General features: G+C 56.8%; 3 protein-coding genes across 15 annotated transcripts; 1 reads left to right on the top strand and 2 right to left on the bottom strand.

Moving 5' to 3' along the window:
- Nucleotides 1–1,619: 1,619 nt before the first annotated feature.
- IQCD (IQ motif containing D) lies at nt 1,620–21,093 on the bottom strand. The gene is made up of 6 exons (XM_045843989.1): nt 21,013–21,093; nt 11,633–11,715; nt 8,475–9,293; nt 5,323–5,556; nt 3,581–3,652; nt 1,620–2,068 (listed from the first exon to the last, which is right to left on the bottom strand). Exons 3-6 carry the CDS (start codon nt 9,198–9,200, stop codon nt 1,757–1,759), a joined length of 1,344 nt encoding a protein of 447 aa, XP_045699945.1. The 5' UTR covers nt 9,201–9,293; nt 11,633–11,715; nt 21,013–21,093; the 3' UTR covers nt 1,620–1,756.
- A 358-nt stretch (nt 21,094–21,451) lies between these two features.
- Nucleotides 21,452–72,093, top strand: TPCN1 (two pore segment channel 1). 4 transcript variants are annotated; one of them, XM_045842479.1, is made up of 28 exons: nt 21,452–21,631; nt 24,301–24,534; nt 45,299–45,426; nt 49,351–49,527; nt 49,945–50,058; nt 50,866–50,996; nt 51,885–51,973; nt 52,139–52,173; nt 52,695–52,753; nt 52,956–53,055; nt 54,966–55,082; nt 55,288–55,412; nt 56,198–56,246; nt 56,406–56,469; nt 57,519–57,563; nt 59,831–59,887; nt 59,967–60,020; nt 60,763–60,835; nt 61,677–61,784; nt 62,858–62,929; nt 63,461–63,550; nt 64,906–65,021; nt 65,759–65,805; nt 66,414–66,482; nt 66,655–66,739; nt 67,746–67,885; nt 68,012–68,092; nt 69,752–72,093. In XM_045842479.1, the coding sequence occupies exons 2-28, from the start codon at nt 24,423–24,425 to the stop codon at nt 69,869–69,871; spliced, it is 2,457 nt and encodes an 818-aa protein (XP_045698435.1). In that variant the 5' UTR covers nt 21,452–21,631; nt 24,301–24,422; the 3' UTR covers nt 69,872–72,093. The 4 variants fall into 4 exon arrangements, with proteins under 4 accessions (XP_045698435.1, XP_045698426.1, XP_045698444.1 ...); XM_045842470.1 differs by having other exon boundaries at nt 24,298–24,534; XM_045842488.1 differs by lacking the exons at nt 21,452–21,631; nt 24,301–24,534 and adding an exon at nt 34,405–34,553.
- Nucleotides 72,094–72,738: 645 nt separating this feature from the next.
- SLC8B1 (solute carrier family 8 member B1) lies at nt 72,739–93,107 on the bottom strand. 10 transcript variants are annotated; one of them, XM_045842832.1, is made up of 18 exons: nt 93,000–93,107; nt 91,042–91,108; nt 90,497–90,657; nt 89,609–89,864; nt 85,660–85,812; nt 85,484–85,536; nt 85,275–85,332; nt 85,014–85,119; nt 84,758–84,925; nt 83,764–83,871; nt 83,304–83,363; nt 82,998–83,128; nt 80,984–81,125; nt 80,065–80,186; nt 77,771–77,924; nt 76,886–76,966; nt 75,490–75,554; nt 72,739–73,552 (listed from the first exon to the last, which is right to left on the bottom strand). In XM_045842832.1, exons 4-18 carry the CDS (start codon nt 89,780–89,782, stop codon nt 73,355–73,357), a joined length of 1,773 nt encoding a protein of 590 aa, XP_045698788.1. In that variant the 5' UTR covers nt 89,783–89,864; nt 90,497–90,657; nt 91,042–91,108; nt 93,000–93,107; the 3' UTR covers nt 72,739–73,354. The 10 variants fall into 10 exon arrangements, with proteins under 10 accessions (XP_045698788.1, XP_045698793.1, XP_045698786.1 ...); XM_045842837.1 differs by having other exon boundaries at nt 91,056–91,108; nt 93,000–93,106; XM_045842830.1 differs by lacking the exon at nt 90,497–90,657.
- Between the last annotated feature and the right edge of the window lie 8,579 nt (nt 93,108–101,686).

The raw sequence follows: 101,686 nt of genomic DNA, 5'->3' as shown, positions 1-101,686 counted from the left end.
AGGGATGTGGGACCAGCCCACTCTATGTCTCCGCCCCTCCTACCAGTCTGGATGGATGTGGTTTCTTTAATTCCCTAGCTGTCAGACTTCCATTCAACTCAATTTCTGACGGTTCTGAGTGATGGTTGTTTTCCGTTTTGGTTGTAATTTTTGTAATTTTGATGTGGTTGTGGGAGGAAGCAAGCCAGGTCAGCCTCTACCGCCATCTTGACCGGAAGTCTCCCCCTGCGTTGATCAAAATAACGTTAAATAACATAACAAGTGGCAGAAACCATGGGAGTGGTGAGTGGGTGACCGAAGTTCCAGAACGCAGGCCTGGCCTCAAGCAGCCCTGGGCCCCTCCCCTCATCGGTTTCTGCTGATACCACCCACTCAAGGGTGCATGGGTTTGCTGGTTCTTCTTGAGCTCAGAATGGGGGCTCGAGTTTCGTACATTTCCCTCCTTTTCAAAACCAAAACACAGTGACTAGGACCTCACCGAGTGGAGGGGCCCAAGACCGGAAAGTTGCACACGCATCTGGAGAGCGCTCAGAGTCGAGGCCCGAGGGGTCGGGGTGTGCCTTCCCTGCTCCCTGCTGTCAGCTGCACCGCCCGGGTCAGGCCGCTTCCGAACAGCGGCAGACCCTTTGCTCAGGTGGAGCTGCACGCAGAACCCCAGCATCCTGGGCGCTGGGCTTCGCCTCGTCCCCGTTTCCTCCTGATGCACCTCCAGGGAGCCCAGGGATTCCAGGAGCCCACTGGAAGCCCCATCACCGGAAGGGAAGGAAGGGCTGACACATTGCAATTGGATAGCAGTCTGGCAGGGGCCGACGGTGGGACAGACACCTCTGCGGGGCGTGAGGGCAGCGAGTCGGCTGCTCTCTTGGCACAAACACTTTGCATTTTAAACATGTAGGATGTTGAAACTTTCTAGACCTTTTCATAAAAAATTAGTTCCCTCCCTCTCTGCTTTCATTTGCCTTTACCCCCTCCCATTTTAGTAGACATGGGCCAGAAATACCTCTTTCCTCCTGACTAGACTGAAAGAGAGGCAACAGCCGGAGTGTGATGGTAAGGGGCCACTGACTCCAGGCCATGGCGTCTGGGAAGACACTTGGGAGCGGTGGAGACTAGGGCAGCCTGCAGCCTCTGCCATCTAACGGTGCTACAGCTCAGTTCTCCAAGACACTCAGGCCCAGCATGTCTAAACGAGGTGTTTCCAGAGAAGGCAGGAAGCTGGATTTCTGTGGGTGGCCCCTGATTTTTGTCAATGCCAACAATGAATTTTAAAAAGCTACATTATTCGACTACCTGGGCACCAAATCAAGCCGATGCGAGGCTGCTGGTTTCCGATCCTGGGACGCCTGAGCTTTCACAGAGCTGGATGGGGGAGAAGTTGTGGGCAAAGGGCCCATCCCAGGGCAGGGGCTGAAGCCCTGTCCCTCCTGGCGTTCTCTGCCTGCCCCGCATTCCCCGTGAGCCATCCTAGTGGGTGAGGTGGCCGTCGTGGCCATGGCAGCTTCCGGGCCGGCCCCCCATGGAGGCTGAAGGAAGGCGTGGTTACGGGCGGACCCACCCAGCCTGCGTGCTCCCCTCACGGAAATGACGTTTGCAGACACGGACGTGCGCACAGCCAACAGCGCTGCATAAAATGAGGTTTATTTATAGGGTATGGTTTAAAGTGGTTTTTAATTTTGAAAAACTGTTCAAACCATAATGACAGGGCCTCCCTGTCCCAGTGGCTTTCCGGCCTGGATGCGGAGTGGGGCAGGAGGGCTCATTTCTTGCCCTTGGCCGCCTTCTTGCCCTTGGCCTTCTCCTTGCCCTTGGCCTTGCCTTTGCCGCGCTTCTTCTTCTTGGACTTGAGCATGGAGCGGACCAGGTAGCCCTTCCACACGGCCTGGATGAGCGTGGCGGCCCGCACCATGCGCATCAGCTCCTGCTCGTCCTCCATGCGCTTCTTGGAGTTGATCTCCCGCTCCTCCCGGATCTGGGCGAACTCCTCCACCAGCACGTCGTGCCTCTGCTTCAGCTCGTCCAGCTGGGCCCGCTCCTCCTTGTGGATGATGTCCAGCTCCTCGTACTCTTCCTGGAGGGGGTCAAGGGGTCACCAGGAGTCGGGCCTGCCCTCCGCCTCCACCGCACACACTCCCACGCTTCCCAAAGGGGCTTCCGCCCCCGCAGTGCCGCCGGCACTAAAACCTTCCTGCCTCCGAGGCCCGGAGGAGAGTGGGAGAGGTGGTGGGATCCACCCTGGCTCCAGGCGGGAGCCAAGCGAAATAATTCTGGGAATGGCTGGGGAAAAAACACAGCTTGTGGGTAGGCCAGAGGGAGCGGCGACCCCGGCGCAGCGGCGCCTGGACAGGATTCCCTTTCCGGCTCTCATTGTTCCTCCTCTGAAACGTGGGGACTGCTCCGAACCCGGGGGGGGGGCCGGGGTGGGGGCTGTTGCCAGGATTAAATGACAGGATGGCCACAGTGCCTGGGTGCCGTGCCAGGCACACGTGAGGACACAGAAAATGCTGCCGCTGAGGCCGCCCGATTCACAAAGGGACGGCGAGTCGCACTTGCTCCGGCAACCGGGGCCCGCGGTTCTTCCTTATGCCTGCCGGCAGCCTCCCTTCCGCCGGCGTTTGCCAAGCGTCCACCAGAAGCGAAGCCCGTTCAGAGGACGCCGAGTTGACCAGGCAGGCACCCCCGTCACTGGGACCGGAGAAACGAGAGCACGGCCTCCGAGGTGTCCCCTCCCCGGGGCGCGCATGCTCAGCCAGCCCGCCCCCACCCGACGCGCCCTTCCCGGAGCGGCGCGCCGGACTCGGGCCCACGCACAGGCTGGCGTCCCCTCCGCTGCTCACCAGGCTTCCTTTCCCTGGCCCCGAAGCCCAGGCCGTGGGCCACCGAGAGGGTCGCAGAGTTTGGGGGAGGGTTTGAGGACACGCCTTATCGTAGGCTGCCACCCCCTGAGCACTTCCTCCGGGCCAGACTCATGCCGAGCACAGGCACTTGGTGCTTCGTGGCACCCCCGCGGAGGCCCCGGTGCGGGTGTGACCGCCTCTGCAGGTCGTGTGCGGGGGAAAGGGCTCAAAAAGGTCAAGCCCCTTGCTGAAGGTCACACAGCTGGTAAGTGACACCGGAGAAGAACCTCCGACTGATAGTGGGGCCTCTCTTCTCTGCCGTGTCCAAGAGCCTGCCTGAGCAGCGAAGAGGGACAGGCAAGCTGGTGTCTGAGTCGGGGTTGGGGGGGGTGGCTGAGCCCTGGCCTGGGTGCCGGCAAGAGCTGAGCCGGGGAGGCGCGGACAGTGTGCGATGTGGACACTAGGTGGAGCCGGGATCCTCGGGCCCACTGTCGAGCCCTCCTCAGTGGCTCAGCTTCTGGATCCTTCCTTCCCCACCTCTCCCCTCGCCGCCCAGACTAGACAAACCCTTGAGCCTGAGGCAGGGGCAGGGGAGGGCCTGCTGTGGGCCGGTGTTCCAAGGCCTCTCCCGGGAGGCCCAGAACTTGGCTGGGACCAGGCACCACCCTGGGGCCTCCCCTCCCATCCCCCCATTCCTAGAGGATCTTGGGAAACACACTGGAGAGAGACTTGTGCAGCGACAATACCTGCTTTTCACCCATCTCCGAATCGTATTTCTGGATCCAGTTCTCAATTTCCGTCTCCACTTTATACTTCTTCTAAAAAATAAAAAATAAAAAACCTCCTCTTAGCCGTGGTTTGTCGGACTAGTATCAGCAATAAACGATACCGAGCACAGTCTGCGTCGGCCGGCCCTGTGGTGGGTGCTGTGTGTGCCTTGCCTGTGAGTCCACGCGGGAGGGGCAGGCTCCCCTCCATGTCCCACACGAGGACACTGCGGATCAGCGCGCTAACGCACAGTCTCAAGGCCACAAGGCCACAAGGCCACAGAGCTGATGAGTGGCAGAGCTGGATTTGCAGTCGGCAGTCTGGCCCCGGCGCATTCTAAGCAGAGGGAGCAGCAGATGCAGAGGGCCCGTGGTGGGAACACGCCTGCGGTGTCTGAAGGAGAGAACTGGAGTGGGTGTGGCTGGAAGGAAGGGGCTGAGCGGAGGCGGGGTCTCGGCAAGGCCCCAGGGGAAGTTGTGATGCAGGGGGAGGGGAAGCCTTTGGGTGCATTTAGAGGCACTGGAGGGTCGCTGCGGCCTAGCTTTGCTTTTAAAAGATCAGCTCCAGTCCACACAATGGAGTGTTACTCAGCCTTTAAAGGAACGAAGTGCCGATACGTGTTACCACGTGGATGAGCCCTGGAACCGTGATGCTGAGTGAGAGCAGCCAGCCACAAAGGCCATGTAGGCTGTGGTTCCTTTTGTGTGAAGTGTCCAGAACAGGCTAATCCATAGAGACAGAAAGCAGATTAGTGGCTGTCAGGGGCTGGAGGGTGGGGGCAGGGGGGGGAACCACTTAATGGGTGAGGCCTTTTATTTTGAGGTGATGAAAGTGTTTGGGAACACGGAGGTGGTGGCTGCACAACAGTGAGTGCACCAAGCGCTCCCGAACCGTTCGCTTTAAAGCGGTTCATTCTATGCTACGTGAATTTCACCTGAATTTAAAAAGGATAATAAACCAGCTTCCTAATCCTGCAGAGCAGGGGTTCTTAGCTTGGGCACCATGGACGGGCTGGCATCGGGGGGAGGGGCCTGGGACCCCCCAGGATTGTTCACTGGTGTGCACATGCACCGTGACTTTTTTATGGGAGAGAGGCCCCCAGCTTCCATCGGAGGCTCGAAAGAGTCGTGACGATAAATGGAACCGGGAACCAGTGTTACAGAGAGGGGTCCCTCGTGGGGAAAGGGGCTGAGAAGCAGGCGGCGCCCGGGGCCTGGCTCCTGGCCAGACGGCGGAGAAGGCAGGTGGGGAGACGGCGCTCACTGAGCACCCACCTGCTCACTGAGCACCCACCCGCTCCGCACCAGCCCTCTGCCTGCCGTCTCCCTTAGCCCCCAGAGTAATCCGTTCAGACCCGTTGACTGCTTTCCTCGTAAAGATGTGAAAACAGAGGCTCAGAGGGAGCGGACTGGCCCGCGGTTCGCGTGTTCCTGCAGTTCCTTTGCACGGTTCCGGACAAGGTGGGTCTCACCGCCCCCGACAGGCCGGGTGGAGTTGGGGGACTTGCCCGATATCACAGAGCGGGTGGGCGGCAGCACAGGACCCCCGTCTCTCTGCCCCTGGGCCTGTGTGCCGCCCCCTCCCGCCTCCCAAGGGACGCTGGCCCCACCCTGGGCTCCCTGGGCGGCTGGGGCAGCCCTGCCCTCCTCGCTGGACCCCCCTGCTCCCTGTCCCCTCCCCAGCGGCCCCACCGTCCCCTCCTGCCCGCTCCCCAGGGCACCTTCCGCAGCGCCTGCTCCGCCTCCCGGTTCTCCATGGTCAGGTTGTGGAACTGCGACCGCAGCTGCAGGATGTCCTGCTGGATCTTGGCCACCCGGGCCTGGGAGGCCCGGAAGTCCGCCTTCTGCTGCTTCTCGGCCTCCCGCTTGGTGCGGTAGAGGCTGTTCTCCGAGAACTTGAGCACCTGGTGCAGCTGGTGCTTCAGTTCCTGGATCTCGGCGTTCTCCTTCTCCACCTGGGGCAGGAAGGGGGGCTCCGTTAGTGCCTCCATGGCCACGGGTCGCCACAGGGAGAAGGCGGCCGTCACGGCGACACCACCTCGCTGGTCCCACCACAGCCCCGACGGGCGGGCGCAGGGAGCGCCTGAGTCCAGGCGAGGAAGCGCAGGCTGAAGGGGGTCAGTCAGGTCGTCCGTCCGGGGCGGTGCCACTGAGCTGGCGTTGGAGGCCAGGTCTGTCTGTGACCCAGAGCTGGGGTCTCGGCCCCCGCCCTCTATTTCCCGGCACGAGTGAGGGGCACAGGCACGCAGGGTGAGGCCACAGGAGGGGCTGGGGACAGCAGCCATCCCCCTGCTTGAGGTGCCCAGCAGGCAGAGACACAGCATGATGCCCGAAGGTGCAAGACCGCGGCCACGCTTCCTGGAGGGCCTGGCTTGTCCCCTGCCCTCAGACGGTTCAGAAACAGGAACGAGGGAGGAGGACAGGGCTGTGTTGTGTACAGACCCGCCAGAGGCTGACCACCTGGAGCCTCGCGCGGACCCCCTGGGGCTGGGGCTGGCCGTGGGGCTCCGGGGGCGTCTGGGCTCACTCCCCACACACGGGGAGCGGGGAGGGAAGGGGCGGCTGTTGGGCAAGCTTATCCTGGGGCAAGGCTTCCTGCCCCGGGGCGGGCTTCCGGAGCAGGTGTGTCGTCGGCTTTCCTGGTGGGCTCCGTGACATGCCTGCCTGGGGCTGCCCCTCATGTCACACCCAGCTCCAGGGGCACAATGTGATTTGTGTGCTTAGCAAACATGGGATTTGACCCCAGGTCTGTCCTACTTGGAAGCCCCAAGCTGGCTCCACCACCTGAGTGGGACCAGTAAAACCGCTTGGGGCTCTGTCCCTGTCCCCAGGTGACACCCCTCCCACCTGTGGTGGCCTGCCCTGACCGCGCAGCCAGGAGCCTGCCTCCTCCCCATTTTCCAAATAGTGGCTGTGCCCCTCCTTTTGTGCCTGGCTCACTGGGGACACAACGGAGGGCCAGAAGGGACAAGGCCCCTGTCCTCTTGTGGGGGAGCCAGACCCAAATCAAATGACCAAATAACCATACTGACGTTTATCGACAAACTCTGATGCACGCCCTGTAGGATAAGACCAGTGACAGCACCAGGAAGGGCACCGCCTGAGCTGGTGCGCGGGGCGGGGTGGCACGCTGCTGCACGGGGCCTCGCCCGCTCATTTCTCACGGCGACGGGCATCCAAGTGCCCGTGGCAGCGCCGGCCAGCTGTCCCCCGGGATCTGCTCTCCCTGGAGAGGCTGTGCCGCAGAGTGTTCTGCCGAAAACCCGGGCCCAGCTGCAGACCAACCGGTCCCAGCGTCTCTTGCTTCTGGGTGTGGCTGAGAACAGTACTGTGTGCTATTTCCAGGTTTCTTCCCTAGAGGGCAGCACCCTCCCGCTCTTCCCTCCTTCCTGTGGGCTGGGCCAGTGGCCCTGTGATGGGGGAAAAGCTGGAACGGCCTTTAGGTCCACAGGTAGAAGTCCCCTGGGGCACAGGAGAGAAGTCAGGTGGAAGGAGCCCGGACCCCGATGATGTTACGAAAGCAGGGCTTCCTTCCGTGCCAGCTCTTAGACGGAAATACATTTCCGTCTCCACAAAGCCACCATGGTTTGGGTCTCTCTGTTTTAGCAGCGCAACCTGTACTCATACGCCATCTGGCAGAGACTTGGGAAGGCTTTTAGTGAGGAGATAGAGGTAAAGCATAATACAGTTGACCCCCGAACAACACAGGGGTTAGGGGTGTTGATCCTCTGCTTGAAAATTCACATATAACTTTTCAGTCCCCCCGAACCTTAATTCTAATAGCCCACTACCGACCAGAAGCCTTACTAGTAACATCGTCCGTTGACACATGTTTCGTATGCTACGTGTATTACCTACTGCACTCGTACGATGGATGCAGTCAGCTACAGAAAAGACAACGCTACTCAGAGAACCCTGAGGAGGAGAAAACGCACGCACAGTATTTGTGGAAGGAAATCCACGCACACGCGGACCCTGTGCGGTCCAAAGCTGGGTTGTTCCCAGGCCAACTGCCCCTCATATGTGTCCCGAAATGGTTATTATGAGGTTGCGATCATTTTCCTTCTTACGAATTTTCCTGGAGCTTCCGCCCCTCCCGCCTGCCCCTTGCCCTGAGGACAGAGACCACCTCCCCTGATTAGGCCTCAGGTCCTGTATGAGCCCCCCCACCACCCATCTCTCTAGACCCATCTCTGCCCCTTCCCTCTGGCTCACCGGCACTTCTCAGGTTCCTGACCCCGCCAGGCCTGGGCCCCTCTCAGGACCTAGGCACGCACACCGCCCTCCCCCTTGGGCAGGGGTCTGCCAAGGAAGGCCCACAGGCCAAATCCCGCTGGAGGCCTGCATTTGCAAACGAAGCTTTACTGAAACACAGCTCTGCTCGCGGCTGCTCTCGCGCTGTCGCGGCAGAGTTGAGTTCAGCAGCTGCACCCGAGACGGCCCGGCCTCTGAGGCCCAAACTCTCTGCTCTCCAGCCCTTTGCAGAGAAAGCGTGCCTGCCCTGGCCTGGAAGCTTCCTCCCTCTCCCACCTGCCTGGCTCAGCCCCTCTCATCCTTCGTGTCTTGGTTCCGCCTTCCTTGACCCTTCCAGTCTGAGATCACCATTCCTGTAACTCTCCCTCGCAGCGCCTTATGCTTACCCTTCACTGCGTGTCTCAAGACCATAATTAAATCAGCTCTTTGAGAACCACCTTCCTTACTATGAACTCTGTGAAGCAGGGCCACGTGTGTTTGTTTATATAAGACCTGGCACCTAGTAAGCACTCAAAACCACATTTGTGGAATAAATGAATGAACACGTCTACTTAAATCCCTGGGTGATTTAAAAAGCTTCGGGCTCCTTCCGTAACTTGACCAACCCTGCAAACGGTACCTCTGCGTTTCTGTCCTTCAGTCTCGCCGCCAGTTCTTCCTCCAGGGCATCGATGGCTTCCTGGTTACTTCTGTTCTGCTTGGTGACATCCTGCAGGAACTGAGCCTTGTCTCTGGCTTCCATGGGACCGGTGAGCAGCTTCTCAAACAGGAAACCCCGCAGCTCCACCAGGCTGTCGATGAAGGTCTGGGCTCCCGCGCTTCTGGCCACCGTCCGCATCTGCAGGAGCCCGGCCGCCTGCGGGTTGCTGAGCAGGAGCCTCAGGACGTCCCTGGTGGATGCTTTGATCTGCTCCATCAGCGGCGGGAGGTGGGATTTCTGCTGCTCGAGGGACAGGAGGTGCTCTCGGATCCACGGCTCGTCCTCAAACTCTTCCTCCCGCACCCGCCGCTGCTCCTCCTGCAGGAAGCTGACCCTGTCCAGGAGGTCCTTGCAGAGGTCTTTGTGCTCTCTCACGGCCCTCGCGGTGTCCTTTCCCAGCATGCCCTCCAGGTCTTCACTGTCGGACGTCACATAGGACAGGAGGGTCACCAGCTGCACCTTGTGGATGGTCTCGTCCAGTACGGACATGATCCTCTTGGTCTCGATCGTGGTGAGTTTGGTCTTAGAGGGGACCAAGGCTTTCAGCGGGGAGGTTGGCTTTTTGGACGGCTCTGTCATCAGCCTCATTCTGTTCACGTCAAGGCCTTGGTAGACAGCACCCATGGAGAGGATGTCTGAAGCCATTGTGCGATCGGCCTTCTCTGTCTCCGTCCACCCCGGGAGATCGAGATGTTGGCAGACTAGACGGGTCTCCTGCTTGCAGTGTCCCTAGATATTCTGAAAAAGGAAGGAGTAGGTAGTTGGTGGAGCTACGCAGGCCCCGGTGTGGCTGGTTTGGCCAAAGCAACCACACATTTGGTATTGAGGGCTCACCTCAGGCACTTGGCAGATTTGTGCAGAACCTCTCACTGAAAGCAGTTTGGAGCTTTGGGTCGGGGCTGCCGGGGTAGGGAGGCCAAGTGCGGAGGTGGGTCTCGGGCACGTGCGTCAGGCAGGGACCCACCAGGAATGCTGACTTCGTTCTAAGTCTTTAGATATAGGTGGTGGAAGACTTGACAGGCCAGCAGGGGCAAGGTGAAGTGCACCGCCCCCCCCCCAAATTGTTGGTGGCAGGAAGCCACCTCAGGAGGAGGAGGTGGTGAGCTTTGGGATCACGGTCACCAAGGGGACCGCTGGAGCCACAGCCAGTTCCTGTGGCCACTGCCAGAAACACCGCCAGTGCAAGGAGGGGAGAAACACTCTGGTTTCTCCCTCCTTCCCACCCTCCATCCGTACACCGGGGCCTCGCATTGGTCAAAGGCAGTGAGGAACCAACCGACAAGGGGGCCTGGGCAGTGCAGCCTGCTGCAGAGCAGAGCGGGGGTGGAGCGAGCAGGGCTGGCCCCCGCACAGCACTCCTGCACCGGCTCTTTGCACGCCCCCAACTGGGGACCTGGCCTGCAACCCAGGCATGTGCCCTGACTGGGAATCGAACCAGAGATCTTTCAGTTCGCATTCAATCCACTGAGCCACACTGGCCGGAGCTAAGTGTGGATTTTAAAACTCAGAGTGGGATGAACAATGCCTTGGAAATACAATCTTTTACATTGCATCCAAGATTGTATTCTGGAAGGTGAAATCCAAATGACGTGGATAGTTTAGTCAATAGCATTGTATCAATGTTAATTTCTTAGTTTGGACACACACACCGCGGTTAGTGGTTATGTGAGACGTTAACAGCAGGGGGAGCCGAATGAAGGGCACACGGGCATTCTGTACTCTGCAACTTTTCTGTAGAGCTACAACTGTGACAAAATAAGAAGCCCTTTTAAACGGCTGCTTCAGAGAAACCTGCGGGGCAATCTGAAACCCATAACTTACACTGCCTACACGGCATGACGGCTGAGAGAACTGTCTCTGCGGCAGCCCCGCGTGGGCTCACATCCTTCCTGGGGGTCCTGGAGCTGGTTATCTAAAATGCCCCTAAGCCTGGGCTGCGTCGGCCATAGGACGGGGATCTTCAGATTCAGTGGGACATTTCGGCCCAGAGCCTGGACATTGTGAGTGCTCAGTAAACAATAACCAACGTCATTAGCCCAGGGAAACTGAAATCCCAAGTGCAGGCCTGCAGTGATCGCCCAGCCTGAGTCTCTGGGGCCCGGAGGTGTCCAATGACCGCTGACCGCCCAGGATGGGCCGGGCTCCCGGTACAGCGCGTCTAAGACGGTGCCCACCACGTGCCTGCCCACCCCTCGCCCTGCTCCTTCTTCATCCTCCATCTTGATGACCAGCTATCCATCCTAGTTGCAAAAGCCAGAAACCTGAGTGACACCCTTCAGTCTTCCTCACCCCCCACATCCGATCTGCCACTCAACTCTGCCCGTGTTCTCTCCTTGATGGCTCCCACTCCCCGTCCTTCCTCCTGGGCAGCTTCTCTGCCAGGAAGGGCCTGGTAATCTCTCACTTAGATGATTCAAGGGCTCCTTCACTGGTCTGCTTACATCTGCTCCTGCTCCCTGCAATAAAGATCACCCCCAGAGTCCTCTGCTCTGGTCTTTATTGAGCCCCTGGGGATATGAAGGAGCTGCAAGGGACGGTTCCTGGCCTCCCGGAGTTTATAACCTAGTTCGGGACATAAAACCCTTCATGCTTTCGTGAAGGGTCAATGAGTAGCAGAGGAAGGGAATAAGTTGTAGTCACGGAACAGGTGGAGATGACGGCCTATCCACACCGGAGTGGGGACTTTATCTTGTAGGAGAGATCACAGGGAAAGCGGACGAGATAAAGTTAGATCTGTCTCACGATGATTCCTAGGGAAAGGCCTGGGGGCAGGCAGATAAGCTGAGCTACTGGAAACCTTCTACCTCAGGGCCTTTGTACCTCCTGTCTCTTTTCCCTGAAATGCACCTCTCTCCCTCTTTCTTGCCAAATTCGTTCCTTGCACTCGGATCTCAGTTCAAGTGCCACTTCTTCCAGGAAGACCTCCCTGGGCTTCCAGCCGTGGTTGAGTTCTCCTGACAGGTTCTCGTGATGCTAAGCCCCCCCCGGGGGGGGGGCAGGCACCCTCCCCCATCCCGAGCTCCACCCGTCCCTCCTGCTTGCCCACAAGGTAGAGGCTGGGAGCACCTCACGCTCACCTCCTCAGCCCCTGTACAGCGGAGGGCGGCTACAGACGCAGTTCAAACCAATGAAAATCCAAAGGAGGAAGAACCATCAGGACCTGGGGAATGAAAGACAGTGTTGAGTGTGGGTGACCGGGAGAGAATGCTGGGGCACCGGTCACTAGGGAAATGGGCAGAGGAAGTTCGGAAGGGAGGACAAAGAGCTCTGTTTAAAGCCCACGGAGTTCCAGCTAGAGCGGACAGTGGACAGGACGTCCCGGCCTTCCCAGAATCCATTTCCTCTTTGTCGGGTGATTGCGCGCGCCCCAGTCCCCCTTTGAGAAACTCATCCTCTCCCCCACTGCATGCCGTCTTGGTGGGGCCTGCTGTCTCCCCCCTGGGAATTCTGAAGAGGGACCCCTCAGTGGGAGATGGGGGGGACAGACGCATGCCAGTGGCAGGTTCCAGGACAGCCTGCTATGGAGAACCCCAGAACCTCCCCCCAGCCACTCAGTTGCTGTTCTCGCTGAGGCCTGGCCTGTCAGCAATTCCATCACCATCCTGTTTAGCCGGGTCCTTTCCGGTGCTTACAATCAAAGAACCCCAGCTGATATACGTAGTCTAGGCAACTGACAACACAAGATGGGGGCGGGGGGGGGCGGCTCCTGGGAGACGGTGGGGGTGGAGATATAAATGCAAGGGAGGAGGAAGTGATCTCTGAAGACACAACAAGAGATCTTCAGTTCTCCAAACAGAAGAGCGAACGGAGCCTAGGGGACCGAGTCACAGAAACGCCCGCAGTGGCTCAGAACAGGGACGAAAGGGAGCGAGACCAGGTGCAGAGGCTGCTGTGTCCCGTGGCCGGGCAGACCGGGTCCCGGATCGGAAGCCGGGAGCCGAGTCCTGAGTCCAGCCGGCATCTCCTTCATTCCCACCCAGGCCTGCTCTTCTCCAGCCTCGTGAGCTCCACGCGGGCTTGTCCTGAAAATAGCGTTCCGTGGACAGCCACGGACCGTGCTCTCTGAGGATGAAGGATCTTTGCCCCCGGCCACAGGATGAATGTGACCAAAGTGTTCAATGCATGCACTTCTCCCGTTGTCCCCCGAAGCTCCCAGGCATAAATCAAAACGCCCGAATTCTTCAGGGATGGCGGCTGGAAATGCAACGTTGTATGAAATGTTTCCAATTTGCTTTCAGCCAAATTACCTCTTATGCTTTAAAGGGCAAACTTGTTTTCTTTGATTATGATGACGCCCATCAGCTCCTGACAGCTCATTTGGGTGAACAAGAAAACGCCCGTGGAACTCGGTTTGGGGGAAAACGCGTCTGACTCTGATGACAAAAATCACTGGAAAATCTCTTTTCCTTGAATTCTAATATGATCATTTCATGTCCCCTTTAACGCCACCAACCTTAATATTTAAATCATTTCCAACTCCAGCCTCTCCTTTGAAAATTCCTGCCCTGAGAGTTGAAGCAAGATTGTTAATGGTTGGGGAACTTTAATTGGATCTTCCCTTTATTTGTCATTAATTCTGCTGATGAACTTTATAAATGGAAATATATCTTTATCATGCAAATTATGCCTCGTCTTCATTCAAGTTGGGCTGGTTGGATATTTTATTACTTTCACTCTCTGAACATTTTGAAGGGAAAAAAAGCATTGAGGTAAATTATATTTTTCCCCCTTGGGAGAAAAAAGAGGAAGAAAATCTAGCCTTACAAATCTCCGGGTGCATGGAGAAGTCAGCAGGTTTTAAGGAAACTGGAGTGTGTGTGTGGATATATGGGGGGAGGGAGCTCACTTTAAGGAATGTCATTTTATTTTATTTTTTTAAGATTTTATTTATTTATTTTTAGAGACAAGGGAAGAGAGGGAGAAGAAGATGTAGAGAAACAGCTATGTGTGGCTGCCTCACATGGCCCCCACTGGGGACCTGGCCTGCAACCCAGGCATGTGCCGTGACTGGGAATTGAACCCTCAACCCTTTGGTTCGCAGCCCGCTCTCAACCCACTGAGCTACACCAGCCGGGGCAGGGGTGTCATTTTCACATTAGCTAAGTTTTGAGAACATACTGTGTGCCAAACACTAAACTCTTTATGTGAATTGACTCCTTTATCCCTCACAAAAACCCTCGTGCGGGAGGAGCTGTCATTGCCTCCATGTTGTAGGTGAGAGGATGGAGGCAGAGAGAGGTTTGATGTTTGCATTCGTCCAGAGCTAGTAAGTGGTGGAGCTGGGAGTTCAGCCCGGGCGGTCTGTCCAGGAACCACTGCTCCGTCCAGTCTCCCAGTTTTAAGATTGACTTCCCAGGGGGACTCAGTAGAGTGACTCTTTGCTGGTCCCATTTCAATGAGTCCTGCTGACTAGGGGCTCAGAGAACAGACTTGCTGAAGATCCAGTTTTCCTCTGGCTGGTGTAGCTCAGTGGATTGAGCACCGGCCTGTGAACCAAAGGATCACAGGTTTGATTCCCAGTCAGGGCATATGCCTGGGTTGCAGGCCAGGTCGCTAGTAGGGGGCATATGAGAGGCAACCGCACACTGATGTTTCTCTCCCTCTTTCTCTATCTCTTCCCCTCTCTAAAAAGAAATAAAATATGCATTAAAAAAAAGATCCAGTTCCTACAGCAGCCAGTCTACTTAACAACTACAAATACAAATATTTGTATTTGTTTTATATCTGTAAGTGTACACACACACGCACACATGACTTGATCTTTCTGCTACCACACAGGGTTCCTACCGGTGTTGTGTTCCCATGGGGACACCCGGCATCAGACACAGCTACCACAACAGAGCTGTCACCCCATCCCTTTCTCCTTGAGAAAAGCTTCTCAGAGCGCGGTGAGTGAGAGGAGCAACTGAATGGTGGTAGGGGGAGCTTCCAACGTCTCTCACTGATTTGTTTATTTTCAGTCCATCATGCATGCAGACTTTGGCACTCATTCTCATCTAACTACCAAGACGCACTTCGTAACTGATCACGACGCAGGGGTCACAGGGCAGCGTGACACCACACCACAGGGGTCAGGAGAGAGGCCTCCGTGAGGGTTAGCTCTAGTCCAGTGTTGCCCGGCTTGCCACCTCTGTGATTTCTGCCGAATCTGTAGGCCAAGTCGTGCTATTATCAACTTAACTTTCTAAAGTATACATACTTTCATTCGTAAGTACTTTTCATTAAAAAGGAAACTTTGTATCTCCTCTGTAACTGCAAAATCTGGATCACTTTCCTGAAGTGGAAGATAACCATGCCTGCATCCTGGTATTACTCCATTCTAGCGAGATACTATTACCCAGGAACAATGAGTCCAAGACCAGATCTCCGCTGTCAAAAAGCAAGGTTAGCGAGTGGCAGGGAGATGCTAAAGACGTGCTAATGGATTACTAATGTCAAGAAGGAGAGAGGGATCAGAACTACTGATCCCAAGAATGTGAAAATGACAATGAGAAAATGTTAGGAACAACTGCACGGCACAAATTGATGATCTAGATGAAACGGACCATTTCTTTGAAGGCACAATCTACCAAAAACTCATACGTGGAGAAACAGAGAACCCAAATGGGCCTACATCTATTAAAAAATTGAATCGACAGTTAACAACCTCCCCAAACAGAAAGCACCAGGCCTAGATAATTTCACTGGTGAAGTGTACCAAGTATTTAAAGAAGAAATCATACCAATTCTCCACAATCTCTTCTATAAAACAGCAGAATATCTCCTAATCGATCCTGTGAAATTAGCGTTCCTGTGATACCAAAACAGACAAAGACATCAGGAGAAAGGACAGTGCAGATGGATACATCTCACGAACACAGATGCAAAACTCAACAACATGTTCTCAAAGTGAGGTGACAGGCAGAAGCTGTGCCTTGGAAGCTGCAGGAACCTTCCGTTTGGCCCCGGGAAGCTCCCGTGGCCTGCAAACCACACATCTAGCTCGATGCGCTTTCTCTGAGCCTTCCAGGGAAGACAGGGGCTGGAAAGGGGCAGAAAATGCGGGATGAAGGCTGCCGTCACAAGTGTCTGTCCCACGGTAGGTGCTCAGTACGAGGAGACGGCACACCCAGAACCCCCAATGGGCCCGTTCCCTCACTGAGCGGTGATGGCACAACGGGGCGATGTTGTTTCACACATTAGGGGAGGCCCCAGCTAGAACCAGAAAGAGCGTCACACTTCAGCAGTGGGCCAAGGCGTGGCCTAGGAGTGGTTTCCCATCCCCGTACTCAGGGCTTGGAATTTTAAAATAAAAGATTTAAAACCAACTTGGTTTCATTTTCAGGGTTTAGCTGTATTTTTGCTGTTGCCGCCTTTGAACCCTTCCCCAGCCCTCTCTTGTCCTTTGCGAGAACCTGCATTTTGTGGGTTATATTGGGTTTCCAGACGAGCCCTAGCCTGGGAGAGCCCTAGCCTGGGACTGCAGCGGGTGCACGCTGGGGGTGTGAACAGGCGGGATCTCCACAGTTGCGGGGGCTCGGTGGCCACGCCTCCAACGTCATCCAGGGCTTCGGAGACGGAGGACACTGAGTGGTGACCGAGGTTGGGAGGGAATGTGCTCCCGGGTGACAGACAGATTTCTAAAACGCTGGTGACAGTGAACATCTCTCTGCCAGCCACTGGCCACAGCTCTAGCCCCGAGCAAATGCACTTGACCTTCTGGGCCCTCATCTCTGACGTGGAAGAAAAAATACGTGAGCCTGTTGCACAAGGACTAACTTTCTGGGTGCTGGTGGCAGACGAATTTGGAGGTCGAGCTCAGGGCCTCCCCGAGATACAGAGAGATCTGATCAGATCACGGGGAGGCAGGAGGCCGGAGGAGGAGGAATTCGCGGAGGCAATGGAAACAGCCTAGGGCGGGATTGGCTGAGCGGCGGAATGCCTCCGGAGCGCGTGGGATTGTGGGACAGAAGATTCGGTATAAAAGAAGGGCTCTTGGACTCTTGCGCTCTTGGGCGGCCTGGAGCTTGGGCTCTCTTTGGCTTCTTCCTGGAGGATGGCTGGGAGATCGTGCTGCGGCGGCCTGCTTTCCCAGCAGAAGGTATTTGGGATGGGAAGGAACTCCGGGTGCAGCCCCGGGGCTGGGCCGGCCTGCGGGTGGACGGCAGGGTTATTCTTCCGCAGTTCTAGAGGGGACGACCTCTGAGGCAGAAGCCTGCCGTCCTGGAATTGTGCAGCTTTTGTATCTTATATTATTCTCGTTTGTTCTACCTATAGAAATAAGATAATTAAAACTAACAGGGGAAATGCTAGAGAACTCAGGTGTTGAAGAGTTTAGCTTTAATGGATGGTGTTTAAGTGATTAGAGCTGTAACTAAAGAGTTAAAGAGTTTAAAGAGTTTAGCCTTAATTGATAGGCTTAAGTGACGAAGGCAGGTGGAAAGCTGTTATTCCAAAATTGTGGAGCTTTTGCATAAAGACTCCATCCCTATATCACCAAAACGTTTCCCTAGAGGCTGGCGGCGGGCAGCAGGACCCCCGACCCCACTTGCTGTTCGGTTACCCCCAGTTCCGCACTGTGTGGCCTTAGGCAGCCAGTCCTCTCCCAGCTTTGGCGTCTCATCTGCAAAATGGGGACAGTCGGGGGATCCACAGCTGCTAGAACTGCTGTCAGTAGGAAATAAAGTCCAAGTTTAATCACGTTTAGCTCCAGGAACAACTAGAAAGGACACACGGAGAAAACCAAGGGGGGGGGGGAGGGGGGAATCAGGGGAGCGAGGCGAGAATGGCTAGGGTTTGGGGGGAAGTGGTGGTGGGTTAATGCAGACAACTGTATTTGAACAACAGTGAAATAATTAAAAATGAACAAAAATAATTTCTAGCTTTGGTCACTTTTATTCTGACCTCAAAAATGATGGAATTTAATGTTAACATTTGAATACTTAAGTTAAAAGGTAATATTTTCCCTTAAAACAGTGTATATGTTTTTGTGAGAAGGGTTTATAAAGGGGCAAAATGGAACCACTCTGTACTACTTTTGACTATTTCTGGTTTTAATCTTTCTGGTTTCTGCATTACTCGTGTTTTCCTGTGAGTGACAGGAGAACAAAAATTCATTAAACTACTCACCAGTTTGCTCCTTCTTAACGAATTAGTTCATCAGAATTTTAAATTCCCCTTTCTGTTACCCGGTCGCTTTAGAAGTGTTTATTTCTAGGTACAGCCAACTGTGGATAGTAGCCTTTTGGCTGCAGACAAAAGAAAGAATTTCCTAGTAACGAATTTAGAGTTCTTCTAACATAAATTTCCCCTACTTAAACAATATTGAAGTCGTCACCTTATAAAGTGCAAACCACTGGCTTTTCCTGGGTGACAGATTATGTTGAATCAGTGTCTTTTTTATGTTTCTTTTGTATCCTCACCCGAGGACATTTTTCTCACTGCGTTTAGAGAGACAGCAAGGGAGAGAGGAAAACGTCGATGTGGCAGGGAAACACCAACTGGCTGCCTCGCGTGGGCTCCCTGACGGGGAATCGAATTTGCGCTCTTTCGGTTAAGGGACGACCCGCTAACCAATGGAGCCACCATGGCCAGGGCAGGAAGTGCCTTTTTTAAACCGAGGGTTGTGCCCCTTTAGTGAATGAAATCAATTTGCCAGCTAAAAATAAATGAAAGAGAATGGACACCATTAGAGTGTGTGGCATGCAGTAAGTACTCATTTATAATTAAATAGGTGTCTGCTGGGTTGAGGAGGAAAATAAGTGCCTTTCTTTGGTTTGTGGTTAAAAAACAACCTGTGTTTGAAAGCCCTTGTGTTGAGGGCGTTAGATTGGTTGTAGAATATAACCCGCTGCTAGTATTTGAGGGCTAAGTTCAAAGAGATACTTTATCTTGATTCCTCTGTATTTCAAACGATCCTGATTTGTAGTCACTTTTGTTTTCAGTTCCACTATCTAGGACCCGAAGGGAAAAGCGGTGTGTGTGTGTGTGTGTGTGTGTGTGTGTATCATTTGCCTTGCATGAAAATACCAATCTAGAACAGGGTTTCTCAACTGCCACCCTAATGACATTTTGGATCAAATAATTCTCTGTTGTGGGGGCTGTCCTGAGCATTGTAGGGTGTATGGCAGGATCCTTGACCTCCACCTACTGAATGCTGTTAGCAGCCTTCTCCCCCTACCAGTTTCTTGCCAAATGTCCCTGCGGAGGTGGGAGTGTGGGCTGGGGGTGCCCCTGGTCTAGAGAATTACTGGTCTGGATCACAGTGGCCTTGCTCTGCTATAAAACTCCTGGCCTCTCCATCCCATGTCTAGTGCTCCACCCAGGTTCCAAGGAAGGCCTCTCCAAGTCTGGCCCAGCTATATCTGACAAGCTGACATCTGTGCCATCTAAGGCCACCATCAGCCCTGGCCTGGTGGTAGCTCAGTTGGTTAGAGTGTCATCCTGATACACCAAGGTTGCAGGTTCAATCCCCAGCCAGGGTACCTACAAGAATCAGCCAATGAATGCATCAGTAAATGGAACAACAAATTGACGTTTCTCTCTCTCTCTCGCTATCATCAATCAATGAATAAATGAAGCCACCATCAGTTACAGAGTCAAGATCAGCGTCACAAGCTGGTGTTAGGAGACCTGGGTGCATGACTCACCCCTGTCAGTGGCTCTGGGAATAAGTCTGGACAAGTCCCTTATCTCTCTGGCACCTGGTGATACACCTGTCCTAGCTACATCAAAGGGAGCTGGGTGGAGGAGGGATAATTTGATACATGGGAAAGCCCTTACGTGAGTTAAAAGCCCTCTTCAAAGGGAAGTAGTATAATAAGTTCAGGCGTGACTCAGGTGGTACATCGGCATCATTGCCCTGAGCTCTTGTCTTCTAGGGAAAAAGAAAGTGTGTGGGGACATCTAGCAACTGAGCTAGGGAAAGAAGGCTAACCCCTTTCATACAATTTCCCCCTGAAAAACAAGTGACACTGGCTAACTGGCATTTATGTTGGACCACATGTACCTGGAATGTGCTCCAGAGGGACACCCTGCTCAGAGCCAGGGCAGAGCTCTGTCCGGGATGCCCTGGGCAGCCCGGTCCAGCTCGGTCCAGCCCGGAGGTGGGGAGATTGATGCCGTGGCCCTGCAGCTTCTGTTACAGCTGCTTTCGAACAAAAGGCTTTCATAGTGGCGGCTGACGTCTGGGAAAGGGAACAGAGGGCTAGGTTCTTGCTTTCTGCTGACAGTGTTTTTATATTCAGACAGGACAGGGGCAGTGACCTCAAAACTCACGGCTTCTCACCCTTGACTTCCCCACCACTTTCTGTCCTTGGCCTGGTTATCTTAGTAATGATTCTCACTTCCTCTTGAACACCTTTCAGAGGGACTAAGGGATCAGAAAGTCTCCCTGATTTGATTGGTTGGAAAATGCAGACATCACAGCTGCCCTCATTGCTTTTTGAGGAGGGGATTTGTTGACCTCACTCCATCATCCTGGAGGTGAATCTCTGCAGGTGTAATTTTACATTTACCTACATATTAGTATTTAGACAAGTTCCACAAGGGGAGGAATGAAGTTTCTTCGGTGGATTAGTTGGCACTCAGCAAATACTTGTTGAATATATGAATATTTAAGATATGGAAAGAGATAGTTCGCCCTGGCTGGTGTAGCTCAGTGGATTGAGCGTGGGCTGGGAACCAAAGTGTCCCAGGTTCGATTCCCAGTCAGGGTACATTCCTGGGTTGCAGGCCATAACCCCCAGCAACCGCACATTGATGTTTCTCTCTCTCTCTATCTCCCTCCCTTCCCTCTCTAAAAAATAAATAAATAAAATATTAAAAAAAAGAGATAGTTCGGTTGGAGTAATTGTAAGCAGGAAGAGTCGAGGACAGATGTGTTTTTTTGGGGGAGAATGCTACTTTTCACTGAACCCTTACTGTGTTCCTCAGCTCCATGCCAAGCTCTCCTTTGCCTGACCTCATTTAATCCTCGCAACAAACTCTGTGTCTTAAGTATATGAATGAAATCCCATTTTAAGGGCAGGGAATGGGAATTAAGTTTTAAACTTATCACAAAAGGCAAAAATTGGCATAATCAAAATGACTAATTGGAACACTCATTCAATTGAGAAGCCTTTCGTTGCCTACTTACCCTGGAATAGATGGCCATTTGGTGAAATGGTGGAGGACTGAGAAACTATCCTCTTACCCCCCGCCCTTACGTTGGACTTGAAATTACTAGTTAGCTACGATGTGACTCCACTTTTTAGGGATGAGAAAGCGGGACCAAGAAGATGATACGCGGAGGGGCAGTACAGGAAGGGACAGCGAAGATGTCCAGTGGTCCTTGCAGGCGGGGGCTGAAGAGCAGGGACCTGGGGCGGGACGGGACCGCCGTGGGGGCTACTGATTACTCAGAGAGTCAAAGGATGGCAGGCTAGAGGTCATTCCACAGCTCCCCCTCCCATCCCCAGCCCTTCCCCTGGTCACTCACCTGCTCTGAGGGATCCAGGTTTCTCTACCCGATTACCTTTGGTGGTACCTGCGTTGCTAGGTTACCCGCCAATCTCAGAAGGCGGGACTCCGAGCCTGACTGATTTGCCTTTTAGACATTCAATGCCGCTGAGCTCCTCCCACTTCCCGTCTCTGACCAATCAGAGACACCATCTCTCTGACTCTCCACCAATTGAAAGATCCGGACTGACTCTGAGTTGGGCTGAAAGAGTAAGGCGGGGAAGATGGGAGAGTAGAGGGGCGGAGCCTCTTAGTCCCTCCCCTTCCCTAGGAGGCGGGCTGGGAGTCCTGCACCCGCAGCGGGCGAGAACTGTGGAAGGACTTGAGAGTGGGCCAATCAGAACTCATCATGGCAGCCAAACTAACGAATAGGCTTCAGCTAAGGGGGAACAGGGCGGGGACAGAGGGGTGAGGGGACGGTAGGCGGTAGATGAGAGAGCTGGCGCAGCTGCCGTGGTGGCAGCGGCTGAAGTGGCGGCAGCAGCGGCAGTGGTGGTGGCTGCAACATCTTCAGGCTCGGGGTCTCGACGGCAGCGCCACCAGCAGACTGGGCTGCACGGTGCCGAGCCCGGCGCGCGGTCCGGGTTGCAGGGGCGAGTGTAAGAATTTAAGGGGTGCAAGGGATGGCCTGAGGAGAGGGCAGGGGTCAGGGGTCAAAGGGCATGGAGTAAGAGTAAGGGGTTGCCGCTAGCTACTGGAGTGTGGGCAGCGAGGGCAGGGCGGGCGCAGAGGGACTGCGAGGAAGTCACCGCGCGCTTCTCTCCCTCTAGTCCAGGCCGGGACTTTGCACCCTCTTTCCTCGTCCTCGGCTCTCTGGGGCGACCCCCTCTCCGGGGCCCAGACCTGGCTCGGGTGCACGTGGAGGGCGGGCATGCCAGCACTTCTCTCCGTACCCACCCCCCTCCTTCCTCACTTGCTCTCCGCCTTGGCGCCCTCAGGAGACTCCACTCGCGCCGGTCAGGCGGCTGGAGCAGACAGCGTGACGACCGCGGGCCCTCCCCTGGGACCTGTCCCTAGGGGTGACCCGTCCCTTCTGTGCGCTCTCTAGAGCGAGCAGCACAGCCCCGCGTGCAAGGAGTGCGCTGGGCTGGGACCCCTGAGCCCTGCACTGTGTGCCCTTGGGCAGGTCCCTTCCCGCCCCGGACCTCGCTGTCCCCGCCGAAGAAGGATGGGCTGGAATGAATTCAGGCTGCAGAACTGGTTCTGGGAGGGGGAGCAGGGTTAGGGTTACGCCGGAGGCCAGGGATCGGGCATTTCTGAATTCAGACTGCCTGGGTCGGAACCTGGGCTCCGCGGCTTCCCAGAGGTGCACTTCCAAGAGGCAGGCAGAGCGAACACCTCCCAGCCTCAGTTTTCTCATCTGCGAAGTGGGTGTTTCTCAACAGCAGCGCCCCTGTGCCTTGTGGGGCGTTTAGCAGCAAACCTGGCCTCTACCTCCTAGCACCCCCGTCACCTCTGGAGAATTGTTACAATGGAAAATGTCCACACAGTGCTAGTGTCCCCTGGGAAGGGGACAAGATCACCCCCAGGTGAGAGCCGTGAGCTAAGACAATGCATGCAAGGAAATAGTCATATATTAAATAGTTAAAATAAAACCCATTAGCCTTTATGATTATAATGATAAAAATAGGAAACCTTGATGAGTTGAGGGGGTGAGTCAATTCTCCCGCCTTCAAAACAAATACAGGAGAGAATGGCAAAATGTTTTTAATTGTCAAAACTGAGTGAAAGTTACTAGGAAGTTCATTTACATATTCTCTCTACTTTTGAGTATGTTTGGAAATCTCTGTGGTAAAAAAAAAGTTCAGCCAAAAAAAACAAAAAACAACAACCACAAAATAAATAAAACCTAATTCTTAAGACAGCCAAATGGTAATGTCTCATTTGGGATTTCCTCTTCTGCCTCCCTGGTATTGAGATTTGAAAGCAAAAGAAATCCCCGGATCTGGAGGAAACATAAAAAATCTCACAGGAAGTTCGCCGCGCAGAGAGCTACAGGCTTAGCAGCCAGCAGACCAGTTCTCACTTGTAACTGCCTTGTTTTAAGAAGAGACATTGACGCCCAGGGACCTGCTTGGGATTATTCCGATGATTCGTGAAAGAAGTAAATTGCAGGGTTGCCGTTCCGTGAGTCAAGTGTGGAGGCAAAGTTGACTGAGCCCAGAAAGCCTGGGCTTGAGGAAAGGACCTGCTGCTGGTTTCAAGTTCAAAGGTCTGCCATCAGATCTGCTGAGCGCTGGCTTTTCTCTGGGTCCTCCCCAGCGGAAATGGGAATGTGTATAAATAGGAACTCGCTACAGGCTCGCGCTGAGTGTTTTAAATCGGGGACTTGGGACACGCGGCCTTTTGCTGGGTGACTGAGAGCAGAGGATACTAAGGGCCAGTGTCGGTGACCTGTCGCACTAACTCTTTACAGGTCGTGGGAGCATAGCGCTGCCCAAATAAATCCCCGGCCTTGCACTTGGGGGAGTTGTAGCCTGGGGCTGGAGTCAGATTGCAAGGTTCAGCTTTCTTCCTGGACGTTCTTGGGCAAGTTACCCAACCTCTCTGAGCTTAAAGTCTCCCCCTCTGTAACGGGGTGTACCAATCCTACCTATTATGAAGTTTCAATCAGCTTTACTGAAAAATTGCAGGAAGAGTCCCTGGTACATAGTAGGCACTCACTGAGTATTAATTACTATTGTTTTAATAGTTGTATTTTTTTTTTTTTTAGTTTTTAAAATCTTTATACAACTCACACAAACAGGTACAAAGAGGGGTGGAGACAGAACATATTAGTCCTAATCTCCATCTCCAGACATTACCATTAACTTTAGTACTGGTTCTTGCAGAGTTTTCCCCTCACTTTTTCAAGCTATTGTATACTGCAGTACTCCACCATTTTAAAGGGGTACATTTCAGTGGTTTTTAGTGAGTCCGGAAGATTAAGCAACCATCACCACTACCTAACTGCAGACGATTTTCATCAGTAGTGGTTGTATTTTAATACTTGTCTTTTTTCGCCCTGGCTGATGTGCCTCAGCGGATTGAGCGTGGGCTGTGAACCAAAGGATCACCAGTTTGATTCCCAGTCAGGGCACATGCCTGGGTTGGGGGCCAGGTCCACAGTGGGGGCCACCTGAGAGGCAACCACACATTGATGTTTCTCCCCCCTCTTTCTCTCTTCTTCCCCTGTCTCAAAAAATAAACAAATAATAACCTTAAAAAAAAAGAAAAACTTAAAAAAAAAACAATTGTCTTTTTTCTTTTTATCCCCAAATCCTAGAAGATGCCTCAGATGGAGGAGTTTCTGAGAAGCACCTGTAGGCCAGTGGCTTTGAAAGGCAGCTTAAAGCAGAGACTATTTGCAGCCCTGAACATCACATCCTGAGGCCCACAGGAGAGAAGAACATGGCCATGAATTTAGACGACGACGTTCCCCTCATCTTGACCTTGGACGAGGGTGGCAGTGGCCCACTGGCTCCCTCCAATGGCCTGGGCGAAGAGGAGCTGCCTAGCAGAAGTAAGACGGTGGGGTGGGCCGGGGCTGGGGGTTGGGGGGCAACTTCAGGGGGTGAGTAGTGGCCTTGGTGGTCTGAGAGTAGACCTGTGTATCCAAAAGCCCAACTCTGTGTTTGACCCCCAGGATCTGACACACACTTCTGGGAAACTGTAGGGTCCTAATGCTGCACCCCCCATCCTGCCCCTCCCAGCGGCCCTTGCCCCCCTCAGCACCTCGCCCTGTCCCCCTTGCACCTGAGGCACCCTGGCCTTGCCCCTGAGTGCTGGGAGGGGGAGGCCTCCGTCACACCTGTTCCTTGGCGAGCTTCCCTGCCCCATTCCAGGTTAAAAAAAGAAAGAGATTTCAACACCGGCCTCCGTCTGTTCCAGCCAGAAGCTGCTGGCAGGAAGGCAGAGCTGCCTCTCCCCGCTGGGGCTCCATCCCCGCATTGCCCTGCACAGGGTGGAAGGGGGCAGACCGATGTCGTGATCCATTGATCGGAGGGTTTGGGGTTTTGCTTTGTCTTCCTCTGAACCACAGCCTAGCACAAAGTGAACCCAAGAGAGGTGGTGAGCTGTAAATTTTTTAAAGTTTAAGTGTGTTTCTGGCAGAACGGGAGGCCTTAAAAAGCTTTCTGGTGCTTGTCCCAAAGCCATTTGCCTCATTTGCTCAGGCCTTGGGTCTAGGAGAGGCTTAAAATAACTTGCCTTTTACACAGGGTCCGAAGACGGCAGGGACTAGTGCTTGAGGGTCTTTTAGCAAATGGGCGTTTCCCCCGCCAGCTGCGTGCCTGAGCCGGGACGGAGGGGCATTGCTCTCCTCTCCTCCAGGTCACAAGTGAAGACACTCGGGTCCAGGGAGAGGCGAGCCAGGCCCTCCCGTCTCCCTTGTCCAGAGGGAATACAGTGGGGTCACAGGGAGCTCCGCAGGCTCCCCCTGGAAGGGGTGAGGAGAGCGGTGTTCCTCTGGATGGGAGGCCTGGCTCCCGGTGCGAGGGCCTCCTTGCTTTGGCCTGTTCACGCCGCCTGGGATGGCAGAGCTGGGTGGTCGAGGAAGGCGAGAGTGCCGGCCGGGGCTGAGGACGCAGTGACTGGTTTCAGGCTCACTTCTTAAATGCCCTAGAGCTTGCAAACGCAGTGTTACGTTCTTTTTTTCATTTGTTACCTTAACTAAGGTCCTTTTGCAAGGTAGGCAGTCTTGTCCCTGCTTTATAGAGGAGGAAGCAATGAGTCAGAGAGGGTAAGTGACTTGCCTGATGTCACACAGCCAGCAAGTGGTAGAGCAGAGATTTGAACCCAGGACTGTCTGGCTCCCAAGTTCTCCCTCCCCCACTCTTCTGCTCCTCCTGCTTCTTTTCCTCCTTTTCTTCATATGCCCTTAATAAATGTGAGCACTGGCCTTTAGCATTTACATATATTTTCTCATCATATAATCTGAAGATAGCTATTGTTATCTGCATTTATCTTAGCCTCAGAGAGGTTAAGTAACTTGTCTAAGGTCACACAGCTAGTGAGCAGCAAACCTTCTCTGATCTTCCCTCTCACGCCATGGGGTCAGGGGCTTGGGGAAGGGGGTGTCATGAATGTGACGCAGTCTCAGTAGTGAGGGGGGTTTTCTGTCAATGGCCAACAAGGGAACGGACTGCAAGGGAGGGTGGTTGACAAGCTAAGGGTGTGGATCGTTCTGGAAAGAGGCTCAAGATTCTAAATTGGAATCCTGACTGTGGTGGTGTGTTCTACATTTCTCCTTTTCTGCGTGCCACTTTTAAGTCCTTCCAAAGTGTCAGAGCTGATAGCAGGGTGTCCAGCTCTCCTGTGGGATCGAAGTGCGCAGAGCAGACTGATCCTGTGTCAAGGTCGGGTTTTGGATGGAGCTCGATAAGTAGGAAATATTCCAAAAAGATAATAAAGCTAACCTTGGATAGGCCTCCAGGGGGGCCCTCCTTATCCTGGCAAAGTCGTTGGCTGATTTGGGTTTGTTTCTTGAGAAAAACAAAATAGCCCCCAGTGGCGTGTCTCAGTTGGTTGAGCGTTGTCCTACAAAGTGAAATGTCGCCGGTTTGAGTCCCGGTCAGGGCACATGCCCAGGTTGCAGGCCAGTCCCTGGTTGGGGGGCGTGCGAGCGGCAAACCAATCAGTGTTTTGCTCACACTTTGATATTTCTCTCCCTCTCTCCTTCCCATCCCCTCTCTCTAAAAATAAATAAATAAAATCTTAAAAAAAGAAAAGAAAAACAAAATATAACGCCGCCCAGTGCGTTAGTACCTCAGTTTCCTCTCGCCCTCTTACTGGGGCATTTGCTAAAACCTCCGAGAATGAGGGGGTGCAGTATGCACCAGGCCTGGCTGGGGAAACGGCAGGCCCGTCTGAGGAAGGAGGAGATTCCCAGGAGGCCGGCTGTCCCTGCGTACAGGCCTTTGGCATCTCACGCTCGGGTACTGGCATTGCTCTTCCACCCAGTGTCCCCCTTCCGTGCCGTCCGAGCATTCCGTCTCAGACACAAATCCAGCCTGGCGATTCCCCCCGCCCGGAGCTCCCCAGGGGTCTCCTGTCCCCTCCCGGATGAGGACCCAGCTCCTTACGAGGCCTCGTGTGTGCCAGCCCTTCTGACCCGGCCCGTCGCATTCCCTGCCCCAGCCCGCAGTGTCGCACTGCTTCTAGTTCCGGGAGCCCCCCCCCACCCGTGCTTTCTCACCCCTCTCCGCCTGGCTGGGGACTCGGGGCGGGATGCCCGTCCCAGCCTCTCGTTTGCTCATGAGCTGCATTTCTGTCCTGGAAGTCCTGCCGGCAATCCCGTCTCTCTGACCCTTCCCCCCGCCACTGACAGGGCTAATGACCGCCCCTTTCTGTTTGGGCGTCTCGACTAGCCTTCCATTAGTACACATAGCTCACTGTGTGGTAATTCCTTAGTTAGCCGTCCGACCACCTACTAGGCCTGAGTCCCATGCATCATGGTTGTCACCCAGCTCGATGATGCATCCAACAGGCCGTGGTTAAACTGAACCTAGTCGGGTTTCTGCAGCCTTGTCACTGGTGAGGGTGGCCGTTGTCTGAGGGTCCTAGTCAGACGTGGGCAGTATCCCCCCGTCTCTTCTCCAAACCGGTGGTTTAGGTCTCATTTCTCCCAGTGGAGCTGATCGTCCTAGAAGCTGCCCTCTGTGGCTGACGTAACACTCGAGGTCGAACGGAGCTGGCAGGCTGCAGGGGGAAGTCTTCGGCAGCAGAGTCGGCGCTCCCTGGGCACGAGGCACTGGCAGCTAAGCCGGCTTTCTAAGGGCGTGAGCCTCGGTCCAGCCTGGCCTCTGCCGTGACCCGGCGGCTGTCGCCAGTGCCTCTTCCGCTGGCTCTGTCCCGACATGGTCCTTGTCTCGGCTTGGGCTGCCGCAACAGAACAGCGCAGACTCGGGGTCTGAACAACAGAAAGTCGTTATCTCCCAGTTCTGGAGGCCGGAAGTCTAAGATCGGGGGTCAGCAGGTACGTTTCCTCCTGGGGCCGCTCTCCCTGGCTTGCAGAGGGCCGCCCTCTCGCCGTTTCCGGACCTGTCCCTCTCTCGGTCCGTGTGCCTGTGTCTTCACCTTCTCTCATTGGGACACCAGTCAGATGGGGTCTGGGCCCACCCTTGTGACCTCATTTCACCTTGGTTACCTCTGTAAAGGCCCTCTCTCGCCCTGGCTGGCGCCACTCAGTGGATTGAGCGTGGGCTGCGAACCAAAGCGTCGCAGGTTCGATTCCCAGTCAGGGCACATGCCTGGGTTGCAGGCCATGGCTCCCAGCAACCGCACATTGATGTTTCTCTCTCTCTCTCTCTTTCTCCTTCCCTTCCCTCTCTAAAAATAAATAAATAACATCTTAAAAAAAAGAATCTTTAAAAAAAAAGGCCCTCTCTCTCCAAATACAGCCGTACTCTGAGGTCCTGGGGGTTCGGGCTCCAACAAAGGAATCGTAGGAAGACGTGGTTCAGCCCATAACTCTCCTGCCCTTTGCTTGCATGCAGGCACCTGGGAATCTGGCTGCGCCGCCCATGACCCTTGATTCCGTCTAGGGATGACGTATGATGGGGCATTATCCCTGCATGGAACTGGAGGGTTTGGGATTTTGTTTTTTCCTTCTGTGGGCAAGGATGGATTTTTTCCAAGACTCCGGCATCTCTGGGCCATAAGGGTGGCTGCCGAAATACTAATGAGTGACTCATAGGCAGAAAATGCCAGGTTGATAGAGGAGGCAGGTATGAGCAGAGGTATTTAAAGCTTGCAAATAGGAATAACCTTGAACACAGTTCAGCAGGCCTGGCCTTCTGACAGTGCAGTTTAGAGATGGGCCGAGCACCGGGCATCAGGCCGTGGTCTGGGCCACCACTAGACGCGGTCTGAATGTCGTGGGCAATACAAGGGGTTTTTCAAGGGAATACGGGTCACACTTAGCTTCTGCCTTCTCATTGCCTTTCAGTGCAGCAGCTGCCTAAAATGGGCCTGTGCGTTATGCCCTCTCTGGGTGAAAAAGGGGCTGGGGGCCAGGGAGGTGGCGGAGGCTTGAGCAGGGCACTTAGTGTCATGGGCCACGTTGGTGCTGGTAGTTCATGGTTGGCAGGTGACAAGCCACACCCAGATAAGGTTTAAGGGGATGGAGCAGAAGAGGATCTCTCCCTCCTTCATCCTGACGTCTACTATTGCCATTGGCTGTTCCCTGGAGCCCGGTGTGGTATCTAGCGATGTGGAAGGTCGCTGTCTCTTTGCGGGGGGGTCAACACGTGGTGCTCTGGCTCCCTTTCCAGAGCGTTCATGCAGCCAGAGCCCGTTGGCACCAGGCTCACTTGAGGTGGGCCAGCGCTCTTGGCCTTAGGGCAGACGCAGCCAAGGTGAGCTGGAAAGAACAGTGGGTGTATATCCCAGGATGCCCAACCCCCAGGTGGGCTCCGTCGCATAAATCTGCAGTTCTTTCCCTGACCCAGTGTCCCTGGTGTACTTGCCTGAGAGTTAAGCCAGAGAGACTTGCGTAGCTTTTGCGATTTGTGGTATCTTGGGCAGTGGAGTGGTCAGGCCTGTGGGCTTTGGAGTCAAGTGCTGGGTCTCCCATCCTAGCTAAGTATGGGGCCTAGCTTCTCCAGGCCTCAGCCTCCTTGTCTGTACACTCGGGTCAGAGAGCATCTCCCAGGAGGGCTGTCGGGGGCATTTGGTGAGCCCTTGTGGGTGATGCTCACGTGAGTGCCTGACCGATCACAAGCGTTTTTATCGTGGCCAGTGACTCGGCTTGTTGGCAATATCACGGCACGCGAGCGGGGGTCCTGAACCCAGGCCAAGATCCGAGCCCCGTGCGCCTCGCTCCCGGCCCAGCAGGTGGCCCCCGCCAAGCCGGGAAGGGAGACAGCGCGGCAGCTGGAGACCAAACAGCAATTAGACTTTCACGGCCTCCCAGGGAGCGTGGGCATTTGGCTCCGCCGGAGTCATTCCCCCGGTTTTCTTAGGGCCTCGCCGAGGCAGAATGCCGGGTGTCACTGGGCCGGCGGAGGCACCAATTAAAATGAGCAAGCACCCGGCATGCTGGGTTCCAGCCTCATCAGCGAAACTTGAAGCCTTGCGCTTCCTCGGCCCTCCGCGTCTTCGTGGGGGATCCTGTCTGTTGCCTCGGGCCCCCCTGCCACGAGACGCCGTCTCTGCCCTCCACATGCAGATAGCTGCCGCGTCAAAATGGCAGCAGCGACAGCTGGGTGCTGGCGGGAGCGCCCGCCGCACCGCTCTTTCCCCATCGCCTTAGGGGGGTCTAAGCTCGCATTTGCTCTGAGAGCGCTTCATGAGCCAGAACACTCAACTTCTCAGCCTCCAAGCTGGGGAGGGAGCGTGGGAAGGCTCTGAAGGCACCCAGCAGCATGCCGCTGGTGGCTTCTGGTTGCAGCGCCCTCCCCGGGCCACCTCAGATTAGAGCTCAGTGGCCCAGAAAGGAAGCCCTTGCTCTTTAGAGGGGACAGCAAGGGGCCAGGACTGCCCACCCCCATCCCACCTTTGTGCTCGGGGAGCCCACGGGGCAGCTCCCCATTCTCCACCCTTTGCTGGGTGAATTCCCTGCTTTGGACATTTGCCGACTCCCTCCCTCCGGTCTGAGCCGAGGAAGGTCATGTGTGCAAGACGGATAATGGCTCACAGGTATCGAGTTCTCACCATGTGCCAGGCAGTGCCCAAGGGGCTTTTCCTGTGCCGGCTCTCTCACCGGGTCCCCTCCGCAGACCTGCGCGCTTGGTGTGTGCGTCACCCTCACCGGGTGAACAGGAAACTGAGGCTCTGAGGCCAGAGCTTACCCACGCTCGTGCAGCCAAGAACTGCCCGCACTCGCATCGAACCCGTGTCTTCTGGCTCCAATACTCAGGCTCTTAACCGGCGTGCCGCACACTGGGAAGGAAGGCTCAGTGGCAGAAGCAGAATTTTAAGACAATTTTGTTTTTCCAAAAAAGCAAAGGTGTCCGAAAGGAAGCTGGTGTCCGTCTTTACCTTCATTTTTTTTTTTTTTTAGTTAAACTGTTATTTTCTACAAGGCATTTGTTCTGAAAATGAGTTCTGTGTGTAGACCTCCCTTTCATATTGTAAAACTAGCAAAACCACTGGGGTTTCATTGTATACGCTGTGTCGGATCATCCCCGAGAAACCGGAAGACATGAATGAAAACAAAACAGAAACAAAAACACCACAAAGGACGGCCACAGATTTACGCCGCTGGGAGATCGACAGCTTTCTCCTCGAGGTGCGCCCCGCCCCACCCAGCTCTTCGCTGCACAGGCGTTCGGCTGAATTTTACATCGTGGTGGTTGGAACAGGACAGTTTGGGCCGAAAGTGGGAACTCACAGGAGTCAAGATTTGGGGATGGGAAAGGAAGGACAAAGGAGAACCAGCCTTGGATTTGAGCATGAGACTTACAAGGCCAGCTGAGGTTGCTGGAGAGGGCCCCTTCAGAGGTCCCAGGTTCAAAGGTCAGGTTTGACCTTCCTGAGGCCAAAAGGCAGGTGGCCCCACATTGGGACTTGCCTGGAGAATGTTCTGGGACTGGATAACCAGCTTAGGTTGTGCTTAGGTTGCTTAGGTTGCTTAGTGCTTAGGTTGTCTTTTGCACCGGGGACCCCCTTTGCCATCTTTGTTTTTTGTTAAATGTTCGTACCTAGTCGTAAAAATGTGTAGTTCTGCTCTACTCAGACCACGTGTGAGGGTCTGGCTCAGCTGAAGTGACCTTCGGAGCAGGGACCTGAGGGCTGGGACATACTGTGTGCACCCTCTCTAGGGGCGGCCGCTGCCTCGCTCTGGCCATTTGCAACCACGTGGGATCACAGGCTGATTGTTACCGCATTTTCCAATGTTTCAAGAGAAGTCAAATTCTGCCGTTTTAATCAGGAGTTTGCTGATTTTTACACATTGGCAGCTAATTCGTCATACTCGTTCAACACAGTCAGTGAGTCAGATCTGGTCAGGGGGCTGCCCCTTCATGATCTCTGATGTAGAGCATACCCATCAGCCTTGGTTTTCCGTTCGAGCAAACTGTTTCAGAGTCAGGAAATGGCCTAACACCACGAATGAACCCTCCACGGCCTGGGAGGTGCCCTTCACCTGCGGGTGGCGGTGTTCAGTGGCGGTCAGAACTGGCGGAGGGCCTGTCCTCTCCGTCTCTAGGTGGTTTGCCTAGAGAAAGACCAGATTGCATTCACTTGTGGAACGGAGGCCAGACGTCGAGGGCAGAGGTCGAGCCGGGCGGGTGAGGGTGAGCGAACAGAACAGGTGGGGCGTCTCCCACACACCCGCTTGTCTTCCTTTTCTGTTGATTCTTTTCTTCCTTCGTTGTAGTTCCTGGGCCTCTCTCCCTGCTGGAGGGCCCTTCCCCCCATTCTTTCATCTAACCTGCGTTCTGTCCAACTCGACCACCATCTCGCCTGTTCTCAGCCATCGGTCCAAGCCAGCTGGGACTTTTTTTTAGTTTTGACTTTGAGATGTGCAATAAAGACTCAAGCAGTCGTTAGGAGCTTCTTTTGTTTTTTTATTGTTTATTTATTTATTTTTTAATATTTGGGGGGAATCGTTAGGAGTTTAAAAAATAATAGTTTAATCACTAGTCCTTGTCTTCTACTTCTTCTTTTGATCATCGCCTGCTTGTCAGCTGGAAAACTAACAGTGTTCCAACTGCCTGGCACCTATTTCTTACGAACTGAGAACAGCTGCCGTGGAGGCTACGGGACACGGGGCCGACGTGGTCTGCAGGGCTGCGTGGTCCGGTGGGCAGTGAGACGAGCGAGCGTGTGGCACGCTGCATTTGTGGTGTGTTTTATACTCGTGGAAGGATCTACAGGGGGACAAGCGAGGATGGGCAGGGGAGGTGGAACCCAGGGCAGGAGACGGAGTCAGTCTGCACGATTCAGGGTCGGAGATGTGCCGGGAGAGTCTTTCGATCGTACTTGAGTGTCCCGAGTCTTTAAAGAGGAGATGAGCAGGCAGTGAGAGCCCGTCCCACAGCACAGCACAGGGAAACAGGGGGTAGAGGCATCGGGGCAGGTGGGCGTGGTGCTGGGGTTGGAGGGTGGGGAGGAGAGAGTGGATCCAGATCTTGGGAGGTACTTGGATTACACATTAAAAAAAAGAAATTTGGATCTCTTTCTCAGTGTCTGTTAGCCAGAGAAGCAAGGGGTAGCGTAACACCACAGCGGTGTGTGCGGTTGGTCTTCGAGTCATGCTCTAGGGGTCCTGTTTTCCGTGGAAGACTCAGCTGTGTTTGGGGAGTCTCCTAGGGGAAGGTTTGGTGGCTGCAGCCTGGGCCTGGAGCACTCACAAATGTCTGCCAGGAGAGCTCCTTGGGTTCCACCCTTCCTCCACCCTGCTCCCTGGCCCGGCAGTGAACCCCGTAGCTGCAAACCAGGGTGTCCTTCCTGCCCCCTGGAGGCGTTACTCGTTTTCCTCCGAGCCAGTCTCGTTGCTCTCCTACCGGAGGGGCAAGCCCCCAACTGCAGTCTGAAAGGATGCGTGCTGTCGCGCTTATGTGGACGGCTCTTCCTCACAGCCTTGTGACGTAATGGGGTTTATCCCCACTTTTCAGATGTGCACTTGGAGGCGTGGGAAGGGAATGAATGGCACAGGTGGACAGTGGGGCCGTGGGGCCACTTCATCCCGCCAGTGTGGGTGGTCTGCCGCATACCAGGGGCCCCCCCACCCGGGCAGGCGTGTGGCGCCCCCTAATCACAGAGCGCTGCCACCTCTGTTCTCAGGCCTCGCGCACAGGGAGCACTTCTCCGCCCGGGCTCTAGTGGTCTTGAAAGTTTCATTAGCCTCCATGTATAGATAAGGAAACCATGAACTTAGACGTGCTCGCTTGGTGAGAGTCAGGCCAAGTTCTTGGGTCGAGTGACAGGCGAAGCCGTTGCAGTCCTCGTGCCCTGACCCACCTTCCCTGCCTGGCCCCGGACGCCTGGCCGTGGCCACAGACTTTCCAGGCCACGGGACATTTCGGCCCAGTTACACTCCTGGCGGACCGCCCTCCATTCTTCTGCCCGCCGCCCCCCCCAGCAGTCGGAACCAGTAACCAAACACCTTAAAACGCGGGGCTGCTCCCATGATCTCCTGTGTTCAGTCATCACACAATGCCCTTCACTTTCTCAGTTAAACCACGTTCACGCCCCAGCCTCCTGGGGGCTGCTCCTCTCTTGCTTCCGGTCTGTCCCCACTTCGACTGAAGACCTTTGTCCTCCTTTCCCCGGGCCTCCCCAACCCTCCTAACCGGTCGGTTGGGGTGGTGGCTGCGTTGCCACACCCCGTCCTGCTCTGAGTGCACGGTTTGGCTGCCCAGTCCCCGCGCTCCCTGGGCAGAGCCCGCGCGCCGCCCAGCACCTGCGTGCGGTGGGTTTGATGGATGTCCTCTGTACAGAGTCGGCGTTCGCTTTGTGCCATGATGGATCCCCGAAGGCTGTGAGAAAATGGGCTTTTGGTGAAGTAGAAAATTTAAAATACGGGCAGGAGGCCTGAGTTTGGCAAAGCATCCTTTCCCTGTGTGATGAATAGCCCTCGGCTCACCCAGCATTGAGGTGGGTTTTGTGAGCCACGTTCCCTCCCGTCAGTGTTTGTGGATTTTTAAAGAGAGAGAGAGAGAGAGAGAGAGGGAGGGAGGGAGGGAGGGAGGGAGGGAGGGAGGGAGGGAGGGGGGAGAGAAACATCAGTTCATTATTTCACTTATCTGTGCACTCATCAGTTGATTCTTGTATGTGCCCTGACCCGGGATCAAACCTGCAAGCTTCCCTTACCAGGACGATGCTCTGAACAACCGAGCCACCCGGCCAGGGACCGTCTGTGATGCGCATGCGAGGTGGCCAGGTGGGATGGGAAGGGAAGGTGTAATGCCCAAACCCACGCAATGGCTGAGCAGGTGCTCCTGTTTGGGGTCCTGATATTTTATATAACTGTGCCCCTTTCCGGTGGTCTGAATTTTGCAAAGGCGGGGACCCTGTCTTTTTCTACACATACCCTGTGCACTTAATAAATAGACGTCAAATAACATAGCTGGGAGTGAGTCACCCATTTTTAAAAACACCCGGGGTCCCAAGTGACTCTATCAGGCAGAGCCCAACCTGCCTCTAGAACCATCTGGGATGACAAGGAGACTCACTGGCTCGTGATTGGGTCAGAAGTAGCCCGGGCAGGGCCCGTCCCTGCCTCCTCTAGGAGCGGCCTGCTTTCTGGTCTCTGCGTTTAGGGCTTTGTGGTTCCCCAGGAGCCCGAGCGCACCCTGCAGCTGCTGTCCCAGCCCCGGGGGGCGGCTGATTCCCACCTTCTCACATCTGAGCCCACCCCACCACCACCCGCCATCCGCTGGCTGCCTTCCTATCTTGCTAATCGCCCTTTTTGTTAAGTTGGGTTTTTATTTTTTTTTCTTTTAGCTCTTGCTGAAAATCAGCTCAGGCAGAGCAACCGTGCTCCGTGCCGGCTAATGGCTTGGAGCCGCTCCAAGCTGCCGGATGCGTTGGCTTTCGCTCGTGGGTGGCCGTCGACAAGCGTGATGTCTTCTGTCCGTGACTCTCCAGGGTCCCCTCTTCTTGCGGGCTCGGCTGTTCACACTTGGCTGGGCCGCCTTGTTGTCTGGAGGCGCAGCTTTTACTGCGCACCCTGCAGCCAGGCTGGTCGCTTCGGCAGGACTCAGATTTTAACGGAACCAGAGCGCCCTTGGCCTTCAGGCGCGCTGGCCCGTCTGGTTTTGTTGCATGTTGTTCTGTGCTGTTTCCGTTCGGATCAGACACTGTCTGTCCCAGGGCGTGTCAGGCCCACAGATCTGGGGGTGGCGTGGCTTGGGGGAATTCTCACGTTGTTAGAAGTGTGTGCGTGTGTCTGGGGCCTGAGTCTGTCTGCTGATACTCCACAGCATTCCAACACTCCTCCAGTCTCTTTGTCTGTTGCAAAGGATGGGGTTTCGTTTCCGGCATCACCTCCTGGTAGCTGTGCAAACCGTGAAGGAGGGGCTGAGCTTCAGTTTCTTCCGGAGTTTCAGTGTCTTCATCTGTAAAATGGGGATAAGACTTTTCCCAATCAGGGTTGCCATAAAGATGAAATGGGAGCCCTGTCCAGGCAGCTCAGTTGGTTAGAGTGTCGCTGGATCAACCAAGGTTGCGGGTTTGATTCCTGGCCAGGGCACATACAAGAATCAACCAATGAATGCATAAATAAGCGGAACAACGAATCGATGTTTCTCTCTCTCCTTCCCTCTCTCCCACCCTCTTCCCCTGTCCCTTTCTTCCTCTTCCTCTCCTCCTCTCCCTCTCTCTCACTCCTTACCCCCCTCTCTCTCTAAAATCAATAAAGTTTTTTTAAATGGCTAAATGGGAAATTGCATAGAACAGTTCATAGTACCAGTTCAGTAAGTGGACATTCTAACAGTGGGGAAGCGTCAGGGTCCCATTCTCCCCATGGCAGTGAAGTTGCCTGTTCTTGAGCCCCTGAGGGGGTGATCTGAGGACTCTCTTCATTGAGGCCTTGAGCTCCCTCTTCCTTCTATTAAATTCTCTGACTTCTCCAGGAACGTTAGCTGGTGTTTTGCATCTTCTTAAGGGTCTGATTGTGGCAAACGGGGGAACAATGCGTTAACTTCCCTGACCGCCGTCCGGGTGCCCCGCAGAGATAATTCAACTGCAGCGGCTCGATCCTCTGCCCACTCTTTAGGGCGGCTTCTTGGTTCCTCTTGTCTTTTTCTTTATTTGTGCTGCCTCTTTGGGGCTGCCTCCCCGCCCCCCTCGGTGGAAAGGGAATCTGAGGACAAGGAAGAAGAAGCCGAGCCCAGCGCCTGGCCCCTGACTGCGCAGGCTGTCAGGCCCCCGTCAGCTCCTCCGGGAGCGGCAGCCAGGCAAGCCCAGGTTCCTGCAGAAGCGGCACGCCTCGGCGGCCACCGAGCTCTCTGCAGGGTGTAGACTTCCTCCCAGCTGCCACTCCCCCAAGGGCCTGTGCCTCCTTGTCGCTGTTCTTCTGAGCAGAGCTGCCGGCCGCGGCAGCAGACCCAGGTGCTGGGGCGTGGCCAGTGTTCCGGAGGCTCTGGCCAGGCCCCCAGCTGCTCCCAGGTAGGGGCTAGCGCGGACCTCTGCTCCGCGCTGAGCGGACAGCAGCAGCAGACACAGCAGCAGCAGCAGACAGCAGCAGCAGCACACGGAGGGCAGGGCTCCCAGCCAGCCTTGGTCCTCCAGCACTGCTGGTCCGCCGACCCCGTGCAGGGGCCCGGGGAGTGCCCGTGTGCCGCGAAAAGCGCCCCTCGTCTCCGTGCGCTCCTCTGCTGCTCCCAGCCCCAGCCCCAGCCCCGTGTGCCCCACAATTAGCATTGCTGATGCCTCCCAGTGAATGCGGGCAGATGTTCGCACAGGTGCTGCGCTCTTCACTGGGTAAACAGAGTGGAGCGTGCGTGCCTCCGAGTGTGCGTGTGTGTGAAGCGTGGGGCCTTTGAGAGGCGCGTAGTCTTTACAAGTGTTTTTTTTTTTCCAAAGCATCTGAAGCACTTTGCACACGGTAGGCGCTCAATAAATACTGCGCGACGGGTGACTGGCAGGAGGGAAAGCCTTTTGTTTCACAGTAAGCCCAGGGGCACGGGAGCGGGAAGTACAATCGCAAGTTAAACCTTGAACTTCACAGACGAGGGAAGGTAGAAATCAGGTCCTGCCTCACCACGAGATTACTGGCGGGCACCTGCAAACCACTTGTTCCCTCCCTGCGTGGGCCAAAGGTGTGGTGGAGGGTGTGCCGAGCTACGGATCTTTACGCAAAGGGTGGTGAGGAGGGTTAGATGCTAGAAATTGCCTCAGTGGCTCCTCACATGAAGTGTCCTTTAAGTGGGAGCTCTCCACGGTTCCCCCGGGAAGAGGGACTTGGATTTTGCCCAGGCGGGATGTTTACGAATGGGGTTATGACATCAGCCGAGACTGGCCACCCGGCTGCGTGTTTCCCATCGGTGCACGCGTTCCAAGCGCCCTGCTGGTAGAACCCACTGGTTCAAGTCCAGTCTCCTTCACATGCGTGCAGCCACCCGCTGTCCCTGCAGGTGAGGGCCAGGGGGTGAGTGCTCAGACCGACTGGGCTCGGACCCCAGCTTGGCCACTCTCTTGCTCTGTGACCTTGAGCAAATCACTTAGCTTCTCTGGGCCTTAGTTTCCCCCCTCTGTAAACTGGAGATGAGGACAGTCTGGGGTTCATAGGGCTTTTTCGACCCTTGGAACTCTGTTTGGTGCGCGTTAAGTGCTCATCGTGGTCTGTTGTTCTTGCTGCCATTCCCGGGACATCAGCCTTGTCTCTGGCTCTTTGAACTTCAGGATTCCTGAGCCTTCTGGGTTCCCCCAAACATGCCCTGCTGTTTGCTTCTCTGTGTTTTGTGCGTGATCCTCCCCATTTCTGGAAAGTATCCCCAGTTTCTAGCCAGTCCGGGGCCCCACCCCATCCACCCTGTGACACCTCTTCATCCTTCAAAAGCCTGCGCAGACATCACCCCTGAATCCCTCTCTGCCTCTGCCGACCAGCCCCTGTGGGGGGAGTTGCTGCCACATCCTTTTCTAGGCTTTTGTAACCGGTAAGTGACTTGAACGCACCAGAATCACATTTCTTCTTTCGCCTCCTGGTAGTGGACCCTGTGAGGATGCAACTCACGGTTTTTTGTTTTTTGTTTTTTGTTTTTTTTTAAGATTTATTTATTTATTTTTAGAGAGGGAAGGGAGGGAGGGAGAGAGAGAGAGAGAGAGAGAGAGAGAGAGAGAGAGAGAGAGAGAGAGAGACATGAATGTGCAGTTGCTGGGGGCTGTGACCTGCAACCCAGGCATGTACCCTGACTGGGAATCGAACCTGTGATGCTTTGGTTCGCAGCCTGCTCTCAATCCACTGAGCTATGCCAGCCAGGGCTGCAACTCACGGTTTTACTTTTTCAAATATCTGACACGTAGCACAATGCCTGGTATACAGTGGGTGCTGAATAAATGTCTCCTCGAATTAAGCCATGCTTATCTGCATCTGGAAAGTCAGCCTTTGCAAACTTCACCCTCCCCTTTGTCTCTCCCAAATTACTACATTTTTCCCTTAAACCAGAGAGCTGCTGTCAAGGTCATGTTTACACCCTCAGGGTGGGAGGTTCCCGTGCGACTGCCTGGGAGTCGGCACCTGGGGCAGTGATCACTGCCCTGGGTCACTGAGGGGGGCTTATTTTCCCAGCCCCTCGTGCCTTTCCATTCCTCTCTAGTTACTGTTCTCAGCTTTCTGGCCAGTTCAAGGCCCTTCCACGGCCAGCCTTACGTATCGACAGGAAATCCCTTTGGATTTGGCCACTTAGGACCCTGTCAGCTGGCCGGAAACAAAGTTCCAGGTGGTGCCAGGCATTATCCTAGTCGGTTTCAGACCAAACCCCCTCCTTCTAGAGCAGTGCTTGACCCATGGGACTGGCCTGGGTGAGCGTTTAGTTTTTCCTTTCCGCCTCTGGCTGAGGCCTCTGGCAAGACGGGGTCTTGGGCCTGAGTCCAGCGATTCAACTGGGAGGGCTCTGTGCCAGTGCTCCCCTCTCTGGGGGTCGGCATATAGGCCCGGGGCTTCGCCCGGGGCTGCAGCCTTTGCTGATGTGTGTGGGTGATGTGGGTCTACCTCCCACACCATCCTGCAACCAGTCTTCAGCCAGAGAAGGCCTGAGCAGAGGGAATCGTGCCCTCTGCTTTCTTTTGGCGAAGTGTCTCTCGCCCAGTTTGTGTCTGGGGGCCTCTGTGGAGCCAGCCGGCACCGAGGCAGCGTGGCGAGGCCGTGCCTGGAAAACTCATAAGTGTAACTCTGCTTTATTTTCCTCTCCTCTGCAAGCTTTTTCCCATGGAGTGGGGCTCTCAGCGACAACTGGCGAGCAGTTGGGCGATCGCTCGTTGTCATTCTGGCGGGCACCGGTTTCCGGAGGGCTCCGAGTGCTGTGCGGGTATTGGCATTTGTTTCCGCGGTGCCCGGAGCGCGGCTGGCACCGGTCCCAGTTAATGGATGAAGAAACTGAGGCTCTGGGGATTAGAGCGTGAACCGGGAGAAGGGAGGGGTGCAGCTGGGAGTGAACTGGGGTGCACGGGCTATCTTTTGTCTCAAAGAGGATGTGCAGGGGTGTGTGTAGTGGTGTGTGTGTGTGTGTGTGTGTGTGTGTGTGTGTGTGTTTAGAATGTGTGAGATTGTGTATACATAAGAGAGAATGAAAGGAAGCGAGTTGCGTCCTCGGCATAAACCTGCCCAGGGCAATCATTGCCTTGCATTCTTTCTGATCAGGGCTGCCTCCCGTGAGGAGGGGGCTCATAGGCCTTTTATCCGAAGCAGCCTCCTGCCCCAGGCCCCAAATGAAGGCCCCGTTGGCTTACCCAGCCCAGCAGACTCCGCACTCGCCGGGTGGGAGGCGGGTCACGGAGGCCCTCCCTCTGCCTGTTCGTTCCCTGTCCTCCGTGGTGCAGCTTTATGGCCGGCATATGGAAACTGTTTCTATTTACCCAGCACCACCAGGACGCTGCTGCACGCTGTGCTCCAGCGAACGGAACCCTTGGATTCCCCGCAGGGCCGTTTCAGAGGCTGCATGCAAAGCAGCCAGCTGTTTTGCAGGGAGCGTCTGGGCCCTGTTACATCAGCGTTGCCATCTGTGCAAACAGGTCATCCCGGTTTGTCTGCCTGTCCTCCGGATGGGGAGCTCCTCTTGTACTTGGAGGCAGAGCTTCTAGTATTGTTTTGTATCCTAATGGCTGTCAGTTCGGGGGTGGTTTTTTTTTTTTTTTTAAAGTTTCTTCTCCTGCCAGTGATGTTAGTTCACCTCCCTGGGCTGATCGCCAGGATTCGGGGAGGGTAGTTGAGGGGTAGGTGTTGCGTAAGTCTTTGGTGGCTGAGGTCTCGGGCCTGGAAAAGGCTGGGTTTCACATGAGTGCTCTCTGCCCTGGGCACCAGAAGTGCAGAACAAGATGTTTCCCGTGGGGGAACTTTCCCCGGAGGCGCAGAACGGGATCTTCCTGGTTGCCAAGAATGTTCCTGGTCAGCCCCCCCTGGCCCTTTGAAACCTCCTGCCAGCAGAGAAACCGGCTTGCTGTGAGGTCCGGGACCACGGCCGCTCCCACCCTCCTGCCTGCCGCGGGCTTTTCCCCTTCTTCCCTCCGTGTCTGGCCCCGCTGCCGAGGCGGAAATGCTGAGACGAGGGCCAGCTGTCGTGTTCCTGGAGGAGGCGGTGGAGGGCCAGCTCCCTGACAGCCCCGCGGTGAGGTCGTGCTGTCTCCTGGAGCGGGGCCTTTGCGGCCAGCCTCCACCCTGCCTCGCCAGCTGTCCCGGGAGAAGGTGCCCCGCCCCGGGTAAGGACAGCGCCGGGGTCCTAGGTCACCTGTGCTGATTCTTACTTAGTCTCTAACAGTCCCTCGTGCGAGGGCCGGCCCAGCACACGGGATGGGGCTGGACCTGGGGGGCTGCGGTGAGAGCCCACCTGACCACTTTGGTGGCCAGGACTCCTTCGGTGTAGGGGACGCTCGGAAAGAATCCGGCACCAACCATCTACCTAGGGACCTTTTCTCCCAGGAAGCGCGGACTCGGCCCAGGTGGGCAGGAGTAGATCAGGGCAGGGCTGCAGGTCACCGGGGCTACTTGTCACGGGGCTCTGAGACTCCCCAGGCAGACAGACGACCTGGGGCACACCCATTGGGCTTCAGCAGGGATGTGGGGGCAGGCCATCCCCTGGGACTTGGTGCCCAGCGGCGACCAGGGGAACGGGGTGGGGGAGAATTCCCCGCAGCCCCCACTTCCAGCTCTGAGGGAGGGAGCGCATTCTGAGGAGGCCCCTGGGATCGGCTCCCCAGGAAGCCTCCTGTCACTGGGGCCTCGTGCCCCCGCCTCCACCCGGCCTGAACTACGGGCCACGCTCGGGTGGCCCTCTGACCTCTAATGGGCCCCCTCGTGCCCCCTGCCTTCTTCTCCTTTAAAGGCCGTAATTGTCCTTTCCCTTTAGGGGACTGCCGAGCCTTTGAGCATTCCCGTAACTGCGGCAATAAAGCACTTGGGATTTGGAGGTCCCTTCTCCAACCTGGGAAGTGGGAAACAGAGCAAAGGGGGCAGGGGCGAGGCCCCGCATGGCGCCCCCAGCCCCACCTCTGGCGGTGCATTCAGAGTGCTTCTGAACTCGGCTGCTGACTCCGCTGGAGGCTGCCAATGAAAGGAACAGAACGGGAGGGAGGGTCGCAGCTCCTTGCCTTCCATTTGCGCCCTTTCTGTAACCCCAAACGCTCTGGGGCCTGCTGTGAGGGGGGCTCTTTGAAGTCACCTGTGGCTGTCTTGAAAAGCCCCTCGGTGGCCCTTGTCACCAGGGCCTTTCAGCCCTCAAACAGGCTATCAGAGAGCCACACACAAGCTATCGGGCTTTGCCTCCTGGTCCCTGGCCCGCAAGCCAAGGTCTGTGTTCCGAGCAAGTGCAAGGCTGAATGGCCAGAAGCCTGGAACAAAGTCCACCTCGGAGGGGAGAATTCTCCATTCTTCTCCTCAGCGGTGCTGGTCATATTTTATTTTTCCTTCCTCTTCTACTGGAGGCGCTGCTCTGAATTGCTCCTATTCAAAATAGTTGCTCTTCGGCAGGTCCTTGAAAGAATGATCTTTAGAAAGTGCAAAGGGGTCGCTTAGCCCCCTCTGAGCGCCCTCGGGCCCCTGCAGGCTGGCTGGAGTCCACCTCGGGGCTCCGCTCGCCACACCTGCTGTGCCTGCCGGCCGCTGGCCGTTTTAAGTGTCCCCCAGGAGTGTGCCAGAGCTTTATGTCTGTCAGCACTTGCTCCCTGGAGTCTGAGACCACCCTGGGCTCTCAGGACCCCGCGGTGAGTAGGACAGAAGTGCCCGCCCTCGCGGCTGTCATCCATCCCAGGCAGGGAGGCAGGCCCCGAACAGGCCCGCCAGTAAATGACCAGGCGGTGGGAGACGGGTGCGGGGTCCAACCCCAGGAGGAAGCAGAGAGTGGTGTGGGGGACACAGAGGGTGATGGTGACGGGACCCCCCAGGGGAGCCCAAGGCAGCCTGTGAGAGGACAGTGGTGGGCGGACCCCCGGGAGATGGGGAAGGCGGCCAGGTGAAGATCTGGGGAGGGCGGGGGGTGGGGCAGTGAGCACTGGGAGAGTGACGGATGCTTGCAGCTGCCCCGGCACTGTTGTGGTGTTATCTGGGCCCGCTGTGTCTTGGACCCCGGCTCCTGCCGTGGTGTGTGTGTGTGTGTGTGTGTGTGTGTATGTGCGTGCGTGTGTGTGTGAAGGTCAGGGAGGCCAGGGCATGGGCACGCCAGAGGGCGGCACCGTCCAGCTGCCCGCCCGCCTGTGGCTGTGCCTGCTCCCCAGTCACAGGGTGGCTCCTGCTTCCCTGGCCCGCACGAGCAGGTCGGGGAAGGTGGTTCGGCCTTCTGTTGGCGCCCAGGGCTTGGTCCTTGCAGAAATGGGTGCTGGGACCCAAGTTGGGGATCACTGGCCTTGGGCAGCCACGGGCCAGCATTCCTGAGTGCCAGAGGCAGCCGGGTGTCCCTTGTCCTCCTTGTAACTCCGTTTTCGTGGTTTCTGCTGCTGAAGTTTGGTCCTTTCATGCTACCCCGCAGTCACCTTTCTCAGGTTTCCAGCTCGTGAGAGGCCTGCAGCCTCCCGCTTGGGCACTAACCGGCCTGGATCGGCCCCCAGCCCCGCATCTCACCGGCGGGTGACATCAGGGTGGTCCTTAGCCTTGCATTTCCTCACGTCTGCAGTGCGATTCATGCTGTTACCTTGTTCACAGGACTGCTGTGGGAATACATAGGTCGGCTGGTATGAAGTCCTTAGATACACACGTTATCCACTGCTGTGTTATCCAACCACTCCGACACCCAGTGCCTTGTGACCACAGCCTCATTTCCTTCGCTCGTGACCCTGCAGTCCGGGCAGGGCTTGGCAGGGGCAGCTCCCCCACACCCCGCCCCCCACCCCTGTGTCAGTCTGGACCCCTGACCGCAGCGGAGATGGCTCTTTCAGCTGGCGGACGAGTCGGTGCTGGCTGTGGGCTGGCAGCCCCGCTGGGCCGTGGACGAGGGACCTGATTCTTCTCACGCGCCTCCTCAGCACGGTTCCAAGAGCAAGGGTCCCAAGAGAAAAAGGCGGCAGCATTTGTGTGACCTCAGAAGCCATAAGCATCACATCCTCCACCCTCTATTGGCCAAGGCGCCACGAAGGCTCCGCCGGGACCCGGGCTCCGCCTCTTGGTAGGGAAGCGGGAGGTTCCAGAAGAGTGTGGGGGCCGAAAGGGAGCACTGCCCCGTCTTTGGAAGTGAAGCAAAACCTGCCACAGAGTGGGTTCGAAACAGGGTTCCTCATCCTCCTGTGCCGGGGTTCTTAGGAGTGTGGGTTGTGGGGAACCACATTCTCAGGGTAGGTGTTCCCCTTCCCGAGAAGTTAACCAGCTGACAGTCGTTTCTAGGTGTCACTGCCGACCACGTGTCAGTGGAGACACTCGGTATTGTGACAAGCAGGCGTAAGTACCAAAGGATCTTTGTGGGCTCAGGTGTTGGAAGTGCTCAGAGGCAGGTTTCGGGCAGAGCGTGATCCCGGGGCTGCAGCCTGGGTGCCCCCGTTACTGTCTTGCTCTCCGCTGGCTTCCTTCTCCCTGCGTGGTGGCGGGGGCCGCCGCCAGCAGTTGCTGGCCAGACTTGGGTCAGCACGCCTGCCTGAACCCAGCCCTGTCCAGGGGAGAGGAGGGGCTCTCAGCGCACCTGTGTCACCTGCCCGGGAGCCAGGGGTGGGGCCGGGAGCCAAAAAATGTTCTCCAAAGGCAGATGGGGCAGAGAGGAAAGGACACTGGTGTCAGCAGACAGCAGCAACACATGACCCTATACCAAGGAACAAATCCAATTATTCAATTTTTTGACTAAGTGGAATATTAACATGCATCCAAAAGTCAAAAGTCAAGAAAAAGGTCACTTCCTTTTACTCCCCTCCCCATCTCTCTTATCGGTACCCAATTTCATCGAGTTCTAATTGACCTTTCCCATATGTTTTTTCCTTTGGTCAAGTGGATAGCTGTGTGTTTTCTTGTTTCTTCCCTGTTGTACACAAAAGATATATGTGCTCTTTTGCGCTTGCTTTTTTCACTTAACAAGAGCAAGAAACATATTTTAGCTAGCCATGCGAATTTTCGCTGCCTGAGCGCACGGAATGGAGCGCAGACTTAGCGGTCGTGGCAAACAGGTCTGAGCAGGGGAGGCACCTGCCAGCCTTTGTTTGCTTCTGGTGAACAGCGGCTTCGTTCTCTTGCGCCCGGGTGGCAAGTGAGCCCCTCTCTTCTCCCCACGCAGATGGGGGCAGCTGTGCCGTCCACGACTTCCGGGACCCCAGCCTGAGCTCGGAGGGCGAGGGCTTCCCGTCCAGCCCCCCCGGACACAACTGGGAGATGAATTACCAAGAGGCAGCGATCTACCTCCAGGTGAGTGCCGCTGGGCCCGGCCCTGGCCCCTCCCAGCCCCTGTGGGTGGAGGAGGGGATCCGGGCTCTGTTCGGTGCCCAGAAATTCAGACGCAGCTTCGGTTCTCTGCGTGAGCTTCTCACCTGTACGGCGGGGAGAGCCGACCTGACGGTGTCCACATGGGAAGGGCTGGTCACGTGACCCCCGTGTATGGCTCCACCTGCCCCCGAGGCTCCCCGAGCCTGTGCCCTTGGCCTTCTCCGCCTCACTTTCCCTCCTCAGAGGCACTCAGACAGGCCGCTTCCCGGGAGGGAGTCTCCTTCGTACACTTGATACCGTAGCAGGGGTTTGCTGGCCTAGTGTGCGGGGGGGCGCGCAGAGGTCTTCATTCCTTTCCTGCTTAACTTGCTGCCGCCTTTGTGTTTCTCGTTTCGTGTTTGGGCGTTGTTGCCGTTTTTAATAAAAAGAAGCCTTTTAAAAATAAAAGTACTACATGCCTGTTACAGTAAGTTTAAGTACAGAGGGAATGTAAAAACACTTCCACCTAAGGCAAGCACTGTTCATATGTACTTTAAGAATGATACGGAGGTTTTATGTGTTTTCTATGATAACTTTGGTTGTGTGGTATCTACAGCTGTATAGCCCGCTGTTTCCATGACATGTAGCATAAGCTTTTGTCACATGTTACTGTAACCCCTGTAAGCAAGTTCTAATGAGCTGAATAATTGTCTTAGACAACTGCGTCCCGATTTGCTTCAGTATCCTGGTAAGGATGGATGTGTTCCCTCGTTTTGTGTTATGCATTTCCCCGTTATAAAGTACAGTCCGAGGGCCATCTCTGCGTGCATCAAGCTATTCCCTTCTCTCTTTAATATCTGGGGTCGTTTCATCAGGGAAGACTCGAGTCGTGGAATTACTGGGTGAAAGGAATGCACGTCTTTCGGGGCCCTGGGTGTTGCCTCTTACCTGTCAGTTTCATCGCCCCGACACACTGCCAGCCTCATCCGCCGCCGTGCGATTTCAGTTTCCGGGGTGCCCCGAGTAGGGTTTGGCTGGGCAACTGGCATCTTTCTTACATTTATTTGCATGATAATCATTCCTAATTCTTTTTCTTTGAAGCAACTTTCCATTGCAACTATCTGTTTTATTTATTTATTTTTTAAGTTTAATGAAAACCAGACATTTTTCTGGTGGTCGTGCAGTTGGCTGTGTGTTTCTAGGTTTTCTGTAGGGTCACAGCTGTGCTCCTCAACAGTGAGCTCTGGGTCAGGATAAGGCTGAAGCATGTTTTTTTAAATTTTTTTTATTTTTTTAATCATTGTTCAAATACAGTTTTCTCCTTTTTACTCCCAATCCAGTCCCCCCTCCCACCCTCCCCACTTCCCTCCCATTACCACCCTCCCCTTAGTCTATGACCATGTGTTCTTTAAGTTTGTTCCTGTGAACCCTTCCCACTGTCCCCTTAAATTCCCTCTTCTCTCCCCTCCGGTCAACAGGAACCTAAATAACAAAACAAAGAAACAAGCAAAATATAACCAAAGACGCTGAAGCATGTTTGAGGGATGTTCAGGCCTGCCTGTTGACCTGACAGGGTCACTCAGGGTCACCCTGGGCACTGTCACCTTCTCCCAGGTTGAATAGGTGCTAGACCCCACGAGGATGGGGTGGGTCAAAACCTAGAATTAGCACGGCCTGGGGCTTTTCAGAAACCCGATCATTTCCTCTTTCTTGAAGCAGGTGGGAATATTAGTGATGACAATATCTAAGTGGGCACTTGCTTGTTTTTCTAACAGCCCTGGGAGGTGGTTCAGTCACCGCCCACTTTTAGACCGAGGCTCGAGGGGCTGACTGAGTCCGAAGCCACCCAGCCACTAAGTCGCAGAGCGTGGGTTTAAACCGTGTCTGTCTGGCCTCCGAATCGCCTTCTTTCTTTTCTACGCCGTTGCCTCATTTCTAGGCCCACCGCGTGTATCTACTTGCAAACGAGCCACGCGCTGTAGGAAAAGAGGTTACAGAGCAGCAGTGGCGGCTTGACCACTTTTGGAGAACACTCATGCCCACACACGCAGACACATATATAGGTACATACATACATACACACACACGTATACAGCAGCATATACCTGCGTGTGTGTGTTTTCCCACAGATCCCATGCACGTGGGAAAGTTGTTCATCTCCATATTAAAGGTGACTAGCTGATGGAGCTTTCACGACCTGATAATCCTATGAATTATTTGAATGATTTTTACCAAAAAACCCATCAGTTTTAAAAATATCAAATCAGAACTGGGGTTTCGCTGCTTTTCGGTCAGACGGTCCTCCTTTTCCTGCTCCGCCGCTGAGCTGCGCAGCGCACGGACCCCGATCCAGGCCGCTGCTGCCCTTGGGCGTCTGGCCCCTCGCTGCTTTAAGGATGCCTGGTCCCTGCAGTTCCCCTTCCCAGATTTTATCTGTGAGCTCCCTCGCTGTCGGGAGCCACGTGCTCAGCTGTTACGGTGCCTCCAAGATGTTCCCGTTTTCTGTGTGGACTTCTTTTTTTTTTTTTTTTTTAATATTTATTTACTTATTTTTAGAGAGGGAAGGGAGGGAGATAGAGAGAGAGAGAAACATCAATGTGTGGTTGCTGGGGGTTATGGCCTGCAACCCAGGCATGTACCCTGACTGGGAATCGAACCTGCGACACTTTGGTTCCCAGCCCGCGCTCAATCCACTGAGCTACGCCAGCCAGGGCTTCTGTGTGGACTTCCGTCCCAGGGCGCAGAGAGCGAGGCCCTGGAAGTCGCGTACAACTGGCCTGCCTTCTTCTTTTTCTTAATCTCACTCACGATCAGCAGCCAGGAAACGAGGCCAGTGTTCTCTGAGGGTCTGGGTCGGGATCCAGTGACACGGGTCCTATTTCCCTCGGTCCCCAGGGGTGGAGCCCTCCCTCCCCACCGCCTCCTGCGGCAGCTCCCAGTCCCACAGTGGAAGTCAAGGCCCCCGCGTCAGTGGTTGGTTTCCTCCAGGCGGACCTTCGACCCTGGCTGTGTGCGCAGAGAGCTTTCCCGAGCATTGCACTTCTTCAGTAATCCGAACCAGAGGCTTCCGCGTGGCCGTGGTGAAAAACCGCAGCCCCGCGCAGATCGCAGCGCCCGGCACCGCGGCTCGCCCGGCCTGCCCTCTGGTTGGTGGCCGGGATGTGTGTTCCCTCGGTGGGGCCTGCCGCTGTCGGGTGCCTGCGGTTGGCCTTTGTCTGTTGGGAATGAGGGTGGTGACGTAGCCAGCCTCAGGGAAGCGATCTGCTCCCCACAGGGAAGGTCAGAGCCCCCCCACCTTCCCGGCTACCGGACAGGCATCAGCCTGGGCTGGGCCTGGAGAAGCGGTCCCTTGCAAAAATGGTTCATCCTCCTGGATGTTTGATCCTCCGGGTCAAACATCTATGACACGCCTGGGGTGTGCAGCAGACGCTGTCCTCAGTTCATTCTTGCAGGAGCCCTGAGAGGAAGGGCTGGTGTTATCTCGCGGCTAGCTGGAGAAGGTGAAGGGACTCTCTCAGTGTTCCCCAAGGAGGAGTGGGGGGGGCTGTGCTTGTTTACCCCGGACTCTCCCCCCATCCCCCGCCAAGCTTTGCATTCTGTTGACATTTCTGAGACTGAGGGTTTGGCCTCTGAAGGGATCACGTGTGCCCACTGCTCTGCCTTCCCTGCCCTTTTTGTCCTGTGACCCCTCCGCGTGGCTTTTTGGAAGCAGCGAGTCTCTCTAGCCCCCTCCGCAGGCCAGGGGGAGGCTCGGCCGCCGGGCAGTTCTGCGGCCATAGCACCTCTCAGTTTCCACCGTCTTCCACCTCTGGTCCGAATCTTCTCTTACCCGCCCAGGCCCCTCCTTGCCCCGCCCCCCGGGCCCGCGGCACGTCCTCGGTGCCGCGTCTCAGACGCTTGCCGCCCACGTGACTCTTGTCTCTCTAGGAAGGTGAGAATAACGACAAGTTCTTCACCCACCCCAAGAACGCCAGAGCGCTGGCGGCCTACCTCTTCGCGCACAACCACCTCTTCTACCTGATGGAGCTGTCCACGGCCCTGCTCCTGCTGCTGCTGTCCCTGTGCGAGGCCCCCGCCGTCCCCGCGCTCCGGCTCGGCATCTACGTGAGTGTGTGCCTGGCCGGGAGCCCCTGCTCCCTGGGGTGGGGGGACGCACCAGAAACTGTCCTCAAACTAACTCGAGCCTGAGAGGGACCATTCCGGAAGGGCAGACAGTGGGAATGGGTTTAAAAGAGACAGGCCCTGGGAGGTCACCGGGGCCTCGGGAGCAGCGATGACTCCCTGGTCTCGTTTGGGGTCCTCGGTCCGCCTGTGATTCTGCTCCCTCGGAAATTCCAGGGAGGGCGCCATCTGGCTGCCTCCCTTAGGACCAGGGCCTGCACCTCGGCTCCAGGGGGGCAGGACCCCCGATAGCAGTGCCACCCACTCTCTCCATCCTCGGGGGAAAAGGCGGGCGGTGTGGCCGACAGTGGGGAGGACAGGGGACGGCTGACGCCACGTCTCCCCACCCTCTGCTGGCAGGTCCACGCGACCCTGGAGCTGCTCGCCCTGATGGTGGTTGTCTTTGAACTTTGCATGAAGCTGCGGTGGCTGGGCCTCCACACCTTCATCCGGCACAGACGGACTATGGTCAAGGTGACGTGTCCACTCCTTACAGCTTTCCCCTCCCGTGTCGCCTTCCAGCCCGTCTCTTCAGTTCAGTTCCAAATCCCCCTGCGCTCAGAGGTGTAACCCTGGGTCCCTGCCCTCGCCGTGCTCCGGTGGGTGGGTCACAGTGCTGCTGACGGTAGCTGATGTGATTCCGGATTTGGGGCATGCCGAGCACCGGACCAGTAACCTGTGCGGGACATGCATTACCGTTCCTAGTTCCCATCCAGCCAGACAGCCGAGAACGGGGTCTAAACCCCAGGGAGAATGGGATCCAGCCCCAGGTCAGTGTGGCCTCCAGGCCCATGCCGATCTGCAGTCGGCATTGTACACATGCTCTCTCTGTGCCACGGAGAGGAGCACAAGTAGGGATGTGTCAGGGTGGCACTCTGCAGTGTAAGAAGCACACACACTGGTCCAGAGAAAGTGTCCAAGGAATCAGAGGTCAAGGGGCTCTGCAGTCCTTTCTCAGGGGTCTTCACCGTGGAGGTCAGGGGAGCTGAAACGAGGGGGCGGGTAGATGTGGCCGGGCAGAGCGGCAGTTTTGCTCCATGAAGACCACCTGAGCAACTGCTGGGAGCACTCCCCTTGGGTTCACTGTCCTGGGACCACCCATCGGTGCCCAGCCTCGGGCTCTTCTCCACGGGCCGCTTGGTGTTGGGGGAGGGCCCTGGAGAGAAGGTATGGGCCCCTCCAGACCAGAGTGGGCAGTATCCAGCCAGCCCCGAGGTTAGAGTGTTTGGGAGGGCGTCTGGGCAGAGGAGCTGACGGTGCTCCGTGCCTCTGCGCCCCCAGACCTCAGTGCTGGTGGTGCAGTTCGTCGAGGCCATCGTGGTGCTGGTGCGGCAGACGTCCCACGTGCGGGTGACCAGGGCGCTGCGCTGCATTTTCCTGGTGGACTGTCGGTACTGCGGCGGTGTCCGGCGGTAAGGCTCGGGGCGGGGCTGCTCAGACAGGCTCATCGTGGCCTGGCCTGGGCCTCTGGGCCAGCGGAGCGGGACCCAGGGAGTCCAGCAGCGATATGATCCATGCCGCACATTGGGAGAATCTCAGCACACTCTCTTCCCCCCGCTATTCCACCCACGCAGAGGGGACGGTGGGGTGTCAGCTGAAGTTTAGGCCCCCTGACTCCAGGTCCCAGGCTCCGTCCCATCTCACTCTCGGCTCTCTGGGCCTGGCTCCGCTCCCTAAGCACGTCATATGCCCGAATGCAGCAGCAGCAGCACCTAGAGCAGGCAACTCGGCAAAGAGTCCACATGATTCGGCAGCCTGTGCTGGTGCCTCCCCTGAGACCAGGGGACTGCTCTCTAACCAGACCATCGGCCTGGAGTTCGGCTGAGCTTTGAAGACTGCATCTGGAAAATCCGTTGCCTGGGGTGCTATTGATAAGATGGGCTGGCAATTCATTCTTTCTGCCCATCCGCAAAGCTGGACGCAAGTGTCTGAGGCCCAGGGAGCCCTGAACTGTCTTCCCGCATCCCACTCCTTGTGGAAGTTGACCTTTGCACCCGAGGCCATGCCCTTGGCCTTCTGCTGCTTCCTCCCTCTCTTGCGTGCACCCGCCTGCTTGCATTCTGTAGGCAGGAGGAGGTGGCGGTGGGTGCTACCCCCCACCTCCCTTCTCCTGGTCACCCGCTGAGAGGAGATCTCCCGGGGCAACACTCTGCGTGATGTCACAAGCTGGGGCACAGTGGGATTTAGTGTCCGTGGGTCAGGAGCCCCAGGCCCAGTCTCCGTGAGCGCGTCTTCGGGCCCCGCCCCACCCCGCCCCTGCTGCGCCTCACCCACCCCTCCTGGCGCCCGTGTCTCCCCAGCAACCTGCGGCAGATCTTCCAGTCCCTGCCGCCCTTCATGGACATCCTCCTGCTGCTGCTCTTCTTCATGATCATTTTCGCCATCCTCGGTGAGTTCCCCGAGCCCTGGGCCCAGGCGGTCTCTGGAAGCAGAGTCACCGGGGGAGAAACATTCTACTCAGACAGTTTTGGAAATTCAGACAGGTCCTTCTGACATTTGGATTTGGGACCTCTGCCCTAACCCTCTTTTCAATCTGTTTTCCACTACCTTCTAGGTTTCTACTTGTTCTCCCCTAATCCTTCAGACCCCGTAAGTAATCACCGTGTTTCGTCTGTTTCTTCCTCTATGGGCGGCCTTTCCCCTCGGGCAAGGCAGCTGGACCGGAGGCCCTGCCCGGCTTCTCATCCCTGTTCGTGGCCCCTGAGGGCCCCTGTTACCTAGACTTGAGCTGTTTCCTTCCTTGAGCATTAAGGGGCATGTTATCCCATCCCAAGAGCCATGTTTCCAGGGTCAGATTTGGAACGTGGGAATGTTTGGAGGTTTCGGTGAAGGAGAGTCAAGCTAGTTGTGCAAATACGTGATTCTCTAGGAGAAAAGTCCCAAAGTCGCCTGTCTACTTCTGCCAGAAGCAGAGTTCAGGAAGGCGGAGTCCTTCGTCCACGTCTGCTTGTCCCTCCGCCAGCCCTCAGGGATTCTGGGGGAGGAGGAAGAGTGGGTGGGGTGGGGAGGGAGAGGGCCAGGGCGCTCCCGGGGGCCCACGGTAGCCTGTTCCAGGCTGGCGCGCTCTCGGGCTGGCGCCAGTGTGTCCTTCTGCCTCTTTCCCCGGACAGTACTTCAGCACCCTGGAGAGCAGCATCGTCAGCCTGTTCGTGCTTCTGACCACCGCCAAGTGAGTTTCAGCTCTGCTGTGGCCCCTGCCCTCGGCTAGTGCCCAGCCAGCGGCTGGGGGCCACTGTGGGGACTCAGAGTGGCCTGTGACTGAGAGTCAAGGAGGGTGGGGTGGGACTGGGAAGGCAGAGATGGGAGATGCCCCAAGAGGGGGCGGAGGCAGGCAGACACGGGGCCCTGCAGGTAACACCCCGCAAATGCAGTTTCCCAGACGTGATGATGCCTTCCTACTCCCGGAACCCCTGGTCCTGTGTCTTCTTCATCGTGTACCTCTCCATCGAGCTGTACTTCATCATGAACCTGGTGAGTGGTCGTGTCTCGTGCCCTGCTGGAGCAGCCTGCACAGTGCTGGGCACCGTGGGAGTGGAAAAGGAGGGGCTGCCATCGGCAGGGGCCTGGGAGCCCAGACCGTAGTCAAGTGCAGTGTGGTAGGGAACGCCCTGGTGGCCTCCCTGGGTTATTGCCGTCATTATTGCCAGCGCTGCTGCTGGCAGAGCTGGAGTTCAAGCCAAGGCTCCCCTGGGACCTCTTCATTCCCCCAGCCAATGTACAACATAATAACTATAAAAGCTGGCTCTAGGAAGCCTTACCCAGGCACCATGCAAAGTGGACTAAATGATGTAACACAGAAACCCTGGAGGTCTTGTTGTGATTCTCACTTTGTAGATGAGGAAACTGAGGGCCAGATTGCTGCACAGCTCGGGGCGGCCAGGCGAGCCGGCTGAGTCTAAGCCCCGCCCTTAACGACTCAGTCCCGCCGCACCTGTGCGCTGGGGCGCCTGTGTGTTGACACCCCATTGGTTGCAAACCATCAAAAATCCAGTGTGGGACACACTCTGTTAGGGACCACGCGAAGTTCTGTGTGCAATGGGAGCTCGGGAGATGTTCACGGACCCTCGGGCGGCCACAGGCACGTGCCTTCCATGGGCCCATCACCGTCCGGCCAGTGCTAAGACCACACATCAGTGCCGGAATTGTTGGGGAGAGGCTTGTACCAAGTCTTGTATTATTTTTATACTTCTGAAGAACAGTCTCACACCAATCATTGTAGTCAGGCCCGATATAGAAATAGAAAACACTTTCTCTGGAGAAGACGTGTGAAGTCTAAAAAATTACAAGTCTTAAAAAGGAAAAAAAAATTTTTTTAATTCCTCAAAACCAAAAGGAAATGTGTTGGATATCTCTTTTATACACACATTACAGCTCTTATATCCTTTAGTTAGTTTGGAACCATAACAATGTATTACGTATAATTGATTTATTTTAATTTGTTAAAATGCAGGGCAGGGGGCTTACAAACCACAGCCTGTGGGCCCGGCCGAAGCCTGCATTTGTAAATAAAGTTTTATTGGCACACAGCCACGCCCACTGGTTTCCGCATCCTCTGTGATCGATTTCGTGCCACACCTTCAGGGTCGAATAGTTTCAACAGAGACCATCTGGCCTTCAGAGCCTAAGATAGTTGGTATCTGGCTCTTTACAGAAAATGTTAGCTGACCTTTTCTTAAACTAAAGGGGAGAAAATGAGGGGCAGCTGCAGTTTGAAGGGGTGGGAAGGGCAAGAGGGTTTCCCCCAAAATATTTTTGAAAGAGAAAGAATGTGGGTCCAAAAAGGCTTCTTGCAGATTCTGCTCCCGTCCTGCCGCCGCCCCTGGTTACGCAGGCTGTGTGGTTCACGCGCTGACCTTGGAATCTGGCAGTTCCAGAACCATGTGCACTCAGGGGCGGGCCTCCTCACTCCCGCGGTTTGGGGGGCCAGTGCGTGCAGCCGTGACCCACCGGGACAGGGAGCAAGGGGGCGGGACGGAGGCAGCTTCTAGCATGTGATGCTCCTCCCTGCTCCTCGGTCAGGAGGGCACGGGGTGGTCATGGGCTGACCGGGGCGTAGGACCCAGCATGCTCCTCCTCCGTGCTTTCTTCTTACCTTACGAGACTGCCCAGCCAGGGAGGAGCTGTAGGCAGAGAGAAGAAGTCCCTGGGGAAATGTAATAACAATGTCTTCACGTATCTGAAGAGAGAAGATTTGCAAGGGGCAATGCGTGACTTTCCCCTGCTGGGACTTGGAGACAGACTCCTGCACTGGAGGGGCGGGCAGGAGGGTTACCCCCAGCCCCTTCTGGAAGAGCACCCTCCGGAGGCAGAGGGTACAGTCCCTACTCCTTGAGGTCCCGCCACGCAGGAGAGCCAGGTCTCTCTCTGCTTTTCCCTCGCAGCTTCTGGCCGTGGTGTTCGACACCTTCAATGACATCGAGAAACGCAAGTTCAAGTCTTTGCTGTTGCATAAGCGAACCGCCATCCAGCACGCCTACCGCCTGCTCATCAGCCAGAGGGTAGGGAGGGGTCAGCTCCTGCTCCCTCCCCCTCGCCCTGGGCAGCCCCTAAGCATGGCAGGAGGCCTGCCATTGGAGGGCAGGAAGGAGCCAGGCACCCTGGGCTCCTTGCTGTGCTGGCCACCCAGAGCAGTTGTCCTCAGGGGAGGGGCAGTCCGGGCTCTGTATTTTCCTGTGTTGACATCGACATCCTTCCTGTCCCCAGAGGCCCGCTGGCATCTCCTACAGGCAGTTTGAGGGCCTGATGCGCTTCTACAAGCCCCGGATGAGTGCTGGGGAGCGCTATCTCACTTTCAAGGCCCTGAACCAGAGCAACACGCCTCTGCTGAGGTAAGAGCTCCGGCCGGCCAGGTGGGGGTGCTGTGGCCCCATGAGGCATGCAGGAGAGGGGCTTCGGGCGTGCCAAGGCACTGGGTGGGACAGGGGGCCCGGCAGAGAGCCTCTTAGAGACTTCAGTTTTCTTTGAGATTCTCGTACACGTAGACCGTATTCATCAGGAGCCTCTCCACAAGTGACAAAAGCCCCACTCGAATTTCATTCGAGCTGAGTTGACAAAAAAGGAATGTATTGGATCATGAAGTGGACTGACTCAGCTGCTCACCTTCGAGCTGAGAGTGAGGTGGGGTGGTGGTATGTGAGCAGATCCACAGAAGGGGGTGTGCGTGTACACACACACACACACACACACACACGTGTGCACCACCCCGCTTGCACAGCCTCAGAGGACTGGCCCGCAGATCTCTGGGGCAGTCTTGTTTTCCTGGACTGCTGGCGACCAAACCCTTCTTCTCCGTTCGAAAGGAAGTTGGCCGGCTGTAGAGACGAGAGTGGGGGAGCTCCATTGGGGCTGAACTCTCAGCCCATTTGTTCCATTAAGCCCTCTGCTAACGGGGCTCACTCCCTTCCAAGTAAGAGCTGGAGTGATCCCGGGGGCTGAAGCTGTCACTCAGCGTCGACCAAGCACCTAGAGGAAGGAGGGGGCCAGCGTGCCCTAGGCACCGATGTCTCGGGACTCCCAGACGCCCCCTCCTCCCTTCCCACCTTCACCCCGTCGAGGCGACCACAGGCAGGTGGGGGAGTTCTGATTTTTTTCCCTTTCCATGTTGCTGGGACAGCCTGAAGGACTTCTACGATATCTATGAAGTCGCTGCCTTGAAGTGGAAGGTGAGTACACGAGTGAGACCAGGGTGGGGGAGCGGGCAGAGGGCTCCATGTGGACATGAAGCCGAGAGGCCCCCGGGGTCCCGCTCTTTCCCGGCTGGAACAGCGCCGTTCTGGGCGCTGGTCCTAACGCCCTCTCCCCCGGCCCTGTCTCCTGGCCAGGCAAAGAGAAACAGAGAACACTGGTTTGATGAGCTTCCTAGGACGGCGTTCCTCATCTTCAAAGGTAGGGTTCACCTGAATGTGAAGGCCTCTCGGCAGCTGGAGACGGGGGGCAGTTTCCAGAGACCACAGACCAGCCCGGGAAGAGCATGCTCAGAGGGTGTGTGTGTGTGTGTGTGTGTGTGTGTGTAAGAGACACAGAGAGAGTGATTCTCCCAGCAGGGAAATGCACGTTGGATTAGGAAGGAAATTGGTGACTTAAAAACCAAACCAAAAGACGCTTGTGGTCTATTCATCTATTAAAGGAAATTGACCAAGCCTGGTCATTAGAAGAAAATGAAAATTTCCCACCCGGAGATAACCACTGTTCATTTTCTAGTGTGTTTCTTTCTGGCGTCGGTTCTTTTTCCTGCGCTTTTAAAAAGCAGTCGTGGGATTACATTCTATCTTTTGTTCTGAAACCGGCCTCTTTATCTAACAGTGTATCCTGTGGCAGGATCTATACCTCATGTATACGATGTCTCGCATGGTATAAAATCAGAACATTTTAAATCTGAGTGCTCGTATCATTTACCTAATAGTCGCCCCTTTATTTACCGCCAGTTTTGAAGTTCCGCGTGGGGCTGTGGTTAGCGCACAGGGAGTTTCTCATGCAGAAAGCCTGCAGCCAGCCTGGGTCCGGGCCCCTGTGATCACGGTCAAGGTGGCATACCCTTCTTTGTGCGTTCTCCCCCAGCTGGGGCTTCGGGCACAGCCTTCGTCCATGTTTTCTAGAGGGTTTTCAGCTCTACTGGGATGATAGTTACCCAACTGGCTGAATACACTGTCCCGGGCCCAGGCCAGTAGTCATACAGGGTGCAGCCGTGGGCGGCAATGCTTTGCTCTGTTTCGTCCTGAGCCCGGGTCACCCAGGCTGCCCCAGAGCAGCTGTGGTCACTGTAGTTGCGTCCAGGTGTCCGCATCCAGGTGTCTGCGTGTCACCAGCAGAACAGGCCCTGCCACTCCACCCCCGGGCATGAGCACCCTGGTTGCTTGCGTGCATGAACGCGGTCGTAGGGGAAGGCGTGCTCGCTTATGAACGTGTCCATGTTAACATTCCCTCTCTTCCAATAGGAATCAATATCCTCGTGAAGTCCAAGGCCTTTCAGTATTTCATGTGTAAGTGTGCAATCTCAGCGCTGGGCCCCTTTCCTCCTGAGCCTCACCCCTCCAGAAGGGATGGGTCCCGCAGTCGTGGTTTTGACTTCTCATCGTAGGGAACCCCACACGTGTATAACAGTGGAGAGAGTGCAGTGAACCCCATGCGCCCATCACCCGACTTAGTTGTCATCCAATGGCCCGTCTTTCTCGTGCATCTGCCCCCTCACTCCGGCTCATGGTACCCTCTCTGGACCTGGAGTTTGGGGAGCAAATTCCAGAACCACAGAGTAGTGTAGCTGGTGGTCATGTCACTCACGTCTGCTTGAATCCGTAGCTTCCTCCTCCATCCCTTTCCCCCCTCTTGAAATCCGTAGTCGAAGAAACAGGACCGTTTGTCCTTCAGTCTCGTGTTTGCATGTCCCCGTCGCTTATTTCCTGTCATTCGGTAGTTCCCTCTAGAGCTGCGTCGTCCCACGCGGCAGCCGCTAGCCTCAGGGGGCTATTTACACTTCAGCCAATTAAAATGAAAAGTCCAGTTTCCCAGGCACAGGATCCACATTGGAAATGCTCGGTAGCCACAGATGGCTAATGACTAATGCAACAGCCCGGATGAGGAAATTTCCGTTGTCACGGAAAGTTCTCTCCAGGTTAGAACAGCACGAACCTGGGGGCTTGACGGGAGTCCGTGTTTCTCAGGGGCTCCGGGCCTTGCAGTGGGAAATGGGGTTCAGCGACCCCAGTCTGAGGTGCTAGAGGTGTGCATTGCTTGGAGTGCGTTATTGTTCCCAAGGCTTTTCAAGGACGGAGCTGGGGGGTTGGTATTTTTTAAAGACAAACTATATTGAGTTTATCCTGATGCTCCTAGTTCAGATTCAGCACTATGGAGTTTCCCCCTAACGTCAGCATCCTTTTCCTGTCCAGATTCCCAGTCTCAAAACCCCGTTTCCCAGCAACGCTGACACAGTTGCTCACGTGCTTCATCGCACAGCACACACACACAGCGGTCCCCGAGAACCAGCACACCCAGCCCCTGCAAGCACCCCAGGGATGCCGGAAACGCCACTCCAGGGGCCACAGGCTGGGCGCTGTGTTTTAGGGTCCCCTGGAATTGTCCCTCTCCAAGTCAGTGTGTCACCAGCTGAATACACATTTAGGCTTATTTATTTATTTATTAAGATTTTATTTATCTTTAGAGAGAGGGGGGAAGGGAGAGAGAAAGAGAGGGAGAGACACATCAACGTGTGGTTGCACCTTGTGCACCCCCTGCTGGGGACCTGGCCTGCCACCCAGGCATGTGCCCTGACTGGGAATCGAACTGGTGGCCCTTTGGTTCGCAGGCCAGTGCTTAATCCACTGAGCCACACCAGCCAGGGCATACATAGGTTTCTTTATGTCCTTTTATTTTTAACTCTTAGGGATTGCTTTTTACATTTAACTTTGTTGTATAATTACGTAAAATATTTGTATGGTTCCAAGCCAGATCTTTCAAAGAAGTCTCATTTATATCTGTCGCCTCCTCCGAGGGGTAACTTTTCATGTGGTTTATCCTTCCATTTACAAAAAACTGAATAGATGCACATATATGCATGGCTCCCCGCCCTAAGTAAACGATAGCATACTTTACGCACTTTTTTCCACCTTGCTTTTTCCAGCTGACAATATACCCCGACAGCACTCCATAATAGTACAGAGAGATGTCCCCCATTTCTCCTCACAGTGGACAGCACGCCTTTCATGACCGTGTCACGGCTACTCCCCCAGCACCCTGCTGATCGGTTAGGGTGTCTCTGGTGTTCTGCTGTCACAAGTAGTTCTCGAGTGGCTTTTTCCATGCATGTCGCATTGCGTCTTCGCTGGCGTCTCGCTGGGGTGGGTTCCTAGCAGGGGGACTGCCGAGTGAGAGGCCAGGTGTACGTGCATTCCGCTAACCCCGCAGTCACTGTACAATCAGACGTGTCCAAGGGAAAACACATACTTCCAACTCTCAGACCCTCTGTGTGTTGCCCACCGTTTATACTGACCTAGGATGACCTGCAGGTCCTACTGAAGCCTCTTAACTGGCTTCCGTGCAGTGACCATGTGGGCGTTTGTAGAAACCCTTAGCTGTTTCTCAGCGAAACGACCCATTGATTTAGCTCCGGTGGTGAAAGCGAGAAGGGGAAAGAGGCCACCTGTCCCTTGGGTGGGTAGAATGGCCGCTCTCCGAATCTCCCGGGGCTGTGGGTGTGGCCTGTCGATTGCCACGCCCACCCGTGCTTTCTCTGTTGTGGGACCGTCTGTTGCAGACTTGGTGGTGGCCGTCAACGGCGTCTGGGTCCTCGCGGAGACCTTCATGCTGAAAGGTGAGCCTGGAGGGGGCACTGGCCCGTCCCCCGGGCACTCGTGGCCTGCCTCTCGAGCTGCTGCCTCTCTGTCCTGCAGGCGGGAACTTCTTCTCCAAGCACGTGCCCTGGAGCTACCTCGTCTTCCTGACTAGTGAGTCTGGGACGTGGCTTCGGGCTGGGAGGGCTCGCGTCTGGTCTGGGGCCTCGTGGCTCTAAAACAGGGGCCCTTCCCAAGCAGCGAGCGGAATTGAGCCTGGTGCCATCCCACCTGTTTCCAAGCCTCGCACGGTTCTCGGTTCTCCTCCCCGTCCTGCGGGCCCAGGCTCCCTCCCCGGTGTGCTCGCGTCACCTGGCCGCACGGGGTCCCTTCAGCCCTCTCTCCGGCCTCACTTCTGCTAGTCCCACCACCCGTGCCCCCGCCTGCACCATGTCTCCTCCCGAGTGCCCCGTGCCCTTGCTGGCCTCGGGGCCTTTGCACTGGCCGACGTTCCTCTTCCTTTCGTTTCCCTGCGCCCACGGTGTGGTCATGACCCACTCGCAGTCCCTCCTCCCATCTGCACTCTGAGCTCTGTCGCGTGGTCACGGCCCTGTGTTGTGCACCCCCGCACGCCCAGCGCCCAGCACGATGCCGGGCACAGAGGGGGTGCAGGGAACTCCTGTCATCGGTGGACGGAGGGGTGGCCGGGCTGTTCCCAGAGCGGGGAGGGAGTGCCTCTCGGCAAGCTGCCTCAATGGACCAGCACCCGGGCCCGGCCTTCTCCGGGAACCTGCACTCGGACGGCCGTCTGGAGGGCGCGCGGCCTCAGGGCAAGGGTCTCCAGGAGGGAACTGGGCCAGGCCCCGCCGTGTGGAGGCCACGGCGGGAGTGCCTGACTGCCCGCCTCCATCCGCAGTCTACGGGGTGGAGCTGTTCCTGAAGGTCGCCGGCCTGGGCCCCGTTGAGTACCTGTCCTCCGGGTGGAATCTGTGAGTGGAGAGCGTGGTCCTCCCCCGGTCCCAGACACCGACGAAAGCCCCCAGCCCTGTCCCCTCAGGGGACACACGCCGCGTCTGCGGCTGCAGAGGACGGGTCACGGCCTCTGTCTCCTGCTGTTCCACCAGTGGCCCTGGGACCCCCCAGGGTCAGGCTGTGCTCTGACTCTCTCCGGCCACCCATGCCCGTTCCTTCTGCACATGGGCTCTGGGGGCCCCATAGCCAGCGGGCTCTTCCTGAGTCCTTGAACCTGCACCCGTCCCCAGCATGACTCAGCCCTTCCCCCAAACCCTGGAGCCCGCAGAGAAGGAGGTGCCATCGTCTCACTGGGCCCTTTCTCCCCGCCCCACTGAGACCTCAAGGGGTCACTTACTGCCCGTTAAAGCTAACTCGGCCGTGAAATCGGGCTACCCCGAGAGGTCTGGCCTGAGAGTGGAACAGGTCAATAAACAGAGAAGAGTCCAGCAAGTGCAGCCCGGGGTCTCAGGGGGGGAGTCTGGAGGGGAGGGGCCCCTGCCCTACTCAGGGCTCCCTGGGCTCCCGGTGGGGTCTGGCAACCCTGCCCCTCCCCTCAGTGACCTCATCCAGGCAGACAGTCGCCAGTGTGACCAAGGTCTGCCCTTAGACCAGTGCAGGGCCTTGGGGGAGGGGTGGTGCCGGCATTTCTGACCCCCCGAGATGTGGCTGTGACGGCACCTGGCCACACTGACCTCAGAAATACCATGAGTGGGTGCCTGGGAAGGGTGGGCTGAGAATGGGGGGGGACGCGAGATGTGGTGGGGGGCGGGGCTGGGGTGGGCCCGAGGGACCGCTCTCCCTCTCCCTCCCTCCCAGGTTCGACTTCTTCGTCACGGCGTTCGCCTTCCTGGGACTGCTGGCTCTGGCCTTCAACATGGAGCCCTTCTACTTCATAGTGGTTCTGCGTCCTCTCCAGCTGCTGAGGTGACGGCAGGGTCGGGCTCAGGGACAGGCGGGCTCGTGGAGAAAGGGGGATGGTGGAGAAAACCCGGGGACTGGCCTGGGCGGTGACTGGAATGAGCCGGCAGACGCACCAGCCTGGGGTCAGAGGCTGCCATAGGCCCCGCAGAAGCACCCGGGGGCCACTGTCTCCTCATGTCACCAGGACCGGTCACCTCTTACGATGGAAGGGAAACACGGCGCGGGTGAACTTGGCCTTTGGTGCTGTCCGCCGTGGCCACAGAAACACACGTGCTCACAGTCACGAACCGGAAAGCGCAGCCTCTGGGGGTTCCAAGGGACTTCCGAGGGCCTCCCTTGCTGTTCTGGAACAGCCTCTTGTCAAGAAAAACCCTCACTTGGTCCCCCCTTTTCCCAGGGACCCTTGTAGGGACTCAGTGCATACAGCCTGGCTCCGGGGACGGGGCCCCTCGCTCCCTGGGGATCGAGAACTCTTTGTGTCCTCAGGAGCCTGGGTTTCCTCTTGACTGTCGGGCAGCCGTCCCACACATGCCCATCGTCCCGCCCCGTCCCATCCCGCCCTTCCTGGGGGGAGTGGGGGAGGTGGGGGCTCTCCGTGGCGGAGCCCGCTTCCATGCCCCAGTGGTGGCGGCCGGCCTGGCGGGCGTCAGCCTCTCCCCACATACCTCGGCCCGTCCTTTACTGGTCTGCCACCCTCGGGCCCCTCCGTGGCGTGGGCTGCTGTCCCCTTCCTTCTCGGGTGTGCCGCCCTGTCCTGAGCAAGGCCTCGCCCGCTCTGAGCCTCCTGGCTGCCATGGTGCAAACCGTGGCAAACGGCCACACTGCGCCCTCCTCACCCGAGAAACACACTGACACACCAACGGCTCTGAGTCCCTTCAGGGACAGGCCTGTCCAGCCCCGATGTCCTGAGGCCACCACCACCCCTGCCCAGGGTCTCGCGTCACCTGAGTGAGGGCAGTCGGCAGTCAGGGGGTTGAGTGGGCCCTGGGCCTGGCTCCCACCTGGGGCTGTGGCAGAGGCAGGGCTGCGGCCACACCCCGTGCGTCTCAGTGGCCTGGCCTCCTTCCCTTGCTCAGGCTGTTCAAGCTGAAGAAGCGTTACCGCAACGTGCTGGACACCATGTTCGAGCTGCTGCCCCGCATGGCCAGGTACCGCCCCTCCTCGGGGCCCCAGGGCCAGGCGTCCCAAGGCCTGCGCCCGCAGGGTGGGCGGTGGGGCGGTAGTGGGGGGAGGGGAGGAGGCCTGGAAGGGACCGAGGTCCAGGGCCTGACGGGCCTCCGAGGAGACCGGACTCTCGACCACCGCAGGTCTCCCTGGCACCCTCCTGCACTGACCTGTCCGACACACTTAGTAGGGAGGGCAGGGAGCTGTCGCCTCACTTACCACCTGTGTCTACGTTCACAGGTAAGGGGTCACCTGTGAGTCTACCTTCACAGGTAAGGGGTGAATCTCTGCTCAAGGGGCATCTGTTCAGAGAGTCCTCCTTCGAGACGTTTTGTACCCCAGACCTGCATCACACGAGGCCCCTCCCCCGCAGGCACTTCCCAGGCGGCAAACCTGGCTAGGGGCATGCCTCTCCACCAGTCAGCTGCGTGGGTCCCAGGAGGCCGGGCTGCCGGAGGAGGCGGGCTCTCCGGCCTGGCCCCGAGTCACCCTGTGCCTCTGACCCTCCTCCCCAGCCTGGGCCTCACCCTGCTCATCTTCTACTACTCCTTTGCCATCGTGGGCATGGAATTCTTCTGCGGCATCCTCTACCCCAACTGCTGCAAGTGAGTTCACGCGGGCCCCCGGCCCAGGCCCGGCCGCCCGTGTTTCCAGACCGGTACCCGCCTCGCTGCCCCCAGGGGCTCGCCCGCCCAAGCCACCACGGCGGCACCCGAGAAAGGCCCCGGAGTCACCTTGCTTTGCTTTCAGGGCTCAGTTCAGTGCGGTAGCTAAGTGGGGGGGGGGGGGGCCTGGAAGCAGAGAGGTGTCTCTGCGGTGCGGACGTCTGAGCAGGCTTCCGTGTCCCCGCGGCAGGTCCAGGAGCCGCACCCCACCCGGGCCTCCATCAGCACCCCTCTGCGCCGAGGGCCGGAGGCCCCTCGAGAACCGAGCGTGGCCTGTGTCCCGAGGCCCCGAGGCCCATGGCTTCCAGCCGTGTCTTTCCAGGGGCGGCTGGGGACCCAGGCAGACGCACCAACCAGGGGCAGCCAGTCAGGATAAGACAGACAGACACCCCTGGGAAGGTCTGCGGAGACAGGGATGGAGAGTGGGGAGCTGACCCCTGGCCCCCCCCGCCCCCGCCCCCGTGACCTCTCCACCCGCTCCTCCCTCCCTCCAAGCTGCCAGGCTGCAGTCAGTGTGCTCTGCCACCCACGTTCCCCCCAGTGTTCTCCTTACTCGCTGCTCCTCGGGGCCGCATGCGCCGATACGGACACGCCTTCGAGAGACACGGGTGGCTCTTTGACATGTCAGGCTGAACTCGGAGCCTAGGAGAGTGGGCCACAAACTTCCAGAATCACCAGGCAGACCCCAGACCCCACCCGCCCTGCTAATCGGATGGAGTGTGTGCCTGGCCGGAGGCTGAGCACCCCGCCTTCTGCGCACACTCCCGGGAAGGGGGTGGTCCCAAGGACCAGACTTGCAGAAACGTCTGCATGGGTTTTGACAGACACGCCATAAACGTTTTAAATAACAACCTATTAGAACCCTTGGCCAGGCGCCAGAAAAGCCCGACAAGGAGCTTCCCGGTCCCTAGGGTGCTGCTTGCCCCTTGCCTGGCCTCAGGAGCAGGTCCCGGGTGGGAGAGGCCCCGAGGAGGCACTGCCTGTCTCCACCCAGCAGTGTGTCCTGCACGGGTGGCTCAGAGAGTGGGGGCCCGGCCAGCAGCAGAGACATGCCAAGTGGGGGCGGGTGTGGGGGGCAGGCGGGGGTGGGGGCGAGAGGAGCCGAGGGTCCCGGGAACGTCATGAACACGGGCAGGGGAGCCGGTGGGGGCGGGGAGGCGCGCTGAGCCGGGAACCGGGCCCGGCCAGGACGGCGCTCCTCGTTCACGCCTTGGGTTGCTTCAACGCCGCGTCCTCTGTCGAGGCGGCCGGTTGGGTGGTGACCGTCCCTCCCGCCCGTTTGTCTCCCCGGCCAGTACAAGCACAGTGGCGGACGCCTACCGCTGGCTCAACCGCACCGTGGGCAACAGGACTGTCGTGGAGGAGGGCTACTATTATCTCAATAATTTTGACAACATCCTGAACAGCTTTGGTGAGTGCGGAAATCTCAGGGGGACACTCCCTGGGCCTTCGTCGCTGCAGGTCCCAGGCGGGAGAGCGAAGCCGTCTGCGGCCTTTCCCTCCGGGCTGTTGGCCACGCCCCCCCCCAGGGCTCCATGGCCCAGAGGGAGCATGTGGTGTGCGCAGTGTCAGGGGTGCAGGCCAGGCCAGGTCCCGGGCTCCCTCAGACACCAGAGTCCCCTCCTTTTCTGGTACTTTTTTCGGTGTCAGGGAGCAGAACAGCTTCTTCATGCTTTGCTGGGAGGCGCGGAGCCTGATGCTAGGGACCCAGCGGTGCGAACCTGCCACAGTGCCCTGGCATTGCTCGGATGGGGCCCACACGGCTCTGCCCCTGGGCTCTGCGGAGGGAACAAGGATGTGGGGCGTGGAGGGAAGCAGCCCTGCCAGACACGGCTTCTCAAGGAAGGGGAGAGCCTGTGGCACCCCAGATCTGCAGCTCAGCCCTGGCCCATGACGCGCTGCTCAGGCAAAGGGCGCGCCCTTCTGGGGACAGGCAGGCTGGCAGCACTGTCCACGGGGTGGGGTGGGGGTGCACTTAGGGAGGGCCTTGGCGGATCTTTCTGGAGCTCACAGCCCAAGCTGGCAGGCGGGGGGACCCCATCGTCTAGGTGCACGGCACCCAGGATCTCTGGCGAGAGGCCACTTGAAACCGACCGTGAAAAAGTGGGTCTGATCAAGATGTTTTTCTTGTTCCCTTCCCTGTGGCAGTGACCTTGTTCGAGCTCACAGTTGTCAACAACTGGTACATCATCATGGTAAGGACCTCGGACAGCTTTGGGGGCGTCTTCCCACCAGCCTCTGCGGCAGCCCCCCGGGTCTCCCCTCGCCCACTGTGGCGCACATTGCTCTCCCCGTGCCCTGCGGGGGGCGGGCGCCTGGGGCACACAGGGTCGGCGCTGTGGCACGAGGCCACAGCGTGGGCTCAGGGGCCACCTCCTCGGCGGGGCTTGGCGTCTGTCCCTGCTTGCCACACATCTCCAGCAGCCACGAGTTGCCAGTTAGCCTCTGGGGCTCTGTCGCTTGGCCTCCACCGTGGGAGAGACTTTTCAGTCAAGAAGCAGTGTGGCAAGGGTCGTTGGCTTTTGTTTTCAATTCCTCGAACTCTTCCGAGGGCCACCCCGACTTGGGACAAAGACCGCTAGTTAGTCCTGGGGACCATCCAGGCTGACGCAGGACAGAGGAGTTTTTAGACCCAGGAGACCGAGGTCCCCGTCCTGTGTCTCCCACAACCAAAGGCGGATCGGGGAGGGTCAGCAAAGAGCCCGGCAGTGCCAGGGGCCACGGATCGGCTTCAGGAGACAGCGACCTCCCCGCTGACCCCCGCCCAGGCGTCCGCTCACGGGCTGCTTCCCTCTGTCTGCAGGAAGGCGTCACCTCGCAGACCACCCACTGGAGCCGCCTCTACTTCATGACCTTTTACATCGTGACCATGGTAGGTCCGGGGCCACAGGTGCTCCTCCTCCAGTCGCCTGTGCTCTTTGGGCGGCAGCTTGGGGAGGATAAGGCCAAGAACACGTCTGAGCGGCTCTGTGGGGGGCAGAGCCCCAGAGCTGCGCACACCCCTCCCTCCCCTCTCTCTGACCCCCCACCCCTCTGTCCGGCAGGTGGTGATGACTATCATCGTAGCCTTCATCCTCGAGGCCTTTGTCTTCCGAATGAACTTCAGCCGCAAGAACCAGGACTCAGAAGGTCTGTACAAGGAACAGGGGCATTCGCCGCCGGCTGGCCGGCTGGCCGGGTGGCAGTGCAGTGGTCAGCTTATGGGCCGCCTGGCGAGGCAGCTGATTGGTTGTCCAGCCTTCTGACAGTTCAGCTTATGTATCTGGCTTATCTCTCTAGATCGCTCATTTCATTTCCATTGGTTGTCAAATGTTTAATGACAGACACATGCTCTTGATCTCATTTTTTAAATGAAGACCATGCATGCCATAGTTTAAGAACCGCAGAGCAAGCCCTGGCTGGCGTAGCTCAGTAGATTGAGCTCGGGCTGCGAACCAAAGTGTCGCAGGTTCGATTCCCAGTTAGGGCACATTCCTGGGTTGCAGGCCACGGCCCCCAACAACTGCACACTGATGTTTCTCTCTCTCTCTCCCTCCCTTCCCTCTCTAAAAATAAATAAATATATTTTAGGAAAAAAAAAAAAGAACCGCAGAGCAGAGATGGCCTTATTGCAGACACAGCAGCTGTCTGTCCCTCCTGCCCTGTCTTCCCGAGGCTTCTTCCTCTGAGTTGTTTCTCCTTTCAGTTATTATCTCCACGTGGCTAAATAACATTTCCCTGCCACAGTCCTGGATTTAAAGGGCATACATACTGTGGACTGCAGAGCCCGGAGCACTGCCTCCTGCAGCTCGAGATCCCGGCTTCCCAAGCGCCTCGCCTTTCCCGGGTGGCGCAGCTTTCTGCTCACGGATCCTCTGTTCTTTCCACCATCGAAACAGCCGCACGCCTGCCACTGCTCGTTTCCGAGTCTCTGTCGCATCAGGCTGTCTGACCATTTTCTTACTGCTCAGAGAGAGACTCCCTCCCGAAACCCTCTGTCCCCGGGAAGCTGCCGGCCTGACCATGGTCCTCATAGTCCAAGGCGGAGGTGTGGGGGGGTGGGGGGATGAGAATCCCTCACGGCCAGAGGCTGCTTGGAGAGGGAGCCCTCACTGGGTGGGCGGCTAAACCAGAACGGCCCCTCCCCCCTCCGCAGTGGACGGCGGCATCACCGTGGAGAAGGAGATGTCCAAGGACGAGCTGCTGGCGGTGCTCAAGCTGTACCGGGAGGTGCGGGGAGCCGCTTCGGATGTCACCTGGCTGCTCAAGATCCTCTCGCAGATGGAGAGAAACGAGGTGAGGAGCAGCGAGGGGCCCCTCTGGTGAGGGGGCGGGTCGTAGCAGAGTGTGGTCCCCCCACTCAAGTTGGGGCAAGGCCAGGGCCCCCACACGGTGGCGCCTGCAGCCTCTGCTCTTCCGCAGCAAAACGCCGTGGTGTTTCTGGGACGCAGATCGAGGACCAAGAGCGACCTGAGCCTGAAGATGTACCAAGAGGAGATTCAGGTAGGCGCGCCCGTGACCGCGCCACTCAGGTCCTCGCCGGGAGGGGTCCTCCTGCCGCTGGGCAGGGGCTGCGCTCGGCCCTGGTCCTAAGTAGCAGGGAAGGCTCGGTGGGGGGAAGCGGTGTCACAGGTTGGGACCACTACCTGTGGTGTCGGGAGTCATTTTGGGGGGGCCCTCGGGGCTCAGCCTTGAACCCCTCACCACGTTCCCCTGCGTAGCCACCTCTCCTGTCTGGTTTACGTCCCGGCCACTTGTGCAGCCCACAGAGCCTCGTCTCAGCCTCCTGCTGCGGAAGCACACGGCAGGACACAGGACAGGCGGGGTCAGGGGGCCATGGGGAGCTGGCCAGGACGTGGCCTCTTCCCGGGCCCAGCGAACGTTGCCGATGGCCACGAGGCCTGCTGTACTCAGAGGGTGTCTTTCTGACTGTGTTTTTCCTAATTTAAGAGAAGGGAGAAGTCAGCTTTTTGCACAAAATCTCCCCATCTTTCCGAGTTGGCAGCTAAGCAGATTACCCTGCAGAGCACCACGGGGGCTGGCCCTCTGCATCCCAGACAGAGCCCGGGGACTGCAGGTCCCCCCGAGGACGAGCTTTGGGTGTTTCCCCCCGCTCTGGGGTCCCAGGGCTCGAGGGGGGTCTCCCTCGCCAGCCATCGTGACGTGCTGTCTGGCCTCCTCACGGCCGGAAACCCTGGGTCGCCAGGCCGGTCGTGGCCGGCGTCCACGCCCGCAAGGCTGGGAGGCTGCTGTGCCCTGACACGGACAACGCGTTCTGTGTGAAAACATGAGGGTGTGCACGCGCGGTGGCTGGCTGAACGGGGCGCCGCCGGGATGGCCAGCTAACACGAGCTTCGGGGTCATGGTTTGATTCCTGGCTCCGTGACCTCGGGCGAGTCACGCAGTGACTTCACACCTGCGGATGGGGACCGCCTCCCTCGGGGAGCAGAGGAGACAGCTGCGGGCGAGCCCGCACCTGGGCTCTGTCCTGTCCCCTGGCTTCTGCCGGCCCGCCCGCTCCCGGCCTCCGCTTCCGCTCCGTGAGACGGGGGGCGGGGGGGAATTCGGCCTCACGGTGTTTGCTAAGCTCTAAAGTCCCGTGGTGGAGACTCTCTTCAAAACATACGGTGTATTTTTTAATTCCTTAATTGCCTGAATACCTCTGTCCCTGGACACGTCAGACGACGGCCTCAGGTAGGCAGGCCGTCCACCTCCTTAGTCCCGTGCTGCGGCAGAGGGGTCAGAGGAGGCCCGCGGCCCCAAGGGCTGATCGAGAGGAGGGGGTGTCCACTGTGCGTGCCGAAGGATTGCGGTCACGAGCAGAGGGTGCTGTCACCGCCCGACTTGTGCCAAGCCCACTTCCTAAGGCGCTGTGCAAACCTCTCATCAGTTCGGGGCCGACACCACTGTAGTTTTTCTTTTGGGGGCCACGCTCGGAATTCCCAGCAGCTGTGGGGGTGAGGAGACCTTTCAGTCCCCGTTGGGTGGGGCTGGCAGCCCTGCCTCCCCCATCCTAGACGGTCCCCCCGCCCCCCGCAGGCAGAGGCTGGAGGCTGGCAGCGCTGCCCGGCCTGGTGACTGGCCGGCTGGGGGAGGCGCAGGGTGGGCTGGAAGGGGCGCAGCCCGCTCAGTCCCCCCCCCCCACCCCGCCCTGTGCTCTAGGAGTGGTACGAGGAGCACGCCCGGAAGCAGGAGGAGCAGCAGCGACAGCTGGACGGCAGCAGCGTCCCCGCCGCCCAGCAGCCCCTGGGCAGCCGCCAGCGCTCGCAGACCATCACGTAACCCCGGCGCGCATACGCAAGCCGTCTCTTCTATGCAATCACACAATAGTATTATGTTACTACGACGTATCAGAATGTGTGTGTACGCACATATGCACATGTTCACATATATGCACCTATTTATATAGAGAAGAAGGAAGACAGGCGTTGTCCTTAACCCCAGGAGCCAGTGTGCTTGGGGCGGGGGGCCGTCCAGCCCCTAGGAGCCCTTTCTAGCACAGAAAGCTCCGGAAGGCGCTTTCACAAGAGGACCGCTGGGATCGATCCTGCCCATCTCTGCAGGGCCCGGCTTTAACGCTTCAGCGCGGGCCAGCCCTCCCTAGGCCACGCCCACGCCACTGACAGCTTCCCCACTAACTCCCCCCGTGCCCACGTCACGGGTCTCTGTGTCTTGCTTTAGGGACAGAACCACTTATGAAGGAAAGAACCCACACCCTTGGGGTTCGTATTTCTATATATATATGATAATACCATCGAGCGTCCCCTTGGGGGACCTGGGCCTCAGCCCTAGCGGAAAGAGGAACCGAGGGGTGTTATTCTTGCACGCGGGCAGACCCCCGCCAGGCCTGGGCAGCAGAGACGGCGCGGACACAGTCCGAGCCCTGGCTCTGTCGGCCTCTGCGCACGCCCCTTCTGGTTTGGTTGCAGTGCTTGTTGCCGACAGCCCTACCGTGGCCTCGTTTGGAATCCGGGCCCAGCAGCAGCAGGAAGGCAGCCAGGGGCCGGCCCACAGCTGCCACCCAGACCGACTCCCGGAACGGGCTTTCTCCACGAAATCCCGTCTCCTGCTTGCGACTGTCCTGTCCAAGCAACGAGGCCTGTCGGTTAACTCGGGGCTCTGCTGAAGCCAGCGCAGATGCTTCACCCGACGAGCGTTGGGTTCCACTGCTGGGAACAGAGAGAAGGGCACAGACGCCCCCACGGGGCGTCTGCAGCGGCCCTGTGGCTGAACCTGTGGGGCCACTTTGCCCCTCGCCCCAGGGCGTCCCTGGGAGGAGTGGTCGGCACAGCCCCCCCCAGTGCCCCTGGCACCTGGGAGTTCTCTGAGATCAGTGTGGTCGGGTAGGACTGACACTCGAACCCAGAGCAGGCCGTCGGGGGTGGCCACTCTGGGGAACATGGTGGTGGTGCCACAGGCAGGGTCAGTGGAAGGGGCAGGGGCAGCCCCCACCGCCTCCCATGACTGAGGACGGCAGGTGAGCAGAGGTTCTGATGCCAGGTCCTCTCCCCAGCAGGGCAGGGCCCCACCCCGGGGGTGTAATACCCAGCTGACCACTCCCTGGCCATCTCCAAGGCCAAGCCTGACCCCCGCAGCCAACGCTGCGCAGCTCTGCCCCTCCCCGGGGTGGTGGGGAGAAGGGTGGGCGTTGTCGTTCTCACAGCACAGCCCTTCGGGGAAACGAGGAATCGCTGAGGTTCCCGTGGGGGTCAAGAGGCTGACGCCGTCTCTGGAGGACCACAGCCATGGCGGGCAGCTCGGCGGCGCCGAGCCCCGGCTGGAACCGGGTCCCCTGCCCCAAGGAGGAGCTTCATTTGCATACCGGGTGCCTTGCAGCTTTTGCGCACTGAAATGGGCCTTTGGGAGGGGGGGTCGAGGGGCAGCCTCTGCAGGAGGGCAGGAGGCCCCCAGCCTGAGCCTCTGAGGCCTCGTTCTAGCCCCGTCTTCCGCCCCAGGGGCTGCAAACCTAGGAGGGGCACCAGGGCGTTGAGGCCCCCCAGTGTGAGGGCCGGTACCAGGAAGGGGGGCTTTAGGCCAGTCCCCCTGACCCTGTCCTGAGCTTTAGCTCAGAGGGGATGAAGTCCGAGGGCCAATAGTGCTGACGGGCCTTCATCACTAAGGCTAAGGACAGCTTTGCACATAGGTTCATGGAGCGGGGAGCGGGTGTCACCCAGGGCCGTGAGCTCTGAGGGACCCAGGACGTCATCCAGCTCAGAGGGCCCCGTTCCTGTGTCAGCTGAGTGAGACCAGGCTGACTTGCCCTGGGTCGAGCAACCCGTCAGTGGCCCTGACGGCCCTGTACCCCCACCCTGCTTCAGGTGGGATGCCATCCAGCTCCCCCCCGTGCCCCTCCCCCCCCCCAGCCTTACTCCACACCACGTGACAATCATTTTGTACGGATAGCGGGAACAACCCTGAGGTTTTGTACATTGGCGATTTGTTTCCTAGAAAACCCACTGTGTGTCGGACTTCTGGCATATTAATAAAAGCGCCTCTGCTTTGTACGTGTGGCTGCTGCCTCGTGACATCTGCCAGGTGCCCCTCTGTGGCTTCTGGCATTGTGGTGGGGGACATGGGGAGGTCCTGTCCATGGCCTTTCTGACCCCCGCCCCACGAGGTGCCACAAAGCTGAAACAGCAGGCCCCAGGCCTTCAGCCCTGGAACCAATCGCGGATCACCTGGTGCAGGTAAGGAGGAACCGGTAAGAGAGACCGGTGTGTTATTCTCTGTGCACTTCAAATATTTAATAACTTTTTCATTGGGAAAAAGACGGTTGAACCCCGTCACTGCCAGCATAAGGCAATGGGGCTGACGCTCCGGCTGCTCACTGAAGCAGGTCGCTGACAGCAGAAGGTGCTAGGGGCGGGTGGGTGGGGGGGCGCTCCTTGTCCTCCCAAGAGTTGGCAGGCCTCGGAACCCCAGCCCAGGGCCCCTCCCCCCACCCCCAGGTAGGCACCGAGCACAGGTTCCCTCCTGTTCTGCCGCTGAGGGAGCCCAAGGTGAAGGGCGGGGTTCGCCGGCAGCCAGCCCGAGGTGCCGGGGTGGAGCCTAGAGCTGTGCCGTCCCGCTAGGCAGCCAAGGGTGGGGCCAGCACCACGGGCTGGTACTTGGGAGCCACGGGATTCAATAGCGTAGATGGCCGTGACGAGTTCACCTGCTTCTTTTGGCTTTATTAACGTGGCGGCTTGAAAATGCAACATGAGGCATGTGTCTCACATTCCATTTCCGCCGGATGGTGCTCAGGACTCAGCCCACGGCAGCTGCCCGAGCCCACGGCACACGGGACGCTCTGCCCACCGGGTCCCAGTCGCCCCGGCTCCTGACCTGGGTTTGGCAGCCATTCGAGCCCTGAGAAGATGCAGGAAAGCAGCAGGGGGCACCTCCGGGGAGGGGCCTGGGCCTCTGTCGTCGCCTCCAGCCCCTCAACGCCAACCTGGGCGGCACCCCTTCACCCTAAACCTCAGCCTGGGAGAGGCTCCGGAGAGAAGTCTACCTTCTGTCTGGAACTGTCCGCCCACAACGAAGTCCAGTCTCCAAAGTCCCAGAAACAAGGCTCAGCTTTGCTCCCGGCCCACAGCAGCGCCTAGGAGCCCCTTGTAGGGAGAGTGGTCCTTCCAGCCCTCACGGCGCTCCACCAAGCATACGCCTCCGGCTCTGCAGAAGGCGCCTCTGGCTTCCATAGTCATCCATCTTCCTCCATCTTCCACCTCGCCGCCTGCAGTGACACCTCCCGACCACCAGGTGGACCCGGACACGGGGCTTCACTCACACACTTGGCAAGTGGATCACCCCGAACTCGGTGAGCAGGGCCACCACGAGGAAGCTCACGTAGAAAAGGAGCAGGCAGGAGCCGTAGACCTTGTTCAGCTGGAAGGACTGCAGCGGGACCGAGACCAGGGAACCGACGAGGCTGAGGCCCAGGGCGCCAGCCAAGATCCACACCAACAGGCCATCTGGCTCCAGCTGGGCAGGGGGAGGGGACAGGGGAGAGAGGCTGGGTCACTACAGCCAACAGCCACCCGATGCTTGAGGGCCCCCGGCCACGACCCAGCGCACAAGGCCCACCCTGTGGATGGCACGCCCCACCTTGACCTTCCAGGTTTTAAGCTACCTGCTTTGGTCATTTGTTGGGGCAGCTCTAGAAAACGAACACAATATGTTATATACATACATGTATATAACATGAAGTTGTTGAAAAATTCTCAAGCGATACAGAGAAGTACAAGGAACGGAACCCGTCCCCACCCCACCTGTCTGCCTTCTGGACCTGGCATGTATCTTAACACCTTCAGCCTTCCGTCCTCCCGACCCCCCCCACAGACGAGGAAACCGGGCAAGTGACAGAGCCCAGACACAAGTCCCAGCTCGGAACCCGTGCCCTGTCCTGTCTCCCCGTACAGTGACACGCGTGTGGGTGCACATGCATGTAGGCCTGTGCCCGAAACCCGAGAACGGGGCTCGTGCAGCAAGTGCGTGGGTGAGAGCAGCCCGAGTTCAGCACCCAACAGCACTCCGTGGGCCGGGGACCCTCCAGGGTGCCCCATGACTCCCTAAGGTGGTGGGATGCCGGAGGGCGCGCACCACCAACGGGAACACGGGATACGTGGTCAACGAGGAACACCAGCAAAGAAACAGACCCTCAGGGGCCCCACCCTAGGGCCCCATTATCCAGAACCGCCAGAGAATCGATAATGAAAGGAACCGTGAAACCCGGGAAGAGCATGAACAAAATCTGCAGAGCTCGTGTTTACCTTTGAACAAGGCAGACTTGTCAAGCAAGTAAGCAGCTATTTGCTTCTGGGCGTGGCCGCCGTGGAAGCCGGCCCTCCTGCCAGCCGAGGACTGGCCAGCCACAAGGGTCTATTCAAGGCCTGGAGGTGGGGGCTTTGTCCCCACCCATAAGGCCAACTCTGGGCCTCGGGACTTTCCGCGCACAGGCCGAGCCGGAAACCATCCCTAGGCCACATCCCCTCCCCACCTTACCCCTTCCCCTCGTTGGTCTCTGCACTCAGGGCCGCCAGAACTGAGATGCGGGGGCAGAGGGGTCAACCTGCTGCCGTGCGTGCGGCGCAGTTGCCCTGTGCAGTGTTTTAAAACAGAACGAGTTCACCTAGGAACCTCGACTTCCTCAGAAAGTCTGGACGACCAGGCCGCCTGAGGCTCACCCGAATCGCTTGTGCATTTCGAAGACCGGTCAGGCCTGGGCAGCATCCGAATTCTCCCCTCAGAACTGTGTCCTACCTTCGCCAGTCCCCAGGGAGCTTGTCTTAAAATGACGAGCCCCCACCCCCTGGAATGCCTGGGCCAGGAGGTCTCTTGGGCCCCCAGGAGTTTCTCAAACACTCTTGAAGTGTGAGAACCTCTTTCCCCCAGTGTGGTTCAGGACCTTCTCCTGCTCTGCTGGGCCCACTCCTAGGGCCGTCTTCCCTCGACGGAGGGCGGCTTCGTCCTGCCCTGCCGGCCCGTCCTGTGTGGGCCGTGTCGGGATAAGGCGTTCAGCCCGGCCTGTCCCTCACACGTGCTGGTCCAGAGAGCTGGGTGTGGGGTGGGGAGGGCATCCACCCCATTTCACAGGCGAGGACACTGAGGCTCAGAGATGTCCCAACTCATTCCAAGTCCGACCGCGAGAGACTCAGCTGATGGGACCCACGCCGGAACTCAGGCCCTTCCTGCCCCTTCCCCCAAAGCTGCATCTCATTACTGTGTGAATCCGTAAGGAATACATTTTTCAATCCTCCCTGCAGAATATGCTAAAGGGATCAGACTTGTCACACACGAAGGCAAATCTCCCAGAAGTGTCAAGTGCCCAGGGGGTGAAAGGTCTCCCATCCGGAAGACCGGAAGTGGAACAGGAAAACATGTTGTACACAGGCCCCTGGCAGACGTGACCGGCCACTCACCTTCACCTCCGGGTGGCCCCTGGAGATCTGCAGCAGGCAGCCCAGCCCCACTCCCACCAGGACATCTGCGGCCCAGCTCAGGAAATTTGCAGGAACAATGCTGACCATGCAGCCCACTGGCTTTCTCCAGGACCTGTCCCCCCGACCTAGCCACCCAAAACCCCACCTGAGCCCCCCAGCCCGTTTTAGCACCTCCGAGAAGCGCAGTGTCTGGAGGGCACCTGCACTCCGTCTGTGAGGCTGGAACGAGGTGACGGAAATGCTCGACACCTGCTGAGTGCGCAGCAGACGGAGAAGCTGAGGCTGGGCGTGGTAGTGACTGCCCTTGGTCCATCAGGGGACTGGTGACGGAGCCTAGGTCAGGGCCACACCCAGGGGTTGTTCAGGGGGCCCTGCTCCAGGCAGGGCACCCCCCCTCCCACCCCAACCTGAGAGGTCAGGAGAGGCCAGAGTCAGGAGCGCATCTCAGTGGGAACAAAGAGGCCATGGCAGGTCTGCCTGCAGGGTCCCCACAAATTCTGACCCCGCCCGGCCGGCCGCCTGCACCACCACGTCCCACAGGCCCCTTAGTCAAGGGGCGTGGGGAGAGCGGCCCTTCCGTGCGGTTAAATAACGTCGCTTTGTTTCACAACCAGAGTCTCTGCCACTTGCTGGATGTGGGCCACGGGCCGGGCGCTTTCCAGGGTGCTTTACTTCCTCATCAGTCTGTACCACAACCCGTTTCTCATGAACCGAGGCGACAGGCCAGGTGTGTGCACCAAGGTCCCAGGTGCACGGGGTGGTACTGGGACTGGAACCCAAGACCGCCTGGTCTCGAAGCTCTTCCTTCTCCACAGCCTACCCTGGCCGCAGGCCCGTCTGGCCCCTGGCTCGCTTTTATAAATGGGTCCTGTTGAAACAGAGGTGCACCTGTTTGTTCATGTATTGCCTGTGGCTGTTTCCACTTGACAGCAGCAGGGTTGCGTTGTTGCCAGAGACACGATGGCCTATGCAGATCTCAGCTCTGGCCCTTTAAGAAAAAGCATGCTGACTCCTGGCACCTGCAGACCATGATCTATAAGCAGGAGGGAGAGGGTGTCCCACAGGGCGCACGTCAGCTCAGCGTGGGTGCAGCTGCTACTCACGGGAGCCCTGACAGCAATCCGCCAGCTGCTCGGCGCTTACCAGGGGCCAAGCATCTCCGTCACCCCATCCAACCTTTCCAACAGCCCTTTGGAGGTGACCCCCCTCAATAAGCCCATCCCACAGCCGGGGCAGCTGAGGATCCAGCGGCCACATCGCCTGGCCCAGGCGTCGCAGCGAGAGCCTAGCCCGAGGGTGGCCGTGGAGCAACCCACGGCTCTCGGAGCCCGTGCCACCGGCGCCCAGGCAGCTCGGGCGGTCCCAAGAAGGATACTGAAGATGATGCCGCCAAAGCAGGCCGAGAACGCCATCCGGGGGTAGCCCTGGCGGGCCAGCGTGAAGTCGGAGAAGACATCTGCGTGGAAACCAGAGGGGCTGTGAGTGCTGAGGGGCTTCTCCCGGCCGGCCGTGGTCATTCACTCCTTCCTGCTCTGCTCACCCACTGTCATTCGGTCAACAAACGAGGGGAGATGCCCCCCGGGTCTGGCGGTAGCTGGCCAGCTGCTATGAGAGGCCACCGTGCCCTGTTAGACACCGTCCCTCCTTATCCTCTGGACCCCCGCTCCTTCTCAGCAGAGGCACCTCAGGGTATGACAAGCCGCCACCAATTTGTCACCCAAGTCCCATCTGTTGCTAGCACATACAGTACCTCCATGCAAATTAGGGGAAGGTACCCAAAAAGGGGAGTGGGAGAAGAGCTAGGTGGGGGGCCCTGGACCCCTTCTCTGGATGCTCTCAGGCAGCACACAACCTGGCCAACCCGCCTGGGCAGCTGCAGCCAGAGAAGAGTGTACGTAGGGGTGTGTGTGTGTGTGTGTGTGTGTGTGTGTGTGTGTGTATGAATGCCTACACATGCCACACACACCCATGTACTCATTCAGCACGGCTGGCTGCGTGGGCTCCGAGTCCTGCCTGAACGCTGGGGAGCCACGGAGAGTTCGTGCATCAGAGTGTGAAAGAGGCTGGGCGTCTACAGGACCTCCCGACTCAGGTGCAGCCCCGATGCTTGGTGACAGTCCCTTCAAAAGGACAGCGGGCACTACGCACACGCTGAGGACAAGTGCCCCGGCCGCCCCCACCCCCAGGCAATTCCGGCCGGGGCAGCGATGGGCAGGGATGTGGCCGTGCTCACGCCCGCAGCCCACGGGCCCCGCCTCACCTCCGATGCTGTTCCCCCAGGCCAGCAGCGTGAGCCCCAGCACGGTGTTGCTCAGCCGGAAGACCACGCCCAGGGACCGCAAGATGTTCACCACCTCCGTGGCGGCCGCGTTGATCCACAGGGCGCTGGTCAGGAAGCCCAGGAAAGCAAAAGCCTGGGGAGGGGACAGTGTGCGGGTGGGACCAAGGCCGGCCCCCGGGTGGGACACGGCGATGACGGGACCCACCTCAAGAGGCCGTCGGGAGCCTAAGGTGAGTTAATGATGGAGGCAAAGACGTTAGAGCCCAGTGCACAGTGAGTACCCAAGAAAACGTTAGCTCAACCCTCCTTTGGGAGGAAGAAGCTCCCAGAGCTTTCATCGGACTTCCGGTCTGTGGACCAAGCACCACCGACCCCAGCAAACTCCCTGGGAGCAGGTGCTCCCCACCCCCCGCCCTTCACCCCGGCCCCTGCACTCCGCTGCCTGTCTCTACGGAGCTGCCTGTGCCAGACGTGTCCTACAAATGACCTCATTTATTTGTGCAATACCTGTCCTTTGTGACCATGTGCTCACTGAGCACAGTCTTTTCAAGGCCCCTCCCTGTCGTGGTGTGTGTCAGGGCTTCGGAGACTGGCAGCAAACACAGGCTGAGAACCAGTTCTCTAAATGGTTGATTTGCTGCCCTGACCAGTGTGGCTCCGCGGGTTGGGTGTCGTCCCGCAGAGAGAAACGTTACCAGTTTGATTCCCAGTCAGGGCACACGCCTGGGTTGTAGGTTCGGACCCCACTGGGAGTGTGTGGGAGACCCCTAATCAGTGTTTCTCTCGCATATTGATTCTCTCCCTCTCTTTCTCCCTCCTTTGCCCTCTCTCTAAAAATAAGTATTTGTAAATTATCAATTTGCTGAAAATTCAACCCCCTTCGGGTTGGTACCTCCATTCAGAGTTCTAAAAATAAAAACCACAGTTTTTTATCAATAAAAACTGAAATGTAGAAGTGAAAATGTAAAACATAAAAATTTCACTTATTTTTAGACAGGAGAAGGGAGGGAGAAGGGGAAGGAGAAAAACATCAATGTGTGGTTGCTTCTCACGTGCCCCTCACTGGGGACCTGGCCCGCAACCCAGGCATGTGCCCAACCCAAGCATGTGCTCTGAATGGGAATCGAACCCACGACCCTTTGGTTCGCAGTCTGGCGTTCAATCCACTGAGCCACACCAGCCAGAGCTTAAGTAAATTTTTGAAGAAAAGGTTTCTGGACAAACAGCCTGAAAATTCCTTGGAGTGCTGCAGAGCAAACAGGATGGGGAAAGACCCCCACGAAGAGCAAACCGTTCCACCACTGGCCTGAGAGCGTTAGGAACCTGAGCTCATTACGTGTTTCCTGGTTAGTATCTCGGAAGAGTCTAGAAGGTCTTCAAGAAGGCCAACACATCATTACCATTTGGCCCAGCAGTTCTGCTCCAAAAAATACGCCCAAGAGAAGTGAAAGGGAATGTCCCCACAAAAATCTTTTGCACAAACGTTCATGGCAACACTATTCATAATATCCCCAAATGTCCATCAACCAATGGACACACAAAATGTGCTATAGCCACGCAGTGGAATATTACTCAGCCACGAAAAAGCACTACTTACTAATACAGGGTACAACGTGGATACACTTGGAAAACATTTGCTAGTAAGTGAAAGAAGCCAGCCACCAAAGGCCACATGTGGTAGGATGCCATTTATATAAAATGTCCAGGACAGGCAAATCCACAGAAACTGAAAGCAGATTGCCAGTGGCCGGGAACAGAAAAAGAAGGATGACAGGGTGTGGTTGCCAGATACAGGGTTTTCTTTTTTTTAGGTGGGGGGGTGATGGTTGTGCAGCTCTGTGAAGGTACAGTTGACCCCTGAACAACGCAGGGGTTAGCGGCGCTGACGCCGTTGCAGTGGGAAATCCACCCATAGCTGCAGCCAGCCCTCTGCAGCCTCGGTGTTCCAACTGCGGATCGAGAATACAGTTGGCGCCTAAACGACAGGGATTTGAACTTTGTGGGTCCCTTTATTTGGACCCACTGAACTGCACATTTCAAATGGGGGACTCGTGGGGGTATGTGAATCACATCTAAATAAAATAAAGCTGTTCCCAAAGAAACAAAAGAAGAAGAGGACCTTGAAGAGCTATAATAACCCTTGAACGTGGGTTTAAAGACCTGTCATTGCAGAAAGTGATTACTGGCCCGACGACCGCCCGAGGCAAAGACAGGACATCTGCCTAGAAGGCCTCAGGGTCCCCATCCCAGCTTGGAGACCCCAGAATTCTTACCCAGTGAAACCGGGGGGGCTTGCTGTTGGTTGTGACAAAGAAGGTCACGGCAGCCAAGGCTGTGCCCACGATCACCACTATGCCCCAGACAGGAAAGAGGCCACCTATCTCATAGATGCCATCTGCAGAGGGGAGAGAAAGGGAACTGGGACTCTCCACAGCTTCAACTGGACACCTCCACCTGGAGGCCCCCCAGAATGACCGAGGAGGTCTGGCAGTGAGAGGCCCACAGATGAAACCCACATACGTGCAATTATTTGGATATAAGAGATACCTCCCATGGGCCCAGCCCTGTCCCAGCCACTTCAAGGGGACAAGGAAATTAAAGAGAGCCCGTGTCCCAGGCTAGTCCCAGAGGAGCTAAAAGACAGCTCTGTGAAAGACAGACACTCTTCTGTTAAGGAACCAGCATGGGGAGAGCTGAGAGCACTCACCACTCTCACCCTACCCCACACCCACGGCAGACATCATTAATCGACCACGATGCTTCTGTCCAACAGAGCTATTGGCAGCGCCCTGCAGCCAGGCATTGCCATCGGATGGGTATCACTGCATGAGCTGAACCGCAGTCTCACCCCATCCATGCACTCTGGGTAAGTTCACTCCGCAAACCAATCCACTATGGAGTTATGGAAGTTCCAGAGACCTCACGTGAAAACACTAACGGGAGGAAACCCTGCCGGTAGGCAGAGCACTCTGGAACTCTCCACCCACCACCCTTTTCACCACTACGGAGTCGGTGCTGGTCTTACAGGCAGTGGGTGGTTGGATGGCCCGCACACACACAACAAGGCCCTCCTTCCGTTGTTTCAGTCGGGTTCACGGGCTTGCAAACATCAGCAGGCACAAGCCTCATGCTGGGGGCTGAGCACACGAAATCCCACCTATCCTGAGCACACCTTAGGGGGGCGATACTCACAGGCCCCTGACTGCAGGGTCAGGACCAGGACCAGGGGGCTGATCACCAGGTGCAGACAGTTGAGGGGCCGTTTCCAGTTCCTGTCTTCCTTGTCGGGGTCCACCAGGGGGACGGTGAGGAGCAGCAGGAACTCCACGGGCAGCTGTCAGGTTGGAGAACACAGGACGGCGTCATCGGCAGGGAGACCCAGGTCTGGGCTGGCCGCACCCGGAGCTCAGTTTCCCAACAGCCTGGGCTCCTAAGACACCGCCGCACCCCGGGCCCCCTCGCACCACACCGGCGTGCTCCCGGCTGGCTCTGCAGGACGGGAGGTCTAAGATCACGGTGTCGGCAGGGCCGCGCACCTTCTGGGGGCCGGGCGAGGGAATCCGTTTCCCTGGCTGTCCCAGCTCTGAGCGGCTGGCTGCCTGCGTTCCTTGGCCCCCTATCCCCCTGAGCCCTGCTCCTGTGGCCACATCTCCTCTGAGCCTGCCCCTCTGCCTCCCCTTCCCTCAGAAAGACCCCTGTGGTAACACGGGGCCCATCTAGATCACCCAGGATAACCTTCTATCTCGAGATCCTTCATCGCATGTGCACTGTCTCTGTTGACACCTAAGGTACGGCGTCCACAGGTTCTGGGGACTGGGACAAGCAAGGGCACCTCTGGGGAGGGCATCCTTCAGCCAGCCACAGCGCCTCATCCACTCACCTGACACCGACCCCAGTGGTAGGAACTGTCACTGTCCCACCCAACAGAGGAGGAGGCTGAGGCTCCGACAGGCGCAGGAGCCCCTCCAAAGCCACACGGAGGGTGTGTGCGGCTGGGACACAGGGTCAGCGCCGACGGGCTCCACGCCTTGCTTTCAGCCAACTAACTAAATGAGTGATAACTTTTAGCGAGTGTTTTTTTTCTTTGCTAGGCACCAGACTCAGCCCTTCACATATACGAGGTTATTAAATTGTCACAGGCACTGGGGTAGTCTGGGTGTGGTCTGCAATTCTTCAATCCCTTCCTGCAACAGACTCAGTCACATGCTTTATCAAGGGACTAAAATGTTGCAGGATGTACTTCCTGGTCCTGTTTTGGTTGATCTTTCTTGGTCGTGTCACTCGCTTTGACCAAAGGGCTCTGGGTGACTGTGACGGGAACGGAGGCTTAAAATGTGCTTGTGAAGTTTGCCTGGGTCTCTTCCGTCAAGACAACGGCAGGGTCCCAAGGACCCACTGGTCCCATCCCTGAGCGCTGACCACAGCCTGAAAACAGTCACCCCAGATGACCCAAACTATTGTCACTGTAAGTCCACGCGAGTCTGGGGTCACTTGTTCCGCAGCTTTGTTGCAGCAATCACTTACTGATACAAACAAGTGCAGAAGAGAGGCACTATCATTGTCCCCCTTGTAGGGGGGGGACACGGGGGCTCAGAGAGGTGAAGGGACTTGCCCAAGGTCCTGATGCAGCCAGAGCCACGGAGGGGTGCAAACCTAGCCCATGATGTGCCCCGGGGCCGAGGAAGCCTCAAACGGACACCGATGGAGGTTTCCACGTTATCTCCGGGAGGAGAGCAGGGCCGTGGGGTGAGACCGCGGACTTTGGCCTGGCGGGTGGACGGCGGACGGGCAACGGCTGCAGCTGGGTCTCACGTGCACCACCAGCCTGGGCCGGCCTGTCACACCCGGACCTCAGGGCACCCCCAGCCCAGGGAAGCGGCGGGTGGTGGTCAGGAACACTCAGCGTTGTCCTCCTGGGGCTCACCTTGACCCAGCCCCTCACCCCGGGCCCAGTTCCCCACCCTCGCCCGGTCGGGAGGGGCCCTTCCTCCCCACTCTCTGTCCCAGGGCGGGTGCTCTCCTTCCGTGGGGGGGCAGAGCCCCAGGTCAGGCCATCAGCCAATCTCCACGACTCAGCTTCCCCATCGGGTCCCAGGTGATCTCATTCCGAGAGGCCCCAGCAGACCTCCGCCCCCCTCGGTGAGTCAGAGAAGGTTGGGTGGCCAGTGCCAGGAGCCAGGAGCCCAGGGCCAGGGTTCCCTCCTACCTTGAGCACCTTGAGGACCCTCCAGGGTGCCGGCTTGCTCCTCCACTTCCTGTAGTCCAGGGGGTTGAGGGCCCAGACCAGGATCTGAGCCGTGGTCTCCTGGTAGAAAAGCAGCGGCTGGTACTCGTCCCCTGGGTGTGCAAGGCAGGGAGGGGCGGGTGTCCAGCCTGGCTCGGCCTCCGGGACAGCCTCTCCCCTCCCACCGTCCTCCCTCCCGACCCCTGGAAGGAGGAAAAACCCACCCCACCCCCAACACAGCCCTGGTGCCCCGCCCCCGCCTCAGGGGCCACAGGGCCCTGGACTTACCATAGTCGTAGCTGTTGGCAGTAGAAGACACCCGCTCCTCCTCGGAGTCCGACAGCACCTCTGTCGCAGAAAGGGACGTGTCCCACGAGCCAGCCAGGGAGTCCAGACCCTCCCCACCCCCGTTCCAGAACAGGGCCCCTCTGGGCAGCTTGCGGGGTGCAGGGGGCCGAACCCTCAGTATTTTGGACTTCTCAGCGATCACTGTGCACACTCAGAGTGAGAAAGTCCAACTCACGAACAAATGCAATGACATAGCACGTGAACTTGGACACGGCAAGTGACGAGGAGGCTTCACCAGCACGAGAGGAAGCACAGAGGTGGGACTTGGGGGAATGAGTAGAAAAAGTACAAGGAGGACCTGGGTAACAGCAAAGGCCTCCAGAGACGTGAGGCAGTGACAAAAGGCGCAGAGGGTGACGACCTCCCCTGGTCCCCTTGGGGGACCCCGACGGACCCTCACCTGGGGTGGCTGGCATGGAGTAGACCAGCGATCTCCTCCGCTGCCACTGGTAGATCCAGGTGCACAGAACCACGGTGACCACGTAGAATACGTACAAGCCCAGGTACCCTGCAGACCAGGGCGCAGCCTGTCACCTGGTGGCGGCCTGGCCACAGGGCCCAGAGGGCAGGGGCTGCCAGTCCTGCTGCTGGTGCCCCGGGTGTGTTGGCCCGGCCCAGCACCAGTGGCAAAGGGCCATAGCCTGCAGCCTCCTCCCCGCTCCCCTGCCTCCCTGACGCACCGTCCCTCCCCATCCCGGGCCCTAATCGTCCAGCACCCAAGGATGTAACGGCTGACTCAGACAGTGGCCCCCAGAGCCCCACTCAGGAGCTAGGGGTCGGTGTCCTGCTCTGTGCCCCAGGGGGGCCCGGCCGCCAATGAGAAGGCGGTGGGGGAGAGTCTGGAGGACTTCCTCCCCGCTCCCTCCCGCCGCGGCAGGGTGCCCCGTCTCTAGCAGGGCCTGTGACCCTCCGCGGCTGCTGCTCACGCTGCGCGGCCCCAGCCCCGGGCCTGTGGCCCTCACTAGGCTCCAGGCCCCACGCCCTCTACCCCTCCAGCTGTGGGGGGTGGGCAGCACCCACAGTTGCGGGTCCCTGGACGTCTGTGCATCTCAGGGTACCTTGCTGATTTCCTTAACCCTCTGCGAACCGCCCCTCCGTCCACATCCCTGAGGCCACCTAAATGGAATGTGCGTGCTGCTGGTGCCCTGACAGGGCCGCAGCGGGCACCGGCTCCGCTGCACGGTAACATCTGACTCGGTCCACATCCTGAACATGCCCCCGGCCCGGCCCCACGCGGTTACCCACACCCCAAGTTCCCCTTTTGACTTAAGCTGGTTTGAGCAGGGTTTCTACCACGCGGAACCCACGGAGCCCTGTGCCCTGCTGGTGCCCTCCCCCCACCCCACCAGCCCCGGGACGACCCCGCCCCGGCCCCGTGGCTGCTCACGGCTCACCCAGGGCCCAGGCCAGCGTGACCCTGCCGAGGTAGAGCGCATAGAAGATCAGGAACACGGCCGCCATGTAGAAAACGATGTCTCTGAGGAAGGGCCTGGAGGCGGCCGTGAAGGGACGCAGGATGGCGATGCCGCCCGCCACCACAGTGGTCACCAGCACGCCCGCGCCTGCAGGACGGGATGCCGGCTTCAGCCCGCCCTGCGCGTCCCCCTACTCACCACCCCACCCCCCACCCGAGGCCGGGGCCACTCGTACCAAACAGCGCCCCGAAGGCCAGGCCGGCCGTGTGGGGGTCCGAGAAAGCCACCACGGCGCTGAAGATGTCGGGTGCGCCATTCCCAAAGGCCAGGAAGGTGACGCCATGGGAGAGCATGTCAAGGGGGGGGGGGTTCTGTGCAGAGGCCCTAGCCTGCCCAGGCCTTTCCTGGGCTGTGTGCGCCGCCCCTGTGTCCCAGCCACACCCCTCCCTCCCTCCCCCCTCCCCCCCCAGGGTGCAGGGTCTGGACGAAAGGATACTGCCACGTTGTGGGACAGCTTGAGAGTGGTAGAAATGGCAGACAAGTTAGGGCAGAAACTGCAGAGAAAAAGCAAATGGTGAGGACTCCACAGGCAGTGACCCCTGTTCCCGCCCTTCCTTCCCCCAAACCTGGGGTCGCCCAGTGCCAACCTCCCGAGACCCCGTGCGTCCCTCTATAAGCTGGACGGGAGTCCAAGGCCAAACTCACAACTTCTCCGCGGTGACTCCCAGAATGAGAAAGAGGTAAAGCAGCCAGAAACCCTGGGGGGGAGGGGAGACAGGAGAGGGAAGGGAGCGTTAAGCCCAGACTGGGCCCCCAGCCCACTCCCCAGCCCGTCCGCTGGCTCCCGGGGGCAGGGCCGGCTCCGGGGGGCAGGGCCTTACGTAGAGGGTGATGGCCAGAGGGAGGAGGTTGGGGGGGAAGCGGCAGAAGATGCCGTCCAGGTAGTCCAGGTAGCCCCCGTTGCTGTGGCAGTCGGGGTTGGTCCGGATGAAGTTGCAGCGGTCAGAAACGTTCAGGCCGCACACATCACGGCACTGCGGAGAGGAAAGGGGCGGGGGGGGGGCATCAGGGGGGACACTCCGAGGGTCACCAGGCCAGGCCCTGCAGGTCTAAGCAGCTGAGGATAGCCCCCTTTGGCCCGGCCTCCAAGCCTCCCATACCCTCTGGGTACCAGCCGCACGCTTTCGTTGTTTAAATGGAAACTCGTGTTTGAAACTAACATAGGCGCTGGGCCAAGGGGCTCAGCCGGTTGGAGCACTGTCCCATGCACCGAAAGGTCGCCGGTTCGATCCCTGGTCAGGGCACCTTCCTAGGTTGTGGGTTCAATCCCCGGTCTGGGCACGTATGGGAGGCAACCAATCAATATTTCTCTCTCACATCTCCCCCCACCCCCTCGCCTTTCTTCTCTCTCTAAAAATCAACAAACGTATCCTCAGGTGAGGATTAAAAATAATTAAGGTTTCAAAAAGAAATTAACACGAGCAATTCACGAATACATGTTTGTTCCAAACAAAAGCAAACCATATATTAAGATTTCTAAATTCCTCCTCCGCCTCCCTGCCCTCCATAATCTCACCTCTCTCCAAAGGTCCTGCCACAACCAGTCTGAAGCGCACCCTTACAGACATTTCTCAGTTTGATCACGTTGGCATGTACATCCTATTTTACAGTTACAGTTTGGTTTGTCTTACAGAAACAGACCCACCCTAAATCTCTTATTTCTGCAATTTCCTCTCTACTCATATATTGACATACAGTGAAGAAGAGGGGGATGAAAGTCGAAAACCTTCTGAGTGAGTTCTACATGCCGGGCACGGCGCTAGGAGCTTCCATGTCGCTCACGTGACCTGCCCAACTGTGTAAGGAGCGTGCCAGGAGCAAGCCCAGTATGCGGGTAAGGAGACTAAGCCGTGTCCCGGGTCCCCTCGGTGGTAGAATTGGGTGGGAACCCAGGCTGTTTGAGCCTCTAGAACCCCTATTCTTACTACCACGACCCCTGGCCTCACGGTAGTCTTCCATTTTTATTTCTTCTATTGATTGGTTTTTTAGAGAGAGAAACATCGATTTCTTGTTCCACTTCTTTATGCACTTACAGGATGCTCCCTGTACGTGCCCTGACCAGGGATCGAACCTACGACCCTGGCGTAATCAGGATGACGCTCTGGCTGACTGAGCCGCTCGGCTAGGGCGCCGCCGTCGTTGTAACAGCAGCAGGAGTGTATGTGACACTACGAATGCCCCGTAGCGGAGGCCGCATTTCCCCACCAGTGGGCTCTGGGTGTGTTTCATTTCCCAACGATGCCAACAGTGAATCCTGTCGCACATGACTCTCTCCGCACATGGGAGACCATTTTGTCGGCGAGATTTGTAGAAGTGAAAGCGCTGAGTGAAGGAAGATCCTAATCCGGGTTCCTCCAGAGACAAGAACTGACAGGCGCACCTCACTTGGGGCCCTTTGCAGACACGGCGTTTGTTACAGGCTGAAGGCCTGGGGCTCAGCCAGCCCCGTGTCCGGCGAGGCTACTGGCACCGTTTTCCCAACAGCATTTGCTCACTTCGAGTCTCCCCCGTCACGTTTTGGTAATTCTCACAATAATTCACACTTTTTCACCAACACTATACAGTGCAATATAAACTTAACTTGTATATGCACCGAGAAGCCAAAAAAGTCATGTGACTCACTTTATGGCACTGTGTGCTTTATTGCAGTGGCCTGGGACGGAACTTACACCACCTCCGAGGTCTGTCTGTGTAGGTGAGTAATACACTGGGGAGTGTGTGGGGTACACACCCCGACAGCGGGAGGTGGGGTGGGGAAGGGGGAACAACCAGTGCAGGCCGGATCGAGGCTGTTCCCACCTCGGGCGGGCCACCCTGCAGGCAGGGGTGCTGGGGATTTATGTATCCACCAGCCCCTCCTGTCCTCACCGAGGAATGCCGGGAGTGAGAGGTTAGTTTCCTGGCATTTCCACTTCCCTTGCTGATGGGTGGCTCTGGGAAAAAGACACCGGCAACTAGAAGTCAGCAGAAGCCCATCAACATGGCAGGGTCCAAAGGACACGGGCAGGGCTCGGATGGTGTCCGCTGCAGAGGGGTAAACAGCTCCCAGTGCCCTCCCCAAAGCCGCATTTACACGGGCTCCCAGCTGCCTTGATCCAGTTCAGGCCGGTGTGGTGGAGCCCTCGGGTTCAAGGGCAAGCCTGATTACTGGTGAAGTTAAGCGCTCTTTTCCTATGATAACGGCCATTGGTATTCCTTCTTTGAGCAACCAGTTTTGTTTTGTTTTGTTTTGTTTTCAGTTGGAATGTTTGCTTGTTCTTATTGACTTGGAGCAGCCACCTAAGGATACTAGCCCTTTGTCATTTGTCACGGCCTTTGTCATTTGTCAGGGCATGCCATGCATGTGCTCAGGCAATGCCTTAGGCCTTGTGGGCTGGTAAGAGGGGTCCTACCTATGGAAAGGAACCTCACCGGGTGATCTGATCATAAATTGCCAAGCCCGTGACTCCACTGAAAGGTTTTAAGCCCGCCCTGTCTGTTGTTCTTGTGCTCCAGGTTATCGAGACTTCGAAACACCAGAGGTAACACCTCTTGAAAGGGGCATTAACCCTCAAGAGCGCACCTAACCTCGTTAACCACCCCGCAATCCAACCCCCACCTGGCTTTCTCCAGTCTTCCAGTAGCTCCCTCCTTAAGTTCAAATGCATTAAAAGAACCTGCAAAACTGTTCCTCTCCAGGGCACTTACAATCTTGCTCCCCAGCCTATGTCATTAGTTTGGCTCAAATAAGCTTTTATAAAAATTCTCTCTGAGGTACATCAACAGCCCAGAAGGTCCCCCTTTTCAAATGCTTTGTTCGAAAGCTTCATCAAAACCACCTCGCATCCATTAGAATGACTATTATTAAAAATAAGTAAGTGTTGGCAAAGCTGTGGAGAAATCGGAACCCTTGTCCCCTATCGGAGGGAACATGAAATGGAATCAACTTTGACTCCTCTGACCCCCCCCCCACAACCTAATCCACCCATATATCTCACTCACTGTCCCTCCAACACTTACCCCAGATCTCACCATTTCTTTCCTGTCTCCCACACCCACCGTCACTCATCTGGGTAGCTGCAGGAGCCCCCCCACTGGTCCCCTTGCTGCCACTCTCAACCCAGAGAAGCCAGAGAGGTCCCCTAAAGAAATACATCTGATTTTGACAGCCCTCTGCTCAAAACTCTCTATTGGCTCCCCACTAGCCTAAATTAAATTTCACCTCCTAGTCTCAGCATATAAGGCCTTTTATAATCTGCCCACCACTCCCTCTCCATCCTTATCTCTCTCCACTCTCTCCCCCTCACTCACTCTGTCCCGGCCATTCTGGCCTGCTCACTGCGCGGGGAGCACACTAAGCTTGTTCTTGCATCAGGGACTTTGCACTTGCTGTCCTCTTCTGCCTGGAATGCTCTGCCCCCAGAGATCTGTACAAGTGGCTTCTTTTCTTCATTCTTGGCTCAAAGGTCATTTCCACATGGAAGCCAGCTGTGACCACCCAATCTGAAACAGCTGTTAATGCACCCTCCCCCTTAGAGCCCCGCCTCCCCAATGTCACTGGATCGTGTTATACGCAGCATCTTACCAGCTGCACTTCACATGTTTACACCTTTATCTGACCTCCCAGAAGACTGTTCACTCCGTGAGGGCAGGGATTTTTGTCTCTCGTTCCCTCATTTATCCCAGGCATCAGCTTTAGCGCCTGGCACATAGTAGGTACTCAATAAATATCGGCTGTTTGGATGAGTACGCCCCCACCTGATGTTGCCAGCTTCCCTCCCAGATACTCACATCTACAACGGGAGTCTGGTGCACACCTGAGGCTGGAAGTGGGGGGCCCATGTGGGCCCATGTCAATGGGCCACTGGTCCCAGTCACTGTCTCCACCATTGGCAGCACCCACAGCAGATGCAGCACCCACAGCGGACGCAGCACCCAGTGCAGTTTCAGTCGTCCACTGGCCATCAGCCCCCGGGGGGCCTCCCCGTCACCCCCTGCTTCCCCTTCTTCAGTGTTTCAGTTCCAAATGGCTAGCAGCTCCAGCCACCTGCGGGTTGGGGGTGAGAAGGACAGCCAGTGTCACTGAAGACCCCAAGACCCCACAGGAGGGGCCTGGAAACTTTTTCCAACTGAGGCTCTGCCCTTCCTCCTCCCCAAACCAGAGAAAAACCAATGTAGCAACCCACACTGTGGATGGAAGTTCCCTGAGGAGCCCAGGCCACCTCCCCGCCAACCCTACTCCTTCAGTAAACAGATTAGATATACCCTTCTTCCTGTGCCCCAGTAAGTCTCCATGGAAACCTAGGACCCTCCCCCCTAGCCTGAGACCAGAATATGGAGGCTGAAGGGGACGATTCTGAGATTGAGAATCCAGATTGAGGCCCCAGGGGCCCTGCTGGGTGAGATAAACACAGGAAGAGGGCAGTGGTGGGAACACTGCAAGTCCTCAGAACACACACGCACACACACACACGCACACACACACACTTTTGGGAGTGGACTTGGCCACCAGTGTGAGGCTACCAAGCAATCCTGCTGTTCTACGTCTATGAGTCAAGCTCTTAACAGTAATGATCTCGTCCAATCCGCACACATGGCCTGGGGGAGGAGGGGCAAGGCTATTACTCCCCCTTTTTACAGATGAGCAACCTGGGGCAAAGCGCCAGGCCGGTTCCTCACTCTCTGCCACAGCGCCTTGCCTCCCTCAGCTGGTTCTCAGAACGGCTCCTCCGGAGAGATGACTGTCCCCACCCCTCTTCAGAGGAGGGGGCTGGGCTTCGAGGAGTTCCATAATCTGGAGGAGGTCACTCAGCGAGGGGGCTTGCAAAAGTCAACGGGGCCTTAGAGGGGGAAATCGAAGCTCAGAGGGAAGTGAACTGCTCAGTCGCACAGCCCGTTAGCAGATTCCGGCTGGACGCCGCCACCCCGCCCCCCTACCCCACCCCACTACCACCAGGACCAAAACGGCTTCATCGCCTTCCAGAGAAATTAAACGAAAAAAAAAATCTTTGGCACACTGCCTTCCTTTTGGCTCCTCCACACGTTGTAGATGAGCATGTTTTATTTTTGCCATCAAGAAAAACACAGCCCAGAAAACGTTTGCTTTTTCAAGGATTGCACTGGCGGTTGTTTCTCAACGTCCTGGCAGGAGCGGGCGGAGGCCCCGAGGAACAGAAGGGGAGAGGAGTGGGCAGAGGCGGCGGGTCCCGGCACTTTTTCCTCACCTGTTGACTCTCACCTCTTTTGTTGGGTCTCCAGAATTTCGCTTGTCACCGACTTGGAAGCGCTGACCTGCAACCAGAAACTCCAAGTTTCCAACGCAGTGCCAGCCACTGATCGAGCTGTGCAGCGTTGGGGAGATCACGTCACCTCTCTGAGCGTCTGATTCTTCCGTAAAATGGAGACAAATGTTGGCCCATGAGAGCATACGATAAGGGTTCAATAAGTGCTCGCGCCTTTGGTGCCCCCAACTTGAGGGTCGGCGCTCGTCTCCTCCCTAATGGTCGCGTAGGTCTCGTACTCGTTCACCAGGGGGCATTTATTGGGCGCCTCCGGTGCGCCCATCCGGTGCCCAGCGCTCAGACGCTCGGAAGTTCTGCAGACCCAATAGGAAGGTGCGGGCGCAGAAAATCGGGACAGCCACCACCGCTGCGGCCGCACTTTCTATCTAGGTGCTCAGTTTCCCAATCCCGACAGACGGTGAGAACTTGAACTCCGGTGCCGGGTCTTCCCGCTGCGCCCCAGGGGGCAGCAGGCTCTTCTTACCTCGTGCCGGACCTCGGACCCATAACCTCCGAACCTCGACCTCTCCGGGCCTCGCGGCCTTCCTAGTCACTGCCCGACGACTGGCACCGCCCGGCCTCCCGCCCCCGACCCCGCCCGCCCGGGAGCCCCGCCCGCTGCAGCCTCGGGGACTGGTCCGGGAGCTGGTCCCGGGCTCGTCCGGCCCCGGCCCAAAGCCACGCCCCTCAGGGCTCGCCCCGCCCCTGTCCTTAAAGGCACAGGCTCCCGGGGAGGTCCCGGGGGTCTCACTCGCCACTCTCCTTTGAGCCTTCTGCCCTTCGGTTCTGCTTTCGCCGCTAAAGCAGAAGCGAAGCTGAAACCCAATGGGTACAGACAGCGGGAGGCGGGAGAGGGGAAGTTAGAGGGTGAAACTAAAGGGTTCTATTCCCGAGGGACGGGGAGGCAAGAAGACGCCAAAATGCCTCTAGTAATGGATGGTGATAAAGAGTATTGGAGAAGGTCCCGGGCGAGGAGGGCCGCGCCTTACCCATAAATATTCCAGCCGCCCTGCCTGAAATACCTCTATGTGAGCAACCTCCTAACTGGGTTGAGCATTTCCCTCACCTAGCATCCCTTCTAAGAGAAGGGTAAGGCAAACTGGTCCAGACGGGGGGATTAGTGATCTGCTCGTCCTGGCGGAAGAGAGTCCCCCTCCCCAGTTTCCCAGGCTCCTGGGGAAAGTTCTGGCCATCTCTGTCTTCCCTGCCACTGGCCTGGGGAGGGCACTGGGGGCCGGAACAGGGTGATGAAGCTGGGAGGCCCGCCTCCTCCCAGGCCGTTCCTCCAGCCCCGCACCTGCCTCCACAACTGGACTCTTCGTTTACCTACTCTGAGCCTGGCCTAAGGCCCTTCACCTGATGCCCCTTTCCGACTTCCTCTTTTACCCCCACCTGCATTCCCTGGGGCTCTGGCCTTGGAGATACTCCCCATTCTCTAAACACCCTGTTCCTTACTCACCACCCCGCCTCCGCTCCTCCTGCCCCAAGACCAGCCCTTCCCTTCTCCACCTGACAAACTCTCACCCTTATTCCCCACCCAGCTCAGATGCCACCGCCTCCAGGTAGTCTTCCACCTTCCTCCCTGCCCCTCCACCTCCACCTCAGAGGTTTCTCCCCTTTAGAGAGAGCATACCCTAGTTCCCCACGTGATATCGTTAGAGTCTCAGAGCATTGAGGTTCTGGGGGACGTTGGGTAAACATTTAGACTCTCGGAGCCTAAGACAGTGTCCCTCCCTGCCAAACAGGGACTGACAATCGTGCCCATCTCATGGGGTCCTTGCATAATGAAACTCAACACCGGATAAAGCCCCAGCCCCGGGCCGGGTGCTGAGTGAATCCTCCTTCACTGGAAGGCACCGCTGTCGCTATCATTCCATGAACCCTACAATGTAGGGACTTACCTGCCCTTGGCCCCCACCAGGCTGGGAGGCCTCACAGCGAGGTGCAGGCCCAGCTGGTCCCATGCCCCGTGCGTGGGAAGAAGAGCCTGCTGCCCGGGCAGCTGCTCCGCGGGGCCTCTGCTGCCTGGGGAAGTAGCTCTAGAAGTGCTGAGTGTGGAGCCTAAGCCCTCCTCCCCGAGGGGCTCTGACGCTGGTACTCAGGGGCCCCGCCAGGGTGGGGACTTGACCTCAGCACCCGAGGTCAGCTGGGCGGGCAGGTCGCTACCTCCCTGTGTCCCAGGGGTCAGGGAGGAGACAGGAGAGGGGGACAGAATGAGTGTTGGGGGAAGCTTGGAAAGACCCAAGGAAAAGAACCATTGGATGCAGACAGGGGAGACACACGTGGCCTGGGACACAGCCCCGGTTTGCCCCCGCTGTGGTGGACAGTGATCAGTGTTAGGGCCTTTTTCCATCCGAGCAAGGCCATTTTGACGTCACAGGAGCAGGCTCCACAGTCACTGAGACCCAGGTTCAAATCCCAGCTCTGCCATTGACTGGCTCCTTGACCTTGGACAGCCATCTCATCTTTTGGAGCCTCATCTGAAAAACGGGGCGACTAATGGCACCTATGGGGCACTCATAGGACCGCGGTCGGGATGTCTGAGATTGTATCTGTAAAACCCGAAGCCCATTGCTTGGTGCTTACACGAGCGGAATGAACGGAAGCTGCTGTCATTACCATCACGAGTAGTAACGAGAGCGAAAGACCCTGACCCAGTGTCGGGCTCTCAGTAGGTGAAAATGTCGACTCACTTTCCCTGAAAGAAGACTTTCGTGCTTATATCAGTTATCTATTGCTGAGTAACAAAGCATCCCAAAATATAGAGGCCTGATAGGACATTTTACTATCTGTGATGGTTTCTGTGGGAGAATTCGGGACGAGCTCAGCTGCACAGCCCCGGCACGGGTCCGTCATGCGGGTGCAGTCCATGATGTCTAGGTGGGAGTGGCAGGGGGCTGCCTCCTGGCCATTTCTCTGTCTTTTTGGGGTCTCAGGGGGCCTCTGTGGGAACCTCTCTGCGTGAGCTGATCTCTGGGCTTTCTCAGAGTACAGTGGCCTCAGGCAGCCAGACCGTTCAAACGGCAGAACTAGAACCTGAGACAGCTCGGGGATGCGGGAAGGGTTCCAGGAAACAAGGCAGAAGCCGCCTTACCTTTTATGACTTAGTTGTGGAAGTGACACTGTGTCACAAAGTAATGTGTGAGCTCCTGACGTGTCTGTGTACAGAAAAGTCACCCTGCACCAGCCTGAACCCACAGAAGTGACTGGTGGTGGGCGTGCAGGCAGTATAACAAGGAGCAGAGGGTAGCTGCATTGTGGAGGCACGAGGAGAAAGGACCCTCAACTCCTGCCGGGTGGGAAGCCAGCCATCTAAAGCACCACACGCAGGCTGGCTGTCCTCAGCCTTTGAAGAACAAACCCCAAACCAACGAAAGAAATAACTTATATTGAAGACTCACATTTACAGTGAGTCTTCCCATGCTTGTCTCATCTACCAGTCTTGTGGGGTGGTCCCCACTTGACAGCGGAGGGAAATTGAGGTTCAGGGAGATGATGAAGCAACCTGTCCCCAAGGCACCCACTGGGAAGAAGCAGTGATGGGATCAGCACCTGGGTCCCTGTGACACTGAGTGAGTCTGCTTCACCACCACCATCCCGGATCACTCCAAGATAAGGCCAGCTCAGGCTGACACCGAGCATCCCTGTTCTGGGGCCCCTGGCGTGGGTGGCAGCTCCGGGAACAGTGCAGGTACCTGGGGAAAGCGTGAGCAGAAGTAAGGGGCGAAGAGGAACTTGGAAGGGGAAGGAGAGAGAACCAGAACTTTGCGTCTCAGCCCAAGAGGTTCAGAGACTTAGATGGTTCCTTAAGATGCCTGAGTCTGAAGTGCAACTCATGCAAGTTCCCTCCTGATTCCAGCGGCCCTGAGCTCATAGTCACATGGCCCTGTGGGGGGTCACATAAACCCCCACAGGGACGGCATGCTCATTACCTCCCACAGCAGCCCAATTACCAGGGGGCAGCAGCAACTGCAAAAAAAATGTTTCCGCTGGCATCATTGGGGGAGTCTCCATGGGACTAATCCTTCTAGAAAGTGACTGGGCGGTTGATACATGTAAATTCTAAGAGCCCCGAAAGCACATGGGCCTTCTGCACCTCCAGTGCTGGCCCTGGTGCTCCCCCAAAATGAAAGATTTGGCTAATGCTCAAAGCACAGGAGTGTTTTGCCACAACCACCTTCATGACTGTGCAATCGTCGGAAACCCCCTAAGTGTCCGGTAGTGGCCCTTGTCGTGGTTGCCGCGAACAGAATTGTTAAACCCGTTTGGGATCAGCTAGACCCAGGCCCCCAACGTGAGTTTGTCCCGGGCGGGGGGAAGTCGCCCCCCTTCTCGGACTGCGGTTTTCCATCTGTACCACGGGGTTAGGGTTTCATGGATCCCTCGGGGTAGATGTGCGGATTAAACAAGGAAACGCACAGCAGGTGAAGGTCAGATGTCTCGTCTGCCGCACAGAACTGCTCAGCGGTCACAGAGAGCACACCCGGGTGACTGCTCTCACCTGGGTGACTGGTCTCACCTGAGCGGTAGTGATGGCCACCTGTCACCTGACCTATATAGGGCGGGTCAAAGGCCGAGCTCAGGGCCAGGCTACCACAGCTAGGGGGCCTGCCTGGTGCTGACCGGGCCACTCTGAGCCAGGCCTGGGTGCCCTCTGCCCAGGATCCCTGTTCTCTTAAGCCCGCCCGCTTCTTTGGGTGGCGGGGACCTTAAACACCGGCTGCGACAGGGCAGCCCCCGTTCCAGTCCACAGAGAAACCTTGTGGGACGACGACCACACTCAAACGGCTTCCACGTCCACCTCCTCACGTGGTTCTCATTCCCTGGCGTGGGGCAAGGATTCTCCAGATGAACTCTCTCAGCAAATTTCAAGTGTGCAATACTGCACGGTTGCCTAGAGGGATCCTGCGGCGCATTGCGTCTCCGGACGTCACTCATTCTGCGTAACCGCTGCCGCGCCCCTTGGACCTGCACTTCCCCGTCCGCCCCGCCCCTAGCCCCTGGAAAGCACCGATCTACTCTCTCTCTGCGTCCTCGAGTTTGACTCTTTTAGGTTCCACGTGTAAGTGAGCTCATGTAGCACCTGTCCGTCGGGGTCTGCTTGATCTCACTTAACGTAGCGTCCTCCAGGCTCCTCCGTGCTGGCGCAGACGGCAGCATCTCCTTCGTTTTGAAGGCCAAGACTACTCTGTTGCGCGTACGTGCCGCGCCTTCCTTCTCCAGCCCCGCCCCCGCAAGTGGGCGCTTAGGTGTTTCTACCCCCTGGCTATTGTGAATGACGCTGTGATGGCCAAGGGAGGGCAGGTGTCTCTTCCAGATGCCGGTTTCCTCCCCTCTGCGTGTACACCTAGTGGTGGGGTTGCTGGGTCATGTGCGAGTCCTGCTCTTAATTTTCTGGGGGAACTCCATGCTGTTTTCCACAGTGGCTGCACCAATGTACATTCTCACCAACAGTGCACAGGGGTTCCCCTTCCTCCACATCCTGGGCAGCACTTAAAAAAAAAGTATTTAGAGAGAGGGAAGGAAATAAGAAAGAGAGACATGGATATGTGAGAGATGTATCAGCTGGTTGTCTCTTTCATGGCCCCAGCTGGGGACCTGGCCCACAACCAACACTTGTGCCCTGACTGGGAATCAAACCAGTGACCTTTTGGTTCGAAGGCCAGCACTCAATCCACTGAGCCACACCAGCCAGGGCTTAAAAAAAAAATAATAGCCATCCTAACTGGTGGAAGGGCATGTTGGAAGATTTCCATGAGCATTTCTGGAAAGGGTGTTTTCCGAGGGACATCTGGGTGCTGGGATTGCCTGGCTGGCCACTGCCACCAGCTGGATGGACTTGGATTTGTCTCTGGGGCCCTTCGATGACAGTCTGTCCTCTGTGACTCCCCAGCAGCCCTAACCATTTCCAGCAGCCCCCACCTGACCGCTCCCCTAAGGCCGGGCCCCTCCTTCCCTCTCTGGGGTGCAGACCTTGCCCTGACCTTGTCCTGCACTTGGCCCTGACCTTGTCCCTCTCCTGGCTATCAGTTATGTTACCTCTTCAGGCTTCTGAGAAGAAAGGGACAGCCCTCCTGCCCCTGCAGCCCCTGTGTTCCTTGTGGTTCACCGGCTCTGGGGCTGGAGGCTGTGCAGGGGAGTGTGGGGAGGAAACGAAGCTGGTGCGGACAGGCTCTCATACGCTTTGAGACCATCCTGAAGACACGTGGACGCATTCATTAGAACTCTGTGGGGACCTCCCTTATACTCCATCCTGCTCCCCCGCCCCATCTCTGCAGCCACCCCATCCTCCAGGCGCTCAGGCCAAGGAACACTGGGGTCCTTCTGGAGCCTTTGTCTCTGCCCCCGCAGCCATTCTGAGCGAGTCCTCCCCTGAGAATGATGAACACCGGATGCCGGCAGCCCGACCGCTTCTCTCCTCCTCCACGGCCACCCTGGTCTCAGTGCTGTGGCGGCTGCTGGACACTCCTCACCACCTGCTTGCCTCTGCCCTCGTCATCCCCACCGCCGCCAGAGGGGCCCGGTCACAACGCTGAGTCCCATAACGGCCTACTGAGCTCCACACTCCCCCATGGAGAAACATTTTGCCAGTTGTGGATCTCATAAGGGGCTTGTATCTAGCATATGTAAAAAAAACAAACAACAAAACAAAACAAAGCAAAACAAAACAAAACTCCTGAAACTGGAAAAGTCAGTGTTCGTGCTGCCTGTCACTACCAGAACCAATAAGTAGAGACAAGGACTGAATCATTACAGGCGCTTTATTCAGATGCGGGAAACCTGAGAAGACGGCAGGTTACAGACCCTCAAAAACCATATTAGCACCTCATCCCAAGCTGACCTTTTTATAGCGAGAAGGAAAGGGGAGGGGAAGGGTTTGGGAAAAGGTTAATCAGATAAGAGCTGCAGTCTAGCTGGTGATTTTCCTAGTACTTCTCTGTCTGCTGATCAACAATTCTTTATCTGCTTCAGGGACATCCCCCCCCCCACACACACACACACGCACACAATGGCTAAGATACCATCTCCGTTGTTGTTGCGGCTTGCAAGCTCCCTGGGGCACCGAGGTTGAGTTGCTTATTCACCTCCTGGAGTCAGGTGGGTCCTGCATTCCAGTGCCTAGAAGCACAGCTCTGCACAGCATTAATCACTTAAGCCTCTGAACCTTGACTAAAGCTGAAATCTTTAACTCTTGAGTCACCCTGTCCGTTCTACAACTCAATAAGGAGTAGGCAAATAATCCATTACAAAACAGGCAAAGGCTGTGAAAGGACATTTCTCCCAGGAGATACTCCTCCACACCCATGAGGATGGCCATGGCGTAAAATGTAGTAACAAGTGTTGGTGAGGATGTGGAGGAAATGGAACCCTTATTCAACAGTGAGGATGTGAAGTGGGCAGCTGTTTTGACAAAGAGTTTGGCAGTTCCTGAAAATGCTAAATAAAGAATTACCCTATAACATAGCCATGGGTTAATTATTAGTCAGCGCAGGCTGCTGCATCAAAATATAACAGACTGGGGACCTTCAACAACAGGTATTTCTTTCTCACAGCTCTGGGGGCTGGAAGCCCAAGGTCAAGGTGCCAGCATTCTCAGGGTGGCTCGTGGGTTTTTATTTCATTCAGCGCTTCTAAGTGCATTACTCTTATTATTTCTGTGCTCACCTGGTCCTAGTGGGGGCCTCTTCGAGCCAGCTCCGGGCCCTTTTGACACGTCTCCATCCTTCCTGAAGTATCTCCTAGCTTTGGGGCTCAGCGAGCCGTGCCAGGCTTGTCTTGCGTGGCCCAGCTGGAGTCAGCCATTGCCTCCGGGAGCTCGGGCTCCCTTTAGTGGGAATCAGGATCTGGGTGTCAGCCGTGCTCATGGTCACCGAGGGGTCACTGTTCCTGGGCCCTCTTCCGTGGACAGAGCTGGAACATAACACGTATGTCAATATGCTCCCAGATTCCTACCTACAGACATGAAAAACCGTGAGCTCATAAGGACGCCTTCACGTCCAGCCCAAGGTCACAACAGCCTTCTGAGGCCTTTATCCTCTAGAGATAAACCTGAGCCCCAAATCAACATTCTATTTATTTATTTATTTGCTCAACGCCTACACCCAATACACAGAGGATCATTTCAGCATTGCTGCACCCACAGCATTTGGAAAGAACAAACCGATGACCTAGAGTTGAAGACTCGTTCAGTGTGGGTTATATTATTTATTTAAAATAAGTTAGGCTTATTTATTTCTGTTCATATTCATTTTTGTGGATCTTCCCCATCCTGTTGATTTGAGGGGTTTTTTTTTTACAATGCAACATATTAACATATTTGCAAAAGTCTAAACTCTACAGAAAGATGTGCTACTCAGAGATGTGTCATTTTCTCGCCTTCCACCACTCTGTTCTTTCCTGTGTTCCTGGGGAACCAATTTTGCTAGTTTCTGGTTTATTCTTCTTGTGGTTTTTTTTTTTTTTTTTTGCAGAAGTTAGAAGATTTTAGTAAATTTCATTTTCCTTTCTTTCTGACACAAAAGATAGCATCGATATGTAATTTTGGCGGGGTTTGCTTTTTCCAATTAATGCTGTGTTTTAGTCATTTAATTCAGTGTTTTTAAGGAGTTTTTTTTTAAGATTTTATTTATTTATTTTTAGAGAGAGGGGAAGGGAAAGAGAAAGAGAGGAAGAGAAACATCAACGTATGGTTACCTCTCGAGTGCCCCCTACTGGGGACCTGACCCATGTGCCCTGACTGGGAATCGACCTGGAGACCTTTTGCTTCACAGCCTGGGCTCAATCCACTGAACTACACCAGCCAGGGCTAATTCAGTTTTCACAGCTGTACAGTGTTGCTTCGTATGGAGGTTCCACAGTTATTTAGTGAATTATCTCTCTATGGCCTTCAGAACATTTCCAATATTTTAAAATTACCAACAATGCTGCAGTGGGTAATTTTGTGCATTGATATTTAAAAGTGGGATTGCACAGTTGGCAAGTAAAATCAGCCTTGACTAGTGTAAGTCCGTCGCTGGTTCAATTCTCAGTCAGGGCATATGCCTGGGTTGCAGGCCAGGCTCCAGGTTAGGGGCTTGCAAGAGGCAACTGATGGATGTTTCTCTCCCTCTTTGCTCCCTCCCCTCTCTCTAAATATAAATAAAATATTTTTAAAAAGAAAGTAAAATCATGCGCAGTTTTCTTAGACGTTACTCATTTCCCCTCCAATCCGCACGCCAACCTGTGACGCATGCGCACCGCTTTCCTGCGCTCAGCGGAGAGTATATGCGCAAGCTTGTAATTTTTTTCTGATGTGAGAAGTGAGAAGTGATATTTCAGTGTGGTTTCCTTAAATACTTTTTTTTGAAGGTAGCACAATTTCTTTGTAGCCTTTTCCCAGTTTCTCCCAATGACAATATTCTACATAACCAGAGTACAATGATCAAAACCAGGAAATTGACATCAATACAATACTTAACATTAAAAAAATATTATTGTTATTATTTTAAAGATTTTATTTATTTTTAAGAGAGGTAGAGAAGCATCGATGTGCGAGAAAAACGACGCTTGGTTGCCTCTCGCACACCTCCAACTGGGGACCTGGCCTGGAACCCAGGCAAGTGCCCGGACTGGGAATTGAAGGCGCGACCTTTTGGTTTGCAGGCTGCCGCTCAACCCACTGAACCACACCAGCCAGGGCTTTAAACAGGGCTTTAAATTATTCTTTTTAAATTTTCACTGTATACCAAATAAAATTTAATGGGTGGAAGAATCAAACATACTATAAATGTTTTATTTTTATTTTTAAATTACAGTTTACTTCAAATATTATTTGTATTGGTTTTGGGTGTACAGCTTAGTGGTTAGATAATCATGTACTTTACATAGTGTTCCCATGGTATTTCCAGTAACCACCTGGCACCGTACACAGTTAGTTATAACTTTTAACTAAATTACAGACCTCATTCAGATCTCACCAGTTTTATATGAACTCATTTGTTTTCAGTGTATATTTTTATTATGAACTTTTACCCTCAGGGAGCTATAATTTGCATTTCTCTTATAGTGAATGAAGCAATCATTTTCCATAAGTTTAAGAGTCATTTTTACTTCTTTTTTTCACAAGTTGTCTGTTTATATTTTTTGCCCATTTTTCTATTTGGTTTTCAACCCCCCGCCTCAGGTTTAAAGACTTCTTCATAGACTAGTAATACTAGCCCTTTCTGTATATGGTGTAAATAATTTCTCCCCATTTGTCAGTTGTCTTTTGACTTTGCTTATGGTGCTTTGGGCATAGAGAAGTTAAAGAAAATTTTATGTTGTCAAATGTATTAATTTTTTATTGCATCTGCATTTTAAGTCATAATTAGAAAGCCTTTCCCCACAAATAAATTATGGAGGAGTTCACCCATATTTTCTTCTGGTACTGCAGTTTGATTTTTACGTTTAGATTCTCATCATTCAGAAGTTTATTCTTGTGTATTGTGTGAACAGTGGATCCTGGACCAAAAGAAATGAAAAGAAATAGAGAACATTTTTGAGACATTTGGAAAACTTTGAATAAAACCCTGTATTAGATGATAGTATTAAAGGAATGGTAAATTTCCTG

Source organism: Phyllostomus hastatus, unplaced genomic scaffold (genome assembly GCF_019186645.2).
Source record: "Phyllostomus hastatus isolate PE091 unplaced genomic scaffold, TTU_PhHast_1.1 phas_contig_1162, whole genome shotgun sequence".
NCBI lineage: Eukaryota > Metazoa > Chordata > Mammalia > Chiroptera > Phyllostomidae > Phyllostomus > Phyllostomus hastatus.
The sequence above is the reverse complement of the archived record's forward strand: the minus strand, read 5'-3'. Positions and strand labels throughout refer to the sequence as shown.

Bases quoted from the DNA above. Each gene is read 5' to 3' on its own strand.
- IQCD (XM_045843989.1), bottom strand. From the start codon at position 9,200: ATGGCTTCAGACATCCTCTCCATGGGTGCTGTCTACCAAGGCCTTGAC. The intron at 3,653-5,322 runs GTGCCCTGGGGA...TTTATTTTTTAG, and splicing joins CGGAGCAGGCGCTGCGGAAG to AAGAAGTATAAAGTGGAGAC. The intron at 2,069-3,580 runs GTATTGTCGCTG...GACCCCCTCCAG, and splicing joins CGGAGATGGGTGAAAAGCAG to GAAGAGTACGAGGAGCTGGA.
- TPCN1 (XM_045842467.1), top strand. From the start codon at position 41,153: ATGCTGAGACGAGGGCCAGCTGTCGTGTTCCTGGAGGAGGCGGTGGAG. The intron at 52,754-52,955 runs GTGAGTTTCAGC...CCGCAAATGCAG, and splicing joins GTGCTTCTGACCACCGCCAA to TTTCCCAGACGTGATGATGC. The intron at 59,888-59,966 runs GTGAGCCTGGAG...TCTGTCCTGCAG, and splicing joins GGAGACCTTCATGCTGAAAG to GCGGGAACTTCTTCTCCAAG.
- SLC8B1 (XM_045842832.1), bottom strand. From the start codon at position 89,782: ATGGCCAGTGGACGACTGAAACTGCACTGGGTGCTGCGTCCGCTGTGG. The intron at 85,813-89,608 runs GTGAGTATCTGG...TCCTCTCCGCAG, and splicing joins ACCAGACTCCCGTTGTAGAT to TGCCGTGATGTGTGCGGCCT. The intron at 84,926-85,013 runs GTACGAGTGGCC...CCCGTCCTGCAG, and splicing joins GGCCTTCGGGGCGCTGTTTG to GCGCGGGCGTGCTGGTGACC.